Source organism: Sinohyriopsis cumingii, chromosome 4 (assembly GCF_028554795.1).
Source record: "Sinohyriopsis cumingii isolate HCF-2022 chromosome 4, ASM2855479v2, whole genome shotgun sequence".
Taxonomy (NCBI): domain Eukaryota; kingdom Metazoa; phylum Mollusca; class Bivalvia; order Unionida; family Unionidae; genus Sinohyriopsis; species Sinohyriopsis cumingii.
In genome coordinates this window covers 85,456,077-85,600,255 of record NC_142964.1, presented here as the reverse complement: position 1 = coordinate 85,600,255, position 144,179 = coordinate 85,456,077, and the positions used below count along the sequence as shown (strand labels likewise).

The window sequence follows — 144,179 nt, the reverse complement described above, 5'->3', positions numbered from 1 at the left end:
CCGTTGGACCCGTTGATAGCTGTGACATGTTGTCATTGGAGTGATATTCTGGGGTACGCCGTGTACATCGCAGAGAAATCTGAAGAAAAAACGTACTTGGCATCACGAATGATCACATTGATAGTTGAACATTTTTGGAGGGATGGGGGTGTTATCCGCCATGTGGGATTTTGTTTTATCCAGATCAATGAGCGCTTCGTGGTATGGTTCAATAGTGATATCCGTTGTATTTCCTTACGGAACATTTTTATCTTCGTGGTATGGTTCAATAGCTGATATCCATTGTATTTCCTTACGGAACATTTTTATCTTCGGGGTATGGTTCAATAGCTGATATCCGTTGTATTTCCTTACGGAACATTTTTATCTTCGGGTATGGTTCAATAGTTGATATCCGTTGTATTTCTTTTTCAGTGTAATATTTAGCAACTTTCTGATCCATGATAATCTTAACAAGTGCCGCACAAAGGTCACTGAGTTGCTTATTCGAATGCGGCCATGGAAATTTTATTTCATTAAGGTCAACATATCTGTCTACAGTCTGATAATACAAACCCGTTTGTTTGTACCCCGCTACCGATTTAAATAATGAAAACCTTTGATGTGACAAAAAGTGCAAGGGACTTAGTCAATTCATTTATTGATTTATAGTTTCTAACTGACTGTGAGCAGAGTGGCCCTAACACCGTCATCTTATGCGCGTTTCATGCTTAACGAAAGTTTTCAGTGCAATAGACGGACATGCTTGGATCCATTTCCAGTTTCTGGACAAGTCCATTTTTAGCAAAGGGGTGTATTACGACTACAAATGTACATACATAAGTCGTCTGCTTCCAATATTTACAATGTCGAATCAAGCAAAGGAAAATGACATCTACACCTTCATGTGGATTTAGCAAGCGGTTTAATTTCTGTGTTGATGTATGCAGAGGGATATAGTTCCAAACTCTCAACGTTATGTAATTTACGCAATTATTCAGCATTTGCCGAACAGGATGAACTACATCATTATGTCGTCTGATGGAAATAAACTAGCCTATAGTGTACGCAATATGGCGCCGTGTTAGTATGGAAAGTCCGTTAAGCATGAAATGGTGCAAGGGATGCCAGCATTATTGCCATTCTGGTCAAGTCAGGTTAGAAATTGTAAATCAGTGATTCAATTGACCTAGTTCTACGCACTTTTTATCACAATAAACGTTCTCCTTTTTGAAATTGGTAGGGGAGTACAAACAAACTGGTTTGTGTTATCAGACTATAGTGCCCAACTAGCTATTGTCTGAGGCTCAGACATCACCATGATATATATGACAGATTGATGCCTCTAATAGGAATTACTTTTTATGATTAAAAAAAATTTATACTGTATAGTTATTGCAGCAATTGTTATACATAATAAAGGTTATTCGGGCGAAAGATGCAACTTTTTGCAGCTGCTAGATACTCTAATATATATGTTACCTTATGACCGAACCGTGACTTCGCCTTGCTGCGCATGACGTCAGCATCTGGTGAGTTTTTATAGGCCATAAATGATAATGTTAGTAATCGAAGGATTAAAAAAAAAGAACAGAACGAGTTTTTCTCACATCGTTATCAACACACAGATCTATGACTGTCGCGAAATCAGGTAAGTTAAGACCTAAATCAATAGACAAGAAAACTACCAGCCATACAATAATTTAGCGTATATTGAAAATAGATGTCGTCCAGATCACCTACGGTGCTGTTTTGTAGGGGTGAAACGGCACACCTGTGCCACGTATCGATACGATTCACGAACCTAGCCTGCGATACGATACATATCGATACACTTGATGGTCTTTCCATCTTTGAAAGGTAGGTGGTGCCCCTTTATGTATGTTGACATACTGGTTGTATTTGCAGTATGCATATTACAGATGGAAATATAGTTATCATATAATGATATGCAATTATCATCCATGACAAGAAAACAAAAATACTTCCAAACAGACTACCTGTTGGTTGTTGTTACCAATTTCATGTCTAACTTAAACTTGGAAGACATTAAGATGTTATATTCAAAAGAGAGGAAATAAAGCAATTTTCTCGTGCAAAGAAAATCTCATCTAGAACAAATCTGGGGAATTAGAATGAGGACGAATGCCAACAAAATCTATCACATTGTACTTTCTGCAGATGCAAAAGACTGCTTTGGCCACAGGTACTTGTATTATTAGTGACGAAGGAAAACTATTAACACCCAGTCCTATTCTGTACATTATTTTTAAAATTTTACACAAGGTGATAAACTTCAGCTGTTTTAAATCTGTCCCTTTGTTGATTCTGTGGTAATTTTATTTACTCCATCAGCACCTTCATTTGCTGGTTAAATATCTCTGCATAAAAAGAGAGATTCCAAATTTGTTCCTCATGTACAATTTAAGGAGAGATGTTGTCAGGATTTTATCTTAAGGGGGACTTCACTCTTTGTCACCGAAAGAAGGGGAAGGTAGAAAAGAAGGGGGGGGGGACAGGAACCAGTCATGGTTCACTATTTACCTAACACTTCAATACACCGCTTTTTAAAGCTTTACAGAAATTAAACTATTTAAAATATGTCCCCTCTAGTTCAATTAGTATTAATCTGTTAATTAGTTATGAGCATACGCTGTTCCTTGTCTGTGTATGAATATTTTTCGTTGATCTTCCTTCTGAAAGGGCATATGCATAGCTAGTTCTGTCAGCTTGATGATGTTGGGAAACTGATCTTTGTGGCTCGTATTTAGAATTTTCAAGAGCTCACAGATATTACTTTTTGGATATATCTGCTCCAAAACGGGATTTTTCACTAACACGAACTTGTTTCTTGAATCAGTAGTTTATTGACTACTATGCCAGATTTATTATCTGATCCATGATGTTGTATTAGAGTTTTTAGTCCATCAATGCCATAGTCTGCTTGTGTAGAGGTATTCAAATAAATATCATTACTTCTTAATTTCACTTTTTTATTCTTGCTTATTCAGTTTATCTTAACCCTGATATGGAGATAAGGTTTTGTAGCGGATGATTTGCAGGGATAAATTGATTGATAAAAATTTAAATTTTGCAGACTACTTTTAAATTGTCTGTATTTTAATTAAGCTCAATATTATAACCTTTCAACATTTAATTTCGAGATATCTCTGAAAGAGAGACTGATCGTGAAAACCCTCTATTTTTGTCCATCCAACATGTACGTCTGACTCGTATTTAACATCATTTTCGGGCGAAAATTGCTCACTGGTATCTCCATTAACAATAGTCCAGCTCCAATAATCCAATATACTTCATACCTTTAAAAATATTTGTCATCATCACTATCACCAGCCAGTATTTCGTGTAAAATTGGTTGTGTTATTAAATGATGAGTAAAGTTCTTCGTTGTATTCATTATGCACATGGAAAACGTTTTGAATGTATCCTTTATGCTGAACATGATGCTGAGTTAAGATAATTAGCATGGAATTGGGGGAGGGGGGAGCAGATTACAAACCATGTCACTCTGTTTGAATTTGTAGACGGCGAGCGAGTATTCTCAATAGTCTTTTTCGTTTTTACAAATAAAATTCAGTGCCTAGGACTGCAAATACTGTTTCAGATGAATTCTATATTTAAAAAATAAGACAGTGAACTAATAATAATTATTCATAACTGCTGAAGACTAACATAACTTATATATAGTAAGCATCGTTTTGCATCGATTCTCCTTCTCTTGTATCGATATGTGTATCATTCCAGCAAAAGTATCGATGCATCGATATATCGCTGAATCGTTTCACCCCTACTGTTTTGTAACTTCTATGAATGATCATTTCCCAGTTTTTCATTCCTGCGGCTGATATCGTCGAGTACTGCGAGGATGCAGTTACGTCGTCGTTCATTGATCACAGGTAGTGGCATTATATTCATATAGTTTGATATCTAACAAGAAGTTTTTAGTTTTCGCGCACAGTTTAGAACGTTCATATCATTGCGCGTATCTTAATTTTCGACCAACATGTACGGCACATAAAGGTGTTTTTCCACGAACGCCAATGTGACATACTTCACACGGAACGGGGCAACATCACTTCTGAATTATGTTAGCGTGTATCCAGCAGTACTCGTTGACACATTGCTGTCCACAATGTTTGTCTTCCCCATAAGGGGCCATTTACACCTAATGTTTTTTTTCTTCCAATAATCATTATTATAATTATAACCTTTCTAATTAAATGTTTATTACTACGCCAGGAGACCCTGAGTTTGGGGGTGGGTTGGTAGTTGGTTTCGCCGATCAGTCTTGATTATGTTTAGTCTCTTAGGGGGCAGTATGGGGCAGTGAAGGATATGGTTGCTGGCAGGTTGGGGTGGGGGCAGCACGATGGAAACATGAAAGATAATCAAGAACATGAAAATGAGAGAAAGGATCGTTGGAGAATGCAGTAACAGGAGGGGGGGGGTCGTTCGGGAATTAGGGGACTTGATCGCGCCGCCCCATAGGAACATGAAACATAATCAAGAACATAAAACTAAAGGGAAATTGGTCTTTCCACCCTCCCTGCTGCTATAATTGATATAGACAAGAAAGCCAGACAGAGCTCATGAATGCCTTTATTTATACGTGTGCATATATCTTACAGAATATTCTGTCATCAAAGTTATGATACATATGTTACTGCTAGTAACGTATGTACTACAATTTTATTGCGATATTTTAACTATTTTTGTGGGACGATATAATGTTTCACAGCCTAATTCACATTTTATTATATCCCCTGTGAGATAATTTTGCAATAATTATTTTGATGTCTGTTACCTTATATTTTTTTTATTGAATTGAACCCTTGTATATAGTCGTTGGAAAGGGTTAACTTCTTTAAATATCAGTCTCAAGAAATTGTTGCGATACACAAAGATTTTAAAACTGTTCACATTTTAACGTGATACAGAGTAGAATATTTTTGTACATTGATAAGTATAATATTTACGAGGTCAAATATCAAATAATTGTTTTTGTATAAGTTACAAGTTTTGGTAACGTATGTATCGATACATACGTTACAAGCATAATGCAGGGATTATATGATATGTTAGATATTTATAGGTTACTACATTTGTATGGGAAATATGAACGAGCTTGTCGAATGGAAATACTGCGCGACCTTGGGAGTGCAGTATATCCATCCGACAAAACGAGTTCATATTTTCACATACAAATGCAGTAACCATTTTATTATATGCTCATTTTCTTATTCTACCTAAAATTTGATTATATAAACAAAATACACTACAAGAAACAATGTAACTGAAAGTATGCCGTATTCCAAACTAAATACACAAGCGCAGATTCATCATTACAAAACAACGACATTATTAATGCGCACATAACTCCGCCCAGATAGATTTGAACTTAGTAGCGCTAGACATAACTTTCGAAAGAAAATGTCGTTTTGGTCTACTTAAAATTGAAATTTGGAGTCAAATTATGAATGAATGCGCATGGCAACAACCTTTCCATTTGATCTGGAACGAATAGATTTTGTTATTTTGTGTCGATTCTACGAAATGTCGTGATTATGGACTGAATTTATCTGTGACCATTCCACACGAAATACCTCAGATTGAAGCAGCGAGGGAGAAGCGTGTTTACATCTGCAAATGTGTTTCTGTTTCTGTCATTGAATGTTTAAAATCATTATGGGGGGAAAATATGAAGTCTTTCAATTGCAATTATCAAAAAGACGCTATGGAATTTAATGCTTTTTTCATTTTGAGTGCAGTAAGGAGAATGTAATTGCATTTGGAATATAGTCAAAATTACAGTACAATTTCGAAATGTGTAATCAAGATTGAGAACATTTGACAATGCTCATGTAATTCGAATTCGCAGAACTAAGAAAGTATATTTTGAGGAAATTCAGGATGTAAATTCTTATGACCAGCTAAAGAAGACAGTTTATTCCTTGTCACTTGTATGTTATTTGCAAGGACCCTATCTGGCATCTACTGTATAGCTAGCCTAAATCCGAAACATTGTATCAACAAAGTTAACGCGGAATGTGCCAAAGCAGCTGGTATGCGGCAGTCTACGAAATATCTGCTTTAATTCATTCAGAAACAAATTTAATCACCAAAACGTAAAGCACCTACTACGCGAGTGTGCATGATTTGTTTACAAATCAAAATTGCTGGCGTTTCCGTCCATTGGTTGTTTACAATAGAAAGTAGTTCCTTTATACAATATAAATTGTACGCGAGTTCAATATCGTACAATATTGCACGAGTCTGACAATGTAAAGTTAACGGAGAAAAAAATTAGCATATAACAAAAATTTATATATTCCAGGATGGGTAAAACGCGTGCCGAGATACAGGAAGCATACAGCCAGAGAGAGAGACAAGAGGCCAAAGGTCGGGTAATTATTCCAGAAAGAAAGGCTCAGAGCACGTGGGTACTATGTCCCAGCCGAACAAACGAATAAGAAGAAATCGGCAAAGGCAAACTTAAGGAACAGACCCTCATGACAAAGAAAGAACCAGCAGGACGTACACGAAGAGGAAGATACATGCGTGTCAGACACTAGCAGATATTGATGGATGGATAAGATGACGCCTCTGATTGTAAAACTGCCCACATTACGTGTGGAACAAGTCGAAAGGAGTAAAGAACATGAGAGCAAAGGCTTTAGCAAGAGCCCAGAAAACAATTAAGACACTTAAAAATGAAGTAAGCTCCTTGACAAAAAAGATCAAGACAAAGAATACACAGCTTCAGCGCCTTCGTATAAAGGTAGAACAGACGGGAGGTCAACAGGAACAGACAACTGCAAAGAAAGAAACGGATGGTGATTTAAAACAAAATCATGTAAATCCTAAACGGAAGAAATATGTAAGGAACATGCTATTAATGAGCTACGTCTTGTCGAAAACAATTGCCAAGAAGGTAACAACAAAAAAGAGAATCATACCACTTCATCGTAATAGTTTACCAAAGTTTGACACGAAAGGTTTTCATTTGGCTAGGGAAATAAGGAAGAGCTTGACCAAAGAAATACAAGATGATGTCGCATTTTTACGAAGAGAGGATAACCGAAGAGTGCAGCCTAGAAACGTAGACGCCAAGAAAGTTGAGAACAGAGAGAAGAAACAAACAGTTGTCTTGACAGACGTTGAAAATCTCCATCTAAAATTTAGAGATGAAAATCCAAATATCAGTCTGTTCTTTACATCCGTTTGCCTTTTGCGACAAAAAGATGCATTATTGGCTGCATTCATTTCACAAACCGCATGTCAGTATATATGTCATCAAAATATTGTACTGCAAATTCGGGCCTGTCGAAAAATAGGTGTGGATATTAGTGACTATCCTAAAAAAAAAAAATCATCCATCAAGTTGACATGTATCTAGACAAGTTCCTTGATAATATTCCAGAATTCACATTCATGTATGGGAAAGGGTGGCACTTAAAAATGGTGTTAAAAAATTAAAATGACCGATACGGAATCAAACAAACCCGATTTCAAACAGATTGTCAAGAAAAAAATCAATGATTTCTCCCAACGCGTTGGTATGGTTAGAAAACAGTACCAGGTACTGCACTGCGTTCAAGAAAATCTGAAAGAACATGAAATGACCTTACTAATGGAATTTGCTGAGAATTTGGCCCGTCGATCCTTGATGAAGTCCAGGCTGTTTACTGAAATCAAACGGCGGTTACATTACATCCAGTTGTTGTGCATTACAGAGACGGAGGGAAGCTGAGTCACAAATCAATTTTTGTTATATCCAATGAAACTAATCACTCATCCAATACATTCTGTGCATTTCTAGACAGTTTGCGTCCTCAGATAAAAACCGCTGATAAAGATATCCGAGTTCTTCATTACCGGATGGATTCCTCATCAAGTCAATACCAGGACTGGTTTATATTCCATATAATTGCAACTCACAAAGAAAGGTATGGAATTCAGGCTATATGGAATTACTCTGAGGCAGGCCATGGGAAAGGGGCCATCTTACTACCTGGGTGGCATGATGAAACGAATGGCGCATGAAGCTATCAAGTGGGCTCACAGTCCTATCATGAAGAAGGTCAGATTTCTGTTTGTTGAAACGTGTACCATTGATAAGAAGAAAGAAGAGATGATGGCAGTGTTAATCAGACCAGTCAAAAACACAATGAAACTTCGTGCTTTTGTGGAAAGTGCCGACAAATCAAAATTGAAAACAAGGGGAACAAGTTATTGCTGTAATAAGTGTATAGAGGGAAAACATTGCGATATATGGACAATAGTTAAGATAGGAAGCAATGATTTGCCACCATTAACAACAAATACAAATGGTACCACCCTGGTGGATACACCAAATGTGAAAATGCCAAAATCCACACAATGAGTTGATAATACAGGTGACGTGGAAATAAAGGTTGAACAAACAGGTATGCTGGAGAGATAGTTATCATTGATGACAGGGAATACGAAGTAAACTTTATGGAGATATCTAAAAGCATGTAGAGATGGCCAGCAGTAAAAGACCAAATCTGGATTAAAATGAAGGATACATTGTGCATAATCGAACCTTTGGTGCCATCGGGAAAATTCTGTAGAAACTTTAAACTGATGTCAGAAGACAAGACCAAAATGGAGAACAGGGTTTCCGAAAATCAGTAAATTTGTTACTTAGATACGTCCTTTGCTTGAATCTTACTGATCATCATCTAATAGTTTGTCCTATTTCCTCTAACAACTGGTCTTTTAATAAAAAAAAATTGATATATCTGACAAAGTTTTGAACTGAAGTGCTGTATTTTTTATGGAAAATATAATTCACACACGTTACCAAATAGTCTCGATTAAAATTTGAAGAATATGTGTAATCACTTTTGATAAATGTTTTGTGATAATTCACTACACAGTTCCTTACTTTGAAGAAAGAACTATTATTGCTACATTATTTATACTGCTCCGTACATAAATATTAAGGTCACTGTAACCATGCAAATTTTCATTTCGTCGTATTTGATGTTCTGAATTTTGTATTTTAAAACAATATACTATACCATGTTAATAAGTATATATTAATTAAGTTCTGCATTATTTATCAATTATTCTACGAATTTGTTGGAACAAATGACGTAATTGTATTAGTTATACAAAAACAATGTAACATAACGTTCATTAATATCTTTGTTTTCATTTTGCAGTTGTTCATTCAAAATTTTAAAATCATTGTCAACGAAGGGTAATCTTATTGTGAGATGATGACTTTTCAATATTAAAGATTCATTAGTTATTCAAATTATACTGACTTGTTTTGTGTTTCTGAAATTAAAACAGCCTTCCCAGTCATTAGCTGTTTTCATTATAGCTTTTGGGGGATAAATGTGAAAGATTTTCCAATTTACTATTAATGTCAAAACATTTTCAAGAATCAATTTCCCAAGATACATATAGTCTATCGCGTCCTTGTAATTTTTTTTTGTTTAGCAAAATAAGAGGGTAACGTAGATATCGAGGTTAACTTTGTTATTATTTTGGCGCCCTATATTGACAGCATAGTTCTGTGGGCATCTTTAATTGGAGGGAATGAAATATCTATAGCGAAATTTTAATCTTTTGGATTTTTTGTAAAACGAACTTAATTTAACAACTTTTTATTTTTCGATAGTTTTTACCAGCTATTTGCACCTTAATGCTGAGAAAGGGTGTTTGGGTTCTTCTCTCATTGCTTCTAAATGAAGATTATTTTTTTTTGTAGACTGTAACGAAAGATGGGCATTTTCCTCCAATAAATACGCCTCTTCCACCTTCACTTCTGGCTCTTCTTCTCCGGACTCAAAGTGAAATATTTTTCTTTGATCAGCCACATACAGTGTATTGGCATAATTAGCCACCTTTTGTGTCCAAGCATCAAATCCAAGACTTTTTTTAATCACTTACGTTGGGTTCCAGCTTGTTTACAAAGTCAAAAAAGGGTAACCTCTAAGACATGAGAAAGGAGAGACAAAAGTACATATATCTGTTATCAATGTCATGGAAAAGAGCAGAATATCCGAAGAATTATCCGAAGACATAAAGATAAGGACAATGAGTGTTCTTCGGAAGAATAAAACAACCATAAACAGAAGAACCTATGCCCGTCAATACATTCAAGAAGGCAAGACCAGTAAAAGAAACTGAAGTTGATGAACCAGTGCTAATGAGGAAATTCAAAACAGACATTGAAAAAAAAGAGAAGAAAATGGACGTTTGGCGGTTTTATTTGAATCTCTAATGTAATTCTTATTCAAAGAGAATATACCATACAAATCGTGTCTCTTTGTCTTGGTGTGTTATTTCCTTATCAAAAAGAACTACCCACTCACACACGTACACGTTTTTTAATGGAGAGATATTAATTTATTTTATATTTTTTGGAAGAATAGACATACACAAACATAACAAAACTGGTGATCTTTGAATGATAACTCGTCCTAACGGGTAGATGTGGCCCTTAAAGGAGCGTTATAAATAATTTTAATGAATTAAAATTACGGACTTGGCATCTTTAGTTGTAACTGTCTTAAAAATTCTCCATGATCAATGGTCAAGTCCTACTCCTGCTATAGTAGTAGTAGTAGTAGTAATAGTAACTGCTGCTGCTTGCGTCTTAGTGGTAGTGAATGTCGATGTAATTATAGAAAGTTTAAAATCCTGGATAGTCTGTTTCTTTTCGGTTGGCTAAATACGTTTTTTTTTTTTTTTTTACATTTCTTGCAGATGTTTTAACCCCGCAAAAATGTCTTGTAGCAGACTGGTCATTTTGTTTTCATTCTTTTCGTTTTGTTCACTGTTCAAAATTGTGCTCCTCACATATCCTCGCATTATTTTACCCTTTTGTTGTTGAAGAAATAATTCTTCGTTCTTCTGACTTTGCAGAAAACTCCTCAACTCTTTCTTGTTTATTTATGAAATCATCATAAAGATGGAGAAAGGAAGTGAATGTGGTACTTCTACTGGCAGCAAACATTGCAGAGACGACAGGAAATTACATAAAGACAAAATGAAGTAATATTCTTAATGGAAATATACTTGCTGCAGCACTTTCTGTAGGAGTAGTCGTGCTATCATTCCGAGTATACGATTTTCCCCCGACAGGCGAACCCCAATATATCATTGTAGTGGTGCAAAACTGTTTGTAGATATTTTGTCGCAGCACATTTTGTCGTGGTCAGCGTAACACGTAACAATTGATATTGACGTATGGGCTGGGATCGCAATAAATTGGTTGCTTGCAATGGTTAATCTCCCTTGTTTTTGAGGCAAGAGTGAATTTTAATTAGAGTCCGTTTGGATAACGGTCAGAGAGAAATGTTAACGGCAGGTCAAGTAGTGAAAGATGACAAAGTTCAGACAAGCCAAAAACAATCCTGGGCCATTGGAAACAGGTGTCATAAAAGATATTTTCCAGAATAGTAATTAATAAAAGCGGACTAAAAACGAACATTCGGACATCGATGGGATGTTAAAATTTTGGCGGTTAATGAAAGTTAATCCTGATTGGCTACGTTAAATGATGGGGTGTATTTCCCTGAGGAAAATCATGTGTTAACTAATTTTCCTTGCGAAATTCGACAGTCCAAGTTTTTCTGCCGAAAGGGAAATCCGAGTGACACCGAGGAAATTCGGTTGCAGACAAAGAGCGAGTCTTGAAACGGCACAAAAGTATTGTCTCAATCACATACAATATGTTCATTGATGTCAGTTTGCTATTATTTGTTGAATTTATTCGTTTTATATTCATACTTCAATTTCCTTTCAGTTCAAAAATTAATCGTGCATTCATTGTCTTGAATATTATACGATTAATTTATTGTAAGAATGTCATACACTATTTAATTGACATGAATGAGTTCAAATTTAGTGGTTTGTATGTAGTATAAATCACGTATTATAGGAATTAAATGTATTACTCTGATACTTATTGTGACAATTAATTTATCTGTCTTAAATTATATGCTGCTTGTACGTTAAGAATTGATTTTACCGTTTCTTTGTCTGTGAATCGCTAGTTCATCATCATCATTTTTATTTCCTTCCATGGAAGATTACATGATATAAGAATAAATCATCTGAATACAATAAAAAAATAAGTATTTAAAAAAAAACCCAAAAAAAACAAACCAACAACAACAAACAAACAAAAAACAAATACAAACAAAAAACTAATTAATATTAGAATACAAATTCTTACACTATATGATTCAACAAAGAGTTCATCAACTGCTTAAGTTACAAGTTTCAGTACCTCATTTGCAGAAGATAGCTGCACACTGCATGACAAAGTATGCTGCATGCAGGAGAAGAAACAACTGACAAATATTTATGTTGCATATTATATTTATTTGAAGGGGAAGATAGCTCTATACCTGATCTACACAGTGGGAAGGAGTGCAGACTACAACCATGATGACCCGAAATGTTGGAGAGAGACAGACAGACAGACAGACAGAGACAGACAGAGACAAAGAGAGACAGATAGAGAGAGAGAGAAGACGGAGTATTAAAAACAAAATGTCGATTTAGAAATTTTGTTTGTTTATTTCTTATTCTTTTAGGAACAAAACTCTATGAGGCTCATTCATACTCTCTTTGGATATTTGGTTGGTTTTTTAAGGAGATGTTTTCATTCTCGTTTGTTTGTATCATCAAAAATGTTTTCCTTCACGTCCTACAACATATATAGTGACACATTCTCCGTATTGTCCTTCATCGTTGACTCGTCAATAACCATGATTTCAAAGCATAAGCAGCCGACTAAATGTAAATATGTCATGGACATATTGGACCTGTATGAGGATCTATAACTACTCCCAGGAAAAAGGCGTCTAGCGAATACCACTGACATCCATATTCGAATGGCCAAACAACTGCTGTTTTGATGTTATAAACGAAGAAACTAAAAGAAAGTTGTGAACAGGGAGTTAGAGACCACGAGAGACCTCTTATTTCCAAAACCAATAGAACAGCATTGGCACAAGCAACATATCCTGTGGAAGTAGTGGAGGGAGCAGCAACAACCGCAAAATAAAGATTTATAAACTCGAGTGTGGAGAAATGGGAAACTGCGCTGTCCGTTTCTAAGCATACGCTATCTACCTAAATGAGCACGCTGGTCCATAACCAACTAGTTTTATTTCAGTATTTTATAAAAGCGTCCGAAACATAACTAAACACTGTTGTTTGTTTCTTAATGGTTTCAAAAGTTGTAATTGTAAACAACTAAGTATCGTTAGAAACATTCTGCAGCTTGTGGGTACTGTCTTTTGAACCATTCGGAGAAGAACGTGTCGATGTTTGGCTAAGCATTTTTTCTGGTGCTTAGACAATGGTATCGTGCCCTCCAAGACGTTCAAACAACATTCGTGCACGGTATCGATGACGTCTTTGGAAGTTGTTTGAATGAGGGTTTTTTTCCGCACGGGTGGAGAAGCTTTGGACAGGACGGACAACATGTCCCCATGTTTGACTAAACGAGGAGGCAGTCCCTTCCTTTTCTTTCCTTTGGAGAGTGAAGAAGGATATTTTCTGGGGGGGTGGGGTGACATCTTTCTTTGATGGTTCCAGGGCACACACCAAAAAATACACTGACGTCGATGACTTGGCACACGCCCTTTTATCTTTTTCTTGATTATCGCTTCGTCAAAAAGGTTATAATGTGTTTACCAAAATCGCCAAAGAATCCTCCCCTTTGGTTGCTTCTTTTTTCTTTGGACGACTGTGTCTTTTGTGGGGATGACGTCGATGCTTGGCTAAGCGTTTTTTTTTTTTTCTTCTGATAACGAGACTGTCCTTTTCTTTCTCCTTTTCCTTTTGGACAGGGGAACGACGATAATGACGGTGTGTACTTCTTTGAGGGGACATCTTTGTACGTTCAGGAGCACAAAAACACTGATTCCCATCGCTTGCCTCGGGTCTTGTTTATACTGGAATGCGTCGCCACGTCGTGGAGGGGTTCGCGACGGACTAAACCGGGACAGTTCTTACTTGGACGAATCCAGTAAACTCTCTTTTTGGACTTTGATTGGGGGGGGGGAGCAGGTACTTTGTGAGCAGCTACCACTGCAGGTACAGAGAAGGGTGTCACCGTTGGAGATGTTTTTGGTTTCCATTGTTTCATCAAATGATGAAGAACGGGTGTCAAATTGGGTTTGGCAGGCATCACCAGCAACGGAGAAGTGGATGAACCTGAGGCTATTATAGACGCGGTTACCATCGCTGCAGGTCGTGATTTGCGTATGTAAGGTTGCGTCCTGGCCGAAGTGCGGGTAGAAGCTGTTTTCTGTGGGGTTTTCTTTTTCTTGGGCTGTAACTTGGTGTTGACACCGTTGCCCTTTTTCTTCTTTTGGGTTCGTCTGGTTTCATATCTTGGGGAGAATATGGTGGGCATTGGGATCCCATTTTAAGAGGTAGCGAATAATTACACCTACTCGAGATCGGCTACCTCCAGATTTGCTTTTTGGTTTAAGTGTCTATGCGAGGATCAGACAGTTGCGTCAAGACTACTTTGTTTCTCTCAAAAAAGCGTTTGGTTTGATGAGGAACGTGAATGAATGATGTCTTGCAGTAATTGACGTGCTGTCACCGTAAACCATCGTAAGACTTCTTTGAGACTGGCTTCTAAGACACGAGCACGTATTTGTGGATTTTGTTCGCGACTGATGCCGTACAAGGCACGAATCAATTTGATGGGAAGATGAGACTGAAGGGACGTCATGTTTAGACAGACCCAAAGTGACCTAGGTTTTTATAGAATTTTTTCTGTTGCTGTTTTGTTAACTCGACGACGGGGACGTGTACACGACAGGCCCTCCGTCTTGGCACCACTGGTGAAACAGACTGGTAAAAAATCGCAAATAATCGGGGTGGGGGTGGGGTGGGTGGGTTTTAAATCAACGAGTAAATAGGCGTGTGGGGTTTGAGTGGCATCGTCGTATGCATGAGTCAGCCAAGGCGTTCCTAACTGTTTGGCTAAGACTTGCAACTCCGATTTATCTATAGGGCTTTTAAACAAGACCACGTAATGAGCATTTTGACTAATGGTGCGATGGCCTTTACTTTGTTGAAACAAATTTTGGGTGATGCAAATAACACTGGAATTACGATGATGACCTTTGCGCGTAAACCACAGTTTAATTTCTTCTTCGTCTTCTCCTAACATGCCGTCGAAGATGACCAGATGAGTTTGACTGGAGTCAGACTCGATCCCATCGTCTTCGCCAGGAATACCTTCCACAAACACGATGGAATTGCCTTGACTTTCTCGCAAAAGACTGTTCGCCGATTGCCACTCTTTGTAACACCACACGATCCGTTGTGGTGGACGATCGATCAAACGAACCGCTATGTCCGACAATTAATATGTTAAAGGGACGGCGAAGATACAAGGCATCCCAACTAGCACGATCTAAGTGTTCGTCGATGACTTTGTAAGTGGAGGACGGGGGAGCAGAGACAGTAGAGGTAGCCATGGTTCAGGGAATGTCGCTTTTGATACGAATAAAAACAAGACAAGTTTTTATACCTTTTTCAGGACACGTTTTTTTTTATATAAAAAAAATGGAAGAACACGAAAAACAAAAATACATAAAAGCCAAATGCTTAAGTACAGTGATGAATTACACATCAAAACGTTCAAAGTGGAATATAAACAAGTCACTGTACAACACGTTTTGATAACAAAGGAGTCCTAGGTCAGTGTGTAATGTTCTTATAGTCTCGACATTGGGTACAGTCACACAGGTGTCCTCCAGGAATGGCCTGAAGGTAGTGGTTTTCCTCGGTGACGGGTTCTTCTGGCACTGCAGTTAACACAGGTTTAAAAGTTACTTTTTTCCTAGACACTTTAAGTTCGATTTTTCCTTTGAATGCATAACAAAAATCTCGGGCAATGTAAGCCGCTTCTTTTTTCCAAGCCTCAAAACCCCAACTTTTCCATTCACGTAAATCTTTCCAATGAGAGTGTAATATCACAAAATATACACATATCTTCGTAAGCATACGGAGTGGCTAAAAGTTCACAAAGAAAATATACACATATCTTCGTAAGCATACGGAGTGGCTAAAAGTTCACAAAGAAACTTTTCTTCAAACAGAGTCGACAATTTTGTAAATGAAAACGCAAAGTTTTTAAAAGAACGAATTTCTTGTGCTCATTTAAAGGAAACACCATCAAGTTTTTTGTTTCATACAGTACAGATCGTACCGACCCCACAGATACAACAGATTCCGTGGAAGGAAATCAATGAGAGTATTCAAACGGTAGGTCGTTTCTTGTCGGAGGCAATAAGTGTACTTTCTGCATAGAGATGATCGTACTCCAGTGGTGAATCTAAATGGTTTAGTCACTAACTTGCACATCACAATACACATTTCAGAAGTCCTCTTGAACCAAGTTTACATTGTGTAAAAGATTTTGGCAATCCTCTGACTCTTCCTCTGTAATTCGTTGCAGTAAGTATACCTTGTAGTAAAAAGAAGCAGTCACTACAAAAAATTTCTTCTCGCCACATCCAGTTTAACAATGTCTGTCAACTGGAATACTTTCATCTGAATCAGTCCTTTTATAGCATTCAGCTAGCAGTGGTTTAGGGGCCCCGAGTGGCCGAGTGGTCTAACGCGCTCTCCGTTACGGATCACTGCCTTCTCACCTCTGTCTGCTTGGGTTCGAGTCTCGGATTCAGCCAATGTGGGTATGTGCGAAAGCTTGCCAGTAGTTTCTCGTGGGTCTGTAGTTCTTTCCGGGGTTTTCCCGGGTTTTTTCTCCACCATTAATACTGGCCGCCATGTATAGCCTATCGTGTGCTGAAAATAGCGTTAAACCCTACTACAACAACAACCAGTGGTTTAAACATTAGTGACTTGACGGATCCAATTGTTCTTTACGTTTTACTTGTATTTTGACCAGCTCTCGGTAAATGCGTTCTCTCAACTCAGCAGGCAAACCACGAATGTAAAATATCCGTTCAGTGTCTTCCAAGAATCAGGAATCGCTAGATCGTGGCCAATAGCCTCGTTTACATTTGTGACTGAAGTAGTTTCCTCCCATAATCAGTCTTCGTTTACTTTGGAAAAGAACAATATTAAAAAATGGAGAAATGATTCTGAGTTTGCGTTTCACCTGTATTTTGACAAACTCTCGGTAAATGCGCTCTCTCAACTCCTTAGGAAAACCGTAAATGTTCTCTTGTAAAGTATCCATCCAGAGATTACTGAGGTCGTCCCACTAAAAGTAGGTAGTGACAATCTTTCTGCTCCCACTCGTGAAGTGACACTCCAAAACTGAAGCACTTGACTTTATCACCTTCGCCCAAGTAGATAAATCCGGCTCTGGATAATTCTTCCGGGGGTAGGTCCTCTCAGATATTTAGGCCATTTTCCTTGAAAGTTTGAAATCGACTTTCAAAGTCGCAGTATTCAGGCAAACGCACAGGGAACGAATACACGTTTTTCACAGGCTAATTTCGATGAGGGTACGGTGAAATCTGCATGAGTTTGCTCATTTTTGGATGGCATCCGTAGGACGGTAGACGCATGGTTTCACGTGGAGGATGCCATCCACAATGAAAACCAGTAAAAGTGATATGGTGTTTTGTAATGAGTGGCATCGCTTTTACATCCGTCAGGTTTGACACGCACAACATCATTTTCCATGGTAGGTGTAGTGATAGTAGTAGTCATAGCAAAGTTCCCATGATGTCCTGCTGAAGTAATCATAGCAAAGTTCCCATGATGTGGTACGGCTCTCATAGCAAGGAACAGCATCGCACTCCACTTGAGAATCGCCGAACTTGAATGATGTCTGCTTAAAGGTATTCATCTTTCTCACGTGGTCTTTGTAGTTACAATGAACTATCGGCTTGGACGATGTCCCTTTTTATATGCTGACCAATATCGACCTGTCCGTACGGCAAAATTAAGTGGTTGGGAAGCCGCACTCGCTTCTGGTACATGATTTGATGCACTCTTTCCAAAGGTCGACTGACGATTTGACGTGTGGGTAAACGTACAATCTTGTGCGGTTCGTAGGCGGTCACTTTAAAGTTTCCATCCTGTCCAGATTGCAAAGATTCTTTCAGCACGCCAAAGTTCACCAGCCGACTGTTGCGATAATTGAGAGCCAATCCTTTCATTTTACACTCGGTGTGCACTTCTCCTTGTGGGTCCCGGTCTTCGTAGCCGTAAGTTCTTGGGACCGCCACTATCAAAACTTAGAATCTTGTTGTCGGGGTGCTCGTCCGTCCAGGCTCCTAACGGTCTCCTTCGATTTTAGGGTAACAGTGACCCATAAGATCGATGTATCCGTCTAAAAACACAGCATACATTCTCCTAACAGCTCTAAAACTTCGTACAATTTTAAGCGAGCATGGGCTGTCACGTAAACGGCAATGATGACATTTCCAAATTACCACTCCGGTGGCCTAGTGGTTAGAGCGTCCGCCTCGGATGCGGGAGGTCGTGGGTTCGATCCTTGGCCGAGTCATACCAGAGACTTACAAAAATGGTACTAACAGCTGCCTTGCTTGGCGTTCAGCATTAAGAGGTTAGTGTTAGGCCTGGTCGGCCTGGTGTCAGGATAATGTGACTAGGTGGGACATCATGCTACATGTCTGCGGCACGATGCCCCAGTGCTAGACATCACTATAAGCTGCCACATTGCAGACATCGTAGCGATATGACTGAAAAATTGTTAAAGCTACCTTAAAAATCAAAATCACATCACATCACGTCACATTTCCAAATTCGTCGGCTTCTACAAAGTCCAGTTCTTATTCGTAATTGTCTAAGATCAAGTCCTCACGAAGGACGTCAACGTGTTTCATTTATTTGGTTTTGTTGTGAATCATCTGGAAGTAGCGGGAGGGCTCTTCAAATACTTCGTCTTGGGTAAACACGGTCGTTGTGCCATTTTGCCCCACAAACAATTCAACATCACTTTGGCAAACGATCGCATTACTTCGTTTTTCTCCACGTGGTCTAACATGATGCCTTCCTGCTCCCAGAATTTCTCTTTGAATTTATTTTGGTCTTCGTGAGTGTGACACCAGGAAAGATAGCCGCTGGCTTCTTGTTTCAGTTTAAAAAATACATCCACGTAGTCTCCAAAAATGCGTTTATGAGCTTGGTCACCCTTGTGGTACTGTTATGTATTGGGAAAGTGGTAAAGTGCGTGCACTTCTAACAGTTGGTATCCCAGGTCCAAAGCTTTGATAAATTCCACGCTGACCCACGTTCCCGTCAAGGCGCGTTCTTCCTGGGTGTGCTGACAAGGCTGGTCTTCGTTACACTTTTCGGCACAAGTACGGCACAAGGGAAACATCAGGCAATGGCGAGGTAAAACGGGATGGTACAAGTCCATGGGAGGCAAGACTTTGCACTTGATCAAGCCTTTGTATTGTCAAATGTTGTCCAGGTCGATGTGTTCTGTCAGCAATTGCGGGTGCCCTGCGGAAAAGCGACAATATTTGCACGCGTAAGGATACAGTGAGCACACGTCCAAGTATTTAATTTCTTCTCCTTTCTCTTCGTCGGCGTGGTACAGAAAACAGGTGGCATTCGTCCGTCCTCCGTACAAACTGTCCCGTGGGTTCAGAGTGTCCACCAGCTTGCAACTTTCCACGATGCGTTTAAACTCGGGATCGTTTTTCAAACGGTGATCGTACTCGTGTTCCTAAATTTCCACTACTTGGTATCCTTGCTGTTCTAACTTCAAGCGCCGCTAACAAGTGGTCTCGTATAAGTCTTTCATGGTCCGTTGTAAAAATTGATTTTTGGTGTCACGTTGAGGGTAGCAGAAGGGACATCCGTGAAATAAGCATCCGTTAAACTCGTACACGATCTGAGGGTTTTCTAACTCCCAAGCATCCACCAAATACGGTCTGATGGTCTTTTCGCCTCATCCGTTTCGGGCATGTTGGATCTATTTGTCTTCCTTGTCACACAAGTAATGTAGCCGACGTTTGACAAAGTTTGTCGTTTGAGGGCTGATGACAGCCAGGGTGTTTTCGGGCATGAATCGTTGGCGGTACACTAAGGAACACACTTTGGCAATGGTGCAGGCTTCTTTCGAAGGATCGATCCCTCCGTGTTCCATGAACAGTTCTCGAAATTTTACAAAGCAACGTCGTAAAATGTCCACGTCGTAAAGACAATGCTTTAACATTTCTTCCTGAAAGTCGAAGAGGCCCGAGGCGTAAGTCTGGTACCGAGCGTAGAAAGCTTCTCGTTGTTCGGTACGCATGTTGTCGTGGTCGTAGTAGTGAGCCTCAGGCAAATGGGGTATAACGGTGTGTTGATTTGCTTCGGTATTAAAAAAGTGCGGCAATAGCCTTTGGCCATTTCTGGCATTCGAAACGTTTTAGGCATTCGACTCAAAGGCATGGCCAAGTAACTCATTGAATCTTTAAACTGCACTTGTCCCACTTGCATGAAAATGATTTTAGATTCGTTCAAAGTCACTGTCGGACGTTCGGTACTTTGTTCCGTATAGCATCTGAGAAGAAATTGCCCATCGTATCCCAAGAAATTTTGAGCCATCACCGTGGCATGGCGATGACAGTCTCCGTAACGTTCAATGTCCTCTTGGCTCCACGACTCGTCGATGTGGTCTAAGATCCATTGGGCGAAATCGGCTAGCGTGTTCGGTCTTTAAGCGAGATTTTTTCACATCCTCCAGGAATCTTGCTGCAGTGAGGGCAATGACTAAAGATAAGCTCTTGGATGCACTTCTCGCACGCTCGATGAGCCACACAGAAATTAAGAATGTGAGTACCGGTCTCTTCCATGCATTCGAAATCGAAAAAAGATGAAATTGCCTTTATTCTGGTCATCGTTTTCCTCTTGATGTTTGGAATGGTATTTTTGAAAGTAGCATTCGTGTTCCAAGTCTTCGATTTGGTGACAAATGTGACATCGTTTCTTTCCTGAACATACGTGAACTTGGAACTATGGGTACGTATGCCTTGTCCACAAGTGGGGCACAATCTCAGCAGTTGCCAAGCACTTTTATTCTGTGAACTTTGTGTCTTTCGATTTTGTTGATAACAGGCAGGGCTAACAAAAGTGCGCTGACAAGCAGGGCAATGCACCCGTTCTTGTCCTTCGTGCAGACAGGGTTGGGAGGCCAAACATCCCTCAAATTTCGATCCACAATGTTTGTGTTGTTCTCCATTGTTATATCCATAGTCTCATTTCTCACAGTAATAACTGTATCCCAAGAATGCGGTGGTACTGGTAATGGCATCGAAATATTCATCGTGATGATAGACGTGAATGTATTTTTCGTCTTTGAAATCTATGCCTCGAAATTACAGAGGTCCGCGCACGTCTTGAGGTTGCACTTTCAAGGTGTAGCGTGGAGCCAAGACGTCTTGCAATTTTGCATTTCAGGAATGCCACAAGGTGTGTCTTTGGAAAGCCCCGCTTGCTGTAACAAGAGTTATGCTTCACTTCGTTGTTTGGCTCGGTTCGATTTTTGAATAATTTATATGTAAGAAGAAAGGGAATTGGGCTACAGAGTGTCCATACCGTCAAAAAAGCAAGACAGGTGTCAGAAGAGACAAAAGTCAAAATACATGTTATCATTGTCAAGAGAACGGGCACTGGTCTTCAAAATGTCCTAAAAACAACAGGAGCAAGGAGAAGAGAGGTGTTCGGAACAGGAAGAAGAGGTATCCTCCCCGAGAGAAGAACCCCGACACGTCCAGAAAGAGAAAAAAGAGAAGAAAATAAGACGAGGAGAAAGTGAGGAAGAAGAGGAGGAAAAACCTATGAAAGTGAAAAAATTCAAAAGCCAGAGAGATTGAAAAAAGACACAGAAGACGTCTATGAACTTTTTAAAGTGTTGTGTTGTGCATTGGATTTTAAAATTTGTACCAGAATAGACCAGACAGAAAACGTGTCTCTTTGTTTTGATTTTTTTAGAATATGGACCTACGCTCACGCATTCACACACGTACATCATGGGGCAAAAAATGGATTTTGAGTTTTAATTGATTTTGGCAAAATGAATGTTATCTCTTTTCGAGAGAAGTTAGTGGCCCTGAAAAGGACCGTTGGGTGTTTGTTTATTAAGAAACAAACTCAGGAACCGGACGTAATCAGCTTTAACTGCCTTAAGCCTTTGCCACGGCCAAGGCCTACTTCTGGACTTGCTCATGTCAATGATTTGGTAGAAATCACTAAGGGTAGCATCTCAGGTGTAGCAACAGGGTTAGGCTATTTGCCTCGGGAAGGTCTTTTTATTTCTTGGGTCGTAATAAAGAAGTCTGATACATATCTAAGAATACTGTCACCATTTGACTTTCACTGTCCTCCTCTCTTAGACCTTGTTTCTTCTCTGCTGCTTCTTCCTGTTGTTTCATTCTTGCCTCTTCTTCTTCTTCTCGCTGTTGCTTTTCAAGGAGAAAAGCTTGTTTTGCTTCTTTCTGCTGTTGTACAAATTTCTCCAATTCTTCTTTCTGTCTCTGTTTGAAATCCTCGACGTGTGGTAAAGAAGGAGAAGGTGGCGAAAATACTGGTACCGGAACAAATTCTTGCGAAGAAGAAAGAAAATCGACTAAATCCCAATTAAAATCGGTCTCTTCTAGAAGTAAGACTGTGTTGACTTTGGTAGCCGCTACTAAACCATCGCTTCTCATCTCCAATGCTGGTGCACCCCAATTCATTGTCTTCTTAGTTTCCGTCATGCTTGAAAATTTTGTCGCATGGATTCACTGAACACAGACGCTATCGCATCTATATAGGGAATGTGAAGTCACAATCAGCTCTCTTCGAACTGGAAGACAGACTCCACACTTTGAATTTTGTAACGCGTGTTAGGATTGGTGATGCAACTCCATCCGTTTCGATCTGCTCTTCCACTATAAATAACCGCAGTTCATTTCATTCCCTTCATCTGTTCTCGTCACAAGATATGGACTAATATTAAATCATCTGCTTTCGTATCGACGATGCTGTTCCGCACGGTCTTATCCAAGTATGTGAAATCATCATGGACAATCATCCAGATCACCGATATGAGTTTTTGGAAAAGAAGAATTTATGTGGAGAGACAATGCTGTTTGAAGAGAGTCCTCATCTACGGTCCAGAAATTAGAAGAAGTTTGAGGAAGAGAAAAAGACTTATGCGATGCCCTCTATGTTAACGAATGATGTTAACATTAAAGCCAAAGGCCCTTTTCAGGGCCACTCATATGCCTCGAAAAGATTTGCTTTCTTGCCTATTAAATTTTTTAGTCAATTTTATAGTTAACTTATGATAGATTCAACAATCTATGCCTGTGTCTGTATGTTGTATGTGTTATATATGTACATGTCCGGTCAAGCGTTTTGTGTATTTGAGGTCAGCTAATTGCTACATTGTTGGCAAACTTCAGTACGATGACGTCACCTCACCTGTTCCATTTCTATTGTCCCTATACAACAACCCCACTTTCCCTTGTCGCTATACAAGCCCAATACTCCCCATGTTAAATTCTCCTTGTCGCTATACGTACCCAGGGGGTCTGTAGAAACCTTATCTTCATACGTGCCCACGACCTTTTTCACTGTAATTTCCATTGTCGCTATACAGCCCCCTAATTCTACTGATTTCTCTGAAACAAGAAAATTAAATCGTCTTTCTAGGTTATTTTGCGCCACCCCCACTCCAGAGTTTATACTATCATATGTCTTTGAAATCTGCCCATACATCGATGAACAACAGTTAATTAGCAAAGTATTTTTCTCTTGACCTGACAGTATTAAACAATCGAATCAATTTACCATTAAAATAATTATTTTTGCAACAATTATTTTGAGGACGACAATACGGCCGTCTTTATGAATTCTTTGTGTCTCTCTCTGTTCTGAATGCCTGAAAATTATTAAGAAATACAGATATTCTATCCAGATTTAGTTACAATACTAATGAAGAAAAATGTTTAGATTCGCAGAACCGTGTAAAGTATTTGACAAGAGGATGATAGTCATCATCACTTGAGACTTTCTTTGTGCCACAGAGAAAAAAAGTAGAATATATTCCAACCGAAGAAAATATAAACAGGTGGAAGACTTGTTATAAATCCTCACCGACTCATAGGGTTATATGTTCACCACTTTAGTGAGATTTTAATTTGTTATAAACAAAATCGTCCATACGGCTAGTATGTGGAGCAAAACAAGAATCCGGGGATAGTCTATATGGCATGCTCTCTCTCTCTCTCTTAAAAGAGGTTCAGGATTTAAGGAATGCACACCTTTGCATAAACTACATAGTTATGAATTCGATCAAGGTGGCAGTTGACTTTGGTATAGGTGGGACTGGGCGTGGTGTGGAGCATAGACATGATGTTGGTAATGCGGATAGACATGGGAAAGATAGATATTCTATCAATAATTTGGCCATGCAAGACAAAATGAGATGAAACGGCAGTGGACACAACTATTAAGAGTTTACATGAGAACATAACGATTTCAAAATCAGTTTTGTGTGTGTTTATATATGTATATATATATATATATATATATATATATATATATATATATATATATATATATATATATATATATAATCCAATTTTGTACGTTAGCATTTGTGTTATTTAAGTAAGAAATTGACCTACTGTTCTTTATTTTATAAATAAAGAACAGTAGGTGATAAAAGACTGTGGACTACTAGGACACACAAGCATCCACATTTAGCACTTAAAGGTGATAAAAAGCTGTGATACTAGTTACACATACAGAATGAACATTTAACACCAAATGGGTGGTAACATGCTATGGGATTAGTTTGCGTATACAAGAATGAACATTTGACACCAAATGGGTGATACAAGAGCTTAACATAAATCGAAATTAAAGAGCGAATTAATCATATTTATCCAGTGTAAGTATTAAGTTGACTACATCGATTGAATTTTGTCCATACATCGATGAACACCAGTTAATTTAATTAGCAATGTCCGTGAGCTTCCTGTCTACTTTGAATGATTTGAAAATTAATAAACACAGACATTTTATCTTCATGTAGGGAGCATGGGCACCTGCACATAGGGGCAAGGAGGGTGCACTTGCCCCACCCCCTGATGTCACCTCTAAACATGATTTGGTCTACATGCGTAAAACGTTATGGCTGACCAATACATGTTTGCCCCGACCCCTTCCGAACATATTTCTGCGGGCGCCCTGGTGGGGAAGAATCTGGTTACACTACCAATTAAGAAAAATGTCATGATTCGCAGAACTGCGTATCCTGTTTGACAAGGGGATGATAGATGTCATCACTTAAGACTTTTTGGTGCGACAGAAAACAAAGTATATTCAAGCCGAAGAAAATATACACAGATGGAATACTTGATATAAAATCTTCACATACTCAGAAGGTTATATGTTCACCAATATTATGGCTTGTACATGGGACACTGAATGAAATATTTTTTAGCCATATATAAAGGATCTTCACACAAAAATCATGTCTCCCCGAGTCAAATATTTAACAACGTCGGTAAGGTTCTCTATTAACCAAAGATTGCTATGCAATTGAATGATATTCATTGAGAATATATTTTGCGATAAATATTATCAGTACCAAGATACCTTCGTCATTATAAACTCTCTCTCTCTCTCTCTCTCTCTCTCTCTCTCTCTCGTACTAGAATGATGACACATAGCCTTTCTTTCCTCATGTGTGTGTAGATATCTTTTAACAGAAACTGGTGGCGATCGATGTTTACATTAGAAGTAGTATGTAATCTAACTGACAGGGTGATGATAACAGAGTCGAACAAATTACTTTCGTCAAAAGACTGTTTGGCCCCTTCGCGCGCCTGGGAAAAAGTTCTGTTTTTGATTCTCATAAAGAAGTTTCATATAAGAAAGAAAGCACAGCATATAAAGAAGTTTGCACATCATGTAAGTACAAACGCACCACATATAAAGAAGTCTGCAAATCATACAAGGATGAAAGCATAGCATATTAAGAAGTTTGCACATCATATAAGTACAAAAGCACAGCATATAAACAAGTATGCACATCATATAAGGACGAAAGCACAGCATATAAAGAAGTTTGCACATCATATAAGTACAAAAGCAAAGCATATAAACAAGTTTGCACATCATATAAGTACAAAAGCAAAGCATATAAACAAGTTTGCACAGCATATAAGTACAAAAGCAAAGCATATAAAGAAGTTTGCACATCATATAAGTACAAAATCACAGCATATAAAGAAGTTTGCACATCATATAAGTACAAAAGCACAGCATATAAAGAAGTTTGCACATCATAAAGAAGTTTGCACGTCATATAAGTACAAACGCACAGCATATAAAGAAGTTTGCACATCATAAAAGTACAAAAGCACAGCATATCAAGAAGTATGCACGTCATATAACAACTAAAGCACAGCATATAAAGAAGTTTGCACATCATATAAGTACAAATGCACAGCATATCAAGAAGTTTGCACATCATATAAGTACAAAAGCACAGCATATCAAGAACTTTACACATCATATTAGTACAAAAGCACAGCATATACAGAAGTTTGCACATCATATAAGTACAAAAGCAAAGCATATAAACAAGTTTGCACATCATATAAGTACAAAAGCACAGCATATAAAGAAGTTGCACGTCATATAAGTACAAACGCACAGCCTATAAAGGATTTTGCACATCACATAAGGACAAAATCACAGCATATAAAGAAGTTTGCACATCATATAAGTACAAAATCACAGCATATAAAGAAGTTTGCACATCATATAAGTACAAAAGCACAGCATATAAAGAAGTTTGCACATCATATAAGTATAAACGCACAACATATAAAGAAGTTTGCATATCATATACGTACAAAAGCACAGCATATCAAGAAGTATGCACATCATATAACGACTAAAGCACAGCATATAAAGAAGTTTGCACGTCATATAAGTACAAACGCACAGCATATAAAGAAGTTTGCACGTCATATAAGTACAAACGCACAGCATATAAAGAAGTTTGCACGTCATATAAGTACAAACGCACAGCATAAAAACAAGTTTGCACATCATATAAGTACAAAAGCACAGCATATAAAGAACTTTACACATCACATTAGAACAAATGCACAGCCTATAAAGAAGTTTGCACACCATATCAGTACAAAAGCAAAGCATATAAAGAAGTTTGCACATCATATAAGTACAAAAGCACAGCATATAAAGAAGTTTGCACATCATATAAGTACAAAAGCACCACATATAAACAAGTTTGCATATCATGTAAGTACAAAAGCACAGCGTATAAAGAGGTTTCCACATATTATAATAACAATTGTCATCTTAAGACAGCTCTGTCGTTCCATACTACATCCTGATTAGAATTGCTGTGCTTCAGACTTAGATTCTGACTTCCTTTTTCCCGGTAAGAAAAATGTAATTAACATTGGTTTAGAGATTTCTCCTATGTGTCTAATACATTGAGAAGAAACACATTCAGAAATTATTTCATTTTCTTATAAAGAACATGTAATATCTTATTATTATACAATATGATTTTTTTAAAATAGTGTTCGTAGATTATGTAAATTTAGAATTTGTAATTATATGATTGAGTTTTGTAAAAATGGTTTATCTACCAACTTCATGCTACAAAATAATTCATTTAGAGATAAATACCTTTTTAAATCATGGAAAGTAATATGTTTGTTTTTAGAACAAACATTCGATAAAATGCTTTGATTGAAAATAACTTTGGTATTAGTTTGTAATATTTAATTGCTAAGCATTTCTGCATTTTTTGGTAATGTATTCTGCATTTATTCTAAAATACAGAAATTACACAAGGTGGCTAGTTTGAAATAAGTACAACACTATCTTAAATACAGAACTTGATTTGTGTGTAATATTTCTACATCAAGTGATGTTTGATTTCAATTAAGAATTTTGATCTCAATAAATTTTGATTTCAATAAATAAACCCCTACATCTCAAGAGTGACACCACCCTCTCTCTCTCTCTCTCTCTGAGAATAGTCCCATCAATAAATTGGAAATGACGTAAAGAACTATACCCAATCAACTGACCATCACTATGGCAAAAGGAATCATTAATAACTCAGTGTAATACAATTTGTAATAGATACGATCGCATGCACATATAACACCCTAAACTCTAAGGACAATGTTATTTATGCACATGAAAAAAATATTGTCAGAAAACTTTGAATAAATTCTGTATATACAGCAAGAACGGAGATTAAAGATAATGGGGAAAAACATCAATAAAGATAGAAAATTTTAAGATCAAGGCAGAATAATATTTTCTCTCTTTTTAAGAAATGCAGTAGTGGGAAATGGTTAATTAATTTGCATGTTCAGGGTAATTTCTTAAATGCAGTTCCCTTTTTATTAGACGGAAAAGAGAATCACTGAACAAGCTAACAAAGCATACGTTGTCCTCAATAAAAGAATAAGAAATGTGTCTCTATATATCTTTGGATTTAGAACAGATACTTTTACACAATACTGTTTTTTCCGTTATTGTTATGTAAATGCGAGATAATCTTTTTTAAGGGAAATTCCAGTATATGTGTTGTTTCGAGAGACCGGTAGGTTTTCTACAAACATTTATATAAAAATTTGTGCCCTTGCATTTTGAGGCAGACTTGATACTGAAGAAATAAAAATTTCAAAAATATTATATGATATTATGTCAGACCACGGTGCTGCTGGTATATGAAATGTTAAATGACTTTCCTTTATCAGACAAATTTTGTGTAAACTGATACTGAGATCGTTTTGTTCCCATGTAAATTCAGAAGAATAGTCATGTCAATTGCTGTTTTAGCCCTTTGTTATACATTACTGAAATACTGATCAGAATAACTCTCTATTATTCACTAATCGATCAGCTCTATCAACGATGTTAATAGTTTGTACTTTTACTTTATCTGTTATGTTTATTGTTATATCTGAGTTGGCAATAAAGTTCAGTTATGTTAGTTTTGTTGTAAATACTCTATTGTTTATGCATTTTAAATGTGTAGATGAGTTAAGGCTTTGTAAAGAATACTATGTGGACAAGATTTCATTGTTTAATATATGGGACAATAAACGGGCGGGAAGAGAGAAATCCGAATCCAATGAACACGGGAGCTACTTGAGAGGTCATTCTTCTGTATGTGTTTTCACCCAATATATTTGTATATCAGCACTATATTTCAATATTATCATTAATTAGACTTAATAGTAATAGTGCATGTTGTATTTTGTTCACTTTATGTATCAGATGAATTGCTGAATTTTCCACACAAATTTACCTGAAACTTCGCAACTTGACATACATTAAAGCTATAAAAAAAAATGGTTATGTTTGTTAACATATTATCAATATCTATGTTTTCTCTGAAAAAAAAAATGTGAAATCATCTTTCTAAGTTTTAATACTTTACACCAACCAAAAGGTTTAAACTTTCATATAACTATGAAATCTGTCCATGCATAGAAGAACACAATGCAATTAGTAATACCTATAAACTTCTCCATGGACCTTATATTATTAGACAATCAAATCAATTAACCGTCAAAATAATAATGTTTGTATTATGAGGACGACAGTACGGTCGTCTTTTTACAATTCTTTTTGTATCTTAGCTTTGAATGCGTGAAAATTATTAACACTAATGATCTCCAGAGGCGTGTGACCTATTTCACAAGGTGACGATATTTATCATAACTTGAGACTTAATTTATGCTACAGAGAAAAGTAGACTATATTCAAGCAGAAAAGCTTTACACAGATGGAAGACTTGCTATAAAGTCTTCACCGACTCGACTCGTAGAGTTTAGTTTTGTTAAAGCAAATTAAACTCTCGTTATAGTGGTGAATATATAACCCACAATCAATATGTCTCGTAAGTGGAGCATAACCAAAATTGAGGGATAGTCCATATAATTCTTTCTTTCTTTCCTTCTGTCTCTCTGTCTCTATCTCTTTCTTTCTCTCTCTCTCTCTCTCTCTCTCTCTCGCTCCCGAAAGAGGTTCAGGATTTAATAAATCACACCTAAAATAATGTCAGGTCCCTGTACACCCCCGTTTTTGTTTTATGAGGTTCTAATGAATTGAACTGAATTTATTAAAGTGAGAAATTAACATTTTACAAGCAATTACGAAAAATTAAACGGAAAGAACGAGAAAAAACAAACTATTTTCGATTATGTTGCTCTAGTCAAGTCTTAATGCTGTCGGCGGCATTGGCGTATTCGGAGTGGGCTGCGGCGGCTATTCACTTGTATTGCTTTTGATGGCGCGTGACAACAGATCGGCTGCTTCATTTAACAGCCTTATAGCGTAAGTTTTATTTTTGTCATAGTTACGGCATTTTATCACTTCTGATGCGCCATGTTCAAATGCGTTGATCATTTGACGATCTTCTTTCGTTCATTTGTCAAGAGTGTTTGCGCATGGGTGTTGTACGTGTGTGTGTGTGTTTTTTGACATTTTCTGTTGTATCTTTGCTTCATTTATTAACTTATCCCGTTTAATTTTTGCTTTGTTTCATTTAAATTATGTTTCTTCTTTCATTTGTCAGTTGTTTGTGCCTCGTTTCTTTTATTTCTGTACTGATCTCATTATTTCAGATGCTGTTATTTTTTGGTGTCTGATTGTTTCATCTGAGTTTTCGTTGTTTTCTTATTTTTCACACTTGTCTGTTTCGTTTGTGCCTCACTTGATTTATTTGAGTTTAATCTTTTTATTTTAAATGCCATTATTTCGGTTGGCATCTGTACATTTCATTCGTATTTCGTTTTTTTTTTTCCTTTGACATTTTCCTTTTTCATTTTAGTATTGATCTTATTGTCTGAGCTTTAATATTTTTATTTTACAACCATGCTTGTTTCATTTTATATTTTGTTGGTTTATTTGAATGTAACTTCATTGTTTTAATTTCGTATTTTTGGTGGCGATTCCATTATTCTGTTATTTACTCAAACTTATTATTATGTTCATCGTTTAGGGCTTGTCAGTAAGGAAGCATATGCTAAACTTTGCAACTAATATGTTACAAAGTTTACAGTTAGACTTATCCTCTGACGAAATTGAAAACATTATTAAATAAGCAATGTTTGCAAAATACCAAGGCTATATGTATGTATGCATGTATGTATGTATGTATGTATGTATGTATGTATGTAAGCTTTATCTCTCATGTCGTTGCGTGCCTTTGCTAATTTCACAGCTGTTTCTTCAGAGGTCTGATTTATCGAACTGGCCTTAAGTCATAATTTGGCATTGCTAGTCTGTGGACAAACTTCCGCTACAGCTAGTGCCGGACCTAACTGTGCTTCCATGATTGCTCGGGCTTACGTAATGCATGTCTAGTATAGACCATTTCGGAAACTATGTTACTCCACTTGAATTGGAACTCTTCTTTACACTCGGTGCGCATGTCCATCTTGGCACATCAACTTCAGTGGTTTGTTGATACCCTTAATCTGTTACATTGTTAACGTAATCATTTTTTGTTTTTTAAAAACCCAACTGAAATAGGCAAATTAAAGCAGGCCCAACAAGTTGATTTAAGGACATTTACTATTGTATTTCCGCACATGTCAATAGATAATATTATCGATTAGAGGTGAATGGGTATAACTAGTTTTATATTGATTTTCTGTCATATGTTTACAAAAGAAAAACCGAATAACATAAAAACATATTGTTCGCTAAAATTTCTCTTAATATGGATACCCCATTAAATAATTGTCAGTCAACACGCTATGTTCCGATAATCAGTCTTCTCGCAAAGATAAAAGCATTGCACGTAAGGAAGTTATGATATTGGCAACATCTTGTATACGCGGTTCAGATAGTGCAACGGCTGCTAATAATCAACACGTGCCGAAAAAGAAGAATGAAAACAGAAAGCAACGCGAGTGAAATAGGATTTTAGCAGATTTTGCACAGGCGTGTCATATTTCTCCAGTTCACTTGTCGCTAAGCACATTTCAAATTAAATTATTTTATTTTATTTAATTTTTTTTTTTAAATACAAAAATGTAGGGACCAAGTTACTGGGAGATGCGGTAAATCATTTAGTACTGCGTTGGACTGACAATCCAAAGGTCGCAGGTTCAATCACCGTCCAGGCCAGAATGGGTCAGCCTCCTCTGTGTGTCTTTTGTTAACTTTTCAAATTAAATTATTTTATTTTATTTTATTTATTTTTTAAATACAAAAATGTAGGGACCAAGTTACTGGGAGATGCGGTAAATCATTTAGCACTGCGTTGGACTAACAATCCAAGGGTCGCAGGTTCAATCACCGTCCAGGCCAGAATGGGTCAGCCTCCTCTGTGTGTCTTTGGGAAGGGCACATAGCTCTTTTGTCACTCACATGATATAGCTGATAATGTATTCAAAGTGCGGATAAAAACAAAAAAAGAGAAACGATCACTTTGTGTAGCTTGTAGCTTGTTGCGATATATGCACTATTTATGAATAATAATTTATGTTAACTGAGACTTTAGTGCAGTTTCTAAGACCTAACAGGCTAGTTTTTATTGACGGACTCAATGAGAGTAAAAAGGGAGAAACAAATGTAAACACCCTATCCACACTCTCATACCCCACCCCTGCCTCCAAAAAGTATATACACTATAATGTTTGCGACTTCACTAAAGTTTTTAGAAATAAGAGTATATGAGAATATCTTGTGTTGCCTCAGTAGACCAACTTGTTTGTTATCCGCTGTTAACATTATTTACCACTAATTATGGATGTCTAGTGGTATATTTCGTAAAGTACTATAACTGACCGATCCATTGATTGATGGAGTGATTCTTTATAAAATATTATGTCGGTTCTAATTTCGGTAACGTCAGAATAACTTAGATGACATCAGTCCGTGCAGTATCAGGCTGGTTCTTAAGAACCGACAGTACTAATTCAGCTCCTATCCTATAGTAACATAATGACATTAAAAATTCAACTACTTGAAATTTCTGAACGCTCATGATCAAATCTATATTTATCAACACAGATGTATGTTTCATGCAAGCTTCTGTGTAAAGTAAACTACATGAGGGACGGCATTTTCTGGATCTATACTTGTTTGATACGTGTTTTCACTGAGTTTCCTCTGACGCTTCCCATCCCATTTGTTTATATTTGAACATTTATGTTGGTGTGTCCAAATATAAAAACAGGGGTAAGGAAGTGTCACCGGAAACTTTGATATTATCATTCTCACACTATCCTGTTTGTTTGTTCTCCAAATAGGCCGGCCTATTTTAAAAACAGAAGGCATCAGGGATATATAAAATGCACAGAACATAGTAATTTCATTCACGGATTTATAAGTTCTAACGAGATTGTGGCAAGGAGGCCCCTCTCGTTCTCAGTTTTTTTGCATTTCAATTGAACAGGAATTTCTTTAGCAAAAAGGTCACCATATTTGCTTGGGACAATCTATTTTTTAAGCAACATGTGTGATGCAGTTCACCGTTTTTGATAATCTCAGTAATTTCATAAAATTGGGATTTAAATATCTTTGAACACATGCACACAAGAGTTCCTCCTATTTATTTGTTCAATTTGTTTTGGAAATATTAGAGGCAGACATTGCAAATATTGGAGGCAGACGACAGTTTTTACTGAAATAGACAATTTTTGAAACCAGAAATAAAGTTTGAAATTGTGAATCAATGAATGAAATTAATAAGTATTGTGCATTTTTTATCTTCTTGAGTCTTTTCGTTTTAAAAATTGGTAGAGGGTACAAACAAACGTGACCAAACTTCCGCACCAAAGAACCGGGTGCTATTTTCAGTACAGTTTCCAAACTCAAGTCTGTAAAAGGGTTCAAATCCCTACAATAAAACATTTATCTCTGTTTCTTTCGTAGGCATACCATAGTCATAACACACCATTCTATTATATATTCGTTGTTTTTACGTGATATCACAAAACGTATGCACATCCATATCCGCCACTTTGATGCTCTAACCAATCAAACCGGCACCTAACATTGTTCTTCCCACAGAATCATAGAGGCACGTCTCATTGTGTGCGCAAGGATAACCTAATACATCACATTCTGTTGGGCATATCAACCGCACAAGACCGAATTCGTGATTTCGCCACTTTTGTCTTCAATTAAACATTAAAATTTCAATCATCTTTGTAATTCTTTCCACAGAAAAATAGATCCATCAATAAACAGACGCATAAACAAATGGATACACTAACACATAAAAACATGTAATGATTTTAACAATTTCATGGGATGAAATCAATCTTTTGCTTATCGTTCAATTTAAGAAGCCAACTGTTAATATATAATTACATGTTTCTAAAAGCATTTCATGTTCCGTTAAGCGCATATTTCATTTTAATACACTAAAGATGAACCATCTTGAACAATTTTCGCTTTCATTCAGTGTCATCTCCGTACATAATCTTCACCACAAATATAATATTTGACCATACTAATTAAAATTTATTTGTCAGCTTTCTTTGGCACAAACACTTGCTTTCGCGAAAAGTATTTGTACATAAAAGTTTTGGCATTCTTCACATGCTATTAAATTTTAATTCCATGACTGATACCGTATCCCGAAGATCATTGTCCAAAAATACTCATTCAAGATGACAATCTCGAGGACATCATAGAAAATAACTTTCTGAAAACAAATCACAACACTGTCTGTCAGTAATAACGGCATTTCTGTTTGGTAGTGATACGCGTGATTTCGGTTCAACTTCTGTATTCCGTTTTTCGATAAAAGCCAAGGAACTCGCAGCTTTATTTTGTCTTTCGTGATATAGGTGCACTTAATTTCAAGTATAATCTATGTATCATTTAGATGAAGTAAATATCCCTATCGATGATTAAATAAGATTTTTATCTTGACTATACATGATGGCTGATGTTGACAAAGGTTTGTTTGGAATCCAAATGGCGCCGCAAGGGTGCGCGCGCGCTGCATTATGGGTATTTGTGTATACAATAGTGACGTCTGTGTAAACAACCAAAAACCTTTCCTTTCTGGTTTTAATTGGCGCTGACTTATATATATATATATATATATATATATATATATATATATATATATATATATATATATATATATATCACTATTACGGTACTGATATCACCCCGCACTCTGTACTATGGAAGCTTGATAGGAATCAGGTCACAATTATTACTTCCGGTTCAGTACCTACGAATGTATTCCCATTCTATTTTTCCTCTCTCTCTCCTTTTGATGGTGATACAGGATTTAGATTCAGGCATTACGGATGTTGATTTAAAGGTAGTTGTTTATTCTGTAGAATTCAAGCATTATGGTGTGTTTGACTGTGTATTTTGGTGACAGTGCACCGTTAGTAATGAGGCATTGATTATTGATCTGGTAACAAAATCTGTGACCCTATACAAAGTGCTTTGTTTAAAGTCCAGCCTCTCAAATAAACCTACGACACCAACTTCACCATAAGTTCATCTTTGAAGGTACGTTAGAATAAAATATGGTTTATTATTATTTGAACACAATGAAAGTTCACTACTGAGAAACAAATGTAGAGATTATACAATAAAATTAATTGTGACCTGAGTCCATATTCGTACATTTACTATAAATATAATTTATTTGCACGAGCGTTTAGGTTACCATTCTATGTGGAAACAATATTTAGCGAATTGGCTGCCTTAAAGTTTCATTGTCGTTACTTTTGAACTTTTTCGGTGTAATTTAGTAACTGGTTCGTTTATCCCAAGATTGTAATTCATAATATAATTCCCATTTTCGTCAGTTATTTATTTCATAGTTCTAAATGTGAATCATTTTATTAAATTGTCTTTTAAAGAATTTAAAAAAAAATCGTAGTCCGTATCAAACACGCCAATATATGTTTTACTTTTTAGACCATCGCTTTCACTCATATTTTTTTCGTTCCCTTATTCTCATACTTTTTGTGAGAATATCATATCTGTATGTATATAATTTAATTACAAATACCGATAAATAAACACACTGATGAATTAATTAAATAATTATCAATTTCGACAAAATTACTTTAATTAATTAAATAATAAATTAAATTATATTCACAATGTCGATGTATGTCAAATTTGTAAATGCCACGAAGACTTTAAAGTTGCAAAGGAATTTGACAATCAGAGACTTTGCTTACATCTGTATGATCCGTTGTCTCATTTTTAATCGAACTAATATATAAAGGTGGTCACCTACTTCTTTTCTTAGAAAAAGCAGTATGAAATAAAACAAAAAAGTTAATTCTTTCTACAAACTAATGATTTTGCACAATCGTACAAATTAGCTGACATGTTTTCTCTCGAAAATACTATCTTATAGTGAGGTTCTTTTAAATTTTTAAGAAAATGAATATCAGGGAAACAGGGAAGTAAAGAATTAAACAATTAAACCTTTGCAAGCTAAGATTGGACAACTGATTATCAGAAATTCTTGCTCAATTTAAATTAAATGGAAAGTAAGTACTAAATTTTCATGCGCGATAATATTTCAGAGAGAGATGGACTTCAAGTTTGTGAATACAAATATGTTAATTAAAATGTATTTGTTGCTTTTACTGACATTCTGATGTAGCAATTTTCTGTAGCATCTGAGAGCATATTTTGGAAGATTTATGTCAAAGTATAGTTGTTTTATAGCAACAATTGAACATGGAAGTGTTTGTGGCATGTCCTGTAATATACAGTCTTTCTAGTGTGAATGATATGTAAAATCAGAACCATTAAATCAGTACCTTAATGGCGGACGGGTATAGTGGCATTGTGTGTGTGTGTGTGTGTAAATAGTGACAAACAGGAAAGGTTTACATGAAGGGACTGAGTAACAGAGATGCGGTAACTAATTTGGTACTGCGTTGAACTCGTGATCTACGGGGTCGCAGGTTCAAAAACCGTCCAAGCCAGCATAGGTCAGCTGCCTCTGTGTGTCTTTGGGAAGGGCACTTAGCTCTCATGTCATTCGCATGATATAGTTAACGATGTATTCGACGTGCGGATAATACCCACAAAAAGAGAAACGATCACTTCGGGTAGCTTGCTGTGATATATACATTATTTATGAATAACAACTTGGTTAGCTAAGATTTCAGTGCAGTTTCCAAGAGCTACGTGGCTAGTTTTGCTTGACGGACTCATTCAGAGTAAAAAGGCAGAAAAAGACGTGAACAAAAATGTATATACACCATTATAATGTTGCGACTTCACTACAGTTTTTAGAATCAAAATATACCAGGGACACGGACATGATTAGTGGTCCCTAGGAAAAATTCTCCGGTAGGGCCCTATGAATTCCAAGTTGTGACACGGCGGGACCCCTAACCGTTATGGGACCCATGAATATTGTCCTAGTTGTCCTATCCTGTTCGCGGCCCTGAAATAAATGAGAATATCACGTGTTGCATCAGCTGACCAACTTCTTTGTTATCCTCCGTTAACATTGATTACCACCAATTATGGATTGTCTAGTGGTATTTTTCGTAACGTGCTATAATTGACTGATCCATTGATTGATGTAGTGGTTCTTTATAAAACACGATGGCGCTAATTTCGGTAACATCAAAATAACTTAGATAACCCCTAGTCCCTGCAGTACCAGGCTGGTGCTTACGAACCGACATTACTAACTCGGTTCCTACCTTAATTAAATGGAAACTTTCTTATATTAAAAATTTAATTCGTTAAAATTTCCGAACGCTCATGATCAAATCTCTATTTATCAACATTGATGCATGCTTCATGCAAGCTTCTGTGTAAGGAAAGTTACATCAGCAACGGTGCCGGTAGCTTCTCGTGGGTCGGTGGTTCTTTCCGGGATTTTCCCGGTTTTTTCCTCCACTATTATTACTGGCCGACGTTTTTTTCCCTGCCTGAGTTTCCTCTCACGCTTCCCGTCATTTTTTAGATTTGGACATTTATGTTGGGGTGTCTAAATATCAATAATGGGGTGGGAGGTGTCAGAGGAAACTCGTGTTATAGTATTCTCACACCATCCCTTTTTTTTTTTCTTCTAACATCCCACCCCCACCGATTTTAAACACAAGGCTTCAGGAATATAAAAATGCACAAATCGTAGTCATTGCATTCTATGATTTTTAAGTTTTAACAAGATTTAGGCCAGGGGGTCCCAATCATTGTAAATATGTTGGCATTTCGAATCAAACGGGAGTTTCTTTTGCAACACGGTCGCAGTATTCGCTTGGGATAGTCTTTTCTTTTCTCAAGCAACAGATGTGATTGAATTTTCCGTCTTTGATAATTTCAGTAATTTCGTAAATTTGGGATTTAATTATCTTTGAAGACATGAATAGAAGAGTTCCTCCTATTTATTTGTTCAGTTTGTTTTAGAAATATCATAGCCAGACATTGCAAGTATTGGAGGCAGACGACAGTTTTTACTGAAATAGACTATTTTTGAAACCAGAACTGGACAGTGAACATTCTGTCTGCTTGTTTACATCGGAAGCTTCCGTTTGAATTGAAAGGCCAATAATTCGATGTGTTTGGCCCCCTTGGCTATGGTAAGGATAGAAATTATAAATCAATGAGTGAAATTAATACGTTTTGTGCATTTTTTGTCCTTGATTATTTTCTTGTAAAAAATATGTGGACGGTATAAACAAACGGGAACAAAATTCCGCACCTAAGAACCAGGTGCTAATTTCAGTAATGAGTTTTCCAAACTCAAGTCTGTAAAAGGATTAAAATTCCATTAATGAAACATTTATCTCTGTTTCTTTTGTAAGCTTACCATAGAGTCGTAACACACCATTTTATCATATATTCGTTGTTTTGACGTGATATCACAAAACGTGTGCACTTCCATATCCGCCATTTTGCTGCCCTAACCACGCAAACCGGCACCTAACATTCTTCTTCCCACAGAATCATGGAGGCACGTCTCACTGTGTGCGTAAGGATATCCTAATACATCACATTCGGTTGGGCATATCAACCGCACAAGACCGAATTCGTGATTTCGCCACTTTTTTCTTCACTTAAACATTTAAATTTCAATCAATTCTTGTAATTCTTTCCTTAAAAAATAGATCCATCAATAAACAGACGCATAAACAAATGGATACACTAACAAATAAAAACATGTAATGATTTTAACAATTTCATGGGATGAAATCAATCTTTTGCTTATCGTTCAAGTTAAAAAGCCAATTGTTAATATATAATTACATATTTCTAAAAGCATTTCATGAACACTCGGCTTTGATATTCGACACAAAGTCATGTTCCGTTAAGCGCATATTTCATTTTAATACACTAAAGATGAAACATCTTGAACAACGTTCGCTTTCATTCAGTGTCATCTCCGTACATGACCTTCACCACAGATACAATATTTGACCATACTAATTAAAATTTATTTGTCATCTTTCTTTGGCACAAACAGTTGCTTTCGCGAAAAGTATTTGTACATAAAAGTTCTGTTCCACTTCACATGCTTCACGAAGAAACTGTGAATAGGTTTGAGGGTGGTAGTGGTTATTGGATAGATTCGCAATGTGCGAACATACTGTATTGCTGCACAATTTATGTTTTTAAAATGAGACTCTTCAAGTAAGACATATGAAAGTAAAAAATACCATATTTTTCATACATGTCGTTGTGTACTTGAAATTACAGCAACATCCCCCCCCCCCAGTACACTTGATATTACGGCGACAATTCCAACAAAATACCCTTAGATTACGGAGGTAATTCAAAACAAAATACCCTTGACATTGCGGCGACAAGCCCCCCAAAATACCCTTTGGTATCACGGCAAAATTTCCCAATAAAATAATCTTGATATTACCATGACAACTCCAACAAAATACCCTTGACATTGCGGCGACAAGCCCCCAGAAATACCCTTTGGTATCACGGCAAAATTTCCCAATAAAATAATCTTGATATTACGATGACAACTCCAACAAAATACCCTTGACATTGCGGCGACAAGCCCCCAAAAATACCCTTTGGTATCACGGCAAAATTTCCCAATAAAATAATCTTGATATTACCATGACAACTCCAACAAAATACCCTTGATATTACAGAGGCAATTCGCAACTAAATACCCTCCACAACAAAATACTCTTTACCTTGCGGCGAAAATTTACAACCAAATACCCCTGACATTATGGCTACGATTCACAATAAAATGCCTATAACATTACGCCTACGATTCGCAATAAAATGCCTTTATTATTACGGCGACAATTTCCAACAAAATAGCCTAATTTCACCTTACAAACTATTTCCATCTGATGACGGAGCCGTGATAGCTCACTTAGTAGAACATCGGACTCATAATTTAAAGGTTGCCGGTCTGATACCAGATCAGACCAATCCGGGTTGGCAGCATCGGTACATCCCTGGAAAAGGCACAAAGTCTGTATTTTCTACGCATCGTGCAGCCAGTAAAGTACTTACCAGTAAAATTCCACCAACCAACCAACCACATGATGTTTGGGCCTCTTTACACCCAACTAAATAAAATATCATAAGAAACGATAAGAGATAATAATGTTGTTTTGTGCTTCTTTCCCTCCTCAAATACGTATGTATATGTGTTTTATTCGTTGTGTGTGGTGTGGGTGGGGAAGAAAAACCTGAACGTTTATATTTTTTAAAACTTCTCCTCTGATAATAACGCATCATTTTGCTTTACTTACTTGTTTCGGACACTTTAGTAACGAGTGTTCGTAAATTGTCCGGTAATAGACAGGCATTTTAAACGCGTGTCAGCTTTGTTATTTTTGTGTTTATATAATTCATTAGTGAATTTTCTTCGCTATTATATTCGTATCACTAGTTTACAAGAGTTTAAAGGTCTACAACTTCCGCGAACTAATATCGCGAAAATGAAATAATATACGTACGTGACCACTTTTAAGTGAAACATATATACACAAGTTCGATTTAAATGATGTCTTATATGTTATTGATTTATTTGTAGCCTGTTTAGTTCCACATTCATTCAGTCATTAGGGCCTTCTAGTTGACCTTCCTTCAATCAGTGGGCATCATAGTCAGAAACTAATTCAGTCATTGGGCCTTATAGTCACACATTCATTTGTCCATTAGGGTCTTATTTTCTTGCCATTCATTCAGTCATTACATTCGTCCATTATGGCCTTCTTTTCTTGCCATTTGTACATATTTGTGAAATTAAATATGTAACTATAAGTTTTAAGTGAATGTTATATGTAAGTAAGAAGGAAAAACATGGACGTCTCACCTTTTGGACATTGTCACCACGGATAAGTACTCCCGTTTACAATTACTTCATTTCCAGTATTTAAATAATTTAAAACGTGAACGAAACAAATGTGTAATTTACAAGCAAAGTGACCCTAATTATCTGATGTAAATAGTTTGATTTGATGTAGCTTTAGTATTTATTAGTGATATTAAATGGTTTAATTTACCGAATTTGTCCACACGTACATGTTTGGGTATATTAGGTAGATTATTATTATTATTATTACGAGAGAGAGAGAGAGAGAGAGAGAGCGGTCAATGGATTTTGCACTATGACCTTTTCGGTGCTCCATACATTGGATAGAGAGACTTAGAGTGACGTCATATTTCCCCAACTTCGAAAGGTGACTCGGTATTTATATCAAGGAGTGAAAAGTTCAGAGAATGTTCGCCGTATTGGATTGAGACAGCGAAAAGGTACAAACATATATTTTACACAGATTACATGAACTTACTGCTGTTGTTAATTTATTTTAAATCTAAAGTTCATCAGTAACGAGGCGTCAAGTAGGAAGTTTATGATGACTTGAGCGAGGAAAACCAAATGTTTATTTTTATACAACCGAAAAAGGAGTTAGGCATGTCTAAAAGTTTATATTGGCACCTACTTTGATCAAAATGTACATATTTCGCATTTTTACATATTTTTATTGACAATAACACGTGTATTTAACTATAAATTTGAGCAGATGTGGTCCAGTGTAACTAGCCGAGTTTATTTTGTTTATAAAACATGGCGTTCACACTGTCGTCATGCTTGGCAGAGCAAATACCAGTCAGGGACCTATCAGGTTTAGACAGTTCTTGAAATAACAGGTCCACACGTGCAGTGTCATCGGTATGTTAAATTTAAATAAGATATTTCGTGTATCTATTATGATGAGAACCATCTTCAATATTGGTAATTTGAATTTATGCATTTGATGTTCTCGATGATGTATGAGGGTCTGCACAAATTCACTGGCTCACAAAACCAATTGACACATGATTGCTAATTGTTCTGAATTCTGTGCGGTATTTTCACTTGTTGCAGACACAAGTATAGCTCGTGTCATTGTTTCCTTCTGCTAGCTGAAACTATACTGCACGTTGTCAGGAGTAAGGAACAATTGTGCAGCAACTGGTTTCGTAAGGGACGGTGCGGACCCTCTAAACACAGTGATCTGTCAATCACCAGCACTATTATTGCTAATGCACAGCTGTCATGATCAGGACTTTGAATTATGGTCATGTACTGCCAGTCGACTATGTATGAATGTCACAGCTGTCAGGTGGTGGTTGCTTATTTTTGTAGACATTAATTTTTATGAGGTAAGATGTCAGGGGCTCCAATTTAACAATTTTTGTTCTTGCTCTTTTTCTAATAGTTGCATTTTTGGAGAAGGTAAATAACAAAACAAACCTGCAAACTTCTATTTATACTGGCAGTTATTTTTGTGAATCAATACTGTTATTATCTATAATGGGGTGAATGAGTTTGGGAATACAAAAAAAGTGACAGCATTTCTGTATCATAAGTAACATGTACAGTTGAATTGTTTTCTTGTTTGTAATTGTTGTGTGATTTATACACGTTTTTAACTGTAGTGTGAATAAATCACATATTTGTTACTCTAGTGTGATTTATACACATGTTGAAGTTTGTATTTTTGTTCCATGAAAGGCTTGTGCACAATCAGGCTCACCAGGATTCAACAAGAATGTAGTTGGGACAGCCATTTTGTTTTTTGGGGACGGTCTGGATAATATGTGGCATATAGTTATGATTGGCCATCCTTCAAGAATAACTAGCACCTAGCTCAGGGGTCTCAAACATGGCCAGCGGGCTACACGCGGCCCACCAAGCTGTATCCTGTGGCTCACAAAATGATTGGCATCACAAGGACTCATGAAAGATAACAAGGGTGGTGTGGCCCTTGGGCCATCAAAAATGCCCCCATGCAGCCCTCAGGGTGGTTTGATTTTGAGACCCCTGATCTAGCACGTGATCAGACTACACATAGTGCAAGATTTCTGCTTTAATAGGATAACAGTGGAGAAATAATTTTAAATTTCTGAATGAAATCAATGGAATATGAAAGAAGTAACCTATTACCCCATTGAAAATATAATTGTTGTTCCATAGTGCAGTTTGTATTATTTGTAGGTTTATATATGAGCACAGCATTAGCTACATTCTAATGCATATCTTTCTTAAAGTAATCCATGACAGAACAAACTTGGTTTTATGTTTTGGAATTTTACATTTAGCCAAATTTACATGCTTTAAGGAGTTTATTAATGATTTGCTGTGTACCATTGGAAAATATAATACTCACAAAATAATGCAGGATTTTAAAATCTTAACTTGCATTTTCCTTAATTACCTTGCATTTTGCAGGTATGCATGTGTTAAATTCCCCAAATGCCTTTTTTCATTATCTCTGTTCACTGACTCTAGCTGTTTACTTTCTTCATTGGACATGAGTTGGTGTAAGGGTGCACAATTTTTTAGACTATTTCACACTATATTCTTTCATGGTCAGCATGACACATAAACAGTAAGATTGATTTATGGGCTAGCCTGCCAATAAACTTGGTAGCAAGCGACAATATCTCCAATTTGGGCATAAATTGAATTTTAAGTAGGACTCACTTGGTTAACAGTTGAGATGGAAACGTCAAACTATCAGCTATGGTTGTGAAGTGGGGGTGTCTGATCTGCAGATGTGTTTGAGGGGGTTGGGGAACCTATGGATATATGAATAATGATAGGTTTAGTGATTACCAACAAAGTTGGGATAATGGTCATATGCTCCAGACTTCTCATTTTGATTTTCTTTAATGAGTGACAAAAGGTATAAATGAAAACAATTTTTTTGTATAATTCCATACTCTTGAATTTTTGTCCTGCCACAAGTATATATAATTTGTGCTGATAATTTCAAGACTGGGAAATGGAGAATGATGTAGGGACTGAATGATATCAGTGGCAACAATCCCATTTTTTTGGACAAGAAAGGAAAAAAAGTGCCTTGATCAGCAGCTAGTTGCAAGTTGAAAATTTATCTGAGCAAGTAAAATTTGAAATGTATATTATTTGTTACCAGGTAATCTTATTCAGAATGAAAAAATAATCCTTTTAAAAAAATTCTTTTTAGTTTTGTTTATGTATAGTCTCATGAAAATGTCCATTCTAGGCATGTTAGGAAATGTTTGGATTTTTCCATTGTGCGTAATGAAATAAAGATATTTAAATATGGTCCACTTTTTCTAGGTATCATAATAAAACGCTGGCCAACATCGTGTCTTTTCTTTTTATGTGGCTGTTTGATGTATGCTGCTACTTTGACACCAAGACTAAAATTATTCCACGTACTTTTATTTATTTATTCATCTTTTCATCTGACAGGTTATTTCAGATTGGGGTGGGGAAGATACTTGGATTTTCTTATGCAGAGGCCTAAATAAAATTGGACATGCCATAATACCATAATAAGTTTGAAAATATGTGTAAAAAATGCCAGTTCATGAATTATTTCTGTTATTTCAATAAGAGTCATGTATCGTGAACAGTTTCTGGTTGAGTCAGTAATAAAACATTTATCTAAGAGGTGAAAATACTTAACCTGTGATTTTCATCTTTTCTGAATTACAGCCATCACAAAACACACAAGACTCCGTATGTTTGATGCTTAAGTGAAATAATACATGCATGAGATGTCTTGTAGTATACAGTATATACATTATCAGTTCCTGTATACATGAATATATACACACTTTCGATGCTATGATTCCGTTTGACTGGTATAAATCACTTCCTGATGATTACTTGCAATAAAATGACTGATAGGTCATAAACCTGATAAGAAGAAGAATGTACCAATTAATCAATGTCCATGCTTGGGTGTCACACATTTGTATCTACAGAAAGAATAAGATTTTTTGTTTATAAGCAATTAGATATTGGCAGTATCTTAGTATTTTTCATTAGTGTCCACAGGCTTTTTGAAGAGAAATCAATGCTAATGTTACAGTGCATTCATTTATTAATTTTGTGTGCTTTCTGATCAGAACATAAGATTCACTATATGCATGTGATGTGGGAATGAACCTTACTGTCATATACTGTTAACTGATGGATTATTTTTCACTGTGTCCTTAAAGTTATGGTTTGTATTAATCTTGAACAAAAACTGGTATACCATGAAGTTTTGTCTGTACGTGCATGTATATACAGCTCCTCAATAACTGTAGAAGATGGAAACTTCATAGGATATGTTTTGGCATAGTTTTTGTTGACTTACACAACATCTATAGAATTTTGACACAATTTTTTGTAGAGTGTGGGGTCACTGTGGCTGGGAAAGGTGAGAATGGGCAGTACCCTCGAAAATTTTTCCAGATTTCTTCTCCTTCTCTTTCTTCTTCTACTTCTTACTTTTTCTTCTTCCAAACATTTATTTAAAGTGTTTATGATATTGTGATACCCCATGATCAGTCTGTCTTTCCAAATGTATGTTCATCAATCAGTCTATCTGTCCATCATGATAACACCATGGAAACTACTGGGTTGAAATTCATGAAATTTTATCTTAGTTTCTGTGGTCATTGGGAAGGAGTCAGAATTTAAATGTACACAATTTTAAGTTAAATGATATTAAGTAATTTTTGACTTGTATATAGTTGGAAGGTGCATTAGATTTGTGATTGATTTTATGTTGTGATCCTTGCATCACTGTATGGGGAGATGTGCTGTGATTGGAATAATGTAGTAAAAGCAGTGAGATTTGCATTCGAGAGCCTCTTCAGTTGGTTTAGTTATAATTTCTGTTGTTATTAATATTAGTAGTAGTCGTAGTATTTAAAGTGTTTTATCAGCTACTTCTTGTAAAAGCTGACAAAATGAATTTTGTGATTTATGATACCCTCATTATACAATACATTATGACACTAAAGTTTTGGTGTCTAAATACTATTCTTTTTTTAAAACTTAAATTGACAGATTTTCATTTACGTAAGAAACACATTTCTTTGTTGTGACTTTGTTGATGTTGTTTTAGGTTTAATGCCATTTCTCAGATCAAGGTAGGCTATACATGGCAGCCCATATACTTTTCAGAGGAAGAATCCTGGGAAAACTCTGGAAAGAATTGTCAACCAACAGGAGGCTACTGGCAGCTTTCTCACATACCCACATAGGCCGAGCCCAAGACACAAACCTATGCAGACAGAGATAGGATTGTAGTGATTGGAAATTGTGAGTGCTTTTGACCACTTGGTCACCTGTGACCTCATTGTAACTTTTTAAGTGGTATCTGATTGACTGGAATTGCAGTATATTGCAATATATAAGCTTTATATAGGAAACACTTTAAAAAAAGATTGGCATTAAAGAAACATTGAGACACTGTAAAATATGACCATCATCTTGATTTACAAGGAGTTCTAGAGAATATTAGTCTTGCCATTTCAGAGTTATTGCTTTGCACAAAAACATTAGATTGCACAGAGTACTTAGACACAGGGTTCATATTTTGATCAGTTTATATATAGGGTTAATTTTCTTCAAGCTTTGATGAGGTATCTTTTTGTATGAAATATATATCATGTGATTTTATCCGGCTGTTCATATGTGTGTACGTGAATGATCAGACACACATGTCAATATCTGATGCAGTTGTGTTGAAAAAAGCTTATGTCACAATGTCATCATGGAAGTTTATTTGGGATCATCAGTGGTTCCATATTTATCAAATGACCCCTACATCTCATTTCCATTTTTACCAAAATACCTTTGATGAAAGGTTCATACTTTTTGGCAGTTCTCCAGGTCTTGTCTTGTTACAAATACAGCAAGTAATTCTAACCAAAATAGAGTTTGGAGGTGCAGGGTTAGATTTATGGCACTCATGTTTGAGAGATTTCTTATACTCTACTAAATTTTTCACAAATTTAATGATGATTTTGTACCTTGTTTTGTTCATATTACTGTTCATATGTGAATATGTGGGTTAAACATTTTTATCATGTTGCCCCTCTAAGAAGTACAGTAATAGATCATACTTGTCCAACCAGCTGTTGATTATCACTCATTTGGTTATACATACACTGTCTGATAAAATCTCAACAGTAATGTAGGGTGACAGGTGGCCCATGCTGCTTGTTTATGTGACTGCTACAATTCTGGTACACAGTTGTTCTGATGTCTGTTTTTTATGGCACAGCATACATGATGGTCTTTGTTTTAAGGTAAAGCACATATGATGTTCAGAATGTTATTAATGCTAATATGAATTATAATTACTGTGAATTCCATAATAAAAGCCAGTTAACTGAAGTGGCTTTGTGTCAGGGTGAATAATTGCAATTTTACAAAGTACATAAGGATATCGTTGTTATTTGGAATTGTCTCTTTGATGGTGGTCAGAAAGATAGTTTGTTTACCACATTTTAAACAGATTTACTGTAAGACTAAATTAAAAACGTGGTTCTGGTTACACTGAAACAAATTTTTATGTTAGGGAGGTCAGTACAAACTTTATTTTTTGTACAGATGGATTTAAATGAAACATAAACTAGAAAAGAGTGCCACTTGCATCCTGAATCCCTTTGCCATCCCAAAATATTTGTTGTCTTTTTTTTTTTTAATGCAAGGTAAGCAGTTAAAAAATAGGGTTGGTCAGATAACAGAACCACACATAGTTTAATTTCACCTAAGCTAAATATTAACTTCTTAACGGGTCCATTTTGGAAATTTTGCATAAATCTGTGTGATATATCTAAGTTTATTTTATATAATTGTTCTAATGCCTTTTTCCCTAAAGTATGAATGTCACAAAGCACTGGGTTTAATAAAACTCATGACTAACAAAGCAGATGGAAAGGTCTTACTCTTATTATAAAGGACTTTAACAAGATCTAAACTGAACTATGGCTTGCTTGTGTAACTATGGCTGGCTTGTGTAACTATGGCTTGCTTGTGTATATATCCGCTTGCAAATCTTGCCTGAAGATGCTTGTTCTGATAAAGAGACCAAATTGCCTTACAGCATTTAGAACTTCCCTTTCCAAAAGCTTCAGTGTAGAAACAAATGAACCATCACTTTATTTCAGATGAACAAGATTGGCTCTGACCTCTAATCCACCTAATCCTGCATGTGATTTTTTATTTAAGCATTTAAGCCCTAATTCACAACCCTGTATGATTAGAAGCCAAATTTAATTTCTCTTTGCTGTACAAATTCATCCTTATCTAGAAGCAACAAAAATCAATTTTTTCACTGTTGTAAATTCTCTATTTCTAAATTTCAGTCTTGGTTATTGAAATAGTTTTAGTTATCCAAGTGTTTGGGGGAGAAGGAGACTGGATAAAGGCAGTCATTGGTGCAAGGTAACAGTGGGCAAGAGCAATCATATGGTATTGGAACAAGGGGATTCTGGGTAAGGCACTCTTAAGGTATTAGTGCAAGGGGATTTTGGATAAGGATGATCATAGGGTTAAAGGGGTAATCTTGAGTAGTACATGTAATTATAATCATCCTTAATTGATTGATATCCTGATTTTAATCACAATAAGTAATTGTAGTTATAAGTAACAATAAAAATACCCATTAATTAACATGAAAAACAGAATTTGTACTTAAGATAATGTATTTTAAAGCTGCAGTCCATTCCAAAACAAAACTTGAAACTTACATAATGGTTATGTTCTTTGTAGCTCTTAACTTTTGTAAATGATTGTCTTGTTGCCAACCCCCATTATCCAGTTCGGCATGTTTTTTTGGGGGGAAACTCTGATACTGGTTAAACTTTTGTGCTGGTTTGTTTTTATCATCATACATATGCATTACAAACAATGTATATTGGAAATAACTCTTTATTTAAATGTTATATTAGATATCCTTTTGCATTTCTTACCTCGATATCGTGTTTCTTAAATATAACTCTGGTAATGTTTTAAATCTCCAAAAATAGGGGATAGAAATTAGCAGCATAGCAAGTGGTTTTAGTGGTTCTTGTAATTATTAACAGACTGGGGTAATCTGCTTTCAGCTTTTGCTATTTGTTTCTTTTTTTGTTGTTTAAAGTCTCAGATGTCTGAACTGGTTTAAGCTTTAATTGAAAAGAAATGTATGGAGATGTGTTGATATATCCAAAAAAACCATCTACATTAGAGGGCAAATTTAGTGCATTGGAAAAGCAAATCATGTGATCCAGCAGTCTACTCCCATTTCTAGTCACAAGAGCTCCAGTTCTACATTAACCTTAACATCTATAGCAGCCAGCAATCTTCTTTGTCCAATGATCTTCTTCAAAGGAAAAAACAACCCCTGAAATATAATACACCTCTCCCTCGATAACTTATGCACAACGGGGTCCACAAACACAGACCGCACTAAAAGCGAGGCACGAGTTACTAAGGGACCTCCAAAAATTGAAAAAATCGCTTTGACATCGAGAAAACCGTTGGGGGTGTGTGACATTAGGGAACTGGGCTGTTTATTGACTGAATCCTCATTTTACAATCACGTTGATAATAATTTTTAATAACTCGCTTTTCCTAATGAAGTTGTTCATTATTCTGTTTAAATAACATTTATTTTCAAAATGTCCAACATATGAAAGATAGTTCCAACTGGTTTCAACAATCATCACATGCATGTGAAAAAATCTGTGTATTACATCACTGCTTTTTGTTTTCTTGATGAGCCTGATTCCCATAGTGGTGTTTACTATTATCCTGCCAAATCAGGAGTCCACAAGGCAGGGAACTAGATTAATTGTTGATACACCACCAAACAAGATTTCTTTTTTCAAATACACGCTACATTTATTTTGTGAGACAATCGTCTATGTTGAAACTCAGTTTTTGTATTGCTCAGTTAGTACAATATTGATGTTGTGAATTAATTAGTTGGAATTAATAATGAAACTTCATATCATCCTTGAGGATATCCCTTAGTGCCAGTTCAAGAATTCTCGGAATCTTGCTTGTCCACAATGGTCCGTATCTGTGAAATCAAGCTCTTTATTTTACAAAGTATTCATTTCGCTTGGCTGCCTTGTTATCATTGATCACAGTTATGAAAGAGTTGGTTAATTTAAGTTGGTTTATGTTACATACACAATAACATTTATAAGTGTTCGATAGATCAAATGAAAAGAGTTCACCCGACATTCGACCAGGGCTGCTAGATTTTAAGTTTGTAGGATTTTCGTGCCTTTTAACTTTTATTTTATTTCACCTCTTTTATTTGATTCAAAAGACATAATTAACATGATAATACAAAGGAGGCCAGCTTTTAATTCAGTGCAACAATACGACAAATACTTCCAGAATTCGGTTATCAAAACACGTTCAGCACTTAATTAGGTTCTCAGAGAAACGCTCGCGGACATAGCTGTTATGGTAGATTGATGCATTTTACTTATAATTACAAGAGGACACATTGCATTTATGACGAGTACACTTAAAAGGAGCTAAAAGATAGAACTAGAACACAAATTTCAATTGATAAAAATTTTATTTAATTTGTATTTATTTATTAAAGTACTACCTCCACTGGGAGTGAATGACATTTTCATTGATCGAAATTTCCTTACATATCATTAATTGCAGTGTACTAGGAATTCGTTTGGAAAGAAAATGTAAAAAATTGTATGACCTTGATATTTCATTGTGTTGATTAAAATTTCCAGGTCCTATCTACTGTTTTTGACGATAAAACGAGTGATACATCAAAGTTTTCATTACCAATTTTGATCGCGATTTTCTTCAAGTTCAACAAATTGTGATCAATTTTTGGGCATTTTCTGGTTTAAAAAAGGATCCACACTGGAGCCCACATTATAAGTGGTTTCGTAAGTTATCAGGGCGAGTTATCGAGGGAGTCATGTATACTCAAGGCTTGATTGTTCAAGTTCCTGAGAAAGGCTAGATGAAGGAGGACCTTGGGGAACTCGACATAATGGAAATATGGAAAAGACATATGAAGAGAATGGCCTCACTGCTTGTGTTGGACTCATTTCGTGAGTACCATATGAATAGCCTAAAGAGTAAAATGAGAAAAGCAAGTACCCACATGACTTTGTTCCCAGGAGGCTGCATGAGCAGTCTGCAGCCTACATTTATATCAATAAGCCAGTTAGATCTCTTCAGTTGGCTGTCTTACATGTGAGATGAGACACAGAAGTTTAATAATGATAATAAGAATTGTGAGGACACTCCCCAGAAGATACTGCATCTATCCAAGTAGCAGATGGTAGACTGGATCATTTATGACTGCCAAATGTTACAAAAGTGCACGGGTATCGTAAAGTAGAGTTTCATGGTCTGTTGTATCAGCAATGCCCTTAATGGAAAGAAAAATCATCTATTCAGAAAGGATCGCATTTAGAATCACCTAATATCCATGATGAAGAATGGCATGAAAGGTTCTGAACCTGAAGAATTGAAGCAGACAGTTCATATTCTCACTAAAGTAAATTAACTTCTGTGATACAGAGTGTTTGATTGTATGCAGATTATTATCTTTGTATTCCCTTTCCCATTAAAGTAATCTGGGTTACATTCATTTGTGATAAAACAGTCAACATAATCTGACATGGCAAGTTTCACAAGTTCTTGTAGTAGTTCTCCATGATAACATCAGATTGGATGTAGTCTGTTTGGTGTTGACATGGATAATGCTAATCTGCAATTAAATTCATGAACTAGTCTTAGAGATTTGGCAATTATAGGGCAATTCATGTCATAATATTGAGATTGCTTCAAGCATTTTTGAAAAAACTATGGACTATCTTTCAGCATTTTATAGGTAAGATAATAAATGTATGAATGCAGGTAGATGTATATTACTTTATTATTCCAGTCATGTTTGTAGACAGTTTTATAGACAGATATGCCTGCATGACCAACAGCAGTACTTGTACACAGGAGAAAAACAAACAACAGAAAAAAACAACAAAATTCTTCTTATTTTTAAAATAAGACACTGAAATATTGTCGTACTTCCGTTGTTTACTGGCAAGCAAGGATACACTGCAGCCTAATATATATGTACATAGACCATTTGTACTAGTGTTGTATATTTCCTGGGAACGTTGATACACAATCTTTATAAGAATGATATTCATTTTCTGAATAAAAAATGTCTGAAAATATATCATTTTCATTTGTACACTAATTATCTGGATGGAATGAAAGTAATTTTTGGGAATCCATATATTTGGGTAAATAATAAATGCAACAGATGAAGAAAAGTGTCTAATAAATCTTGTTCATTGCATTATCTACACAAAAACATGGCCTAGCCCATCAAGGACATAACTTCTTGTTCTTTTCTCATTGGATAGCCTAAATCTTTCTGATGATATGATAATTTTTTTTCTATTTAAATTTTTTTTAAATTTGAAGATATGGTGGCCAGAAAATTGCAGAGTCCATTTTTGTAGATAGTTCTGGTACATAAGAAACTTGTAGATGTCAAAGACAAAAAAAACAAACAAATGATCTGCACTAGTTCATTATGCTGAAACAAATTTAACATTGTAATGTGTATTTTATAGCAGTAACTTAAGACAGTTATAAAATTTAATAACATTATATTTATAATACAGCTCATTTTGTCCCCACAAGCTTTTAAAACATGGCTATATTGTTTTTTCTGTGCATCATGTTAGCTAGTAGAGGTTTAGACAAACATGCACAAAACCAGGGGCATTATTGTGATGTAAACTGGCATGACATGTATTACCAGTATTTCTTTCCACCATAGACCTGATACCCCCCATCTTAAACCTGGAACAGGGGTCAGAATAGTCAGACAGTTCATTTACTGTCAGGATATATTTGAATGAAAATTTTAGAACTGACAATCATGATAAGATTTTTCAGATATGCAACACGAATTAAGTATGCATCTGACATTAGCCCATGGACCTATCCATATTCCAAAGGAAATACCACAGGGTCATAACCTTGAAACCGTTAAGATTCCCAGTTTAACTAAATATACATACATATTTGGCATTAATGAAAAAAAACCCATTCAATTTTGCAGCTGCCATCCTCCCCAGGGTAAATCCTTACCCTACCCTTCCACACCCTACCATACCCCAGGTACATAACTGACATTGACCAAGAGTTTGTCTCTCCTCTCCTACCCCAATGAAAAGACATATACTTACTTATCACATAGTCTGTACACTTTGCCTATAGTGTGTGCAGTTTCATATTTTTGATATTATAACGTGAACATATCACTTTTTGTGATTCGGATTAGTTCAGATCAGCCAATGAAATTATTTTTATCACTGATTGGCTATGATCATGGGAAAACTTTTTAACCCCACCTTCTGGAATGCTTTGTTTTCAGTGAACAATGGCGGCCATTTTTCAACTTGATTTTCGAAAGGAAATTGAGGAAAAATTATTTCGGCTGTCTGAATATGGACAATTTATCCTGACATGGGTTTGTTATGTCATGTATAACATTATCATCATAAAAGTGGTGTAAACTCCAAGAAAAGAAGAACAACAAGAAGTAAAACTAAGGGTTTTGCTCAGTTCATAATGGGTGTGTAGGGTTGTGATTGGTTGGGGTCAGTAAACCTGTAGCATGGAATCCACCTTATATGCAAGCATGGTTTAAATGTTAACTTATTTAAGTAAATAAACTCACATCTGTTCATAGAAGAATGTGGACATAAACCAGTCTCCAAACTGACAAGTTTATTCAACCACTGCATATTTATGTGGCAAATATGTGATGCAATTCCAACTCAAAATGAAATATTCATTAGTCTGCTGTTCCAAGTCAAGTACTGCAAATATCGAGTCACAAATATAGTACAGTAAATATGGGAATTTCTGCATCCAGTAAACCTTTTTTCACATGAATATTGCAACAATGTTTAGTTGTGAAAGTTACATGTTAGGTTATGTAAACGTGGATTGTCTGCTACTTTCTAATGGAATACTGCATCAAACAATGCAACATCACGTGCATTGGACACCTGTGTTAAAAAATGATCGTATCTGTGTAAAATGTTCTGTTTATTTAGGAAGGACACTTGTTCTTTTCAAATGTTAATACTAGTTCAACAGTGGGACTATTTTGTTATGCACAACAAATGAAAGGTGCAGCGCCTGTCAGAATGAACGAAATTATATGTTCTTTTTATCTAAATAATTTCCACTGAAATAAAAACTATGTGATAAAAAGAATCTCAAATGGGTAATGATTTAATATTAAATTTATGAAACTCGTTGAATAATGTCTAGCTTTTGCTTGCCAAGGATTTCATAAATTCAGTATTAAATCATTACCCATTTGAGATCCTCTATATATACAGCAGGCATTAGCCCCTGAGTCTGTCTTATACACCCAGGTAGTTGAGTCTTGGAAAGCTATGCAGTGGACATTAGCCCCCGGGCCTGTCTTGTACCTCCTAGTACTTTGGCCATGGAAACGTATGCAGTTGACATTAGTAAACTGGATCTGTCCTGAATTCATAGGTTCTTAAACCCCATATCATAACTTGGAAACTAGTATGAACAGGACATAAGGCAAAATAAAATTCTGGTCCGCTGAATTTCCCCGTTTATCACTGCCGACCCTAGCACTTTTTTCCCCAAAGGTGAAAAAAAGGTAAAATATTTTTTGGGTAAAAATTCTTGAAATTGTTTTGTTAATCTAATTGAGCTGGTTTTGCCCAGTACTTGACGTGCATAGTACATATATGTATTAGTCATTATAAAATATATATATTAATTGTTTAAAAACACAAGAAACAATTACCTACCTACCATGATTGTACAACCAGTGTAATTGGATCACATTTATTTGCCCCCAGAAAGACTGCAGATGACATTAGCCTCAGAGTCCATCTTCTACCTCCAGGCAAAGTGCTTGGGTCATGGACAACTGTGTTTCTTGAGTCCATCTTCTACCTCCAGGCAAGGTACTTGGGTCATGGAGAACTGTGTTTCTTGCATTAATCCCTGCTGCAGTTGTCCTGAGCTACCAGTACTTGGCACCAGTGTCATAATTTGGAAAAATATTGTAGATCCTAAAATTAAAACCATTTAGGAACTCTGTTCATGATGAAATCTGATTTAAAAATACATTGGATATTACAAAGCACATTGCAATGCCCCATTCTGGTCTTTTTGACACATTGTTTTTCCTCAGTTATTGTTTTGTTGTGTCCCTTGGGCTTCATCTCATTCAGAGGTTTTGCAATATACTTATTGGGCTATTTTTTTAAAACTCTGGCATCAGTACCATGGATACTTTGATTATAATTGTTGAAGGAATGTATATGCAGTTCTGTGACCTACTGGTTGTGTCAGAGATACTCTAGTGTTTGTACTCAAGTTGATTTTATGAATGGTGTTGCATGTACAATGATAAAAAAAAATGTGAATAGATACAGATCCCTGATGAACTGTTTGGTCTTTTTATGGCAAGTCTTAATCTTTTATCTAACAAAAAAATTGTACGTGATAAAGTTTTGTCTCTTAGCAACTTTTCAGAAAAGTCCCATTTTAAAGGTAAAGTAATGAAGCTGAATAGATAAATCTTCAACTAAATTCTAAGGAACATGATAGGCTTCACAATACATGTGTGTGTGTATATATATATATATATATATATATATATATATATATATATATATATATATATATATATATTTGTCCAAGTGAGCTAAGTGGTTTTAAGTGACAATACATGTGGGTAGATGTAGCTCATAACTTTGAACCTTGCCCTAACATAAGTTAAGGGCTAGCATTATGCTGGTAGATATGAAAACTAGTGTACCAGTATATTCTTCTAATTGATACATGTACCAGTGGGGATTAGATCCCCTTTTAAACCTTTGGAACTCAAAATGTAACATGTATTCCCAGACTTTTGTGAGTGAGTGAGAGTTAGTGGAGAATTCATTGGTAAATGTGAGTATCTCAAGCTTATAATTATTTGTGCATTAACTATTAACATGTACCTTTATGGATTTTACTAGCCAGATTTAATTGCATTTGAGTAAAATGTAGTTATTAGTTCTCAGGTGGAAAAGCAACTAATGTAGTTTGGTTTGAACTTCGTATGGTGTACTATGTGCAATGCACTTGTTTTTGTCTTGATGCAGTTGTTGGAATTCTGGCAGGGTGGCATCTTATCGTCCTGTGCACTAGTTTTTATGACTAATACATGTGTATATATAGTAACAAATTTAATTTTTTAACCAAGAAAAGAGGAAATCAATCTACAATTTACATTCAAGTCAGTCCGATTTATATGATTACGGTGCAGTTGTATTCATAATAATTTTCACATTGAGATGGATTTAATGGCTGCCTTGCCGCAAGATGTACATAACAGTCTTATATTAAATCAATAAACCTTCTTAATTACATTATTTTTGTTGTTTAATACTGTGTTGACCATGCATTTATTACAACTTTGAAGCAGAGAACGCAGCAAATAAAAATCAATCCAATATAAATTTGAAAAAAAGATGTCAGCTTTAATATATTTGCAGTAATGATAAGCTTTGAAATTTGATGTGAAAGTCAGGCAGGATTTCAAATTTCTTATTAAAGTCAAGGACTGCAAGTTTTAACTTTAATGGTTACAGAACTGTTCCATCATTTGTCATCCGTCATTTATGTGTGTTTCTGTTAGCACAAGTTTGTTTTTGCTAACTTTTTGATAATTACTTGGAAGATTGCCATTAAACTTTGCACACACATTCATTGTAAGATCTAGTTGAACTTAAATGAAAATGGTGCTGCTCATTTGTCCATTTTGGCCATCATCTTGGAAAGAGTACCATTACTCATCCTGAATGGATAGTCTTCTTGAAAATTTTATTGCTACTGCAGCTAGATGGAAAGTCATATTGAAATGGAGTTTTCACCGAAAGACTTCTTATGATGTCAAGTTGGCTTTAAAAGAAAATGATGCCAATCTGACATTTAAAATGGTCACCACAGTGGCCATCACGAAAATCTTCTCCAAATTTGATGGTCAAATCGACATAGGATATTTACCAATAGACTGCTTATTATATCTAGTTAGTCATAAATGAAAATGGTGCCATACAGACATCCAATATAGCAGCCACAGTAAACATGTTGAAAATCTCACTTATTCTCATGAATGGATGATCATATTGGCATTTGGTTTTCACAAAATGTTTCTTGAGGTATAGTTTTTCCCAAATGAAAATGATTCTGATCTTTTATCCATGCAGTATGGCTGCCACAGTGGTTAATTAGACAATATTGTCACTCAGGAATATCAGAGACGGTTTCAGCACTCAGTAATTACAAAAAAGAAATTGCCTTATCTTGAAATCCTGGAAATCCTTTTTGGACAGTAGTGTTTCAATCCCTGTGAAGGACTCCTGGTTTTTATTTTTTATTGCATAAAGTTTTTAGGGGGTGGTGTGGAAATGTTAATTTCTCAGAGGGGCTTAAGCATTTATTTCTGTTATTATTATTATGTAAGAAAGGCATAAGAAAAGTAATATGTTAAATCTTGTGTGCATTCTGAATTAAACAAAATAGGTTACCATAAGACCTGATTAGGTACTGATCATTTATTTTTCATAGGGAGCTGGGATTTTGTTGAGAAAAATGTCTGCTTCCCACAATGGCTTGGCAGTAAATCCCAGGTCCTCCTCTCCTCAGAATGAAATTGCCAGTGCTATAGAAAGACCATTATTTTGGAAGACCATGTATTATTCAAGACATGTTCCTCATGCACGGGTTAATTGCATTTTATAAAATGATGACTTCTATTTAGAGTTTTGCAAGACCTGGTTAATTTTTTGGTAGAAAAAGGAGTGATCTTTCTGTATATACAGCATTAGTGGAAAATTACATGGTTACCCTCCATTCAGATTTGTATCTATAGACAAACATGCAGATCAGAAGAGAAAAGGGGAGGATCCATTTGATTCAGGTCTCTGGATTTTCTTTTTCACCTTTGTGTTGGGATCTCCATACAAGTGAGAAATACTCACAACGTGCACTTGAAAATTATTCTTTGGTTTAATTTCAGGCAAGCACAATATTGACAAAGTCATAAACTTTGTCGTAGTAGCAGTCTTCCTCACATATACCTGTATGTATATGCAAGAAGAGTTAGTGGCCAAAAGTCTGTTGGGAGTTTTCCTCTGAGAAAGTTAATTTCTCTCCAAAAATTCACACTGCATAAAGAACATGTAAGGCTCTATATTTGGCTGATTTAACTTGCACGTTGGTAATAGAGACACTAAATATAGATGAAGACAAGCCCCATGAAAATAATGATATTCTAGGCAGGTTTAGCAGTCAACTTCCCTCTAAAAGGACATGTTGATATTGACACCTGTTGTCAGCACTGATTTTTTGCAAGTATGCACACAGAATACATTTGTTTTAGTGCAAGTAAATTCTGCCATGTATTCTATCTCCATGTTGAACTGGTAATAAATCTTTGAAAAAACTTCTCAATGGACCTTATACACAAGGAAGACACAGAAGAAAACTGTAATAGACTTCTTTGTGAAAAAGTCAAATGTTGTTTAAATGTAATGTTCTAAATTTTGTCATGACCTGACACTGACAAGAAGATTGGGCTGTGAATTTATCTAGCATTATAACACACAAGGAAAGACACAGAAGAAAACTAATAATGTATTGTCATGACCTGACACTGACAAGAAATTTTGTCATTACCTGACGCTGACAAGAAGATTGGGTTGTGAATTTATCTAGCATTAATTATAACACACAAGAGAGTTCTTCAAGTACTGTATGATATTTACAGTTCATTTTTGGTAAGAGAACTACTAGTCGGTGACGTACAGTTTGAGGAAATGTACATTCGATACATTTGTGCCTGAATTGAAGCGCTACTGGAATGGTTGAGCTCAATAGGTTATAGATGTGTGTATACAGTAGCATTTTACATCACCTCATCACAATGTTGGCTATATAATGCCAACTAAAGGTAAATGTTCCACAAATTTAAATATAAGATTAAATATCAGAAGAGCTAATGGGATGGATTGCTGTCAATCATCTTTGGTCAGCCCTAAGTCCACCCATTTTCACAAGTTCTTTATCCTACTTCTAAACTACATGGAGGATTGCTATGAAACTTCAACCACAGATTCATCCCAAGATATGTTGTGTCTTTAATGACATTGCTTGGAAAACCAGCATGGTGACTACATGCAGTGGCCATTTTGCATAAAAATCTTGTTATCACTACATCACCTGAATGGTTGGCCAAGGCATTTTCATAGTATGACTTCTTATGATGGCTAGTTAGTTGTAAATAAAAATCTGATAGCCAGTATGGCCAACATGGTGGCCATCTTGAAAATCTTATTGTTTCTCATGGATGGATGGCCCTGTCTACATGAGGTTTTCACTGAACACTTTGGACAATATGATGTCTAGTTTGGTTTGAATGATCTGGCATCCAATATGGCCACCATGACTGCCATCTTAAAAATCTGATTATGACTACTTCTCTTGAATGGATGGTCATATTGATATGGGTTTTTTCCCTCAAGACATCTTATAATGTCAAGCGGATCCTAAGTAAACATAGTGATAATCTCGCATCCTGTATGTCCACAATGGCACCCATAATGAAAATATTGTTGCTACTCCTAAATAGAAAGTCATATTGACATGAGGTCTCCAGCAGAAGACTTCTTAAAGCATCTGGTTGCTTCTAAATGAAAATGGTGTCGGTCTGACATTCAGTATGGCCAGTTCTTGAAAATGTTATATTGCTCTTGTATGTATGGTCATATTGAGATGGATTTTTCACCAAAAGACTTCTTGTGATATCTGGTTGGTCCTAATGAAAATGGTGCTAATATTGCATTCAATATGGCAGCAGAATGGTCATCTTGAAAATCTTGTTATTGCTTCTCCTAATTGCATGGTAATCTCAACTCAGGTAATTCAAGAATGTCAGAGATGATTTCAACACTGTGCAGTTGAAAAGAACAAACAGTCTTATATTGTAATCATGGAAGCTCTTTTAAAATTATTATGAAATTAAGATACACATAGTTTTATTTTGTTGTTTTATTCAGTATAAATAGGACATTTACTTGTAGCAAGTAAATATTAAATATATTTTATTGTGTAGGTGTAAAATTATTTCAACGAGTGACAACGCCATGAGATGAAATATATCCATTACATTTTCATTTTTTTTAATGCTCAGACATGTTGGCTAGCTAAAGTAACATTGAAATGGCAGATTTCTTGCAGTAATGTCAGCTATTTGTCATTTTTGTTTTTTGCTGTCTTTTGTGTACATTTGCACAGAAAGTATAACTAGTTTAGTAAAACCTGTTGTGAGAGAATGCTTCTTCTGCCAACAGAAAACGGTCTGTCAAGACAGGTGGTCCCTCATTACAGGTTTGTACCAAAATGCCAGTTTCCAAGATCCAGTTTCAGAACAATTTAATGAAAAATCACTGTACATATATTCTATTTAATAACAGTTCTTGCTAAAATATTGTATGCATTCATCTGAAAACAATTATAGAGCAATAAAGATATACTTCTATCATTAAACATGAAATCACATTTACATTTGAAGATCACAAGTACATGTATTAACATATGAAATTTGTTTCTGATTTACTCCTTTTTCTTTATAACATTACATTTGTTTTACAGATATTTGAACCTCTATTTTGCAAGTGCTCTGCGCTTTTCACATCTTTCAGTTACAATAATTATTTTCTTCAGTGTTAAAATTTTTCTCTTTTTAGTGTGTCCATTATTATTAAGGTTCTAGTTGTTAACATTATTAGTGCTTAGTTGTAATGTCGACTGTAAAGACCTTTTTGACTTTGGGAAAATATGAAAAATCTATACATGTGAATTGCATAAATAGCAGTTAATCAAGTAAAAAGAAACAGTTATCTCATCCAGAAACAGAACAGCTTAACTCAAAGAAGACATTCAGGGATTAACTCTATGCACAAAGTGTGTAACCATGTCACACCAACTTGAATAGACGACTGGTCGTGTTCAGCAGTTGGTCATTCAAGACAGCGTTTATATGATAAAATCGATCCATGCATTACGATTATGGTCACAAATAACAGGTGGTTGCTCATAGCAGAGGTCCTTCATTAGAGGTTTTACTGTAATAAAATTTTCTTCCCTTTTTCAAGGTAAGAAAACACATACACTGCATGTACTTTGGGACATAGGTCATCATGTTACTGCTGCACAAAGTGAATGTCAACATAGCAGGTGAAATTCTTTGGTTGTAATGTTATTGTTCTTTTTTTAAAAAAATTTTAAGTGAACAAAATAAAATTGGTGGTTCGTTGAATTAGCAACATTATTTTTCTTCGAAATTCCATTGATTCATGGAGTAGCATGAGATAAAATTCTTGTCATTATCATTTACTACCTTTCTTTCTCTCCCTCTCTCTCATTACATCTATCCATTGGATGATGAACCCATATATGATGATGATAGCCTAGCCCATAGTTACAGAATACTGTATTAGTGTTCTTTATGATCTGTCGGTTTAGAAACTGTTTTCCCACCAGTCCTATTAAAATATCAGTTTTGTCTGTTTATACATATTGGATTGTAATGATTATGGACTGAACTGTTATGATCCCATCACACACTGAAAAGTTGTATCGGTTTTTTCTGTTTCAGGGTTTCAGGCTTTGACAAAAGTTTGCAAGTTTTCTTTCCTTCAAATTTTGTTGTTAGTATGGGTTTAACACCATTGTTCAGCACATGATATGTTATAAATGGTGGCCGGCATATTTGGTGTGGGAGGAACCTGGAAATAGTCTGGGAAGAACCGCTGACCTACAGGAGCTACTGGCAGGCATTTCACATGCCCATGTAGACATAGTTCAAGATGTGATGTACTCATTTGTTAATTGAATATATGTTGTGTATTATGTTTCATGGGAATTTAGTATTGGAAGAGTTGAAATCTGTCTCATAAACAGTACACATTATAATGCATGCCAAAATTCATAAATTAATTCAGTAGTGCCTGTATATAAGAGTCCTAACTTTATGAGATTTACGAAATCATATAAATCCACATCCTTGGAATGGCTGCACAATGGACATTGGCTTCTTGTTGTAAATTTCTTAGACATTATCAAAAACTTTTATTGCCCATTGTAGAATAGAGTTTATTATGGGAGGGTAATTCAAACCAAAATATGTTAACAAGGTGCCAGTTATTAACACTCCACCTTAACAGTCTTAAACACATGAACTACACATGTAACTGTTGCCCACATGTGAAGTCAGACTATATGAATAATGGGTTTATTGCTGTCTGCAAAACTATAGTATACATCTGGCAGCAAATCAAAGTCTCCATTGGCTACAGGTAGTCTTTAGTAAAAATGAAAATTAGATGTTGATATTACAGCTGTATCAGTAGTTATTAGATTTGATTTATTAGACATGGTAGATATTTGGGGCTTGGTTTTGTGGTTGCCTGTGGGTGGCCACATTGACTTGATGAAGGGCTTCCACCAGACGAGAGTTTTGAACCTGTAGCCATATTTAATCATCATTCACTTATACAGTGAATAGATCTGAATACTTTCCTTGCACAATTAATTGCTTGATTATATTTATGAACAGTTTGAAATTTATTCCAGGTAACATTATGACTTTGAAACAGACACTCAGTCCATTGTCTACCTATCATCACACCAACTTGCCTTTAAAAAGAGAAGCTTGTATATTGACATGATTTGAAATGTTATTGCCCAGTCACTAGCTGTGCATAGTGGTTAAAGACCATTGCATAATTTACTGATTGCATTAAAATGCAAGACACAATTTCAGGTATGCATGGTTCATTCGTGGCTGCCCACTTGTGCCACTGATCTTTATTTTTACATCTTTGGTGCCAGGAAGTTCTCTCCATGGAGCTCATAGGGCAAATAAAAAGATACTTAAGAAAATACAGATAAAATATCAATATTGTTGATTGCCAAAACAACAAAAGACGATTGATTTCATTGACTGGTAGGAAAGCCCATTTTAGTTAGCTCACTCAACAATCAGATCACATGCTCTACAATCATTAATTGAAATTGTTAAGAAGTAAGGATTAAATCTAATTAAGCAATTCACATTTACATCCAAAGTTGTGCACATGCAGGAAAAATGTAGACTTGAATATGCAGAACAAATTCTATGGGGGAATGGTTACTCAAGCATGTGGAATTCAAAATCTCAGTACAGAAGTCTTGTGACGGGACAAGCTGATGATCACAGATGCTTGGGTCATGGATTTCTTCATTTATGCAATAAAAATTCATTTTTCCAGAATGATATACTTTGAATCAACTATTGCAAGTCAGACTATAGTACCATTTTCTACAACTTCCTCATCAACTAAAATAACCATGACCAGAACAGTGGACATAGATCAGAAGAGATCATGGGTTGGCCTGTTGTCCATCATTCATCCATCTGTTTGAACAAGTTTGTTATTTCAACTACTCCTAAACTGCTTGGAGGATAGACATGAAAATTTAGATGCAGATTTATCCCAAGGACTAGTTGGTCCATACCACTAAACCTTTTCTTCCTATTTCACATTTTAAAAGAAAATTATAATTTTCAAAAGCAGTAAGTGTGTAGTTGACAGTTTTTAAGGTGGTCTTTTTTTCCCTACAGCTGGTAGAATCACATGTCTGATACTTGATGCCAACCTTTTGCTGGTTGAAGTTTGTTCATAGGCATATTTTTTAAAGGCACCTAGGTATTAATTACAGAAATGTATACAGAAGGCTCTACTGTCTTGACACATTTTAAGATCTCTTCATATCAGTTTAAAGGGAGAGAGATAGCGAGAGCAAAAGAAGAAATATAAATTGGCCTAGATAGGGAAATATGGTGCTAATGGATATGTCCACTGCAGATGCTGTTTTGAGAATCTTGTCATTGAAGAACATCACAGGTGATTTCAACATTTTGTAGTTACAATGAGGAAGAAATGATCTTATCTTAAATTCCTGGAAATTCTTTTTGCTCAGTATAACCTTAGCCCTTTCAAGGGACTTTTGTTAAAGGCGCAACAGTGCATGCTTAGTATATGATTTAGAACTCTTACACAATGACTGACTTGTAAACAACAGCTGCATATTGATTACCTTGCTGTAATTTGGAGAGTTTAAGGCCAGAGGCAGGATATTTATTGACTTATTATTTCAATAAAGGGAATGATGTTGGTCCATGGAGGCTTGCGAGTCTTTTGTTGAATTTGCTGACCTTTGGTAGCAACGGGATAAAAAGGCCATTAAATGTTATTGTGATTATCAGAAGAGGGATATTTAAGGTAAGCTCTTATTCTTTTTTGGTCAGTTCATGACAAAATGTGAACTTTCTCCCAATGCTAAAAAAACTGTTGCTAAGAAATACTACAAGTTCAACAATGCCAGGAAATATGAAACTCAATATTCACAATGAATATCATCAGTGGACACCAGTCAGCAATAAATGTTTGCATGTATTTTATTTTTTTAAAATCTTTGCAGTGAACTATGAATTAAAGAAGTCTTCCTTTTTTGTTGTAATATTCCTATCAAAGTCAGCTATTCATGTTGAGAACTTGCTGAAAGTTTATTATAAAAAGAAGAGAATACATATTATGGTAATATGATGCTCTTGTTTCCTTTAATAGTGTTTAGTTTATACTGGTTTGAAATCCAACTGGTTTTCATGCCAAGTTACTGATCAATTGTGAAATCTGATCTGATCTGATGTCTGCTGTCACTTGTATGCTGATTGCCTGTTTCGACTTCCAGTCACTTGTTTTTCATTTAAATTGCTTCATTTTGATGTAGCACCTAATAGTTGTCAATATCATCTGCTGTCTGTACATGTGTAAAAGTGTCATGTAGTGTTTTCCAAGGGTTAGAATTCCCTTGGGAACACTAAGATGTTATTAGGTTTTTCTGCCCCCCTCCCTTTAAGAAATGTAGGTACTATTTTTATATAGTTTAAGCCCATTTCCTATGAAGTCTTTCTTAGTTAAAGGAGTCCATTCTCAGAAAATGAAACACAGATGCATTGAAATGAGTAATAAAATATTTTTAATTTATTTTCCATCACAAACTTCTATTTGTTGAAATAATTTTTTCTTTGTTGGATGAATAGCTTGAAGGGCCACCATTTTGTTACATGTGTACATGTACATTGCAATATGTTGCACAGTTCTTGCTAAATTGTTTAATAAAATGGCAATTTTAGACCTGTTTGAAACAGTAGATAATGTATTGGCTGTTTTCAGGGATCGTTGGGGCTTGGGATTAAAAATCAGTAGGACCTTGAGAAATTCTTTTTTTTTGCCTCCACTCTTTAGATATTTGTCTGTACAAGTTGTTTGAAATGGGGTAGGTATGTTGTGGTCCTCAACATCCAGGATCACATGCACTTATAATGTGAAAACATGTGCTTTCAGTTACTTCAAGCCACACACTTGCAAATTGGGGACATGATTCGATCGGATTATTGTTGTTGTTTCGGGTTTAATGCCATTTTTTTTGCAGCAAGATATGATGTACATGGCAGCTAGTATAATTGGTTGAGGAAGACCTCAGAAAACCCTGGTAAGAACTAAACAGGAAGTTACTGGTAGCTTTCTTACATACCCACATTGACAGAGTCAGGGACTCGAACCAACAGGGACAGAGGTTAGATGGCAGTTATCGGTAAAGACGAACACTTTAGATCACCTTGTCACCTGGGGCCAATGATTCAGGTTGGTTTGTTCTTCATATAGCTGAACTTTTCATGTAACACTTCACTGCTAGCACCTGGATAATTTGGCTGCCTTTTGGTGAGAAAAGAATAATACGAGAACCATTGCTCTGATTTCAGTACATTTCTAGTTTTTATTACATTAGCCAATACAGAGAGTCATATACCATACTTTGTTTTGTACTTCCACATGTACATGAATAAATCAGATATGCATAGTGATTTAGAAACATAAGTGTCCATGAGATTTGGTTGTTAACAACAGGAAGTTGATGTAGGGCAATATTGTATGAAGGGGATACAAGAGCTTTTACTGACGTATGTACATGTTTATTAGAGGAGTCTAAACATGAACATAGTCTGGATTTTGATGGTCCCTACATAACTATGTTTTGTATGTCCTAGGTTGTAAGACCAGAGAGACGTATGTTACTTTTCCATTGGTGGTGACATCATCTAACAAGTGTTGTCAGAATGTTATGAGTTTTGTTGCATCTCCACTTTTGTGGATATATTGCGATATTGATCAATTCCATCTATCAGCGTTTATGTCTATCAAAGTTTCCATCTACACCAGCTGAAAGAATATGATCATATTTGGTACATTTTATGAGGAAGGGTAGATGACATTGAAGGTTTCAAATCCTGGCTGCAACCTGTGATGGTGGATGGCATGGGGGTCAGAGTTCGCATTTTTCATTATCATTTGCTGCATGGGGCACATAATCATTTTGTATTTGTTGGTGATGCATGGGAGAAGTTTGTTTGCCCTATTTGCATGTGAAAAGTTTCTGTACATCTGTAAAGCAATTCATATTTTTAATGTGATCATTTCTGTAGAAAATGACTTTCCTGTGTTCCGATACTTCATTCTGAATAAGCAAAAACCTGCATCCCAACAGTTTACTTGGTGAGAGGTGGTACACCAGTGGAATTTTTGGCAATTTTATGAATGTTAACCCAGAATGTTTGTCTGCAGCAGAAATTAAACATGCCCTTTCTGTTAAGTTCTCTCTCTGTCTCTGTCTCACTGTCTGTCTGTATCTCTCTCTCTCTCTCTCTCTCTGAAATTGAGGGTGAAACTCCAAACTCCCATTTTGGTAGATTGCTGTTGACTGGTGATGACCTGAACAATGTTCCCATAATTCTTCCTGTAGATCTTCCAATTATGTAAATGAAAAGTACACCCTTTTAAAATGAAATGAAAGCAACTATGAATTTTTTGTTGTCTATTTGCATATACTGGTGCTGACAGACATCTTCATTTGTGCATGAATACTAATATTGCCATTGTAGTTATTTCCAAGGTTTTATTGTTTTTTAAATGATAAACAAAGCAGATTATGATTCCTTATAAAATTGCAAAGAAAAAAATAGATGACAAGAACATTTTTATATGTAATTGTTTTGATAATCATTGATGTGTTCAGCACAGTGCAGCTGTTCTGAATCTTTGCATTACAATATATGTTAACCATTTGAATACCATGTAATTTATGGGGGAAAAGATGGACAGTGGAGAGACGTACGTCCATGGAAATACAGATCAGCACAGCAAATATTCTTGGAAATCAGCCAGTGGGTAGTATTTGTTGCTTCTCATGTATAAATTTTCTGCAAACCCTTATTATTTACATTATATTTGGCAGTGAGCAGTAAGTAAAGAAGGTCAGTCATGTGACCAAATGGGACGTTATTCAGCTTTCAATATTAGATACAGGAGACTTGTATTAAGATGGGGGGTTTAAGGGAAAGTTTATCTTTGATAAACTGATTCACTATTTTCTGATTTATTTCCAGAAAAGGAAACATTGTCTGAAGAATATGATATTAAGTTCAAACACTTCCCCACAACAAAATTAGTGCTTATAAATGACCACAAGATAGTGTATTGATCTATTTAGAATGGAAATACTGCAAAAATAGGGAACTTGTGAGAATAGGGGAAATAAATATATACTGTGACTCTACATGTCTTGTATATTCACAGTGATATTCCATGGTCAAGGTCCCAACAAGAGATAATGCAAGTCATTGACCTGTTATTTTATCCTAGCTGTCACTTTTTAAACCCTATAGATATTTGGATGAAATTTTATCCTGTCCACATCTTATTGTACAGTAGTCTTGTTGCTAGCTCAAAGGTCAAGGTCTTTAGTTTGGAAACGGTATATAAAAAACATATGCCGTTTGTAGTACTCTTGTTCCTATTGAGTGTTGAGAAAATGTGTATGAGAGTAGTTGTAATTTAAATTGGTTGTTCTCGAAAGCTAGTTTTTACATTTTGCTATAAAGTTTTTGTTTCATGGTCATGTAATTATAGACTTGTAAGTTTTAAGTATTGTTGCTGTTATAATTACTTCAAAAAGGGGGTAGGAGGGATTTAATGACGAAATAAATGTAGGGTTTGGCATTGCATGATTTCCTTGCATTCAGTTTGAAATTTTTTAAATGGTAGTTCGGAAATTAGTGTGAATCCTGCATTTGCGGGGCCTACAATAGACCCAGTATATATTATTGAAGGAAATTTTAGATATGATGATAAAGAACAAAACATATAGAGCAGTCCATTATCAGGAACCTTGTAATAATGAATACATCAGTTGATGACCTTGAAGCTAAAAGTGCCTGGATTTAATATTGGTTTGATCAGTTGTGCAAAATTATAAGGAAGGTCCAAGGTCAAGCACACAATGACCACCTCGATAAGGGTTGGAAAATGTCAGAATGAATAAAACATATAGCAAAGTCAGACAAGTTTACATGGAAATAAAGAAGATAATATTGTAAGCCTGTCATATAGGCACATTGTCATGAAAGCCATCTGTCTTGAAAGACCACATTCTCAGCACATTTATTAATCAATTATATAGTGTTCTGACCTGATAACCTGGCTTGAGAGTCCATTTCTTCTTGGTATAAGGTGGTGTTCTATCAAGATAGATTTTACTGATTTTTTAAAGACAAAAGAGAGAAAAATTGAAGATCAAGGTGAGAGGGGTGAAGTTTATTCTGGATTGGCAAATTAATAGATAACGATGAACTTCTTTGATGAAGAATTTCTCATGCAGTCAGAAGAGTTGGTGATTTACATTGTAAGAGCTAAAATCAACTTGTAACACACACACACACACACACAGACATTATGTCAAATTTAATGGAAAGCCTCTTGGCAGTAATACCTTAAACATTGTTCCAACAATAATAATGATAATAATAATAATAATGATTTATTTAAAGAGCGTAACACAATTAGCTAAGAACTAATCTACCAGGGGCCCCGAGTGGCTGAGTGGTCTAAAGTGCTCTCCGTTATGGATCACTGCCATCTCACCTCTGTCTGCATGGGTTTGAGTCTTGGATAAGGCTAATGTGGGTATGTGAGAAAGCTTGCCAGTAGCTTCTCGTGGGTCAGTGGTTCTTTCCAGGGTTTTTCCGGGTTCTTCCTCCACCATTTATACTGGCTGCCATGTATATAGCCTATCATGTGCTGAAAAATGGCATTAAACCCAACAAAAACAACAACAACTAATCTACCATGAGGCCTTCATACAAAGGGATTTATTTATTTTAGCTGCATCTCTGATGCCACTGGATATATTGGGTTTGGAAGGAAATAGAGTGGGCATTTCTAATTTCAACTGGAATACTATTACAGAGGAAAGTTCCAGAGTATTGGAAACTTTTTAAAAAATACTTCCTTATGTGTTTTGGGAATTTTAAACTGTTTGGTAGACATAGTAGCCTTTACTGGAATAGTGATTGTAAATACTCATGAGCACTATTACTGGATATCCTGTACATTAATTTGGCTTTTCTCAGGTGGGTTCAGTCTTTAATAGATAATATTTTTTACTTACCAGCTAAATTTTCCTTGCTTTCTTTCTGGATTGATATTAGCTCAGATGCTCTTTTTGAAGATATGCCAGCTTTGCTATGCTTTTATCATTTGAATTACCCCATACTGTATTACAGTAGTCTAAATGGGGTTGTATGTAACTGTTATAAAATAGTTTTCTGTGCCTTTCAGGGAGAAAATATGTTATCCTATTGAGAAGCCATAATAGGTTATTATCTACCAAAACTCCAAGTAGTCTATCATGACAGACCATTTGCAAATTTTTATCCATGTCAAACATAGTTCATCACTATCAAGATTTGTCCTTTTTTGCCGTGTTGAGATAAGTAATATTTTTAGTTTTGCCAGTATTTACCACCATGCTATTGCATGTGCACCGGTTGTCCAGTTTGTTTAAGGCATTCTGTAAAGAAATTTCGAGTTCATGCTTTGTGTTTAGGATGTCTGATAATGTTGTGTCATCTGCATAGAGATCTGTAGATGATATTGAGACCCTTAGTAAAAGTGGTAGGTCACTGATAAATAAAAAAATAGTAATGAACCTAGAATTGAGCCTTGTGGTATTGTATATCTACAGTAATTGTTTCAGGTTTGGACAGAGTAATGAACCTAGAATTGAGCCTTGTGGTACTGTATATCTACAGTAATTGTTTCAGGTTTGGACAGAACATTATTTATATAAATATGTTGTGTTCTTTTACATAAGTATGAAGTAAACCATCTAACTGTGCTTTCATCACATTGGTAGATTGTCAGTTTCTTCAAAAAGATTTCATGATCCACCATGTCAAAAGATTTCCTGAAATCTACAAATACAGATCCTTTTATTCTACCTTGGTCGAGTGCTTGTTTCTGTCTAAAGCCTGACTCATTTGGGTGTAACAGCAAGTGTTTGGTTAAATATGAAATGAATGAGTCATGGACATGTTTTTCAATCAATTTTGACAAGTTTGGTAGTGTTGAGATTGCTCAGTAGTTATCAGCTGCCTGGTCAGCATCATCCTTAGAACCAGATTTGCAAATAGGATTTACTTTTGCAGTTTTCGTTAGTTTGGGGACAGATGAGGTTACAATATTTAAATTGATTATGAATGTTATACTATCTAAAATAGCAGAGGCAGAAGATTTAATGAGTCGTGGACCAATCTAATCAAGTCCTGTTGCTTTCTTGGTATCATGTTCACTGAGACACTTTTTAACAAAGATTTTTTGATACTGGTGGAAAGAGAAACATACCTCCTTAGAGATCTTGCTGCTGCAGAACTTTTTCATTTCATTAAAGTTGTTTTCTATCGCTGGTTCTTTTAATTTGTGGTGAAAAAATCATTAAAAACATTTTGCAGTGTCAGTGTCATCGGTTACTATGGTGTCATTTACCAGAAGTGAGTGGATTTTATTTGTCTGATCTTTGTGTGTTCCTCCAGTGAGTTCACTGAAGACTTTCCAAATAGGGTTTGTGTTGCTCATTTTATTTTCAAGCAATGATTGATAATGAATTTTTTTTAATAGCTTTTTTAATCATACTTGTTATTTTATGTCTGTCTACTTTATATTGTGCATGGTTTCCCATAGTCTTGTATTGGTCTTGTGTTTTCATAGCATCTAGGATTTCAGAAGTAAGCCAATTAGGTTGGATTTCATTCTTTACTCGATGTACTTTCAGTGGTGCATGCTTAGAGACCACATCCATAAATAAGTCAGTCCACTCCCTTAGAGCTTCATCTATGTCATCCAAATTTTGGATCATATTCCATGGAACTTTATATAGGTCATTGAGAAATTCGTCTTCATTAAAATTTTAGAATGACCTGTAAGTGATCGTTTGTGTGTATTTTTCTTATTTCTCTTGCATTTAACCTTTCTTGTGAAAAAAGTAGGATAGTGGTTGAGAAGGTCCTTATTTACATTGCCAAGTATATACGTTTCTTTCTCCTGTGCAAGAATATTTTCCATTTGTTTCAAAAATTTATCATTCCAAATGGCTTCGGAGGTAGGTGGCCTATAAATGAAACCAACTAGGAATGATTTTGCATTATTTTGAGAAATTACCACCCAGATACTCTCAATTTCATGGGATTCCAAGTCAAGTCGCCTTTCTGAATTTACATCTTCCCTAATGTATACAACAAGACTTCCCTTTGCTGTCTCTCTGTCCCTGCGTAATGGTTTATTGTAGCCTTGACAGTGAATTAGATTATCATTGTGGTTAGCATTTAATTTGGTTTCAGTGAGTCCTGAAACATGCATATTATTTTCCTTGGAAGACAACATTAACTTAATCTGGTCCATTTTCCCCACAATACCTTGTACATTTAAGTGACCTATGTTAAAACCTTTTGTATTTAGTTTCATATCAATTATATATATGTCGTCATGCAATGGGGTACTCAGTGAGATTGTCTCCATACTACTTTTATCATTCTGACATCCTATTTCCATATTTACATGTTCATATATATTAGCATCTTCAAGTCACATACAGACCCTGAAAATCCATTAACGTTTGCATTTACAATAGTGTTCATTGAATAGTTAGAGTCAAGAGTCTCACTATGTGCATTTAGATTTTTATAAATGAAGCACTGGCATTCTTCTCTTTGCCAGTTTCCTAGTATTTATAATACATTGATTGACAGAGTCTTTGTTTGTGTCCAGATTTATGGCATCTGAAGCACTCAATCTGTTTGCCATGATGGCATACCTGTGTCACATGCCCAGTTTCTCCACAGTAGAGACAGTACTCTTCATTATAGTGCCTGAAACTGAGGCATACATATTAATATTTCTCAGTAGTTAAGAGGTTCCTTTTCTACTTATATGAATTTTGTCTCTGTTGTAGAGGCTTAGGTTGACATCCAGTTTCTGAAGAAAGAAAGATGCGTATTGTGGAATGTGCTGTAGGTTGAAGTCGACTAATGCCTCTCCACCTTCAAATATGACCACTGTTACTAAAAAATGGAACAGCTGCCATTACTAAAAATGTTTCAAAGAATACTTTCTTCAAAATAATTTGAGCAAACTTGAGAGAAGGCATCATATTATAGAGAGCTCTCTAATGTTAATATCAGTAATACATTGCCTGTGGCAACTGCATATCACTTACTTGTCCAGACTGGAAATTGCCCTTATCTGTATAATAAGAATTCATCCTCCCATAAAGTTCCAGAAGTTGACCTTGCTTACTAATCCTCATCTTTTGTCCAGACTTGTCTTTGTTATTGGCTCTGTTGTAAACACTCTGCAGAATATTTTGTATTTTACTCACATCTTAGGGGCCCCGAGTGGTCTAAAGCACTCTCCATTACGGATCACTGCCATCTCACCTCTGTCTGCATGGGTTCGAGTCTCAGATTCGGCTAATGTGGGTATGTGAGAAAGCTTGCCAGTAGCTTCTCGTGGGTCGGTGGTTCTCTCCAGGGTCTTCCTCCACCATTAATGGTGGCTGCCATGTATCGTGTACTGAAAAATGTTGTTAAACCCTACAACAACAACAACAACAACTCACATCTTAGTATGTTTTATTTTTGTTGTATTTCTTGAGTGTTATACCCTCAGTCTATCACATATTCATTCATTTGAATTAAATCTAATGAGAATTCTAGGCATATGTTATGATTTTCAGAAGTGCCATGGAATGTCACCCTCTCCCAAGGAGTTTGGGTAATTCTATTGAGACTTAAATTTCATAGTTGAGAGGAGCAGACTTGAAATTAGATAAGTAAAATTAACTGTTTGTTTCCTTTTTGCATTTCTAAGCAAAAAGTCTGAACTATTCATCATCTGCATTTTGGAGGAAAGTATAGGTATACAAATTTACTCATTGTACAGCAATGCTCATTTTCCTTTTTAATGCAGACATACCAAATCTCTTGATTTAATTGGGAGTCTCTCTATTGTATCTAGAGAATCTGACAGTCCTGAGAAGGAGCAAAATTCTCCCAATTATAACGACATATCAAAGATGAATTTTTTTAAAGACTTGTTCCAGGTCAACAGGAAGTAACAAGCAATCTTTATATAGACAAATCGAAATATATCAGAGGTTTTTTGGGTCATATTTCTAATTTGTTCTGAGTCAATAAGAAGTTACAGGACAAACTTTGTATAAACAATTCAGATATCACAGGGGTGTTTTTATTTTGACAGGAAGTAACAGGACATCCTTCACAAAGACCAAGCAAAATATTTTGTTTTTTTAATATTTTAAGAGAAGTGCTTGTAAAGACAGAGAAAAAATGCTTTAAAAAATTCCAGTAATAATTCTTTTCCACATGTAGAACTGTGAATTTTTTAGTAAAAATTAGTACCCAGTGATCTTAATGATCGGTTACCCCAGTACCAATCAAAGGAAACCTGTATTAAATGTGTGCAAACCTGAACTACTTTGTTGTAGGTTGACGCTGGCAAGAATGGCATGCAAAAGTGTATTTTTTCAGTGGTCGAAATTTACAAGCTGCGGGGTATTTTGCAAGTCAGATCTGAATGAAGGGGTTTCTTGTCAGTTGAGTCAGCGCATTTTGGAAAAATAAAAAAGCTCATCTGGATCGATAGATAGGAATGTAGGAAAATTTACAACAAAACTGTAAAACATACTTGTATTATTGAGTGGAATATGTCACTGATAAATTAAGAATTTACAGTTTGTTCTAATTAAATCCACTAAAATCCACAAAGCTCAACATTTTAAATCTATTTATATGGTGTTGGGTCAGAAAATACTGGTACAGAAAAGGTCCAGGTTAAAAAGGACCAGTCAACTCCAGAAAGGCCAGTAACAGGTAAAAAAGGACCAGGAAGGAAAAGGCCAGGGTTGAAAAGGACAGCTTTAAAAGATTGTTCATAATAATAATAATTTGACAATTTCATAATTTTTGTGTCCTTGTTTTTAAATAAGCATCTTATTTTATTTTATTTTTTGAACTGCTCCTGAAGTTTATTATGTGATTGTTTTCATAGCCGTATTAGCAATCAGTAATCAGTCATTTGCCCAACATTTTCCAACACTTCTTTATCCTGTTTTCATTGTCACATTAATGACAACTTTTCTGCAATACCCATATCTATTCACTTCTTAGTCACTGACATTTTTTTGTTACATATATTGCTAAAACATTAAGCAGTAAGAAATGAGGCACAGGTCATTGAGGATTAACACCATGACTAGTAAACTACTGATAGCAAACAGGAGACCTGTGCAGAAATGTTTAATATGTCAGGAAAACCTGATAATCACAACTGAGACAGGAACACAAGTATCTGCATTCACAACTCTTTCTCATGCCTCCAGTTTCAACAGAGCTTGATGTGTCGTAATATTTTAAGTTTTTATAGCAATTACTGAGACACTCCTGACTGAACAACCCTTAGAGGAGATTATTGGTAAACTTTAAATATTAGATATTGGTTTGAAACCAGTATCTCCAGTGGCATTCTTGTTTAAAAAATAGTTATATGTTATAGCAAAGGTATCATTGATTTGCTTTACTTCAGATATTTTCATTCACGATTAGTAATTTGCTTTATTTGAACTCTCTCACATTCAGTAACTTGGATATTTATTTCTTTGTTCATTTTACGTAGAAAAAGTAGTAGCATGTAGCAGTTGTTGTTGTTGTTGTAGAATTTAATGCCATTTTTCAGCACATGATAGGCTATACATGGCGGCCAGTATTAATGGTGGAGGAAGAACCTGGGAAAACCCCAGAAAGAACCACCAACCCATGAGAAGCTACTGGCAAGCTTTCTCACATACCCACATTAGCCGAATCCGAGACTCGAACCCACGCAGACAGAGGTGAGATGGCAGTGATCCGTAATGGAGAGCGCTACTTGGCCACTCGGGGCCCCAGCATGTAGCAGTTAATTAAAGGATCACTTCATCTATGGATGTGCAATGATACAGAAACGCACAGTATTCATAGATATTTCACCATGAAAAGTAAGGATTTGATATTTATGTATTATTTATTTTTATTAGCATACATTATAGTAGTAATTAGTAATTTTTGGACTGGGCCTTTTAAGCACCTGTGCATTTTTGCCAGGGGCCTTTTTTGTTGAGGTCTGTTTTGACCCTGAACCATTTATATGATAAATCCGTGAATTCAATTATAGGTCATGTATTGGTATAAAAATAGTTAAGAATGATTCACAGTATCCCATAATATGTTAATTCCATATGTTTTAGAAAATCAGTAATGAAAGTTAAGTCCACATTTTTTTAGTTCACAGTATCCGATAAATGTCACTATATGATGATGTGATGTCGTCCGGTACAAAGTCCAAGAATTCATCCTAATTTTCTGATAAAGTTCTGAAATTCTCCGTAGTTCTCTAGTAAATTGTAATGGTCTAGTCATCATAAATATCTTCTGACTCCCTGGCCTCACTGTAATATGTTAAATGTTTATGTAGAGACTGAGCTTCGGTTGTATACCTAACACTTTGATAATACAGTGTGAGAAATATATTAAAGGTTGCAACTGACCACATGTCAGTTGTGCTGCAAGATCAAATAATGGCCCTCTGTTTATTGCCACTAAACAAGTATCACTCATGGCTCAGTTAAAGGGTTTTAATATGGGAAAATAGATAAGAGATTAAGGGCAAATATTTACAGGAAGAGGCAGAACACTACTTGGCACTGAGCAAGTACATGTCTTATATTTGCAGTTCATCAAAAGGATTGTCAGCTTGAAAACAAATGGAGTGAAGTGATGCCTTTACAAGCCAAGGGCTTATGGGGCCATGTGTACTATTAGAAAACTTGTATACAGTAAATGGGTACTCTAAGGCTCATTTTGTTACCTCAATTATTATTAATTGGCGGGTACCTGAGTACCCTGGTGCACGTTCACATCTCTGTCAGTCAGATGGAAAGAAAAACATTTTGTGTAAATTTAATTCTGCATGGACAGTGCAGTGTAAGCATATAAAGATGATCAATATGCAGTTTTCAACTCTGGATTATTTCACGGAAGAAAAAATGATGTTGAAAAGCACTGCACGAATTCCACTCATATAACTAATGATAAAATGGCTGGGTCAGTGCCAATACTCGCCACATTATTTTCAGCAAGAGATGATAGTTTATGTGAGTATGTTTTGATTTTTATGTAGCTTTAATAATTTTAATCATATCGCTATGATGTTTGCAGTGTGGCAATTTATAGTGATGTTTAGCACTGGGGCATCATGCTGCAGACATGTGGCATCATGTCTGACTCAGTCACATTATCCTGATACCAGGTCAACCAGTCGTAATACTGACCTCTTAATGCTGAGTGCCAAGCGAGGCAGCTGTTAGTACCATTTTTATAAGTGTTTGGTATGACTCGGCCTGGGTTCAAATGCGCGACCTCCCACATTCGAGTTGGACAGCAGACACTCTAACCACTTAGGCCACTGGAGCTGTCAGATGGTAGTTTAAACTATATATATAATAAGATTATTAATTTCTTAAACAGGAAAACTTTTAAAAAATGATATCATTAAAAGATTATAATGGTTGGGGGAAAGCATGTGAGATAATGCCATTTTACAACCCAGTCTCCCACTTTAAAAGACCAACAATCTCACTTTCATTACCATATAAGTTGACGTGTTTATGGCATTACTAGGTGATATGCATATTACCCAATTACCAGTAGATCATTTCCAGGCTCAGATCTCCACTTCGGAAATGGTAGGAAAATATTTCATGATCAGAGTAAAAGTTAACTAGCATACATGATGTTCACAGACACTCACAGGTTATGCAGTAACATCTGAAGGAAAGTCAGCATCAGTTTTATTAATATGACTGCATAGGGTGTAAGTGATAAATATTTAGTATAACCAACTGGATTATGATGAGAATAAATGTGTATGTTTAAGTTTTAGTGAAATTTTAAATAAAGCAGAAGGAATTGAATAAAAGAATGAATAGTTATCATATCAAGTTTCACATCATGGAGTAGGATATTGAAAAACATAAAAACATCATTGCGAAATGAAAAGATAAGGATCATGGGTGTTAGGAAATCTGTGTCAGTTTTGGGAAATTGATCATGATTCTGCAAAAATGCTTTGTCAGCATTTTTATACAGCTTTGATCGATAGTGTTTGCTCCTAAAAGGTAATGATTAACTATATGTTGAGTAAGGTAAATGTGGACATCGATGTATCATTTTGGTACATGTGTGTGCACTTGCACACACACATGCATGCAGGCATGCACACACACAAGTAAGAAGGTATGAAATGATTCTTGGTGAATAACGTAGTGCAGCTATTGTAGTAACATTTGGGAGGTGGACTAGAAAGTGTTTTCATGTGCATTGCTTATATTTGCAGCACCAGTTATCACTTTTCATGACTTGAGTGATTTATTTTATAGTGTTCCCCATCATTTAACCTTTATTGTCAGCTGGACAAGCTAGGGTCAGTGGTCAAAATTAGACTGAAACCAGAAGGTAAAGGTTTATTCCTTAATAGGTCATTATACTGTGTTAGCAAAAGGTGTATTGTGTAATACTTGGTTGAATTCTGTATTATCACAGTAACATGTGTATAATGTCCTTCCATCTATTACAAGCATTAGATTAGGGCAATGCTGTTCATTGGCAGTCATGCACCAGTAGAATAAATAACCTAGACACTGATATCCTGGTGTAGTGTCTGATGCCAGAATACTATTTCAGAAGGGGACCCAGGTATCCAAGAGGTCTTAAAGGCATTGACATTTACAGATCACTGAGCATATCTCACCTCTGATTGGTTTTTAGTCTTGGTTCATCTGCAGCTATTGTTGGTATATGAAAACGCTTACCAGTAGCTTCGTTTGGGTGCTTGCTTTTACTCGGATCTTCTCAGGTAATTATGTTCTTCAAATGTACTGACCACCATATGTAGCCTATTATATCCACAAAGCCACAAACCAACTACCGGTACTTCAGAATTGATATATCTGCTCTAACATTGACTGTGAGATTAGTAGTTTTTGAATGTCTGTTTTAATAGCAGTAATATAATACCTGTCATGATTGCCTTGCTTGGATATAATTACCCTCATTGAAATTTCATCCTCCCATTTTGATAGAACATTTTAAAAAGTGTAGGACAGAAAGAACACAAATCCATATGCAGCTGTCCTCTATTTTATGTTATTGCCATTATTAATCTGTCAAGGGTCAGATTGCTCAGGGAGCAATTGCCTTTTTCTCTTGTCCAAGACACATTCTGGTATTCAGATCTGTTTTTTATATCATTAGACTTATAATAGTCTCATTCTTTTATATTTTTATTATCTTTCCTGTGTGATTTGACAAATTATTGTGCTGTTTTTCTGCAGTATCCTTCCTGTTATACTCTTTCCTTTCGCAATATGGTAGGTAATAACTATTCCTATTAGCATCAAAATTTTGTCACCCCATATAATAATTATTTTTGGACATTTCTGCAATTTTTGGATAACTATTGGTATCCTCCTCACATTTGGAATTTTGGTGACCTTTTGTCAACCAATGTATCTACACTGTTTATAGTTTTGAATGTTAAATTGACTGATATTATATGATGATTCTCTCATAGGTCTCACACCATTCATTGTCATAAGTATTATTTTAGAGGTCTCACACTACTCATTGTCTTCAATATTGTGTTTAACCCTTTACCTTGCAGAAGTCCTATTGGATGCCTCTGCTGCATTCCATTGGAAGCACTTTTTGATGCCTTGATCCAGTTTGCAGACAAGTGCATTTAGATGCCTGTGCACCAGCTGTGTAGAAGCAGGTTTTGATACCTACACTAAACATCTGTCATTTTTTGAGCTGGTTTTCATATTGCCATCTTCATGGTTGTTATTTAAGATACAGTAGAACCTGTCTTGAAAGACCTCCTCTCTTGCCAAAAAATAATGGTTTTTCAAGACAGGTGGTCTCTCATCACAGGTCATAACACTATATAATGAACATGTCCATGCATCGATAATGTGGTCTCTCATGGCAGTGGTCTTTCTAGACAGATTTTGCTGTATAATTGTGTGTGTATGTGTGATTTGGATTTTTAATGTAGCTTTTAACAATTTTTCAGTCATATCGCTACAATGTCTGCAGTGTGACAGCTATAGTGATGTTTAGCACTGGGGCATCATACCGCAGACATGCAGCATGATGTCTCACCCAGTCACATTATCCTGACACCAGGCTGACCAGTCCTAACACTAACCTGTTAATGCTGAGCACCAAGCGAGGCAGCTCTTGGTCCCATTTTTGTAAGTCTTTGGTATGACTTGGTCAGGGATTGAACCCACGACCTCCCGCAGCCGAGGCACACTCTCTAACCACAAGGCCACTGGCACGGTATTTCCTGTATAATTGTAATCTGCTGTTGCAAGTAACTGTATTAGATTTTCTCTTATCACATAGTACACTTTGCCTATAGTGTGTGCAGTTTAATATTTTTGATATTATACATGTGAACATATCACTTTATGTGATTCTGATTGGTCCAAATAACGCCATGAAATTATTGTGCAGCATTCTCTTTACTGATTGGCTGCGATCATGGGAAAACTTTTTTGACCCAGCCTTCTGGAAATTTTTGTTTTTAATGAACATTTTTGGCCACCATTTTTTGATTCGACTCGCAAAAGGGAATTGGGAAAAATTGGTCTCATCTGTTTCAATATTGTTAATTTACCCCCCACAGGGGTTTGTTATGTCATGTATAACTTCAGCATCAATAGTATTGGAGAACAAATTCATGTGACTTTAGATATTGTGAAATTATTAAAGTAAAGTTGAACATTTTTGGTAAGTTTATTAGTTTTCCAAATGATTATTTTGGTTTATTTTATGATCATAAGTTGCACCAGGAACAGTTTCTTGAGTGTAAAATGTGTTTTTGGCTGGGGGACTTCGGCACCCTGGATCCCTGGATGACCAAAATCATGTCTGGAAGTGGCTTTTCCTGCTTATTATGGGTTCCACTAATATCTCTGCATCCACCATTTGCAGGTGGATTGTCCTTGCTATCAAGAGAGCTTATCAGTCCCTCACCTTTTCATTCTTCTAACACCTGTAATGGTGCAGAATTTTGTAGATAATTTTGCTGTACATTCTGTCATGGACAGCATGACATATAACCATTAAGATTGACGTATAGGCTGGGCTTGCTCATACGAATTGTGAGAAGTAAATTATCTGCCATAAATGATTTGTATCATAAATGCTGAGAACTGATTTCTCTCTGTCTAATAATGTATGTAAACAAATCCCTTATCAGCAAGGTACATAGGACATGGAGTGAAGTCCATTAATTCTTTTGTGTAATTAAGTTGAGAATTCTTTTCAACTGATAATCGATGGTGTTTGCATTAGGAACTTGTGTTGGCTGACATAGCTAGTAATTTACAGTCCACATCAGGGTGAAATGGTTTATCTAAGAGGTCTGATTATGTTATGGTTAGTAGGAATGTGAGTAGCTGTTAGAAAAGACATAAATTCATTTTAATAGAATTGTGTATCAGTATCAAGTTGTGAACTGACCATAGCTTAATTCTGTTGAATTACTATAAGATGGTATCTGGCATAAAGAGAGTGGGAATGTTGTTTGATCCCAGGAGATAAAAAGAACCTGACATGTATTTAGGTTGGTTATTATATTTTATTTGAAGGATAAATATCTCCGTACCTGTACTGCACAGTAGAAAAGAATGTAGTATACAAACAAGAGCCAAAGTTACCACAGAGCCATAAACAACCTTTTTCTGTAGAGAGGGAGAGAAGGAAAAAAAATATGGCAATGCCAGCCTATCACCAACAGTGATTTAGAAAAGACTGGAAGCAACCAGGTAATGCTGACATGCGGACTATTTGAGTTTGATTTGTCACTCAATGGTTCTGTTAGTGTAACAGAGCGGCTGATAAATTTCACATCAATTTTGTAACTCTGTTTTTAAGATAAAGTGAATTATTAAAATGTGATGTTCAATTTCATTTTCCACAATTGATTAAATTGTTATATATTACATACGGAAGCTTGTGTTGTTCTATTCTATATCTCTGCTCAGATCTCTACTATTCCATCAGTTAATTTCATATTTTTATTGTTTACTGGATCTGGGCAATAATGTAGTGTCGATCATCTCTTAGATAATGATAAACAAAGCACCATAAGGAGAGGGGATCACACTCATCGTCACCACCTCTAACAACACTCATGAAGTTAAGGCTGTTGCTACGTGTACTTCCTGGGCATATTTTTCTCAGTTGTCATTGGAGGATGTTATGAGAATCATGTGTTTGGTGGTCACATGCTACTTTCTCCTTCTCCAGCCATCAGTCTTTGATGTACCACAGTGAAAGTATTTTTTTGTTGAGCCCAATAGTTACAGCACAAAAAGTGTCCCAATCTGGTACAAACTTATAGTAGTGGATACTCCTATTATAAGGGTTAGTATATCATATTTTATACCAGAGTTTGCGGCCTTTAGCCTCCCTTCTAACTGGAAAACTCAGCAGTCAGTAGTTACAGGCGTTTTACTACTCCTGTTAAAATGTAGTTTGGTGGGGAATAAAACTAATTTTATGATGTCATGCTAACTGTTATTATTCCAAGATTCTTGCGTATCTGCTGACTCCAATGTCTGACCACATTCCAAGATAAAGAGGACATGGGCCTTTGACATGGGATTCAGACTGGGGTCTGTGTTCTTTCTGCTCCAGACTTTCTGGAATGTTCTTTCTAATGGAAGGATGAAATTTTCAAATGTAAATATAGGTGCATGTAATTCTGTCCCAGGTAAGGTAAGCAAGGCAATAGTGACAGGTGATGTTGCATAATTCAAAATAGCCCCTTCTCCCAGTAGCAGTGAGATTGCTACTTATGAATGCTGTTTTATACAGATATGTATGTTAGTACTAATTTTATGAAGACTGTTTGTGATTGGTTACTTTATGCAGGTATGCATAGTAACACTGGTTGTATGATTTCTACTTATAAATGACTGTTTTATACAGGTATGTATGGTAACACTGAATGTAAGAAGACTATTTGCGATTGGTTACTATATACTGGTATGTATAGTAACACTGATTGTATGATTTCTACTTATGAAAGACTTTTTTTACAGGTATGTTTGGTAACTCTGATTGTAAGGATACTGATTACTATTGGTTGCTATTTACAGGCATGTACTGTAATACTAAGATTTCTACTTATGAATGGCTGTTTTATATAGGTATGTATGGTAAAACAATGGGATTACTACTTCTGAATGGCTGTTTTCAGCTAGTTTTGTGGCCCCATTTCTGATTTATTGCACCTGATGCAGCTAAGCAAACAGAGGGAGACTGACACCTTGACACTGCAAACATGTCAATTTTATACCTGTACTTGCTTGTGGTATTGATCAATGGCCTAGCTTGGGCATACACATACTCGTTTCCATACAGAAGACAGATTTAAAGCTATGAGAGAGACTGTTAAGCTTGAGTAGCAGAGAAAATAATCCAAGTGCAATGTTTTGAATTTCTTGGATGTCCACTAATCCCTGCCTAATAAAGTTCTTGTTGTATTGGCTGTTAATGTAAATAATATATCCAGGACTCACTTGTAATGAATTATTTAAAACAATAAAAAGATTGAATAGAATATGAAAAGTCTATATCTTACAGCAGATGCACAATACATTCATGTAATATAAAAGTCTTCATTTCTTTTAGATGAAAATCTTGATGACTTTTGACATATCTGAAGGTTATCATGTTATTTAATTATTTCACCCAAGACCTGTATGGTTTAATTTTGTAATTTGTAGACTTCCCAAAAAAAGTTTACAGAGATAATATTGAATTTGTATTTTGCTATTCATGCTATTTTCATATTTTACTCAGTATTATATTAGTCATATTGTGTTGGATGTTGTTTTTTTGTATTTTAAATGTGTTTCTATAATTCTTTGTCAGAGAGGAAATCTAACAATAGCCAAACAATATAACCTGTGTAGTTTGACATGTTACTTTAGTGCTGACAGATGGGACAGGAAGAATCAAGTGCATTTACACCTCAAAACCCAATGATTAACACAATGACTTGCTCATCCTGTTATATCTACCATCATAGACTATTAAAATGTAATTAATCTGTGAATTTAGATGCCAGTAAACGAAAACACAATATTTCACTGAAAATTTTCATTAATTGCACTTCCTTTCTTTTGCTTGGATTTTCTCATCTGTCCATCTCAGACATTTACAATGTTGATTAAATCTTAAATCGTTCTTGGAACTGTTTTTGAATTATGAAGAACTTGTGCATATAGAAGATGATTGTGAAGATGGAATCATTTGGTTACATGCTGCAACAATCTGTGGACAATATTAAATAAATTTTAAAATGAAAAAAGAATAATACCAGTGAGTACTGTACTTATGATAATTGCGTTCACAAGCTTTGATATCATTTTTAAGTAGGTAAAATGTCTGGTCACAACAAATATCCTTTCATGAGCTTCTAAAAATGATGCTCAGTGCTTTCCAGAGTTTGCTACATAATTTACTTGTTCAACTATATATTTTAATCAAGTTAAACTATTTGAATGTTTGTCTGTATGTCTGTGTCTAACTGTAAAGATGTTCACACAAAATGTCTTATGTTAAGGTTTGACCTTTCTTTTCACTATGGGATGCACAGCATTAACAAATGCTAAATACAAAAATGAAAAGAAGAGATAAAACCTCAAGAATTCATCTTAACTGGCCCAAAGAAACCTGTTCTCTTTGTGTAAAATACAAAGTGCTACTTCTGTCTGTGTGGGTTAGAGTCTCGGGGTTCAGCCAATGTGGGTATGTGAGAAAGTTTGCCAGTAGCTTCTCGTGGGTTGGTGGTGCTTTCTGGGGTTTTCCTGGGTTCTTCCTCCACCATTTATACTGGCTGCCATATATGTTCTATCATGTGCTGAAAAATGGCGTTAAACCTTACAACTACAAAGTGATACTAAGTAGATTGTCAGTGAAATATTTTTCAAGATCTGAAAAGTTTTTTCCCACATTTTATACAGTTAGCCTCATTATGACAGTGCTTTTAGAAGTCAGATGCATAGATGCTTATGTTACCTTTCAATAAATATGGTTAACAACTCTCTCTCTCAAAACAGAAGTTACACTAAATAAATGAAATATTTAGAGATTCAGCATTTGTTCAATTAAAACCATCCAAGACAAACTGCTGTTTACTCTTTATGTGTGAGTGTGAATAAACAGAAATATAAGTATGTCATAGTGAACAAGATATTAAACCATATTTTTGTACCAGCATTTTTTAATTCAATTCAAACCATTATGATGGTGCATTTAGAAATCATTTGTTACATATACATCTATTACCCTACTTAGAAAAGTGGCTAGCAGCTCTCTAATATACATTACTTCTTTATCTTGAAACAAAGTCATGTTCTAACAAGTACTGGTGTGATTGTTTGGCTGTTGTTTCAAATTAAAGATAATATTAAATAAAAGAAAAACTTTTCTGGTTGTAACTAATTGGCCCGTCAGCATTTTTTTTTTTACCACCCACTACTATGTGCATTATGTAAAAGATTAGGACATTTACCATATTATTTACAGTGCTATAACTGTTTCATATTCAGTGGTCTGTTTCAGTGACTTTAATCTTTGTTTTGTTCTTTAAATTCAAGTCCATTTTGTTCATTATGGACATTTCAGTCATTTGATACTGTTTTATTGGCGAAAACTTTTTATTTCTCAGAAACAGTGATAAAGCTTTAGTGTAATGACATGGTGGTATGATAGCAGCTTAAATGACAATAAAGCAATATTTGCTTCACATTTGGATGCAAAGTTTTGCAGTATATGTCATGTAAATTGGAAGAACACAACAAATGACGGATCTGTATCAGGTTAAAATAAACTTTTATCACACTCTCATTCCTAAATTGAGAAATATTAAACACATTTAATTTGTAAAAACTGTGGTTATAAATATATTTCCTACATGTGCTTAGTAGTGTCTGCTTAATATAGTAGTTTTATGTTAAGTCTAAAAATGTCTAGTGCTCTGGCGTCTCCGTTTGGGTGAATTGTGTTGCATATTTGTACATTTAATGTCTGTTTGGGGGAAGTGCATTACATATTTGTACATTAGTGTCTGTTAGGGGCAAATGCATTACATATTTGTACATTAGTGTCCGTTTGGGGGAAATGTGTTCTATATATTTACATTTAGTGTCTGCAGAAATGTGTTCCATATTTGTAGTTTTAGTGTCCATTTGTAGGAAATGCATTACATATTTGTACATTTAGTGTCTGTTTGGGGGAAATGTGTTCCATATTTGTACCCTTAGTTTCAGGGGGAAATGCTTTCCATATTTGTACATTTAGTGTCTGTTTGGGGGAACTGTGTTCCATATTAGTACATTTAGTGTCTGTTTGGGGAAATGTGTTCAATATTTGTTTATTAGTATCTGTTTGTAGGAAATGCATTACATATTTATATGGGGCCCTGAGTGGCCAAGTGGTCTAAAGCGCTCTTCATTATGGATCACTGCCATCTCACCTCTGTCTGCGGCGGTTCGAGTCTAAGATTCAGCCAATGTGGGCATGTGAGAAAGCTTGCCAGTAGCTTCTCGTGGGTCGGTGGTTCTTTCCGGGGTTTTCCGGGTTCTTCCTCCACCATTAATACTGGCCGCCATGTATAGCCTATTGTGCTGAAAAATGGCGTTAAACCCCACAACAACAACAACATATTTATACATTAGTGTCCATTTGGGGGAAATGTGTTCCATATTTTTACATTTAGTGCCTGTTTGGGGGAAATCTGTTCCATATTTGTACATTTAATGTCTGTTTAAGGGAAATGTGCTCCATATTTGTACATTAGTGTCTGTTTGCGGGAAATGCATTACATATTTATACATTAGTGTCCATTTGGGGGGAAATGTATTCCATATTTGTACATTTAGTGTCTGTTTATGGGAAATGTGTTCCATATTTGTACATTTAGTGTCTGTTTGGGGGAAATGTGCTCCATATTTGTACATTTAGTGTCTTTGTAGGAAATGTATTCCATATTTGTACATTTAGTGTCTGCAGGAAATGCATTACATATTTGTACATTTGTGTCTGTTTGGGGGAAATGTATTCCATATTTGTACATTTAGTGTCTGTTCGGGGGGAAATGTGTTCCATATTTATACATTTAGTGTCTGTAGGAAATACATTCCATATATGTACATTTAATGTTTCTATGGTGGAAATGTGTTCCATATTTGTATATTTAGTGTCTGTCTCTAGGAAATGTGTTCCATATTTGTACATTTAGTTTCTGTATGTAGGAAATGCATTACATATTTGTACATTAGTGTCTGTCTGGGGGAAATGTGTTACATATTTGTACAATGTGGAAAGTTGCAGTGACCACTGGGCTAGGTCCATGATGGACACAGCATGGACTGATTAAATGTCCTTAATGTCAATGTGTATTTTCTGAAATTCATAAATGTATTTACTGTATACATATATGGTAGGTAACACTGATACAGAGATTAATACTTGTAAATGGATGTTGTTTACAGGTATACTTCGTAAACACTTTTAGTGAAATACTGCTTCTGACTGGCTGCTAGATATGGGTAAATATGGTAAAATTGATACTTGGAGTATGAATGCTAACACTGATAGTGAGATTAAGACTTAAGGGCTGTTTCATATGGTAACACAGATAGTGAGATTGCCTCTTGATTGTATATCATGCAGATGCAGATTTAATACATGATAACCTATTACTTTATTGTTTGGCAGCATGTAACTTCCGTCAACAGTGTCTGTGTTTTCTGTTCAAATATAGTGGACTACTGTAATTTATCCCCACCCCCTCGCCAAAAAATAAGTCATAATAATAGAGAAGATAATTCTTCTTAAGGTTCTTTCATTTTAGCTGATTGCCTTAAAGGATTTATTTTGTACTCATCAGACAGAAAGGTTGTCAGGTTGAAACAAAACTTCCAGAAATTAATAAAACCCGTTGTCATCGACCTTCTACTTTACACATCATTATGTTGTTGCATCTACCTGTGATGTTTGCACGCATTGGGGTGGGGTTCTTCCAATATATATTAATTAAATTATGATGAAAGTTCCACCCTGGCTTGTAGGGTTAGGAAGTTAAATTAGTGATGAGGTAGATTTACAGCTCTGAGCCCCCAGTCAGCAATGCTGACGGTTAAATTATAGAGAACACAAAGATGAATTCAATTAATAACAATTTAATAAATTCGATAATTTAAAACGATAACTCTCAATCACCCGTCTTTCCCTCAACCAAGTGACAGCCTAATTCATCCCGTGATTTACAGTGTGAGTTCGATTTTCCCCCTGTCCTTGCGTCTACTCATCTCTTTCTTTCCTGCTAATTCCTTCCTTCCTTCTGTTCCTCCAACACCTCCATCGACTCCATTTCCCTCTCTACTATCTCCTCCTCCAATTTCGCTCCCAGACTTCAACTTCTCCTGACTTCTCTGCTTTCTTCTCCTTTCCTCCGTCTCTCTATCTGAGACTATGGGACCAAACTGTAACTGGTCTGTCCCTCAAAGCTTCCTGTGAAAAACCACAGGGCGTTAACATATGCTTTATCGACTCTCACCTCACACTAGATCAACAATTAACCATCGGATAAGGCTATCATGGTTTCTGTCACGTATGTGTACACATCGAAATTCCCACACACTTCTTGCAGGGTAAACAATGGCGTAATAACACAGTATCACCGAATTGTCATACAGACATCAATACATTGCGTCACGTCAATATATACACATATATATTTAATCTCATTGTACTACAATCTGACAACAGTCAGATGCATGTCTGTACACTACACAAATATTCAACAATGGCAAAATTTATAATCACATGAACATATGTGTTAGTCTACTATAAAATACCCGTATAGCGAATTACAATATTAACTCTTATGATGGCTAGCAAGCTATATAATTCTTTACAAATATCAACTCATTTCACCAAAATATGCAAACATATTAACACCACAAAGCAATTCTTCGTACTACGATTCTAGTAATAATAAAGTATACATACAACCTACAATTAAAATGCAGTTGCAAAGACTGAACAACTAGCTGACTGACCTTATTTGAAGCTGTCCGTACTTAGAATTTCCTGTTCTAAGATTTTCCCGCCATTAACGAATGACTATTCGGAGTTATGCTAACCTCCTCTGGGTAATTTCTCTTAGCGAACTAATTCTTGCCGAAAGATGCGGAGATATTCTACCCAAATCAGGGTCTCTCTCCCTATCATGATTCTGATTGGGTGGCGCTGTGACCCTGTCCAATCATCTTAGCGGCCAGTTCAACCTGGCTGGCTGTCTGCAGGGAAAAGAAGTTAAGACACTCCCACTTCTTCATGCAACTTCTTTTGATCTGGACAAACAGTTCCACATCTAGGTGATAACCTGCTATCTGGCATCCTCGCAGCTCCTAGGTCTGGCTCTCCACTTCTAGCCACGGCAATCTTACATAATGGATTAGTGCTAGCCTTCGGCAATGCCCACAAGTCAGAACAAGAATATTTATTTCAAGCTTAATGGGCAGTTTGGATTGGGGTGATGGAAATGTTTTCCCCAAAATGTCAGGCCCCCTCCCCCCCCCCAATTAAATCACCTGTCCCTTATATCCCACTGAGATAGTGCCAGGAGCGCATAGTGCAATCCTTTTTTCTCTGTCTATCCATCACACCTTAATTGTTGGTTTTGGTCATTTCATTGATCATGGTGGGTTATTTGTGTTTCATGAACACATTATGGTTATTTTTATATTCATGTCAACCTGAATGATGATTCATAATATCATTTCCTTCTTCAGGTATTTCAAAATAGTTATACATTTACCAGTGATTCACTTTCATCCTTATGCAATTCTTACCTGTCAATAAATTGTTGTAGTTTTTTAAAATAATAATTAAAGAATGAAAATGAAATGAATACTGGCTGATATCAAGTGTGAGTGTGACATTAAAGGTTATAATGTTAGAGCTTTTGAAGTATCAGAACTAAGGGACCAACCATTTAATTGGGGTTGGGAGGATTTGGATTTTCTTTCAAGCTGGAATATATTTTTCTTTAATATCAAGCAAATTTATATTTTCAACAAATGTAATGAATTGTGTATGGTTTCTTTTGCTTTAAATCAGAGCAGGAATTATTTTACCCACCACCCCTAGTAAAAAATTAATTGTTCTTTCCCAGAAGTTTAAAAAGTATTTAACATTTTCAAGCAAACCAGTCCTTTCACAACATTCATGATAATAATTTAAGATTAATCAAGTTTTTAAATTAGCAATTCTCATCAATGTCATAGCATGCCAAACACTATATTTATAAACCAATGATTTTGTTTAAAAAACTAATTTGATTGGTGTGTGTTAGCAGTCACTAATACAGCATCATGTCATAAGAGGTTATTCTATAATTTTTGTTGTGTATGCCAGATTCGGTTTTACTCTGGCTTTCAGTGCCTAGCTGAAATTGTAACATTACGGTATCATTTAGAAGAGACAGTCATTTGTTATCAAACACTTTGAAAAACCTCAAATGAAAGATGACTGCCATTATGCTAACCTTGCTTTCAAACTCAACTAATCTGAATGGAATGTAGAGTGAAATGATACATGGAAGTGTTATTCAGGAGGAAAACATAATCACCACTGCAGTCTGGGTGTAAAAAGGTATATTGTCATGGTAAGCAATATTTAATTTTGTATAGGCCTAGACTTCAGAGTAAATTTCTTTGTAGTTAAAAGGATTAATAGATTTGGAAATTTACTAGTCCTGCTGAATCTTCACTTCTCCTTCCCGCAAAACATTGACAAGCTATAGCTGAAACTTAAATGGTCTCATGATATCAGACAACTGCTAATTTTGAGCCTTGCAGAAGTTAATGATGTATGCTTGAATTTGTACAGAAAGTCGGTGGTAGCTTAGTCTTTGAAAATGGAGAATGCCAGTGCTTCATTTATAAAAATCTAACTGTACATAGTGAGACTCTTGACTAACTATTCAATCGACACTATTGTAAATGCAAAAGTTAAAGGATTTTCAGAGTCAGTATGTGACTTTGCAGATGCTAATATATATGAACATTTAAATATGGAAATAGGATGTCAGAATGATAAAAGTAGTATGGAGACATTCTCACTGAGTACCCCATTGCATGATGACATACATATAATTGATATGAAACTAAATACAAAAGGTTTTAACATGGGTGACTTAAATGTACAAGGTATTGTGGGAAAAATGGACCAGATTAAGTTTATGTTGTCTTCCAAGGAAGATAATATACATGTTTAAGGACTCACTGAAACCAAATTAAATGCTAACCACAATGATAATCTATTTTACTGTCAAGGCTAGAATAAACCATTATGCAGGGACAGAGGGACAGCAGGGGGAGGTCTTGTTGTATACATTAGGAAAGATTTAACTGTAGAAAGGCGACTTGACTTGGAGTCACATGAAATTGAGAGTATCTTTGGAATTATTTTTTGAAACAAATAAAAAATGTTCTGCACAGGAGAAGAAACATATATACTCGGCGATATAAATAAGGACCTTCTCACTGTACTCAAATAAGTAACAACTGGATTGAATTTATTGAATCATTAGGCCTAGTCCAGCTGGTAAATGAGCCCACAAGGCTAACAGAAAAATCAAGCACTCTTATTGATCACATTTATACCAACCTACCAGACAATGTGTCTTTGTGTTAATGTACCAAATGTTGGTCTTTGTGACCACTATCCTACTTTTTTGTCAAGAAAGGTTAAATTTAAGAGAAATAAGAAAAATACACACAAAATGATCACTTACAGATCGTTCAAAATTTTTAATGAAGACCAATTTGTCAATGACATATATAAAGTTCCATGGAATATGATCCAAAATTTGGATGACATAGATGAAGCTCTGAGGGAGTGGACTGACTTATTTATGGATGTGGTCTCTAAGCATGCACCACTGAAAGTTCATCGAGTAACGAATGAAAGCTAACCTAATTGGCTTACTACTGAAATCCTAGATGCTAGATGCTATGACCAATTCAAGGCTATGGGAAACCATGCACAATAAAAAGTATTGAGAAATAAAATAACAAGTATGATTAAAAAAGCTAAAAAAAAGTATTATCAATCTTTGCTTGAAAACAAAAAGAGCAACACAAACTCTGTTTGGAAAGTCTTCAATGAACTCACTGGAGGAACACACATAGATCAGACAAATAAAATTCACTCACTTCTGGTAAATGACACTATAGTCACTGATGACACTGACATTGCAAATGTTTTGAATGATTTGTTCACCAACATTACCACAAAATTAAAAGAACCAGTGATAGAAAACAACTTTAATGAACTGAAAAGGTTCTGCAGCATCAAAATCTCAAAGGAGGTATGTTTCTCTATTCCACCAGTATCAAAAAAAACTTTGTTAAAAAATGTCTCGGTGAACTTGATACCAAGAAAGCTACAGGACTCGATCAGATTGGTCCACCACTCATTAAAACTTCTGCCTTGGCTATTTCAGATACCATAACATTCATAATCTGTTTAAGTATTACAACCTCATCTGCCCCCAAAATATGGAAAACTGCAAAAGTAACTCCTATTCACAAATCTGGTTCTAAGTGATAACTACTGACCAATCTCAATACTACCAAACTTGTCAAAATTGATTGAAAAACATGTCCATGACTCATTCATGTCATATTTAACCAAACACTTGCTGTTACACCCTAATTAATCAGGCTTTAGACAGAAACATTCATGTGAGAATGCCTTGATCTCCCTGACTGTTAAATGGCTTCAAGCACTTGACCAAGATAGAATAATAGGATCAGTATTTGTAGATTTCAGGAAAGCTTTTTCACATGGTGGATCATAAAATCCTTTCGAAGAAACTGAAAATCTACCAATGTGATGAAAGCACAGTTAGATGGTTTACTTCATACTTATGTGAGAGAACACAACATGTTTATATAAATAATGTTCTGTCCAAACCTGGAACAATTATATATGGAATACCACAAGGCTCAATTCTAGGTCCATTACTATTTATTTTATATTATTTATTTTATATATTAATGACCTACAACTTTTACTAAGGGACTCAATATCATCTGCGGATCTCTATGCAGATGACACAACATTGTCAGATATCCAAAACACAAAGCATGAACTCTAAATTTCTTTACAGAATGCCTTAATTAAACAAACTGGACAACTGGTGCACATTCAATGGCATGGTGGTAAATTGTCGCAAAACTAAAATACTATGTCTGACATGAAAGGATAAAAATTTGCAAATGGTCTGTTATGATAGACTACTTGGTGTTTTGGTAGATAATAACCTATCATGGACTGAACATATCAAACATATCAGTAAAAAAGTCAATTCAAGTTTATGGCTTTTCAGTAGGACAAGACATTTTCTCCCTGAAAGGCACAGAAAACTCTTTTATAACAGTTACATACAGCCCTATTTAGACTACTGTAATACAGTATGGGGTAATTCAAATGATAAAAACATAGCAAAGCTGGCACATCTTCAGAAAAGAGCATTTGGGCTAATATCAATCCAGAAAGAAAGCAAGGAAAATTTAGCTGGTAGGTTAAAAATATTACCTTTTAAAGACTGAATCCATTTGAGAAAAGCCAAATTAATGTAGAGGATATCCAGTAATAGTGCTCCTGAACATTTACAATCACTATTCCAGTATAGGCTACCTGGCAATACTCCCCACCTGGAACTTTGCTCTGGAATAGTATACCAGTTGAAATTAGAAATGCCCACTCTATTTCCTTCTTCCAAATCCAATAATCCAATCGCTTCAGAGATGCAGCTTAAATAAATAAATTCTTTTCTTTGAGGGCCTCAAGGTAGATTAGTACTTAGCTAATTATGTTACCTTCTTTAAATAAAGTCATTATTATTATTATTATTATTATTATTATTAAAAGAGGAGTATAAAATGATAGGTTTTTGAGATTTTAGGAAGTAAATTTTCACACAAAGTACAAAATAGTACCCTACTTATATCTGTTAAAGTAATAAATTAACACTGAATGTTTTTGGTCCTTCTCTCCCCCACCATTTTTACAGCTGGTTTGATAGCTGTAGATAAAAATTGTTTTCAAGAAATTATTTATATTAATGTGTATTGTCATAATCATTGAGACTGTTAAAAAAATAAGAGAATGGTGAATATTTTATAGAGTAACCATTACCCACAATGCCAATTTCTTTTCCACATTGAATAATGCAGGAGCCATAAAATTGTATTGATTAATTGATTATTACAGTAATATTTATAATGACTGCTCCGGTGTCCTAGTGGTTTAAGCATCTGCCTCGGATGTGAGATGTCGTGGGTTCGAACCCCGGCGGAGTCATATCAAAGACTTACAAAAATGGTACTTACAGCTGCCTCGCTAGACACCCATCATTAAGAGGTTAGTGTTAGGACTGGTTGGCCTAGTGTCAGGATAATGTGACTGGGTGGGACATCATGCTATATGCCTGCGGCATGATGCACCAGTGCTAGACATCACTATAAACTGTCACACTGCAGATGTCATAGCGATAAGACTGAAAAATTGTTAAAGCTACACTAAAAATCTAAATTACACACACACACACCAAGTAATATTTATAAAGATGTGTACTGAATTCCATGCTTTTACAGTCATTAAGGTCTTAAGTTAGTGTGTTTTCCTATTTGCATGCCATAATACACATTGTGATACATCCTTATTTTAAATAATGCACTTCCTTCAGACAAAAAAATGATTTGGTAGACTTCTTCATGGTCTGGTACCTCAAGTCATAGTGTTGAGTTGTTTTTGGGAGATGATGCTAATTTATATTATTATATTTGGATCATTAACATCTATTTGGGTTGATACCACCTAAATTACAAGTTAGAAATGGCAAAAATAAAGGTCATGCTAGAAAATAGAATCAGGGAAATTGCTTTCCCATTTTATTGATTAAATTGTGCTAAATTGGCACATTTGACAACTGTTGGAATTGGCTAAATTAGGACAGGATTTTGATGAGTGATGTTTTTTTTTTGTCATGCTATTTAGAACAGAGTCTAAATACCCAAGGTGGAGGATGCCAGTTGGAATTCTGAAGAGAATTGTTATAGTCATGTGTCACCTAGGAATAATTGTTGCTTTTCATAAAAGGCACTATTTTTAAGTGTGCATGTCTGAGTATACTTTGATTTTATTTCAAGTGTGAAAACTGCAGGAAAATAATAAATAATTATGCTACCATGCTTCATAGTTCCTTGGTATACAACTTCAAGAACCCGCTGCTGCTATGGCTTGCATAAGTGTATGTATTTAAACACACTCTTCAGTTTCTGGTACTGTATATGCTCACTTTTAAGTCAAAGTACAGCTGCAAACTGCACAGCCAATCTGGGTCCATGCAGTTTATTAGGAATAAGCAGTAGAACAAACAAAATAGACTCTGATCTGCCCATGTATTATACAACATCAGATCAGGGTCTATATTGTTTGCATTTGGACGCCTAAGTGAGTATATACAATATATGATAATTTCTCACTATTTCTTTGAGTCATGTTGTATAAATGTTGAGCTCCACTAACAGTATCATTTTGTATGCTGGCTTACATTAGCACACAGAAGGTTAGCCAGGCCTTAGATGTAAAGGCAAGGACCACTTCTAAATGAGTGTTTTATAGAATATTATTGTTGATTATAGTGTAAAATGTCATGTTATTTAATCACTAAAGACGGAACAAGTTTCTCTACAAAGGCTTAACATCTATACGAAATCAACAATTTTGTCTCATAATATTGCATTTGTAGAGATAGTAAGACATAAGTAGAACTATATATCAACAGTAATTTTAACTATTTGTGTAAAAATGGTTAGAAAAGTTGCTTATCATATCACAGCATGGTTAGCAGGTGATGAATCTAAGCTTGTCATAGAACTTGTTATTAATTGTTGTATTTATTTTGTCTTCCCTGCCTAGAAACAGAAGTCACACTGCCCATCTATTCATTACTTTATACAGTGTTCTTCCTGCCATATGTGTGACATAAGCTTTTCATTACACATAGTATGACAAATTTAATGTGCGCAAGAGCCCAGGGGCTGCCCAACTGCTGGGTCTGGGCAACCCTATGTTGAATTCATTTTGCCCATGGGCTGCCAGAATGCAGAGCCTGGACTTCCATATGTTGAATTCAGTTAACCCAAAGGAATACTAGATAATGGAATGATCAACCATGTGTCTGTGTGGCATAAGCACTTCATGGCACTGGTTGTAATGAATTTAATGTGCCAGTGTACAGGGGCTACCAAATGATGAATCAGGGCTCCTGTATTTTGAATTCTCATAGACCAAAGGGCTGCTGGATGAGTGTTAAGCCATGTCTTCGTCTGTCATCAACTTCTCATGATATAGGATTTATAATATGTGCCATAGCCTGCAGGCTTCCAAAATGCTGAGTCAGGGCTACTATTTAATTCAGGTATCCCAAAGGATTACTAGATGATACCACTTGTTCAATGTTGTTAAAAACATAATGAAAACAGTATTTTACATAATGAAAACAGTATTTTACAAAGGAAAATATTTGTGACTAATGGCACGTAAAGAAGGAATTCTTTAGCTGCAGTTTCATTTAAGCAGAATGAACTTGCTTGGGCTATAAGGAAATAGAATTGCTCATAATTAAGTGCACATTTTTATTGAATAAGGTGTAATTAATATTTTTTTCTCCTTTTCAGGTTTCAATGATTCATTGAAAAGACACAACCATCTACTCCGACAAAGCATTTAGGTTTACAGGGATTTCCAAGAAAACAATGTATTTGCTGTAGTAAAAACAGGAACAATTAAGAAGCCTGTCCATAGTTCAGGGGATTCCTTGAAAAGTTGGTAAGATATCTATATTACTACATGTCCAGGCTGTAACAATTTTCATGCCACTCATCCATAGATCTAATTCAAACTGGCCTTAACAATCATTCTTCTGTAAGCACATGTAGAGTAATTTAACATGTGCTATTATCTACTTTGCCCTTTAACTGTTTCTGTTTTAAATTGGGTAAAAACTTTGTGTGCTTCATATTACAGGCATTTTGGTTGTCAGTTTATTCAGTGTTTTAGTTGGAGCATGGACATACCAGGCTATGTGAAAATAATGGGTCTTGGCCTAGCATTTCACTCAGTACAGTTTAACTTGAATAATCTCATCTTCTCAGCAAGCAGAAATCGTTGGAATAATTGTGCACTTTGATGATGAAAATTGTGTCAGAAGAAATTCATGATAGTTTTGGGAACTTGTTGGTTAAAAAAGTCTGATAATTTGGATTTGTTTGCTCAGTGGAGTCCAGTAATACTTCATGTACTGTATGCATAGTGAATGTTGTGGAATTCTGAAAAGGGTACCAGAGAAGTTTAGAAGAAGTTGTACTGACAAAAACTCAGATCTTGATGTGTTTTTTAATTACTAATTACTATGACACAAAGAATTAAAATTATCATTCATTGTGAATCCTGCTTAGATACTGTAACTGTTAATTGTGTTTTTAAAAAATATGGGGTATAGAAATTAAATGACTGTCTTTCTGCACACCTGGCTGATATATCCTAGGCAAGTTACATATTTTAGGCACAATCACAAATGTGGAAGGGCATATTAGTGTTACCATTGTCCATCCATCTTTATTGCCATCAGGTTAAGTTTGATGTTTATGTCACTGTGGGGGTCTTTTTCTTCCACAAACATATCTAGTTTTCAACTTGATATAGGCCCATATAGAAACTCATTTATCTCCCTTGAGAGGGAAGCTTCACAGTGCTGACAGTCACTTCCAGGGTCTGTGCAGTTGTCAGTGGCATTCATGGATAAAGGAATCTTTGAAAATTGATAGCACATATAAAAGCAATTCATGAAAAGGTTGGGTGATATGATGTATAATTAAATAATAGAAATGATAAAATTGGTACCATAATGAATTATATTAAAACTGATTGGAATCTGAAGAATATTTTTAAAATTTCTATAATAAAATGTACTTAACTTGCTTGCAATTAAGGATGTCAGACCATAAATTGCCTGCTGAAACTTTTCAGTGAAATAAAGTTCCATATGAAGAAAGAAAATGTAACAAATGTTTAAAAAAATAATGATTTGGGTGATGAATTCCATTACCTCTTTGAGTGTAAATTCTTCAAGGACTCTAGACCAGATTTGATTAAGAAATATTATTACATATGCCCAATAATTTGAAATATCAACATTTAATGCAAATAAAAACAAAATACAAGCGAAGAATTTAAGCATATTAGTTAGCTAAATCATGATCAAATTAAAAACATTAGAAGACTCAGTAGCTATCTATGCTGATTTCGCACTCTAACCATTTGCGACACTTTTACATATTCAGTGAAACATATCAAAAATGTTTTAATTTAAATCATTGATCACCTTTCTGTACATACTTCCTTGACTTGTAATATCAGATTATCCATTAATTCTCTGTCCGTCTCCCAGCATTGTTTCACTTCTCGTTCTAGATTTTTAAAACTGATGGCTTCACTTTATATATAATAGAACTTTGATTGTACTGCACTCGTATGCCTTGTATGTTTGGCCTGAGTTTGATTTTTTTCATGAAGTCTTGTTCTGGTCTGTTCATTGGTTCTTCAATTTTTTAAAAACACTTTAATTTTATTTGTGCTTAGCAACAAGTGAACATGAGAAATATAACACCATTTTCGTTCTTTTTGGCAACTGTTGATTATGAGCAACTGTCACAGTATCTGAGCCACATATACCTGATTTTGCCAACATCATAACTTGATCATGTGCATTGCTTTGATCTTTGTGAGATGACTAATTATCAAAACAAAGTATGCTGGGCGAAATTTTTTAAAGCGGTCTCCATATCAGAGTGAACTTTAATTTTAGTGAACAAAATTCTCTGACATTATTCAATCAGTCTCTTGTAAACATATTTTAAAAAATAATCTAAAACTAAACTTATTTACATGTGATGGGGTGTAGAGGTGGGGGTATATAGTAATCCCTTTTTTGTTTTTGCATCTTTGCATCCATCCAGAACTTTGAAGTACACCTGGGCCCCCAGTTTCAGATGGATTACCATGAAACTTGGTAAACATTATGGACATTTTTTGAAGATGCTTATATTGACAAATTACGTTGTTTCTGAGATATTAACTCACCTGGCCGTAAAGCAAAGGGAGCTTATATTGTATTAACTCACCTGGCTGTAAAGCAAAGGGAGCTTATATTGTATTAACTCACCTGGCCATAAAGCAAAGGGAGCTTATATTGTATTAACTCACCTGGCCGTAAAGCAAAGGGAGCTTATATTGTATTAACTCACCTGGCCGTAAAGCAAAGGGAGCTTATATTGTATTAACTCACCTGGCCGTAAAGCAAAGGGAGCTTATATTGGCCTTCAGCTACCATGTCTAGTCCATTCACAATTGCTATAGACAACTTCTTCACAAAAGTAGCTCAACAGAATTTGACCAAATGTGAAATAAAGCATACTGACATATTTCAGATTTATTTAAAAGATGCAGATCCAGCCCCTCAATAATATGACAGATGTTACTGTAAATAGAAGAGCCTGTAAATGATATCTTCTCAAGAACTGCTCTGCATAATTTGATGAAATTTGATGATAAGCATCCTTGCATGAAAGTCTTTAAAGTCTGTTCAAATTATGCTGATCCACCTTCTAAACTTCCCACTATTACTAAAAATGCAAGTCTCTTTTTTTTTCTCAATTTGCATTCAATTCCAGCTTCATAGTTGTGTCACATTTGAGGTAAGGCTGTTTCGTGTGGAGTTTTGTGATTCACAGATCAAAGATCAAGGTTAGGATGTGAAATTGCAGATTATGTAAATTTTACATTGATGTACCTAGTAACAGATGGGATTGGAGGAAATTAGCAAGTCAGATTGCTGGATTCGCAACTTAAGCCAAGTGCATTTTGAAGTTTTGTTGATAAAATCCAGACCTGACCAAGTTAGTTAAAATAGCATGGACCTGTGTCTGGCATGTTGTCCCATCTTGTGTTATATAGAGTCTTGCTGCATTTTATATTTTCAATTTTTCAAAAACCACTGGAGTGATTTAATCAAATTTGACATAGAGCATCCTGGCATGAAAGTTTTCACATTTGCATAAATGATGTTGATCTGCCAGCTATAATATGGCAGCTGTTATTAAAATCAAACACTCCTTAAACTACTTCTTAAAAGTATTCTCAACAGAATTTGGTCTGGTTTGACAGAAAGCACACTGGCTGGAAGGCATTTCAAGCTTACAAATGATTTCAATCTGCCATAAAATTTGGCTAGAGATACAGTAGATGGAGAAACCATTTATCATGAGCATCTATAGCAGATCAGGCCCCATATTTAACCAAGAGAAGTCCAAAGTTAAGTCTTAGATTTTTGATTGTCTGAAAGATAGATCTAAATTTCAGCCATTCAGATTACCGCATTCTAGACAAACTTTAAGTCAAAATTTAATTCTTGTTGGTGAAACAATACCTGGTGTAATTTGAATCAGTAATTGCAATCTTGTTTCATTGATTACTGATTTATAGCTCTTTCTGTTGTAGACCAGAAGAGCTTATGGGATGGTCATCGTCCATCCATCCATCCATTAGCAAAGTTTGTTATCACTACTCTTTCAAAAGCTACTTGGGGGATTGCCAGTAAACCTTACACACACATTCATCCCATTGTCTACTTGGTCCTAAATCAGGGTTCGTATGGTCTTTGAAGGTCTTTGACAATTTGGGAAAAATGAAGTGGAATTTTCAGGGCCTTGAAAATTTGGGAAAATCGAGCAGATTACCCTGAGGTCTTTAAAAGTGTTTGAAAATTGAAATAAACCCAAACATTTTAATTTCTTTCCATAATCACAAATAAAATTGTCCAAGGTGAATTAGATTCGGATGTAGTAGAGTTTTCCTGGTTTCTTTCTTTTGATGACCCGTTCAGTTTCATTTCATCATTAATCAACATTGTACTATTTTCCATTTGTTGTTTTCTCATATAACATAACTTGTATACAAAATTTTAGTGAAAATAAGACTTGGAAATCTATGTTTGTGGCCTTTGAAAGTTTTGGAAAAGACTTTGAATTTATCATTCAGACTTCTGTATGAACCCTGTAAATAAAAATGGTGCCACTTGAAAATCCATTGCAACTGCCACAGTTGCCATCTTGAAATTCTTGTTATCGCTACTGCTTCTAAATGGATGATCATATCAACATGAGATTTTCACTTAATTATTTCTTATGATGGCTAGTTGGTTCTGTATGAAAGTGATTCTGAGCTATGTTGAATATGGCTAGCACAGTAGCAACCTTGAAAATGTTGTTATTGCTACAAATCCGCAAATAAACATCCTTAACTAAAAGTCATATTGACATAGGATTTTACCAGAAGACTTCTTATGATGTCTAGTTGATCCCAAACGAAAATGGTGCCAGTATGGTGTCCAATCCATCAGAGTGGCCATTTTGAAAATCTTTTCATTATCAGTGTGGGATTTTACAACTTCTTATGTTCAGTTGGTGCTAATAGTACCATTCAGACATTCACTATGCCTGCCAGTGTCCATCTTGAAAATTGTTATTCCTCCTGAATGGAACATCATATTGACATGGGTTTTCACCAGAAGCGTTATAATGTCTAGTTGGTCCTAAATGAAAGTTGACTTCCACTATGTCAACAACAGCTTCTAATTTGAAAGTCTTATCTCTAAAGAATACCAAAGATGCTTTCAGCACTCGGCATTTGAAAGGAGGAAATGGTCTTATCTTGAATTCCTGCAAATTCTTTTCAGCCAGTAGTACATCAGTCGATGTTCTTAGGTAATTTCAGGTATCTTGTTTTCAGACATTTTTTTAATGCATATAATTGTAATTCAATCATTTACAATCAACAGTATTCCATAATTAAGATCACTTCTTTTATCACATTTTCAGTTTAGAGCTGGAGCTGCCATTTTAAGTTTTATAAACTTGAAGAAAAGAGCATTTTATTAGGCTAGTATGAAAGAATATTAGTGTAATTGGTTGTAAAGATGTTGGTCTTGTGAAATGACTAATATGCAGATTAAAATATACTTTGATTTTGTAGAGAAAAATTATAATGCATAGGTGATTAAATTCCAAAAAATAATTTAATTTAATCCGTGAGAAATTGCAATATAGTACAAATTTTCATTAGTAGTTGTATTATAAATGATTCTGTTTAAAAGTAATTGACTCAAGTTCTGATCAACAAATATTAAAGAAATGTCTGCATCCTACTAACTCGTATTTCTTAGCCTACTCCTCTTACATTTGGATATTAAAACTTGTTAATCCCTGAGCCAACCACCTAGGTAGCCCTCTACAGCATACTTGCAGAGGGATCACCTAGGGCAGTGATGACCTTGTCATTACCTGAATCCTTGAGACTCATTGACAGGACATAACCTGCAGAATTTTATAGAGGGGGCTACTTTAAGTAAATTATTTATATTTTGCTTTGCATTCCTTCAATTAGGCTGAAATTTGGCAAGCTTTTAAATAAAGTTATATACATAATGGTATACATTAATGCAATATACAGAAATAAAACTCGTGCATTGAAGGTAAAAGGAATGATATATGTACCAGATTGCTTCTCATGTCATTAATAATCCATAACATCCATTACGAGTTTGCAGTGAATAATTAAAACCTTCATTACATGCAATAGTTCTGTTTTTATGCAACCCACAGAATTTCTATTTGTCATCTCACTTATAAACTTTAACCTCATGGGAAAACTGCAGTAACAGAAATAGTTTTTCCTACACTTCTGCTCCTCATGATTCTCCACTGAACAATTAAAAACTAATAAAATACTTTGAACAAACACAGATATATGTACGCTTGTGCTATTTATTTTTAGAGGGTCAATGAAAATCTTGAAATTTCTTGATCAGTGTCCATCAGGTAACTTTCTGCTCATAATGGCTGATTGTCATTGTTTTCCATCATTTTCAGATTGAAATAACTCCACAATATCTGGAGCTATTGAAGTCAGGTTTTCTTTCCTTTGCACTGCCATGTTTCCTCACTCTGTGAGGCGAAAATTTTATTTGTTTAACTACATGCATAATTAGCAGATGGTTGGAAGTCATCCAATGGTTTGTGACATATTATCTTGTCATGTGGGATACATGTCTAGATTACTACTGCCACTCAAAAGCAACACTTAGTATAAGACAAACTGTGATATGTTATTGTGGTACACAGGAGATGAGGTAGGTAAAATATGTTATGAGGGGTTAATGAGTTCAGCAGCTATCAACATATGAGCAGTTAGACCCACCTGAGTCTCTTATTTCCCAAGTTCATTTCAATTTTCACATAAATTTTATTTTGTTTTTCAGGTTTTTTGAGTTACTTTGGTGTTGTGCAACAGATACCTTGGAATAGCTTTCCACAAGTAAGAATAATAAATATTTTGGAAATATTGGTTTGCCTTGTCTTTTCTGGAGCAAACTATGAGCTTAAATGAGCACAAAGTCATCAGCAGTGTAAAAAGTTTTTTGCAAACCCTATAGCTCCAAAACTATCTGTTTGGTTGCATTTGCCCCTTTTAATATTTAGTAAGTGGAGATGGCTTTTCTTTTTTAGCCTACCTGATCATAAAGCATAAAGCCAAGTGAGTTTAAGGCTTTTCATTCATAGTGTGATATGTGTTGTCCAGCCACCAAATTGCTTGTTGTCACAATGGAGTGTGTGTTTCTGATCCTGTTTCAATTAAACTTGGCATATTGGCATGTATCATTAAAATATCAGATGAATTTGAGCGAGATAAATGCATACTAATGAGGTGAATTTATGTCTAATTGGCTGCCCTTGTTACCCCTTTTAGTCTGTTTTTCTGATCAAACTTGGAATATCTGCTTATATTATCACAATCTTGGAAGAGTTCAGTAATTAGTGAGAGGCATGCACATTCATGAGGTGATCTTGCATCAGGTTGGCTGAGCTTGTCATTGTGGAAGCCATATTTCTCGTATGATTTTGATCAGACTTGGAATGTGGGTTAATATCATCATGATTTTGGATGAGTAGGAAAACGAGTGAGATCCTAGATGAAGAAATTTTGAATCAGATTTGCTGAACTTGTTACAACTCTGGAATCCACAGTTTTAATCTGATTTTGATCTTAGATTAGATGCTTATATTATCAGACTCACAGCGATGTTTGATAAAGAGCAAGATCCAGACTTAAAAATGAGGTGTAATGGAAGCCCTGTTTCTGATCTGACTTTGATCAGACTTAGAAAGCAATGCAACATCAACATATATTCAACAAGCTTGATACTGGAGATCCATGCATATAAATGAGGTGATCTTGCATTTTGTTACCACTCTGGAGGCCATATTTATGATTAAATTTCTTATGAAACTCAAAAAGTAGGCTTATATGATCACTGTCTCACATGATTTCAATGAGCAAGATCAACCCATATTAATGATCAGATTAGTTGAACTTGTTATCACTCTAGAGGCAGTTTCAGATCCAATTTTGATTAAAATTGGTGAATAGATTTAAATCATCAAGACCTTAAATGAGTATGATCATGAGCAAGATCAGCACATATTTATGAGATGATATTGTGCCTGATTGGCTGTCAGTACTTTAGAGATTATTTTGATTGGATATGTATTAAACTTAGTACCATAGACACATATGATTAAGACATCCAGTGAGTATTATTATAAGCTAGCTCTGGTCATAGTAATGAAATTCACTTATTATGCTATGTTATAAATTTGTTAGCCACATGCAAAAAATGTAAAGCAGATAAGAAGAATTTGAATCCATGATGTATACATTTCAAAAGAGCCATTTATCAGTATTAGCAAAATAATACTCATTAGGCATTACAATGAATAATTTATGATTTATAGCAAAAGAAAAAGTATACAATAGAAATATAACAAGTAACACTATAGAAAAACGTGCTATAATATCAAGTTTTTAAAATCATTGCACTTTTGAGATACTTAGATAATGATGAGAGTGGAGGAGTTGTTCTGACTGTTAGATGCATCTATGATAGAGACAATGCACAGCATAAATTACGTGTTATGGTAATTTAGTATCAGAAGTTTTTGACACAGATATAGAATATCTTGGCAAGTAAGTGTATTTCTTCTTCCTAATATTGATTTTACTCTAAGAAAATATATTTCTTACAAAAAATGTGTTCAAGTTTAATAAATAAATTGCAGAGAAATAATTCCATAAAACTCACTACATTTGAAGATCTCAAATATTTGGAAGCAGGATTGGTATCTTTGGTGGAAAATTATTTGATGTTAGCTAGTACTGCCAAGTCTAAGTACCTGAAACATTTGTCATTTATATGTTATCACAGGTATTGTGCATTATTTTATGGCATTTCATGTAGCCAATGTCATTATTCACAAAGGATATATATTTTATGGCATTTCATGTAGCCAATGTCATTATTCACAAAGGATATATATATATATATATATATATATATATATATATATATATATATAAGTAGCTTTTATGGCCATGAAGAGGAACTTGTAAACACTATCACAATGCCAATTACATTTCCTGACTTGATGTACTTTGCTAGGGAAGTTGTTTTACTGCTGCATCTTTATTTACTGCAGTATAGTCTGCCCCTTCCTATTTTTGTGTATTTAATGGTTTCACTAGTATATACAAGGTCTGTATGTACCTTTATCAAGATTTTGGAATATATATTTATTGACATCTGAAGAAAACAACAAAAGATTTCATATTGAAACAATGAATTTCCAACTCCATAGAAAATATTTATCTGATATAACATTGACTTGTTTAAATCAAGGTAAGCAGTCCAGTTTTTGGTGTATTGTGTATATTTAACGCATTGAACAAATTGCAGACATGTTTGGTAAGTTTAGTGAAGAAAAATGAAGTAGAATGGGAAAAATGTGCAAATTTCCCACATATCTCGCAAGTAAACACCAAAATTATGTCAATGAATCAATGTAAAAAGTGTTAGTCTGTAATGGATGGAATCAGCGTCAAATAAGTTTGATTACCATCAATGTGTAATTTGTTTGAAATCCTCAGATACTTATGATTACTGTATTTGGGGATCGTGCAAAATTTGGAATGGAGAGCAGTCTCATTTTTCTTATGACATGGCAGTTATTTCCAAAATTTTATACTCAAAGGACATATTGTCACTGAGAAATTGAATTCTCAAAAATGAATGAAAAATAATGCAATAAGCAGACTTTCAGAATTAGGAAGGTTTCTGGACAATTTAATAACAAGTCGTTCAACCAAAATTTGTCAACACAATGACCATTTCAGGAATTTTTAATTTTAAGAAGACTTGGCAGTCAGTGAAGTGTTAAATATAAATGTCACGCACTTGGTTGCTGGACCAATTCATTTCTGTATGATAAGTTAGACTTATGCTAACCTATTATGCATATTCAAATGAAAGTTGATAAATGGTTTATATTCAGCAGTAAATAATACATTTTGATCTTACTTTGTCAGTGGCTGAGCCAGGGGCAGGCTTTGATTCAAAAGGTCTCGGTCTACGAGCTCAGAAGAAGCTTCTGGGAAAAATGTCCAGCAAAAAGATAGCCAAGGCTTTCATAGACGAGACAACAGGCCATGTCCTGGATAATGTGCACAAAGTCCTGAAAGAATTCATGGGAAACAAAAAGGATGCAGAGAAGGTGCTAAAATATATAATTAAAACCGTTATCAAGATTGGCATTTTGTACCGAAATGATCAACTCAATGCAGAAGAATTAAAGGTGGCTGATACATTTAAACAGAAGTTTCATTCACTATGCATGACAGTAGTGAGCTTTTATGAGGTGGATTTTACATATGATAAAGGGTTCTTAAGAAGTGCTGTGGAGGAATGTAGACAGCTCTTGCAGCAGTTGATAGCACGGCATTTGACAGACAAATCAAAGTCGAGGGTGGACCATGTATTTGACTCTTTTAACAAAGAAGAGTTAATGGATGCTATATTTCAGTCAAATGGAAAGTACAAAGAATACATGGACAAAATTGTAGTAGATATGAACAAATTAATGGATGAAGGCAATTTATAAAAATACATTGGTTTTGTTCATAGTGCCTGTAAACATGTAGATGAAGGAATTTATGTATAATGGCTGCAATTTTTAAAAAAAATTATTGAAAGAATGTATTATAGTATGAAAATTTCATGTATAATTGCTACTGTTAACAGGTGTATCTGAACTGTAATTCTTGGTAAACATTTACATTTAAGTTTTTTCATTTTTCCCATCATTTCAAGAAAGAGTTTTGTATAAAAGAAATTATTAATGAGGATACCGGTACTAATAAAAAAGGTATTACATTAACCAAAGCAGACTTTTAAATGTTCAATGTTGTGTATCACTAACCCTTTCAGAGTTAGTTAATGTGTTAATGGCTAACTCTTATTTACACTTGGCCACATTACAACCAGTATAAATAACCCTTGATACTTTGCCATATGTCTTTGAACAGCCTTGTTAAAACAAAATATTTTAAACATCATTTTTTGTGATAGATTGAATTATCGATCTGGAATGATGATGTTGGTTTATTTTTGGCACCTTTACGTGTTATTGTTGATATTGTGCCATTGAAAAGGAAGCTAAGTGCCTTTCCCATGGACTCATGAAGGTAACCAGCCCAAGCTGGCCTGGGCTGGTATCAGACATGTGACTCTTGGATTGTGAGTCCATAGGTCTATTAACTGGGTTAATGTGGCTGGAATGAAATAAGTGGCACACAAACACCCATGCATGATAAGCATTGTTTATTTGTCATATACAGGGTACGAGATTCCTATTTATATGTTATGGAGCAATTATAAAATTTGTTTTTGATTTATCTGTTGGCCAAGATGAAAATGTGTTCATCTTAATGTTAATTCTGATTGCTGGAAATATACACAATCAGATAAATTCCTTTGCTGCTTATCAGCGATTTTTCTGTTAAATAAATTAAAAATTTGGCCAATAGAATAACACTGAACTTAATGATGATTTGTATGCTGATAAGGATGAAAATATTTATTATGTAAATTTGCTTGGCTTATATGGGAATTTACTTGCGGCCAAATTAACGATTTTGGTTAATCGTATTTGCTCAGCCTATGCAACTTATCACAGTTTTATATCATCATTAGAAACCAATGTTTAGCCAAATATAGTATATATAGCAAGGAATCTATTAAAATTAGACATTTAGTTTGGTGTTCCTTTTTATTGTATAGAATCAGACTATATTGCACTTGTCATTTGTACTTTAGAAACAGAATGGACTGCAATCGTGTACTTAAAGCTACATTTCTTCCCATAGCTAAATGTGGTCTAACATAATGAGCAGGTAATTACAAAGTGTAACATTGTAAAAGAGTAGTCATTTCACCAGATTAAATATCATCCAATTTGGCATGTTTAATTTTTTGGGAAACTGTTGTGTTTATTATGTAAAAATTGTATTATTTCCACATAGTGATTGTGGCAGTAGTTTTGTGGAAGAGACATGCTTTTCCTCAATTTGTAAACATGTACGTTGTTTAGATGGATTCTTAATTTTTATTGGATCTACTGCACTTTAATAGGTAGACAAGGTTTTACATCATGTACTAATAGTCCTATAGTGACACTTGGAAAATGAAAGCATGTACTCTCAGAACTCTGCTTTACTACCTTGCAAGTAATTTATGAGTCAACTGTGTACAGTTGCATGTGCCACAATGTCGTTTTTGTTGGTTTGTTGACCATGATACAAGTGCATGATAAACAATGTCTTCAAAAACACCCCAAAATACTAATAACTTGCCCAGCATTTTACGTCTCGCTTGAATTTTCTTTTTTATTTTATTGACTCTGTTGTAAATGTATTCAAAAATATTATCATCACTATTTATTAGAAGAGCCATAAAATCTTGTGATGCCATTTCATTATCGTAAATTTTGCATTATTTTTAACTATACTGGTTATAGAGTAGAACAGCTTGTGGGGGATGGTCTGTTGTCTTTTTTCCTACATCCAACACCCATCTGTCCATTTACACAAGTGTGTTATCACTACTGGGAGGATTGTCCTGAAACATTAGAAATATTGTTATTGATGGACCTAAATGGAAATTCAACAGCAGACACCAAATATAGCAACAACAGCAGCCATCTAGAAAATTTTATTATTGCTGCTCCTCTAGAATGGATGGTCATGTCAGCATGTAGATTTTAGTAAAAGACTTCTTATGAGCCATTTCCCAGTTTTTTTAATTGCTTCCTCTCCTGAGCAGATGGTCATATTGACGTGTGGTTTTCACTGGGAGACTTCTTATGCTGTCTAATTGGTCCGAAATGAAAATGGTACTGTCTATCATCCTATATGGCTGCCACATTTGCCATCTAAAAAAATCTTGTTATCGCTACTTCTACTTAATCGAGTGGTCTAAAGCGCTCTCTGTTACGGATCACTGCCATCTCACCTCTGTCTGCGCCGGTTAGAGTCTCGGATTCAGCCAATGTAGTTATGTAAGAAAGCTTGCCAGTAGCTTCTTGTGGGTCAGTGGCTCTTTCCTGGGTTTTCCCAGGTTCTTCCTCCACCATTAATACTGGCCGCCATGTATAGCCTATCATGTGCTGAAAAATGGAGTTAAACCCCACAACAACAACTTCTACTTAATTGATAGTCTTATCAGCTTGGGAGTTGTTAGCATAAGACTTGTATGATGTCTATTTCATCTTAAATGAAATTGGCACCAATTTGACATCCAGTATGGCCACCATGACATCTATCTTGAAAATCTTCTTGCTGCTCCATTTAAACGGAAAGTCTTGTCCATATGGATTTTTCACTGGAAGACTAATTATGATATCTAGTTCATCCTGAATGAAAATAATCGTTATTATCAGAGATGATTTTAATACCTGGTAATTAAAAAGAATGATCTCATCTTGAATTTCTAGAAATTCTTTTTGGATAGTTGAGCATCAGTCCTTTTCAGGGATTCAGCTAGAATTAAAAAAACTCAGGGACATGAGAAAAAAGAATGTTGATTCATGATAATTATTTGGATCAATTTTTATGTGCCAATAATGTAATCAACAGTCACTCCATAGGATTTTGTCTGTTTGTAAAACAGGGTAGCAAGCATGTATACTGAGGGTATGAGTATGTTTTGGGTGGTAGGCATTATAAAATTTGACAATTGTTCAATTTTCTCTCAGATTTAGTTATTGTTAGATACAGTTATTGTTTCAAGATGTTTAGAATTAGTAGAATTTAAGATACACTATTTTAATTTTCAAGGATGCTACATGAAAATATAGTGTCAGAATGTAACTTCTCCTGGCATTTGTATGACATACTGATACTAATATATTAAAAGTATGTATTCAAGAGAAATAATGACTAATTGTATCTAATCCACCAGCTGTTTTGACGATCTTATAAGCATGTGATCATGTTATATGTATTAATATGTCAGAAAACTCAAGAAAATAATTAGGGCATGAGTAATTGAAGTGGCCAACATGACTAAACCTTTGGTATCCAAAATAGTAATAGTCGATGAACTATTGGTCAGGACTGAGAATGTGCCTACTGCCCCAACCCCACCTCATTTTCCTGGGCATTGTGAAATTTGAGTACACAGTATTGGAACTTTTCCTTCAATACTAAATGCAGATTTGCTTAGGATACTGATACTAGAAGCTGTACATCCTTTAGGAAAATTTCCATAAATGCAGTTTTGTTTTATTTCATTTGACCAATCAGAATGCAGTATTCTATTTGGCATGGCCTGACCATGGTTATTGGTAAATTAAAACAGAGGAAAAAACAAGCTGGCATTATTCAGTGGTATAAAAGTAAGACTGCTATAGTCAAGAAAAGTTGAATATTTGTGCTAAGCATTTTACTGCTTTAAGTAGGCTGTGCATAGCATAGCTTACAAGTTGACTTCGATTCAAACATATGTTGTTTACATGTGTTCTCTCATGTGTTTCTAAAATAGTATTGCTGATAGAGCCCTATTTTTACATGATAAAAGAAAGAATAAGAGCCCCAGATGTGAGAAAATATTTGGTGTAACTTGTTTTCCACAATGTCAGCAGGAGTCTCTCTTTTGTCTAGTATTCCAGTTGCCGATTTTGGATTGGAGTCTCCTTAAACTCCAGAAATCAGTTACTGGTAAAGTAGCAAGTTATGTACAGCTAGACCCTTGACTTACGCAGTTGTTGCATTCCCAAGAGTGGTCACATAACTCCAAATTGCTAGCTCAATCATTTTGGTTTCACTGCCTTTAATTTTCGTTGAAAAATACATAATTCATTTAACTTTAATTCCATTAATTTTAGCAAAAATAATGAAATACTAATTTTTGCTTTAGACATTTTGATATTTTTAATTCTCAGTGAAAACATTAAATTTAAAAAAGAAATTCATATCAAATCACTGTAATGCAAAATTTACATAATTTGAAATGCACAAGTCTGTGGATACATGTAGATTGCTTTGAAACTTTCATTTACAACAGGTGTATGTAGAGTCACAGGAATAGTTTATGCGTCGTTATGTTCTATAATTGTACTTGTATTCTTCATTACAGAAGTTATCGATGTGGCATGTTGCAAATCATGAATGAGTACAAGAAACAATGACCAATGTAACTGAATATGAAAATTTCTGGTTAGCAGGTTTCAATTTTTTAGATCATTTGGAAATAATAATAATGCTAATAATAATAATAATAATAATGATGATGATAACAGCATGGTATGGTGTAAAATAAAAGTGGAACAAAGTTTGTATCATCTTGAATTGAAGCTTGAAATTCATAATGAAACACAAACTTCAGTTAAGGGTTAGCTTATTCATTTCCACATTATTATATTAGCTTTTTGTTTTCAATCAGAAATAACTTGGACAACAAATGTGATATTTTTTTTAATCAACAGATACCTTGATGCACATGAGAGATTTTTTTTGTTTTTGAATTTATGTGATTAATCTCTTTCTTTTTTTATTTTGTCAGCAAATTTGGTGAATATATACCTCTTGGTGTTTGAGGAAGGATTTTTTTGTCAGTAATTTGACTGTCAAGATGTGACCTAAGCCATGATACCCAACACATCCTTGAGTGAAGATATATTTATGTACAGTGGAACCCCACTATAACGTGCCCCGATTTAACGCGAATTCGGATATAACGCGGTTGTGGCGTGGCTCCCGAAATTTCGTATATTCGCACATGAAAAAAATATTTTTTTCCCAAAGTACATGAAATAGTATATAAATAAATTAGTATCATTATGGAGAGGAGATAGCGTATGGATTCCAATTTAATATGATCATGGCGTGGTTCCTGAAATAGGGTGTAAAACGTTTATTATCATTTTGGGGGAAGAGTTTGCGTATAATTTTTAATATAATACGATCGTGGCATAGCTTCTGAAATTTAACAATATCACCAGGTTCTTAAAGTGTTATGCCAAAAATAAACATTATCGGAAATGTTACTTATTACTGATCCAGTAAAAAAAAAAAAAAAAAGCCGCCAGCATGTTTGCTGGGCTTGGTGGTGTTATTAGACGCAATCTGTTGACCAGTAAATAATGTCCGCTTTATTAGCTGGAAATTGAAAGGGTATGAAAAATATATAAAAGTAACTCGTGACGTTTGCAGGCCTACTACACTTAGTTCTCGGGTTTTACATGTGCATGGGGTTGGCTTATGAACTCATTATTAATTTCCTATTGTTTTTATAAAAATATTTTACCGTTATGGAAAAGCAAGTTCACAAACGCAATTCGTTCTCTGCAGTTTGCGCAAAAAAAATGATTTTCATTTTGGGAAAGAGATCGTGTATGAATTTGAATACAATACGGTATATAATATGATTGTGGCGTGGTTCCTGAAATTTTAAATACATGTACGTGTATTTTTCTCGTACCCGGAAAAAATACTTTTTTTAAAGTAAGAGAAATAGTGTGTAAAACGTTTATTATCATTTTGCGGAAGAATTCGCTTATGAATTTGAATATAATAGAATCGTGGCTTGGCTTCTGAAATGCAACAATTTCGCCAGGTTCTTGAAGTCTTATGCCAAAATAAACATTATCGGAAATGTTACTTATTACTGGTCCATGAGTAAAGCCAGTAAGTTGTCTTTGTGATTGTCTTCAATTAATTCTGTATACAATCATTGCTCAAACAATATCCGACATGTGTCTCTTCTTTAACTGCATACACAACCAATCGGCAGACAATGCGGTGGTTGATAAAAGATTCTCACAATTTAATAAACATCAACAAACGAAAGCCGCCAACATGTTTGCTGGGCTTGGTGGTGTTATTAGACGCAATCAGTTGACCAGTAAATAATGCCCGCTTTATTAGCTGGAAATTGAAAGGGTATGAAATTGTACATGCGTTCAGCTTTACATTTTTCTTTAAAAAGTGACTCGTGACCAATGCAGGCCTACTGCACATAGTTCTCGGGTTTTACATGGGTATGGTGTTTGTTTATGAACTCGTTATTAATATCCTATTTTTTATAAAAAAATATTTTACCGTTATGGAAAAGCAAGTTCACAAATGCAAATCGTTCTCTGCACTTTGCGCCATGATTAGTATAGTAGTTATCACACGTTTCTTTCGATAGTCACAAAATCTGAAGTAAAAGTTACATGTACGCTGAAAGCATGTGTTGATTTGTAATTATTCTGTTGTAGTAGTTCAAACGAATAGGCGTACAAGTGTTAATTATTAGAAATTTGCAGTGGATAAATGTACACGGAAACGCATATGAGAAAATTTTAGCAGTATGAAATTTGTACAGACACCGTTCATATATCCTGTAACGTAATGAACCGTACACGTGCTTCGTCTTTCTTAACCTAATTTTGCTGTCAAGTTTTACCATTGAATTCAGACACATAATGATGTGTGACAAAATTATTGAATAGTTTAAATATGTATGCAATTTTTGCAACGGAATTACATATTTTATGGATTAATTTCAAGCCCCGACGGTACGATATCAGACGGTAAGTAAACTGTGTTGATACTATGTTTATGCTATATATTAGACGTTGAATTCAGATACAATGATTAGGGGAAAAAATATTGAATATTGTAAATCTGTGTGCAATTTTTAAGTGGAATTGCATGCATTATAGATGAACTGAATGCCACGACTGCACGATAGTAAACGGTGTTGATACCCTATTCATCATATACCGTAGACATGAATACATGTATATGTGCCAATGAGTTGTTCTCTCAAAAAAGTAGTACTGCAAAACCCCGCATTAACGCGACCCCGATATTAACGCGATCCAATTTTGTGGACCCCAATTATCGCATTATAGCGGGGTTCAACTGTACCAAGTTTCATCCCTTTTTTTTTAATCAGCTGTTCAGATATACCAATGTGCCAATTTTCATCCTCTCTGTTAATCATTAATCAGCTCCAGAGCTAAAGAGGCAGAAATTAAAAATTTAAAAACCATGCAGATCTTTGGCCATTACCATCCTTGCTTATTATTATTATTATTATTATTATCATTATTATTATTAAAACTGATATGTAACACAGTAGCCAGTGTTATACTTATCTTCAGTAGCATAAAAGCTCCATGGTGTAATATAAAGTATGATTTATGAATGAATTAATGAATAAATGAATGAATAGTTTGGACATTGGTATGTCATGTGTGTGTGTTTGTGTGGTTATATAGTGCTGAATAAGTTTGGGTATCCCCAGAAAGGCGTACAAAACAAACATACAGGGAAGGGCAACAAAATCCTTCAGATACAAAGTCACACTTGTGTCAAGCCTATGTTTGTAGAAAGCAAGACATTACAGTCCCATTTCCACTGGTGATGTTAACAATTTTTGAGGATTTTGTTCAAAGCTTTTCCTTGCTCATATTTCTTAAACCCCATTTTAAATTCTTATTGTACTTGGCCTGAATCATTATGAAAATCACAGTGAAACCTAGACAATTCATACAGAGGTATGCATTCTTGACACTTGACTTTAAAGTCAAGGTCACATTCATAAAATTTTACATTTAGGTTTTGTTAAAGATTTTATAATTTGCTTATACTAATATTTCCTAAACTCCATGATAGATTTTGTTCATTCTTTGAAGAATCATTATAATAATTAAGGCATTTATTCTGTGACATGCATGCTTATCTCTTTGACCTTGAAGTGAAGGTCAAAGTCTTAAAATATATGCATTAAGGTTTTAGTCAAACTTTTAATTTGCTGATATCTCCAAACCACTTGAATCATTATGAAGGTCAGACCTTTCATTCTGTGATATCTGCACTCTCCCCTTTTGACTTTGGAGTTGAGGTCACGCATTTTACACTAATGCATTGATTATGGACTGGACATGCAGGCATTATCTTTCTTGTTGATATAAGCTACACTTTTATGAAATGTCCAAGACCTTCTCAGCTGAAACATCATTACATTAATCCAACTTATTCACCTCTTACAATATGCAGAAAGGCACATAAATCCTTCTTTATATCCCAGAGGTTGGTGGATGGATCCTGTTGGAAAAACAATGTTTCACTCACTTTTATCAAAAAGGCAGGGGACAACAAAATTGATCAATTGCATCCACCTGTTTTAATGTTAAAAATTAGAATTGTGTAAGTTCATACAAATAGTTCAAATTGTGAAAAGTAAGCTGGAAAAACTTCAAGTCCACCGTAAATGCTGTATGATGTGTAGTATTGCAGTAATTTTATATATATATATATATATATATATATATATATATATATATATATATATATATATATATATATATATATATATATAATCAAGTAGTTATTAATCACTCATCATCGTTGCTTGTTATTACAAGACCTTCTTATTTAAAGGATATACAAGGCATACAATTTAACATCAGACAAAATTTAAAAAGCTTCATGCTTGTGTGTTTGTGTGTGTTCCAGTAGTTTCTCTTAGACTGAGTGAAAAGTTATATACAAAATAAATTTGCTGGTACTTGTGAGAAAATTTGCATCAAAAAGGAAAACATTTGTTTTCTTGGTATGATCTAGGTAGTATCATTTATTTTATGAAGGGCAAAATTCTTGAATGTTGTCTTTTTATGTTTGGAACATGCATACATTTCTTAACAAAACCTGCAGCAATATTGAAGGAACCAATGTATATTTTGGTGAACAAAGCCTATTCAGTTATATTTCATTCATTGCTGAGCAAAATCTGCTTAATTAATCAAAAGATTATATTTACTTGATCATTTTGAGAGTTTATTTTTCCAGATAAGTGTTAATTTAAAGTTTTATATAAATGTAAATTTGTACAGACAAGTTATATGATGTCCAGGTCTTGCATATACATGTGTAATTATGCATTCCAACTGAAATATATACGAGTACATGCATGCTGTATCAGATTATTGCCATTGACAGTTGTGTAAATGATTGTAATAAATATTGATGTATCCATACCATGTGTATAGGTCATCTGAGATCAATTTGCAATAAAATACAAAAGCAGTTGAGTCCATTATAAATCTAAATGGAGCACTCTGAAAACATAAACTGAATATACAGTTTTCATTAAATGAGAAATGTTTTGGCAGCAGCAGACAGGAATGGCAGCATAATGGTAGATAGAAGGGCAAGAGAGGTAACTCGTGTTTAAGATATTATCGGCATAATGGTAAAAAGATGGGCAACAGAGGTAACTCATGTTAAAGATGCGTTAAAATTGAGTCATTACCAAATTTTGTCATCAACTTTGGCACAAAATTTGGGGCTTTTTTTATCTTGCTTTAAAACAGGTAAGACATGGTGATATTTTCTAATGACATTAAAGTTGTTGACAGCAGTGTTACATATTTGCATTAGCTCATTTTCTTGGACACCATTGTATGTACATCATGAAATTTCTTGGATGTATTCATCTTGGAGGGTACTCCCTACTTATTTTTGGCAAATATCATTGTGACCTACTTTTCACCCACCCACCCCAGTGATTACATTCAAATTTGCATTTAGTTCAGTTTCTCAGAGACCTTATCATGCCTACTGTTGTGGTCTCAGCAGTCTACTTTACATGCTTCATGCTTACTTTTACTGTCACAGCAGTTGACTTTAAATGCTTTCTTTTATGGGTTTTGGATTATTACAAAGGCAGTACAGGCATGACATAGCATTTAGCAAAATTCTTGTTTTGTAATGGTTTGTTGTTGTTTGTTGTTTAATGGTGTTTATGTTTTCATTTCAGGTTATTTTTATTTAATTTTTATCTCTGAAAGACACAGACGAAAAGAATTTTGGAACGTCCTTTGATCTATTATCCTCCATCCATCCTGCATGCATATTGGCACATGTTCATTATTGCTCTTCTTTTATAACTACTTGGAGGATTGCCTCTTACATTCATCCAAAGGTCTAGTTTGTCCAAAATGAACATGGTGCCCCTTGGACATCCAATATGGCCTTCTTGAAAACCTTGTAGGTACTACTCCAGTCAGCAAGGACTTTGGACTAAAAGACTTGATGTCTTGTGATCCTTAATGAAAATGGTGCTAGTATGACAGTCAGTATGGCTGCCATATTCGGCAGCACAAGGTTCTTGTTGTAATCCAGAAGAATGGATGGTCATATTGACATGTTGTTTTTTTTCTCAAAGAGATTTCTGCTGATGTCTAGTTGTTACTAAATAAAAATGGTGTGTGTGTGTGTGTGTGATTTAGATTTTTAATGTAGCTTTAACAATTTTTTAGTCATATCACTATATTGTCTGCAGTGTTGCAGGTTATAGTCATGTCTAGCAGTGGGGCATTATGCCACAGATATGTAGTATCATGTTCCACCCAGTCACCTTATTCTGACACCAGGCCGACCAGTTCTAACAGTAACCTGTTAATGCTGAGCCACTAGCAAGGCAGCGGTTAATACCATTATTATAAGTTTTTGGTATGACTCAGCCGGGGTTCAGTACCCCACAGATACCTAGTACGAAATTTTTTTATTGCATCTCATCCTGAATGGATGATTATATAAACATTGACTTTTCACTGAAAGATTTCTTATGATGTCTGGTTGGTACTAAAAAACTATGGTGTCCATTAGACATATTCATGTCTCATTTTCATGCTTCTTCGTACAGTAAAAGAAATAAGTATTTCATTAACTTTACATAATACAAAAAGACCCACAACATTTTGATTTATACATCATTATCGGCTTGATCTCAGTGACGTCCTCAATTGATACCATGTTCTGGTTTCATTCTCAATTTCCTGTCAGTGTAGTATTTATAGTCTGAATATACCTCCCCGTTTATTTGTACCCCCCTACCAATTTCAATAATGGAAACCTTTAATGTGATAAAAAGTGCAAGAACTTTGTCAATTCATTCATTGATTTATAATTTCTAACCTGACTGTGACCAGTATGGCCCTGACACTGGCATCCACTGCACCTTTCATCCTTAACAGACTTTCATACTATCCTGGTGCCATATTGCATACACTATGGGTGAGTCTGTTATCCTTAGACAAGAGAGTGAAGTAGTTCATCTTATTTGGTAACTGCTGGATAATTCCATAATTACCATAATTTTGAGAGTTTAGAGTTATATCCCTTTGAACACATGAACAGAAATAACTTCACTTGATAAATCCCTGTGAAAGGCAAATTTGTAGTTGTCATTCTTTTCCTTTGCTTGATTCAACATTGTAAATATTGGAAGCAGATGACGTAGTGTTTTCCTTCTATGTACATGTGTAGTCGTGCATACACCCCTTCACTAAAAATGAACTTGTCCAGGAACTGGAAATGACTGGTTAGCAGAGTCATCTTTTACACTGAAATCTTCCATTTGGAATGAAATGTGCAGACAATAACTGTGTTAGGCCCCAGGCATAATCGGGTTTGAAATCGTTAATCAATAAATGAACTAAGTTCTGTGCATCTTTTATATTATTTGTGCTATTCATTTTTTAAATCGGTTTGGGGGTACAAACAAACGAGGCGGTATATTCAGACTATAGTCACATGTTAGCTATTTCTGTAATTTTGGTTAAAGTGCTGGATATGCTCTGTGGCTGTACCTTCATCATGAGAAGCTGTTAATGTTTGGTCAAAGTACTAGCATGTCATCAGCTGTGTCTACATACTCTGAATATTTTGATATCTCTGTCCCAGTCATAAGCAAAATCTGCATTAATTTCTTCATTCTTAGAATCAAATACACAAACAGAATCATCATATTCATCATCACTGCCTCAGTATATTATGTTTCCCTATAGTCGTCAACAGCAGTGTCTGTCTGCCAGTATTTTTTCTCACAATCTTTTACATGCACACAGAATTTTTCAAATCTTCAGTTGGTAATTTCTATTAATACTTGGTCAGTGAGTATTTTGACCTCATCTTTATATCACATTATGCCTTGTTATGTTGCCATAGTATGGAGGCAGTCTGAACTTGATATGGCCATTATTTAAGGGAATTCATCAGTTGTATATACTGGACCTGTTGTATTCCTTTGACATAATTGTAGAAGATCCAGTTTTAACCTTTCCTTTGTGTATGTGATATTGTGTTGATGTAGCCATTCCTAGAATTCTAATTTCTTGATCCTGTAGGGGAATAGTCATCATGCTGGACATTTATGATTTTAAATGTATTGTGCAGAAGGAGGACTGAATTTAATCCTAGATTAGGCAGTTTTTTTCCTCATTTAGTCTCAGGATATTGGCAAAGTTTAGTTTACTGTGGTAATTCCAAGGAGCTGAATTTCCTTTGAAAATGAGCTAGGCTCCAGGAATAAAGTCCTTTTAGTCCATGAATGTATTGTTATCATATTTTCTCTCTTGCTGAAAGGAACAAGTTAGTCCAGTGCCATCTTGTTACAAACATTGGGGGCTGTGTCTTGCATTCACATATTTCATAAGTATGTATGATTGGCTGACCTTCTTGTCTTTGCTTTTCAATGGTATGCTGATATTAAATATTTTGGCCTACAACATTGGCTCTTTCTATCAGGAATCTGTCCATACATATTTGCCATGTTAACACCATTTCTTTCAAAAAACATTTTAAATGCATTCTTTCTGCCCCCAAAACATATGGATTCTTTTGAATTTCTTTTACAATGTTTCTTTACAATTGATAATACTAGGGCCATTCTTTTACTTGGGCATCTTTTTAATACAGATCAGAGATGAAGCAGCATATTCACACAATCCCGGTGCAAAAATATGTACCGTAGTGTGTGAAAAATGACAAAAGTGCGTACTGATGTCAGGAATGTTTGGAAATTATTTTAGGATGGAAAGAGAATAAATTGAAAGATAACCATTCATTTCTAGTTTGATTTTCAACCTCAATCTCAGGGCTGAAACTTCATTGCTAATTGACTGAGTCAAAAGAGTTTGTTGTGAAAGAGGTGTTAAAATTCATGCTTTAACAAAGATGATACATCCTGCTCACTCTAATGTCAGATCTTAACTGTTTTTGTTTATAATAATATTTACATATATACATTGCAAATTTATCTCAGTTCACCTATTAAATGATATGCAAATGGTAAGCAAAGAATGTTATATGGTAATAATGTATGTTTTGTGCAAAATCTAATAACACATTTCATCAACACAGGGACAAGTATGATCTGTTGGGTTGCTTCCCTTTACCACAATTTATTATCAAAGGCAGTTATGCCAGAACAATTTGAATGTATTTTTTTAAACCATATTCAGTAGTTTGAGGATAAAAGGATTCATACATTATTAAAACCATTGTTCATTTGATCTGTACTGGATACTATATTCGTAGATTATTAAAACTAATGTTCAGTTAAAGTATTCCTGTTACCGAATTGTCTCTGATTCTTCATGTACAATCAGTTCATACATTTGTTATCTTTTCATTTTTCTTACAAAATACCTTGTACTTTTATAATGATTTTATGCTTAAGAATCGGCTAAAAAATTATAAATAAGAATTATGTCAAATAATTTTAAGCATTGCAGATAAAGGTAAAATATGTAAAACATTTGCATATTTAAATATAGGAAGTATCTGTTGGTTGTATAGTTAAGCATAAACCAACCTTTGTGGTGAAATTTAAGATTATATGAAAAAACATTGCAAATGAAAATGGTCAACATCAGATATCATGTATGACCACTATGGCTATCATCTTGAAAATCTTGTTATGGCTACTCAACCATTGCAGTTTATGTGGGGTTTTCACACAAAGACTTCTTACTAGCTGATTCTGAATGAAGATGGTGTCACTCTGACATGCAGTTTAACTACTATGGCAGTCAGCTTGAAAATCTTATTATTGCCAGTCTGCCTTTGCAATGGAAATGTGGTTTTCACACAAAAATGTCTTATAATAGATGATTCTGAATGACAGTGGTGCCAATCTGAACATCAGTGTCGCTACTATGGCAGTCTGCTTCAAAATCTTGTTATTGCTACTTCTTTCAACAGACAGTTGTATTGCTATGCAGTTTTCACTGAGACTTCTCATGATTATGTTTATTCCTCAATAAAATTGGTGCCCCTCAGATATCCAATATGGCTAAAAAGGTGGCCATCTTGAAAATCTTACCACTACTCCTCCTGAATGGATGGTCATACTGACATGTTGTTTTCACATAAATATTTCTTATAATGTCAAGTTGGTCCTAAATGAAAATGGTACTGATTTGAGATCAGAAATGGCTGCATGGGTGGCCATCTAGTAAATCTTGTTATCTCTACTTTTCCTGAATGGATGGTCATATTGACATAGCATCTGCACTAAAAGGTTTCTTAATAAATCTTGTTGGCCCAAAAAGATGCCAGTCTAACATCCAATATGGCTACCATGGTGGCTATATTGAATATCAAGTTGCAGCTAAATGAAGAGAACATGCAGGACATCAAATGTGGTGACCATGTCATCCATCTTGAAAATCTTGTCACTACTCCACTTGAACTTCTTATGATGTCTCGAAGGTCCTGAATGAAAATGGTGCCAAGCTCATAGAACCATTCTGGCTGCAAAGTGGCCATTTTGAAAATCTTATAACTAATGGTTGGTAGAATCAGGATGAGGTATTTACTAACAGACTGATCATGACATCAGGTTGGTCCAGAATTAAAATGGCACTGATATGACATTCAGTATGACTGTCAATTTGACCCTCATGCTAACCGTGTTATTGCTATTTTTGAATGTATAGTCATATTGACATTAACTGTTTACCAAAGGGCTTCACATGATACTTATTTGTGTTCTAAATCAAAAAGGTTCCTCCTCAGACATCCAACAAGACTTCCATAGTAGACACCTTGCAGATCTCCTGAATGGATGGCCATGTATACATATGGATTTCACTAAAAGATTTGTGATGTCTGCTTGGCATTAAATGAAAATGGTTCTAGTCAGCCCTCCAGTGTGGGTGCCAAAAATTGTTCTATTGCTACTTCTCTTAATTGAACCCCTATAGCTACATGGGCATGTTGGCAAAAATACATTTTATCTTGTTTGTTTGGCAGTCAACAAAAACGATGTTGAACTGACATCCTATATTGCCAGCATGTTATTCACTTTGAAAATTTTCTTACAGCTCATCAGCTCTCCATTATGAATGCCATAGTGAAAATCTTATGTTACCAGTAGGCTTCCTTACAGATTGGTCATTTTGGCACATGGTTTGAATGCCATTGTGATCTCGCAAAATTTGACAAATATTGTACAAGATTTTTCTCCAGAGCAGATGACCTTGCCAACATTTTTGTTTTTTAAACTTCTTTTTTCTTGCAATATTTAGTTGGTCTGTTATACAACCTTGAAAATGGCTGCATTGATGCCCATCCAAAAATCTTTAAATAGCTAAATGGACTGTTGTTTCAACATTGGGTTTCCATTAAAAATACTATGGAAACACATAGCTAGTTCCATTAAAAATGATACTTCTGTGACCTCCAGTATGTTACCTTAGTCATCTTGGAAATCTTGCATGAATGGTGGCATTGATAGGTCTTTTTTTTCATTAAAACACTTCTTGCAACATATAATTAGTTCTGAATGGAAATAAGACATATCTCACCCCAACATATCCACACTTTATAGCATTATTTTGAAAACTTGCCCTTAATGACCTTGGGGTCAACTTGAAGGTCAGTGCATGCATTTTTTATACTATAGTATTCTGAATATGTTAATTCAAATATAATATAAGAAAATAGTTTTTAACCAAATTTGGTATATTGGATTTTCTCAAGAATTTTATCAGATGGTTTCAGTGCTCAATTAAAAAGAACAGCAGTCTTGTCTTCGAATCCTTGAAGATCTTTTTGACCAATAGTGTCAGTTCCTTTCTGGGAATTCTATTTCACCCCATAATTTTTAGCCTGAGGATAGATCATATGGGTGAGATAAGTTGAAATTCACCCCATCCTCTTCAGTTAAACATGTACTCTTTGTACTGAAAACAACCCCTATGATAGATGGTTAAGGTAAAAATTAAACCTCAAAATTGAACCCCCCCAAAAGGCCAGATGAGCTTGTTGTATGCTGCCTCATCTGTTGTGTATCATGTATTGTCCAACATCTGTCATTAATTGCTGTTTACCATTTCTCAAGCAAAATGCCAAAGCAATTTCAAGCACAGAGCATCCAATCAAAAAGCCTTTAAGTTTTTTTTAACAAAAAAAACTTCAAATGACTTCTTAAAAACCACTGAACAAAATTTTATTAAATTAGACATAGTAAGCATCATAATCATGAAGACTTTGCACATTTTTGCAAATGATGCCAATCTGCCATGAGATTGCCACCTGTAATAAAAATAGGAAAACCTACCTTTTCGTGTGTCAAAGATTGCTATTTTTGATTCCTCCAAAACTGCCTAGCAGAGTCAACCAAACTTGATCTGCCATAAAGCCTCAGAAACTGGTTAATAGAAGTTAGCAAGATTAAATAAGAAACATTCTGGTATTTAGGGCTTTTAATTTATGCAAATAATATCAGCTCACAATCAAATCTAGCTATTATTGCTAGAATTGAAAATCGTTTAAATGAACTTCTCAAAAAGAATTTAAATATATTTGATAAAATTTTATATAAACTATTTTGATATTTGTAAAGTTAGTGCCAGTCTGCTGTCAAATATGACTTTTGATGGTAAAAATGTAAACTGCTTTAATAACTGCATCTAAATAACCACTTCACAGAACTTGACCAAATTTAAGTGTCCATTCTTGAACAGCTTACATATTTATACAAATTATGACAGGCTGTCATTATCACCATGGTTACTAAAAGTAGACAAGTATTTACTGAACTATTAAAAAAATGCTTCATAGAATTAAACCAACTCTGACACAAGGCCTCTTGACATAGGGATCTTTCATTACTGGACAGATGAGGCTGATGGGCAGTCATATGAGGAGATGAAGATACAAAAAAGAAAACTTGAAATGGTCGTTTTCATAACACATGTCAACAGACAGCATCCTGCTGACCTAGATTTCTGAAATGCTCTTGCATGTGGTTTTTGGGCAGATGTCTACCAGATGAATGATCGCAGATCCACTTGGGCTTCTTTAAGTGATGGAGTCAATTAAGATATAATCTAGAACTGATAGGCATTAAAAAGCCTCAGAGCATACATTTCTTCACATTGAAAAAATGCAGGATCTGACCTTTGAACATTTTATTTCATGATACCGGTATAATTACAATAGATTCCGAGTTTTGTTCCAAATACATGTAACACCAGTATACACCCAGTATACTCATAAGATGAGTTCTACTGCACAGACCCAGATCTGCCATCACATAATGTACCAGCAGTTCTGGTCTGTGCAGTTTAATAGGAATAATCAGTAGAACAAACAACATAGATTCTGATCTGCAGGTGCATTACGGAACAAAAGATCAGGATCTTTGTTGTCTGCAGTTTAACTTGACTCACAAGCATATATATATATATATATATATATATATATATATATATATATATATATATATATATATATATATATATATATATATATATATATATATATATATATATATATATATATTAGGTGAATATTCACCAGGCCCTCTTTGCTGTTGTAATTTGATGTTCATTCTTGTTTTTCTGTTTTATTTGCAATTTCATTTAGTTTCAAGTACAAATATTGTATAAAATGTTTAAAGCAAGTCCAAAAAGTTACATGACGCAGAGTCTTTAATATGGTAGTATGGTATAAAACACTATTACACAATTTACTTGTATGATGCAATATTGTTCAATAAACTTTCATTCACACAGTTTCATTGTCCTAGTAGTTTTGGTCCATTATTGAGATGTATCCTTTAGAAAAGCTTCAAGAATTTACCTATTTGAGCTGGCATAGTTCACCACTTCTCCTTAAAACACTGTTCATAGGGTCCACAAAAGTTACTCATTATAAGTGAGGGAATCTTATATTGAGATATGTTTGAGCAATGTTTTCTCATGGTAGTCCCTCAGAGTGCATTAAATGATGTGAGAATCATATTATAATTGCTTTTTGTGAGCCAAGAATTATTATAAGAAATAAATCAAGTAGCAATAAAATCCCCAAATATAATTTACAAAAATTAATTGGATCCATGACCATACCCACATTAAGAGAGGGGCAGTGGTTGTACTGAGGTCTTTATAGCGAGGGACCACTTTATCTTGGTAACATAAACCCAAATCACATACTCAGGTTTTAATGCATCTAAATTTATGAAATGCTAGAAATCTTAGTCCTGTCTGTTACTAGATGATGGCAAAAAATAAGTACATACTACTACTCTCGGGTAGTGGCAGTGTTATCAACTTGAAGCATTTAAGATTTTGTGTCTATTGCAAAGTCATGTAAAGGTATAGTTTATGGATGTGTTGTTCCATAGAACCATCATTTCTCATTCATTTGACTAAAACTGTTTCCATTATAATTGTCAGATTCTCTAAATATGATTGATACAAATTTCAGATAGAATGACCCAAAAATAATTGTTCTCATCACTGAGTGGTATAAACATGATAGATAAATGTAAGTTATATGAACAAAGCTACACTGTATCAAGAATACTATTGGCTAGAATAAGCAAAACTACACTGTATCAAGAATACTAATAGTTAGGATTAACAAAGCTACACTGTATCGAGAATACTAATGTTTAGGATTAACAAAGCTACACTATCGAGAATACTAATGTTTAGGATTAACAAAGCTACACTGTATTGAGAATACTAATGATTAGGATTAACAAAGCTACACTATCCAGAATACTAATGGTTAGGATTAACAAAGCTACACTGTTTAGAGAATACTAATGGTTAGGATTAACAAAGCTACACTGTATTGAGAATACTAATGATTAGGATTAACAAAGCTACACTATCCAGAATACTAATGGTTAGGATTAACAAAGCTACACTGTATAGAGAATACTAATGGTTAGGATTAACAAAGCTACACTGTATTAAAAATACAAATGGTTAGGATTAACAAAGCTACACTATCAAGATTACTAATGGCTAGAATATGCAAAGCTAGACAGTGTTAAGAATACCAGTGGATAGGATTAACAATGGTATGCTATGCTAAGAATGCTAATGGCTGGGATTAACAAGGTTATGCTATAGTAAGAATACTAATTGCTTTGATTAGCAAAGCTACGTTGTATTAAGAATGCTAATATCTAGGATTAATAAAGCTAGACTATTAGTAATACTAATGACTAGGATTAACAAAGCTAGACTATTAGGAATGCTAATGACTAGGATTAACAAAGCTAGGCTATTATGAATACTGATGACTAGGATTAACAAAGCTAGACTATTAGGAATACTAATGACTAGGATTAACAAAGCTAGGCTATTAGGAATACTAATGACTAGAATTAACAAGGCTAGACTATTAGGAATACTAATGACTAGGATTAACAAAGCTAGGCTATTATGAATACTAATGACTAGAATTAACAAGGCTAGACTATTAGGAATACTAATGACTAGGATTAACAAGGCTAAAATATTATGAATAATAATGACTAGGATTAACAAAGCTAGGCTATTGGGAATACTAATGACCAGGATTAACAAAGCTAGACTATTAGGAATACTAATGACTAGGATTAACAAGGCTAAACTATTAGGATTAATAATTAGTATTAACAAAGCTAGACTATACTAATGACTAGGATTAACAAGGCTAAAATATTAGGAATAATAATGACTAGGATTAACAAAGCTAGACTATTAGTAATACTAATGACTAGGATTAACAAAGCTCGGCTGTTAGGAATACGAATGACTAGAATTAACAAGGCTAGACTATTAGGAATACTAATGACTAGGATTAACAAGGCTAAACTATTAGGATTAATAATGACTAGTATTAACAAAGCTAGACTATTAGGAATACTAATGACTAGGATTAACAAGGATAAAATATTAGGAATAATAATGACTAGGATTAACAAAGCTAGACTATTAGGAATACTAATGACTAGGATTAACAAAGCTAGACTAATAGGAATACTAATGACTAGGATTAACAAATCTCAACTATTAGGAATACTAATGTCTAGGATTAATAAAGCTAGACTATTGGGAATACTAATGACTATGATTAACAAAGCTGAACTATTAGGAATACTAATGACTAGGATTAACAAGGCTAGACTAAATACTATTGAATAGGATTATCAAAGTTGACTATTCGGAATAATAATGACTAGGATTAACAAAGCTCACCTATTAGGAATACTAATGTCTATAATTAACAAAGCTAGACCATTGCCAATACTAATGGATATGATTATCAAAGCTACACTGTATTGAAGATGAATGGATAGGATTAACCAAGCAAGACTATAAAATATACTAAGGCCCAGGATTGACAAAGCTACACTATTAAGAATAATAATGGCTATGATTAACAAGGCTAAGCTGTAAAATAAAATTGTTTAGGTCATATAAATCCTAGACCAGCCACAAATAATGTTATTTTCGTTTTCAAAAAATCAACCCACTCCCATTTATCAGATAAACATATACCAGAGCAAGTAAAACCAGCTTTCACATTTACTTTCAGATATGAAAACTATTGTCAGAATCAAAACCATCAGTTTTTAATCCAACCAACATTGTTATATATATATATATATATATATATATATATATATATATATATATATATATATATATATATATATATATATATATATATTAATTCTTTTACAAAATCTGCCATAACTTTAATATTTCTTGTAATAGTGATTGGAGAAATGGGGGCAAAAATGGAAAGCACTCCTGAAGAATACAATATTGAACATCAGGGCTTTGGAGAATGTCCACCAGCTGATGTGGTTTTGCTCACAACATATATATATTAATGTTGCTCTGGAAGAGTTGAATTCTGGAAAAAAATAACTGCTGAAAAAATTAACAAAATGTTAAGGCAGATAATAAAACAAGATGGGATTTCGTCTTTCTGCAAAATAGTAATGGACCAACAGAAGAAATATCTATACTTAGTTGAAGTATAAGGTCATAAGTGATATTTATTTTAGGGGGTCATATTCAGATTAGTACATGAATTGCAGTTTCTACTGTACAAGACACTTAAAAAATATGTTAACTGAAATTGTAAATTTAGGTGAGTGCTATGACTTGGGAGAAAACATTGCCATAAGATTTCAGCAACAAATTTCAAACACAAAAGTAAGACTAAACTATGCTCATTGTGAAATTTGATTTCCTATTTGGAAACAACCTGATTCTAACTCTCTTGTAAATTATCAAATTCTTTCTTAAAATCAAATATTTCCTTTTCTAAAATCATTTTGTAGTTCTCTGACATGATTTAAAACGTATCCTGCCAAAACAGTATCATAAATTATTACTGGTTATCTGTTTGTAACTGTTAGTTCATCTGTTTTAAATGTTTGTTTCACTATATGCTCAGGAACTTTTTAGTTTAGTGATTCCATGCATATATTTCATTTTCTTTCTAATCTAAAGATTTCACTTCCTCCTTTATTTGTATAACTATATTGTTGGATGCGAACATTTTATTTTGTTTGCCCTTTTTTTATGTAAATTTTTATTATTTCTTTGACTAATTCATAATAAGACAATATTCTGTTCTTTCTCTGGTTATTTAATGAGGCTTAATTTATAATGACCTTCATCTATGTTTAAACCATACCTAATACGTTCTTTGTATCCATCAACTTTATTTAGTGGTGGCTGTTGAGAAGCCTTCATTAGATAAATTATTAGTGTAAGGTTCATCATTTGTTACGCCACAGCTAGATCATAATATTCGTCTTTATCGTAAAGGACATCAAAATCTTCATCTTAAACAGGATTAGTACGTTCCATTGCATCAATTTTCCAATTGTACACTATCTAAATGGATCAAAATCAACTTTAAAAATGACAGAAATAAAAATAACAGCGACAAAAGCAAAGCTATCAATATTAAAAATAGCTTTGAAATACAACGATATGAAGAAGAATACCAGAAAAAATGATTTTAAAAAATTGGTATTGCAAATGTTACATAAAAGGAATTGACTGGAAAAATTAAACAGACAGGGTGTTGGAAAAATTAAAAGAAAACAAATTAAGAAATCGTATCAAATTTGTGTAAATGCTAGATTAGCACAAATATCAAAGTGATGATCAGGTATAGTAATAATAAGAGTAAATTTCTTCCAATGTATACTTCAAACAAAGAACAGAGTTAAAAATCGATCATACTACAACAAATCGAATCAGATGTTTTACTACGTTTTCAACCATTAAGGATAGGATTACCCATTTCGATACTGAATGCTAGTTCAATAAATTTTAAACAAATATATGTAAATAATAAATAGATGCAAGTGAGATAAGCGAAGCGGAGCAGGTACTGTAAGGTTTGTGAAACAAAACTACAAAAATGACACACAAACAAACCCCAAAATAACAGCACTGACCCACATCCAAAAAAGCAAACAAATAAACAATAGAAAATAATCCCATGTAGATGTATGCTGGATGTTTTGTAATGTATTTGTTCCTTTACCAGTTGGTGCAAAAACTGTTACTATTGCTATTACCGGCATATATGTTTACCGCAGAGCTAAACATTTACAAAATGATATAAAAGAGGATACAGTACACTAATTAATTGTACGGTCTCGGTTAGGAGCTTTAAAAGCTAATTTTCTATATTTTTCTTCATTATCTGTTTGCGATGACATTGAACCATTTTTAGACGTACTTTCACCAACATTTACAAATAGTGCCCTTGACCAGTGAAAATAGTTTTGTTGCTCTGGATGAGAAGAAAAACAGAGATGCACAATAAATAAAACGAGGCTATGTTTAGTGTTTTATAGGCACATTATAGTTTTGCAATATTTAACCAATTTTTATAAAATACAATTGATGAAACACCCACCACTTTTAACGTTATTAGACCTTTATGGAAACAGTTTGAAGGAACTTTCCAGATATATAACACTAAAAAAGACGAAGCACCTCTAATGAACCGCTTTTGAAACATAAAATGAATAGCGTTGAGACGTGCAGCAAAATTGAAGAAAAAAAAGAAATTATAGCAATAAACAACAGCGTACAAAGATGTAACAGAACAGAAACAAAGTTATTTTTTCTTTAAAGAAAGAAATATTGGTTAAACAGATGATAAAGTATGATACCACTGTCATATATCTAGACAATATTGAGGTGCATGCTATAAAGTATGTAATTTTGAAATTAAAGTGAGTACCGTATAAAACAAACGTTGTAGTTTTCTTCTAGAAGTTTTCTTCGGTACGATCGCTCATTAATCATGAAATTCCAACTGCTTCTACTAAAAGAAATATAACTTAGAATAAGGAACAATATATAAGTTTTAAAATAAGGATGAACTCGAATTTACTTATAGTTTGCAATTTATTTCAAGTATGTCATCAGTAGATGATAAAAGAGTATATCCTCGATGATGGCATTCATCACGTATCCTGTGGGCACTATACATTTAAAGAATTAAACAGCCCATTATTAGAGGAATCTATGAATTATATTGTGTCCCAAACCTTTCCATTTAACAAAGGCCATGCTAATTTTATAATCACGTTTTAATATTTCTTTTCAATTTCAATTACCGTTTGTTTGCTTTTTGTAAATTCTTTTCATAAAATGTTCCTTTATTTTTTTTTTCACCATTTAAATTTTCTATTTCATAAACAGTTAGGATAGTATAATTAATATTTGTTATTTTGAATAATTTTTCGATCCATTTATTATTGTTATCGGGTGAACTGCCATACAGGTTAATGTGAACCATTTTCTATTTTGTTTATGCTAAAATCTTCAGTTATTATTTTTTATTATCACATTTTTAAAAAAAATTGTATTTATTTATCCTTTTTAGCAAATCACCCGAATATTTGTATTGTAAGCCATGAAGTATGTTCACACTAATGTTGTAAGTATTCTATTGAATATTCAACAATACTAGATTTTTCCTTCATTAAAAGTGCAAAATATTTCGATGTTGTTGTCAGTGAGCCATTTAAAAATAAATGTTTAATTGTAATATTCACTACCCTAGTCGACTCATAACTGATCTGGTTTTCTTCCTATTTTTATGATTTTATTAAATGCATTGGTTATATAATTTACGGTTTTATTACGGATTGGCATGCGCCATCATAATTTACTCAACATATCAATCATATGCAACAAATAAGATTTACTACATTTGCTGAAATGTTACATATCCAATAGGTCTGTTCAAAATAGAATATATTTTATTACTTATTATGTGGCGTTAAGAGAACTTCTTATCCATGGTTTATGTAAATTTTCTGCGTATCGTGAAGACCACTTTTGTTGCTCAAGGCCCTTTCATCTTTATTTTAATTTTAATTTTTTGTACCTAATCCCAATGTGTATTGTGTTTTAATTACTGGTCGTACCATATGTTTGAAGCTTTTCACCTGATATCTTTCCGTTATGTTTATTAAGTCGGTCTATCATATTTTTATCACACATATTTATTATCGGGTTGTTCATCGTAACAGTCATCACTGTGTGCGGGACACACTGTCAAGCAAATTAACGGGCACGCCGTTATCCAATTTACAACCCGGTCCACAATAACGGTATCTGCATGGTAATATGAATCCGGTGTTTTTGGTAACATTTTTAACAATCTGTCCTGAATATATATTTTTTCTGCCTGTTGGTGACGAAGTTATTTGTCTTTTTAATCAGGACACATGTCACATAATTACTTTTCATGATATCCTTTTAATCGAATGGCTTCCACTTTCATCAGAAGGTGGCTCAAGACTAACAGTGGGGCTTTCATGTTTGGTTTGGCAGGTATATCTTAACTAAAACAGCCTCTGAAATCTTCTAAATTTCTTTTTCATTATTTGTTCAATGTCGTAATTTGATAATGGTACTATTCTTTTTATAAATAGGGGTAGTCTTCTTGCTCCCGGCAGAAACAAACCCCGATATCATGATGGCATTTTTCTTACTCCTCTCGACCCGATGATGGTTGTGGTCTTGTTTCATGTAATGTTAATCCTTGATCAATACACTTATTGTCACTTGGGGTATAATTACTTATGCTCAGTTGGGTGTCGATTCATATTTAGCACCAAAAAGAACATTATTTAATTAAACAAATGCAAGAATTTATTCGATCTCAATTTACAATAGGTATAATCTTTTATATAGCATACCTAAAATCTGCATTATTGATACATCTAATTGTCTAAATTCCTTGTACGTGGAGATTTCTTTAAATACTACGAATGAGCATTGGAGTTCTTCAATGCGTAGAAAGCAATATTGCGAGTGATGTGTCAATATATCTGGGGTCAGGCCACAATCAAATGTTTCCATTTGGGTGTGGAGCTAAGGAGTTCTACCAATATAGTCCTTTAGAAGTGTTGTTTGGTTGTCTTTCACTGTGAAATATTCATGACAGGGACAGATTTTTTTACCATGGAATGGTTGGGAAGGAGTGATTCTTATTTTGAGATGCCTTTTATTGAGGTTGTAAAAGCAGTGTGGCGGAAGTGAACAGGTAAAGATAGTATAAAATATAATCAAGAACTATGTTTTCACTGACCTGGAAATTAAATCATGACCCCAGCAGGCTTTCATTCACTGTGATTCAAAAATATGAAGGGTAACACCTGACAAGATTTAGTGTGTGTTAATGTACTATAATGGCATTGTTACCCCCTAGGAATCCTAGTGTCATTGGAATGTTAGTCTGAGTTCAGCTGGGAGAAATTCATGTAGGTAATATATAGTAAAATAAACGGTGGTCTGACCCCGTCTATAACAAGAATACATGCAAAACTGAGCCGAGCAAACCAACTAATAACAATGGTAAAACCCATGCTTGCTTTTTAATTTATGCATGTGAACACGTGATATCAACACCGGTGTTCTTAAACTCATAATGTTTGTGATCTGTCTCTTAGATTTGTTTCTGTGTGCATCTGCCATTTTCTGTTTTAGATTATGCGCGAGACTTAAACCAAATCGTGACATATTATCTTGTGTTAGATTAAATATAATAATTTAAGAACGTTTATTTGAAAACATTTTCGTCTGGATAACCCAGATCCCTGTTGTGTAGCACGGCTTGTTGTCCGTGTATTGCCCCGGTTGCATCAGCCAATCCAAGTGATGGTAATACCTTGGTCATAATTTTAAGTAACATTGCTTTTGCTATTGGTATTCAGATATAAAATATGTGATGGACTTTTAGAGTGACTGCTGATGGTTGTATTTTTTTTAAATACCTATTTTTAATACTTCTTTTTGCTGATTTGTTAATTTTACATGAACGATTGTATAACCCAATATTTAATATTGTTACGCAATAACGTTCATCTTGCCGTTTGTTGCATTTAACGTTCTGTGTAAATCATTTAAAATTACAGCATAACAATGATATTCAGTTTTTACTGCAGCTGGTTATTCGAAATTCCTAGCTAGTTATTATGTCACGTGGATATTTAACGAACTCATAATGCTTGCCAACGTCAGCATTCAATACTGGTTACATTTATGCCTGAATATATATCAGTGTACTTATCGACAGCCCCCTGAAAGTTAAACATTAAACAGACTCTTGAATAATTTCGATTTGCTGTTTCAAAATTACATTGTAATGCCACGCTCAGTAATTTGCACCAAATGTATTCGAACGAATGCTCGTCAGATTTCCATGATCAAATACTTGATTGCTTTGTTGTTGTTTGTTGCTTCTTGTTGTAGACTGGAACATAATAACTACGTAAGCTTGTAAAAACGTATTTATGGGTGGTGTGATGAGATTTGTTCTACCTGTTCCATTAATCAGAAGTTTATGTCAATAAGCCAAACCCTAAAAGGACAAAGAGATTGTCCTTTAGTGGTTGCACGTGTTCGTTTGACCAATTGTTGTTATGGTTTGTAACTGCGCACAATTATTATTCATCAAGATGGGTTTAATTAATTTGTATTATTTGGATGTCTATATATTTTCATTTCCTTGAAGTGTGTCTTCTTAGATATGCGGATACTAGTTTGCTTTCAAGATCGAATGAAACAGATAACAATAGTTCTATCTTTGGCATTCAACACACTAATATGGTTTAAACAAAATTTGCCATCATCGGTTGCTGGGCCTCTCATGACCATCTCGCTCTGGTGAGTTCCCATCCAGAACGATTGTGCTTAAAACTGCTGTGGTCACAACATGATAAATTCAAAAGATCGAAGGCAATGGCAAGAACATAGTTTTGTTTCCAGTCGCTAATATTTGTCTTGTAGTAAACCCCTTGTTATCACCTGCTACGAGACCGCAGCCAATTGCATTTCTGAAAGCCGTATCAGTGACATTTGCGCTGTAAGCGATCGTCTCTACAGGTTAAAAAACAGAGTCAGTCTTATGTAATTTGATAGAAGTATTACCAGATCAAGTGTCTGTTTGCCATATTGGTTACACTGCTTTTGACATAATTGCTGTGTATCAAGCACATCATCTAATGAATCAAGCACATCATCTGATGTATCAAACACATCATTTAATGTATCAAGCACCTCATCTAATGTATCAAGCACATCATCTAATGAATAAAGCACATCATCTGATGTATCAAGTACATCATCTAATGTATCAAGCACGTCATCTCATGTATCAAGCACGTCGTCTGATGTATCAAGTACATCATTTAATGTACCAAGCACCTCATCTAATGTATCATGCACATCATATAATGGATCAATCACATAATATAATGTATCAAACACATCATCTAATGTATCAAGCACATCGTCTAATGTATCAAACATATCATCTAATGAATCAAGCACGTCATCTAATGAATCAAACACATCATCTAATGAATCAAGCACATCATTTAATGTATCAAGCACATCATCTAATGTATCAAGCACATCATCTATCATCTAGTGAATCAAGCACATCATCTGATGTATCAAGCACATCATCTAATGTATCAAACACATCATCTAATGTATAAAGTACATCATCTAATGTATCAAACACATCATTTAATGTATTAAGTACATCATCTAATGAATCAAGCACATCATCTAATGTATCAAGCACATCATTTAATGTATTAAGTACATCTAATGAATTAAGTACATCATCTAATGTATCAAACACATCATCTAATGAATTAAGTACATCATCTAATGAATCAAGTACATCATCTAATGTATCAAGCACATCATCTAATGAATCAAGCACATCATTTAATTTATCAAACACAACATTTAATGAATCAAGCACATCATCTAATGTATAAAGTACATCATCTAATGAATCAAGTACATCATTTAATTTATCAAACACATCATCTAATGAATCAAGCACATCATCTAATATATAAAACAATTTCTTTTTAAATACTGCCTTCTAAAATTTCACGTTTAATGCATCTTATTTTTGTTAACATTCTGTATAAATATTTATCATATTATTTTATCTCTTTCAATGAAAAAGAAAACGCTACATTTTCGTATTTAGAAGTGACTTCCTAATTGCATTGTGATGTTATTCTTTTTGTAACAGAGCTTATTTGGTACTTTTGTTTACCGGAACGTATATATTTCATTAGGCCGAACGACCAAGAGGCTCGCTGGTGTGTGTGTGTGTGTGTGTGTGTGTGAGGGCGATACGGGGTGGGTACGGGGGCATTGGTGTGAAGCTGAGTATGACGTCACTTTTGGATCTACAGACATAACTTGCAGTCACAAGTGAACAACGAATTACCAATGGATTTATATGGCTATCATTCACTGAATTGTCAGACACGTTTATGCTCTCGGTTGGAACAGTATTTTACTCTCAGATACATTTATGCCGTATTGGACCAGTATTTTACTCTCAGATACATTTATGTCCTGTTGGACCAGTATTTTACTCTCAGTCATGTTTATGTCTTATTGGACCAATATTTTACTCTCGGATACATTTATGCCCAGTTTGATCACCATTTTACTCTCATATACGTATATGGGCATATACGTATTATTATAATGAATACAGAACAAAATATAACAATTTGCACATACTGCTGGGGCAGTAATTTACTCAGATACGTTTATCGACTGCTGGACCAGTATTTTACTCAGATACGTTTCTGCCCTTTTGGAGCAGTAATTTACTCTCAGATACGTTTATATCCTGTTGGACCAGTATTTTACTCTCAGATACATTTATATTCTTTTGGACCAGTATTTTACTCAGATACACTTATATCCCGTTGAACCAGGATTTAACTCTCAGTTACATTTATGTCCTTTTGGACCAGTATTTTACTCAGATATGTTTATCCCCTGTTGGAGCAGTATTTTACTCTCAGATACCTTTGTGCCATTCGCCTACTATATTTCGGATTGTACTTATACTTGTAAAATCAACCCCAAAGATATTTCTTAATTGGATTTTTGAACGTTGTGTTTTTTTAATCAGGTTCTATTGTGATTCTATTTTTTAGTGTGTTACTATTTGCTTCCTCTACCATCCGATTTTGAATGACTAGATTTAAATCAATTAAATCTAAGTCCCGTGTGGAGTAATTGCATTAATCCAGGATATTCCATTATCATAAAGATCAATTTTGTTTAAACTGTGCTATTAAACCATTAATTCCATATCTGAAAACTTCAGGCCAATCTATATTTCTGTGACATCAAGAACAATAAAATTTGAAAATTTCATAGTGAACGTTTCTAGTTTGCAATAAACCGAGTTTTTGACTATAAAAGAACAATTTTGTTTCGAATCCCATTTGTATAATATGGTTAAATGTAATTCTCAAATATTATTGTATAGTTAGTTTGTTATGAATTTCTATGAATTCATTGTTTACAGTATTGATCGACTATCGTTTAGTTCACTTGCAATCAATAAGTATAAAAGCTCACCTGAATCATTCGAGTTCTTGTAATACTTGATATGATTGCATTGTTTAGTCAGTATTTGTTTTAATCTCTGTAATCGTTCATCCATAAACCTCTTTGTTATCAAGTCTGTCTTTCTTTTAATGGCGAGTTTCCATTATCATTTTATGACATAGGGCCTGCATGAGGAAAATGTTTTAAAAACGTATCACCAGCTTAAGCTCCCTTAACTATTCAAAAGAATCCAAGATAATATCTGTGTGTAACCTATAAAAAAAATTGACATTCATGCAGAAACGGATAGACAACTGTTCCATATGAAATTGGGGATCCGATCCATGGCAGAGCTAGTTTTGTGGAATGATTGGGACAAAAAAGTCTTGTAAAGGTATTTATTATAATGAATATATAGCACAAAAAAGAATAATTTGCCAAAACAATTTTAAACCTTATGTGAAGTTATTATCCCTGAATGAATTAATATGTAAGACATATAATGATCCTGGTCCGTTGTTTTTGTTATCATGACACAGATGGGGCAGAAAATCACCCCACAAACCTCAAGAAACTTACTCCAAAACGTCATAATGGAAAGTTCCCAATCTCAAACTATGGAGATGAAGTCATGACTGTACCCAAGCAGCCGATGAGACATATGAAATGTCCCGAAAAGCAAGACATATTAAGACAGTAATTGCATGTATCACATATATGAAGAAAAAAAAGTTATATAGATCAAATAATACATGAAATAAACAGAAACATTTACATTAAAACAATTAAAACAAGCTCATTCAAAAATCACCTGTTACACTTGTAAAGCAAGCGACTAAATTGAATTACACAGAGTAATGCACATATGTGTCCAAAGCATGAGTAAAGTCTTTCATGTACTGTCGCTGGTAGCATCACATGATTGTACAGGTGGAACTCATTTTGGACGAGGAGCTGTGCATACAGTACTTGTCTTTCCAAAGAACTTGCAATTGAAATGGGTCAAAGATGGCTCCCAAAGCAGAAGTATCATCAGAAATTCCGGGAGTACATAAAACTGTATACAGGTCTGAAGTCATGGTATTCTCCAAGAACCAAGCAGCTTAAGACTGTCCGGTGATGCTGTTTATCTCCTACTAGTTGCCTAAGGCAATTTGGTATGAGTATTACTGGAATCGCTGCTAGCAGACTGGCTTGGGGAAATAATGCGGCTAGGAATATTATATAAATGTTCATATACATACATACATATATACATGCATGCTTTACATTGTTTTTTATTTATTTATTATTTACATTTTTTGTTTGTTTACTTATTCATTCTTTTATTTCATTGTATGCTATTGACAAGGTGACATTGGATGTTGGACTTGACCTTGTCCAAAATTTCGTTCATTTTCTACCTGGCCTGAATATTGATGTTTTTATACTTAACATGAGTTACCGGGTCTACCTGTAGTTTACTGCACAGTTTATATTATAATTTTAGAAACAGACTTCTAATTATAACTAAGATTTTTGTTTTCCATTATGTAATGTTTTTTTTTTAATAGAAAATTTCAATTGTTACCTATGTCTGGAGGAAAAATTGTATAATCTTGTTACTGGAAAAATTATTCATTCGTGCTTTAAGATCTAGCAGAATCAATTGTAATATTGCTGTGCCCGGTACTTCATTTGGGCTAGAATTCATTCCTTCAAATTAATTAATTCAGGGGACCACTCCGGTGGTATAAGAGTTAGAGCGTCCGCCTCGGATGCGGGAGGTCGCGGTTTCGAACCCCAGCCGAGTCATACCAAAGACTCACAAAAATGGTACGAGCAGCTACCTTGCTTGGTGCTGCGCATTAAGAGATTAGTGTAAGGAATGGTCGGCCTGGTGTCAGGATAATGTAACGGTGGGACATGATGCTACATGTCTGCGACATGATGCCTCAGTGCTAGACATCGCCATAAGCTGCCACATTGTAGACATCGAAGCTTTTCGTAGCTATATGACTGGAAATGTGTTAAAGTTACGATAACATATAAATCACACACACACACACACACACTAAATTCAAGTGATTTTTCTCTGGAAATACAGAGTGCACATAAAACATTATTCTTGGACAGAGGCATTTACTGGGATTTATAGTGAATTAAAACCTGGAATGATATTACTCTTATTCGACATAAGACTACTGGTACAACACCACGATTCAGGTATATCAACATCTTCAGCATTGGATTTAATTTGGATTTCTACTAAAGTTTACTCTGAACTTTAATTATTAGGACTGGTGTTATTTGGGATTTAATTCGCAATACTGTAAGTTGTTCTTTTTTTACACTTTCACTTTGTATTTTAGGGAAATAAATTATTTGTTGAGTTTTACAAAGCCTGTTGCTTCTCACTCGTTTCTATTATTTTTTTAAGATCATACAGTCGTAACCAGGACCGGCGTTCGGGGGTGGCAAGTGGGGCGACTGCCCCAGGCCCCGCGCTTCAGGCCTAGGGTCGTCCTTATGAGTTTGTCAAGCTATATTCTCCGGTGAATTGGAAACGCTGATACAGGCCGCACGTAATGCACGCAAATCGCGAAAGTTGATCTAGTCTAAACATGATCAGTGTTTGTAGTAGCATACCAATCGAGATACAGATATTCTGGCCCCGCGCGGTCATGGTCGGCCCTAGGTCCCGCTTACTCTTAACGTAGCCTCTGATCATAACACACACACAAACACACACATACACACACATACATACATACATACATACATACATACATACATACATACATACATACATACATACATTTTTGGGGGAAATGCTTGATTGCCAAAGACAGTTCAAGTTTACTGATGGTGAGCGGGGCAGGTGCAAGAAGGACAACAACACTGTGCGAAGGATGATTCCCAATGAACGGCATAATTCTAGAACGGCCATCTAAGACAGTCCAATCTGAGTGAATACTGCAAGGTTTAAAACATGGGTACATGAATAGACCTCCACCTGCCCATAACTTTTATCTGCGGTTTTGAAAGACCAGAGAAGTGAGTGAGCAATTGTGGCTACCTCAGTCCTGAAGCTATCTAATTATAACTTCGGTGATTTATGAATTTCACAGCATCTTGGAGCGCCGTACGACATAATTTTCAGAGACAGGCTATACTCCACCAAAGGTGAATACGGGCACATCCAGATTGCATCTTGAACTAACGTAATGTCGTCAATGCTTTATAGGAAAACATTTGGGTTAGTTGTTTTGCACTTTGCAGATGCATGGTGCGACCTATAGTATTATGTTTTAAATTGTGCATGGTCAGAATGACTTTGTGTTGTAGGCAGACCCATTATTTGTGCTGGTGGTAATGCTTGCGTTAGTACCTGAGACAATGCTTCTATTATTTGCATTTGTCTTCGGCTATTACTTTAATTAATGTATCCAGTTTTTAATTTATTTATTTCTGTAATTTGCTATTTTTTAAATAACGATTTTGCCCCTTTTTACAATTCTTCTTGAAAATTTTGCTTGCCTAATTTGTCAGCCAGTAATTGTTATATTTTCTTTTCAGAAAAACACCTGAAATGATACATATATTAAACGAACCAACCAGAAGTAAAACCTAAGAAACTAACCAAAAAAAAAATACAAAAAAGAAACATGATGTGGTGGTTATGCAATTTAACCAATGTGTGTCGTCAACCAATTCACTTTATTGACAACGGTTTCGTTTGTTTGAATTGCGCATCTCATCATGCCCATCAAATAACACAAGACCACACTGATTATTATGAAGAAAAGGTAAAAAGGAAAACCATTAGAAACTAGGTATACCACAAGGAGTACAAAATTACAGAATTATTAAGGAATTACAGGAAAAAAATAATTATTTCTTGATTGCAAAACTTGAAGTGAAGTGTTCATTAAAGTCGACAAATGCACAACCAAAAACATTTCAACAATTGTATGGTTTAATGAGGGACTTAATTGTAGATATACCGCTCCGGTGGCCCAGTGGTTAGAGCATGCGGGAGGGCGTGGGTTCGATCCCCGGCCGAGTCATACAAAGACTTACAAAAATGGTACTAACAGCTGCCTCGCTTGGCGCTCAGCATTAAGAGGTTAGTGTTAGGACTGGTCGGCCTGGTGTCAGGATAATGTGACTGGGTGGGACATCATGCTACATGTCTGTGGCATGATGCCCCAGTGCTAGACATCACTTTAAACTGCCACACTGCAGACATCGTAGCGATATGACTGAAAAATTGTTAAAGCTGCGTTAAAAATCGAAATTACACACACACACACACACACACACACACACACACACACACTTAATTGTAGATATGTTTTATTTCCTACTGTATGGTTTTATGTGGGATTAAATCAGAAATTCATTACCACTGATGATACCCTAGTTTGTGCTCGAAAAACAAACCTTTAATTGTATCTTTTCGAAGCCATAGTTATAACTACAAGATGGAGAGAATGTTACATAATTATCCATGTTGACGACTCCCCCCCCCCCCCACCAAAAAAAACCCCCGACATTACTTTTTGAATGTGCACTCATATGATGTAGTCTGTTTCCAAAACTTGCTACAATAAATAAGTTGCACGCAGGAAGAATCTGTATTTACTTTATTGCATGCTTTTCGGAACCCCTTCTCTGTGAAACACGCCATACTCACGTCTTAACAGGTGCGCTGCCACGGTTTGTCAATTCCACGTTCCATAATGGCAGCCACATCATTGCTTGATCCGAAACGATATTACTACACGGCGTGTTATATATCTTTCTTATAAATCTTTCCGACCACAAATACACAAACAAAAAAAAAGTAGAATAGAACGACTAGGCGATACATAATCAAGTTGCGGGTTTTCAGTTAATGGATTAAGATAGGTCTTGCTGAGTTCTGCATGGAGTAATTAGATATGGTACAAATTTTGCTTTTGGACAATTTTATTTAATCCTTATTTCTTTTGATCTGTATTGTGTAGCTGAATCTATAAATCAAAATAAAAGATATATTATAATAGACTCTCTCTCTCTCTCTCTCTCTCTCTCTCTCTCTCTCTCTATATATATATATATATATATATATATATATATATATATATATATATATATATATATATATATATATATATACAATACAATTGATAACAGACACGGCGGATTTCGTTATAAACAGCAGATGTTGCTGCGTAAAATTTTCAAATATTTTTTATGAACTCAAAATAAGTTCTACATCAGAAAGGACGAAATCAGGACTGTTTTAATTCCCAATGGTTATTACAATCTCTAATTGTACATGAAAAGAGTAGAAAAAGGAATGACTGGTGACGACGAAAAATGTGTTGATGTAAAATGTTTAAAACACAACTTTAAAATTAAAAATCAAACTGAGTAACAATGACACTGTATGCATAACCAACTAGAATACTAAACTGCTATGATTCAATATTCAGAGAAATTTGAAAGCGTCAAATGAATCAATTGCAGTTTGTGGGTTTGTTAAACCCTACCCTGGCCCAAATCAAAAACACATGAAATTACACTATACATATACCCTACTCGAATTAATAATACACAAAATTACAGCATACATTTTACTGGTCCAAATCAATAACACGTGAAATTACACTATACATATACCTTACTCGAATTAATAACACACAAAATTACAGCATTCATTTTCCTGGCCCAGGTCAATAACACAAATTGACACCAGACTGCTATTATTCCTGTTATGGAAACTATTCGAGTCTTTACTATTTAATGATGAGTTTCATGGAGACTTTGTTTGGTACAATGTTTATGTAATTAAAAACAATTACAGAGTGGTACAATTAACAGATCTGAATATCATCCTAAGATGACCATGGAAAATGCCCTATTTTCACGATATTCCCTATAACGTGCATTTTCAACGTAAACCAAATTGAGAAAGTACAGAATGTTTGAAAATATATCACTTCGAGATCCGGTGAACCTTAAAAAAAAAATAAACAGACCAAAAAAAAAAAAAATAGAAGAGATACAACACTAGGTGAAACAAGTAATAGTGACTTATAACCCGGTAAAAATCATATAATCAATTTACATGACCTTGCAAAATTAACTAGTGTACAAAATAAAAGATTTTTCTTGAGGAGAGTTGATAACCAGACACTAAATACATCGAGTGAGAACATTCGGAACGATATCAATCTGATAATACAGTAACTGCTTATGAGCATAACGAGAGCAACTCGTAGAACAACCTGATAATACAGTAACTACTTTTAAACATTACAAGTTCAACTCGTGGAACAACCTAATAAGAACATGAATTATTTTGAGCATAACTAGATCAACGCATGGAACAACCTGATAATACAGTAATTGTTTTTCAGCATAACAAGATCAACTCATGGAACAACCTGATAATACAGTAACTGTTTTTCAGCATAACAAGATCAACTGGTGGAACAACCTGATAATACAGTAACTGTTTTTCAGCATAACAAGATCAACTCATGGAACAACCTGATAATACAGTAAC

The 144,179-nt window shown here is 34.9% G+C and overlaps 1 protein-coding gene across 12 annotated transcripts; it reads left to right on the top strand.

Moving 5' to 3' along the window:
- The first annotated feature begins 41,630 nt into the window (after window positions 1–41,630).
- LOC149801587 (tumor necrosis factor alpha-induced protein 8-like) lies at window positions 41,631–125,488 on the top strand. 12 transcript variants are annotated; one of them, XM_089955823.1, is made up of 5 exons: window positions 41,641–41,727; window positions 64,553–64,671; window positions 96,800–96,950; window positions 103,498–103,553; window positions 106,659–125,488. In XM_089955823.1, coding segments are annotated over exons 4-5 (573 nt in total). In that variant the 5' UTR covers window positions 41,641–41,727; window positions 64,553–64,671; window positions 96,800–96,950; window positions 103,498–103,552; the 3' UTR covers window positions 107,231–125,488. The 12 variants fall into 12 exon arrangements, with proteins under 12 accessions (XP_089811947.1, XP_089811949.1, XP_089811953.1 ...); XM_089955827.1 differs by lacking the exon at window positions 64,553–64,671 and adding an exon at window positions 48,604–48,732; XM_089955825.1 differs by lacking the exon at window positions 41,641–41,727 and adding an exon at window positions 56,070–56,251.
- The last annotated feature ends 18,691 nt before the right edge of the window (window positions 125,489–144,179 follow it).